Source organism: Anastrepha ludens, chromosome 4, assembly GCF_028408465.1.
Source record: "Anastrepha ludens isolate Willacy chromosome 4, idAnaLude1.1, whole genome shotgun sequence".
NCBI classification, from domain to species: Eukaryota; Metazoa; Arthropoda; class Insecta; order Diptera; family Tephritidae; genus Anastrepha; species Anastrepha ludens.
In genome coordinates, this window is record NC_071500.1 from 91,891,793 (window position 1) to 92,022,134 (window position 130,342).

The following is a 130,342-nucleotide window of genomic DNA, read 5'->3' on the forward strand; positions in this document are numbered from 1 at the left end:
TGGGTCAGTTTAACATGGCCAACCCTGTATTTGGTTTTACGCAAAAAACACAAAAAAATTTCGAAACAAAAATTAAATTTTTTTCAAATTTTATTTCCAACAATTTGAAGAAAAATAATGAAATTGTTATCAAAAACAAATTAAAAAAACCAAAAAACTAAATTTTTTCCCACAATTTTTGAACAAAAACACACAATTTTTCCCCCAAAACTTTTTCCAAAAATTTTAAGAAAAATAACACAGGGCTGCGAAATCTCCCTTTTTTACAGTTTCTACAGCCGCTATGGGTGTTTCTTGAAGGTTTTTTTATGCTGATAACGAATATGACCTTGAAAATGCTCCAGCACGTCAGGATTTTTGGCAATGTGAGGTTAAATAGTCAAAAAATGCAGATTTTGGCCATTTTTTTAATTTTTGTTTGAGCAAGGTAAAGTTTTTTATTAATTTTTCACATCGGCATCGCAAAGTACTACTCTTTAGTTTTAAGGTCCTTTTTTAAAAATTACGATTAATATAAAAAAAATTTATTCTATTTTGAATTGGAGACTTTTAGATATGCAAATTCAACCTTTCTAACTCTCTAACGCCCCTGTAAAGGGCGAGTTCAAAATAGTATAACTTTTTTTATATTAATCGGAAAAATATTTTTAAAAATGGATTTTAAAGCTGAAGACTAGTACTTTGCGATGCCGTTGTGGAAAATTAAAAAAAAAACTTAACCTTGCTCAAAAAAAATTAAAAAAATGGCCAAAATCTGCATTTTTTGACTATTTAACCGCAAATTGCCAAAAATCCTGACGTGCTGGAGCATTTTCAAGGTCATATTCGTTTTCAGCATGAAAAAACCTTCAAGAAACTCCCATAGCCGTTGTAGAAACTGTATCTCGCAGGACTGTGAAATATATCCGATACATTTTGGTACATAAACTTTATTTTTACTTAATTGTAAAATGTGAAAAATTGATAGGTGATATAACTTTTTAATAATGTTTTTCGTAATCAGGACACCAAATTTCAAAGTAATTAGTTAAAATTATCGAAAAAGTTTTTTGGTTATTGGCCTGTGTAATGAAATTAAAAAAACAAATTTTTTTCTTAAAATTTTTGAATAAAAAAATACAATTATTTCCCCAAAATTTTAAACAGAAAAATTACATTTTTTCCCAAACAAACAAAACACATTTATAAAAATGTTAAAAAGAAGTGAAGTTGTTTGACTTTAAAAAACTGAATACTCATATTTTCAACATTGGTTAAAATCATGTTAAATTCTTTTCCCAAAATTTTTGGCACAAATATTAAATTGTTCCTCAAAAAATTTTTTTTTAAATATATGTTATTTTAAAAAACTGAAAAAATGTACAAAAATGCTAAAAAAAAACAACCAAAGATAGTTCAAAAAAATGCTAAAGAGAATTAAAGACATTTCTATACCAAAATTTTCGACATTGAATAAATCTCTTTTTTTATTATATTTTACCATGGGTTATGGTGGTAGTCAGTCTGCACAACCAACTCACTAAGACCTTACAGGTCCATTGTGATATTATTTCACACTAAAAAACTAGAAACAAAAAACAATTTATAAAATGTCAAAGAGAAACGAAGATATTTCTGTATCAAAATTTCTAGAATATCTCGGCTAGCTGTGTAAGTTTTGGCCGTTGGCATTCAAGATTTTGAAGATGCGTTTTTCCTAAGGATTTTATTGATTTGAACGATGAATTCCACAGCGATTTCACTGTATGACCATGCTGAACTAGTGCGACGTGGCGCAAAATTAATCACCCTGTCGTCAATCATATTTGGCACTTGGGAGCTAGACAGCCGCAATGTACAAACAGACAAGCAATGGAGTACCTAAGGGTCAAAGAATAAAGATTTCCATCCCTCGAAATCCTTTTTCTACTCATTAAGTAAAAGAGTTATTGAAAAACCAAATTGGATGTTTAATTTTGTGGCACTTGTTATTTCGAATTCAACAAATTTTCAGAGGCGTCATGTCTTTATTTATAAAATGTTCGGCCTTTTTAGAATATAGGGTGTAGCTGAGTATGAAATATAGGGTAGAGTTGATCTGCTTAAAGATATAAAAAGACATAGAAAGAAAATAAAGAAATTTGTTCTAGCTGGAGTATCACTACAACCAGTGGAATAACAGAAGAAAAAAAACCTAAAAGTAAAGCCCAAATTATATCCAAGGGTTTCACCACTTCAATTTGCCTTGTTTTCTTATGCTTATAGAACAATTTTATGCAGTTTTCCGAGCGTAGTTTTACTCTTCGAAATTTTATAGTTCACCAAAAAATTTTAATATTTTCATTCAAAAAATTGGATATTAATTAATTTTGTAATTTAAAAGGCACTCAAAAAATATACATTACTTATGTTTTTTAATTAAATTTTCGCAATTTTTTCTTCTGCCTTTTGGACGTGTAAATCAAGTAACAACAAATACGCTGCTCATTAAAGTGCTGCATATGCCTGCACATGTTGCCACATTCTTTTGTTGAAGGGGGTAAAAAAACTAAAATGAAAAATAAAAAAAATGAATGCATCCATCCAAAGTGTGGAGCCTCATTACAACAATGAAGACACCAAAAACCTCCAACTAGGCGGAGTTGAACTGATTACTCGTTGATTGTTTGATTGCTCGTTGAGCGTCAGTGGTTGACTTCACAGCAAAGTTGTTGCTGTTCTTATTGCTACACACGATACATTTTTCATATACGCTAGCAGAGAGTCTACAAGTATGTGTACTCCAGTTTGGGGCACGCTATGTAAGCAAGTAAGCAAGTATGTATGTATATGTGTATGTATGTGGATGGTAAGCATGATTTATTAGCCGTTGTTGGCGCACCATTTGCAGCACAGCAACAACAATGACGTTCAGAAACTTTATTTTCATAGGCACCAGAAGAGGCAGTCAAATTATTTCATAAATAATTTCTGATTGAGCGTTGAAAATTGGGTATTTAGTTGAGTTGAAAGCGTTCAGGGCTACTACATTTTTTCGAGAGAAAAAAATTCATATACATATTTTAATACAATAAAATAAAAGTTGCAGGCAAAGCTGTGGGAACTAGGAACTACTAATTTTATGTGGATAAAATTAAAAAAAAAAACAACAATAATAAAATTAATACTTAAAACCAAAATGAAAAACCATTTTAAAAACTTAGTTAGTTAGTTTAATGAATTAAAAATGCTTTTGGAGCATAGATTGAAGCTTTGAGTTATGCGCACGTAAAGTTTTCAATTTTACTCACTTAAAATTTCATTTTATTGGAAGCAACACCAGTTGGTAGTTAGTAGCAAACGTATGGGATACACACAAAGTGGCGCAAAATCAATCATCCTATCGGAAGATTTATATTATATTAGGTGCGCAACTAAGTTCTCGAGTTCTCGCTGTTTGTCAATAGATGCCGCCAGCAGTGTGTCCTAGTCGATTCTAATATAACCTAAACGTCATAAACCAAGCTTAGACATACGGTAAACAAACTGCTTCAACACATTAGTGATTTTGTTTTTGTATCATATAGTTTTGGTTTTGTCAAAATGTCCGATTTTGTGTCGAATAATCGTCATTTGCGGCAAGTGTTGATTTTCCTCTTTCATTCGAAAAAAACGGCGGCTGAAGCGCATCGAGAGCTACAAAAAGTTTATGGAGATGCTGCTTTAAGTGAAACAACAAGCCGAGATCGGTTCCGTCGCTTTAAAGACGGTGATTTTAATTATGACGACCGTCCGCGTGAAGGAAGGCCAAAAACCTTCGAAGACGCTGAGTTGGAGGCATTGCACAATGAGGATCCGTGTCAAACGCAAGAAGAGCTTGCTTCATTATTAGGACTTACCCGCCAATCCATTTCCAAGCGATTCAATGCTTTGGGAAAGATTCAGAAACAGGGAACCTGGGTTCCTTATGAGTTAAAACCAAGAGATGTTGAACATCGTTTTTTGGCCTGTGAACAACTGCTCCGGCGGCAAAAAAGGAAGGGTTTTCTTCATCCCATCGTGACGGGTATTGAAAAATGGATTCACTACAGCAATCCAAAGAAAAGAAAGTCATGGGGACTGCCAGGTCATGCTTCTACGTCGTCGCCTCGTCCGAATATTCATGCTGCAAAGGTTATGCTATGTATTTGGTGGGACCAAGTTGGTGTTATTTATTACGAACTTTTAAAACCAAGCGAAACCATCACTGGGGTTCAGTATCGCCTTCAATTGATGCGATTGAGCCGAGCACTGTGCGAGAAGCGGCCGCAATACGCGGAGAGACATGAAAAAGTGATTCTACAGCATGACAACGCTCGCCCTCTCATTGCCAAACCCGTTAAAACCTACCTGAAAACACTGAAATGGGAAATCCTATCTCTCCCGCCATATTCTCCAGATATTGCGCCGTCCTATTATCACCTGTTCCAATCGATGGCACATGGTCTAGCTGACCAGCAGTTCCATTCATATGAAGACATCAAAAATGGCTTGATCCGTGGATAGCCTCAAAATATAAACAGTTTTACTGCGACATTATACGAGATCTACCAGAAAAATGGGAAAAAGTAGTAGCCAGCGATGGGTAATACTTTCAATGATTCACTTGTAACCATTTTTTTCAGAATAAAGTGGTATTTTCATCAAAAAAAACAGTGAGAACTTAGTTGCGCACCTAATAATTTTTGCAAATGTCCTCGTAAAGGTAAAGATTTCCATCACTCAAACCAATTTTTTTTATTTATTTATAAAAAAGTGATTTACAAACAAAATTAGATGATTAATTTTGCGCCACCTTGTATATGTATATGTTCGGTCACCTATCGCATTCGTAATTCCTAATCGCCACCGTTCAAATAACTCCTTCAATCCCCATTATATTCCTCTCTGTTTGCCGTTTAATGGTACCATAATCAAGAAATGAATACCACCATCCAGGTGAGTCCTCTGCCGTCGAATATAACATAGAATTTTCATCAACACTTAGCCTCGATCCCAACTCAATAACCCAATACTGTATCTATTGCCCGCATTTTTAAAACAATTTCCAACCCAAATCACGTTACGCTTTTTCAGCGCTATGAAAATTAAGTAATTAAGCAGTGAAATGATTAGTGGCGGCCAGAAATAGCAAAGTAAAGAAAGTGCAAAACAGCAACAAAAAAATATGAAAAGCCACAAATAAAAAAAAAACGCAAGCACTCGTAACCGGGTAGCCGAAATATTTTCGAATTGAGGTTTTGCAAATAGCCAAAGGCAACGATTAAAATTAACCGCGAAGCTGCCACACAGCTCAGACACCGGCGTCGTAATACAGTAGTGTGTGAAATTGTACGCCTTACAGCGCTTAGTAAATTGATATTTTACGCTTACATAGCTGCCAAACGTGTGTCCAAATGAAGTGGGCGCGTATTTGCGGAAGTAAATTCTTAGCTAAGCTGCCAGAGAAAATAAAATTTTTCTTAAATATTTTTTTTTATTTTCAGGCAACTCAGCTGTGGGTTCCTTAGCCTCTTAATTTTTTTCAAAAATCTGATATCTGTAAAGGTATTATTTAAATAACAGACCATGTTTCAAATTCTCTTCATTATTTTTTGAAAAATTCATTTTTACCTCATTCATGTAAATTTTCAACTGATTGCTTAACTTTTTTTCCAATATTAAATAATATTTTATTTAGCTATTTTTTCTTATTTATTTCACTTTGCTTCTTCCCAACTCCAATTCTTTCAAATATTTTTGTCAATTCCTCCGTTTGACTCTTTTTTTCGAATAGCTCAATTTGAATACTTTAATTTATATATTTTTTTTATTTACTACCAAAAAGGTCGATTCTTTGAATCACTTAACACAAATTTTGACACCCATTCTTAGCAGTTAATTTTTTTCCCTGATTTTAATTGTGACCGCTTCTGCTATCTACGTATATATTTAGCGTGTTGCCACTCTCTTTCGGCAATAATTTGCACACAAGTTGAAGTAGCTCTTAAAATGTCGCAGACGGGTCGATCTTCAGCGTAGTAAAAGAGCTTGCAGCCATTTAAATTGAATACAATTTTGTTAGTTTTTTTTAGCTTTTATCAGACCGATAGCCTCTGCTGCTAGTTGCCTTGATTTTGTAATAGGATTACTTATAATTATATTTAAAGTAAATCAATAAATAAATAAATAAATTTTTAGCACAAACTGTATAGCTAAGCAGAAGTTAAACTGTCAACAGTATTACATGTAGGTAGAACTTCTCCCTGCTGCCCAGCACAAGAACAATCGCTCTATATGCCTGTCTAAATGGTGAAGTTAATCATCCTTTTTCATTTACATTAATGATCTCCCTCTGAGGCAAGCCACATTGTGATAGGCAGTAAGACTGAGAGACTGGGCAACGCAGAAAGAATGGCCTTCAGAATAAAATAAACTTTAAATTTTCAAATATGTTTTTGGAGCACCGACAAGACCAAAGACGCTTCCTACACAAATGAAGTCAAAGTTTTGACGAGTCTATTTCGCTCTACACAAACTAGTCTCAGAAGAACTGCTGCAAAGTAGATTGCGAACAACCTGGTAAACTTTATCCCTGCCGCAGGAAACTCACTGAATCGTATTTCAAAAGAAGTGTTAGTCGTGCGTGAGGTATTTGGGGTTCTAAGGGGAGAGCTACCAAAAAAGTAAAGACTACTATTGTTCGTAAAACTATTTTCAATTAGGTCAAGTAATGAACTGCTCTGTATTTCGATGAATGGCACACTTTCTCAACCGCATTCCTCCCGTAAGTACAACGTTTTTCAATAGGTACACTAAACTTTAGTAGTGTATAGTAATCCCTCTTGGTAAAGCTATCAAATATGTCGGAAGTAATGAAAAAACAAGTCCTGAAATTTACCCGATTCAACATCGCATTAAAATTTAAAAATGTGTTAATTAATTGTGATGTGCGTCTTGATGTTGTTCCACAATTGGAGGGACATTCAGTTTTAAGCCGACTCTGAACGGCAAATGTTTTTTATGAAAAGCATTTTCATGGCAAAAATACACTCGAAAGTTTGCCATTGTTTTCCGAGGGTTGTCCCCTAACCTGTTTTTTAGTGTTTCATTCAGTGAAATTCGAACCTACTTCCAAATGGTAGTCACGCACCAACCCATTCGGCTATCAAAAGAAGCTAAAGTTATGAAAAATGAGCTCTCAAAGGGTTCACTCGAGGCACGTAGATACCTATTTTGTTACTCTAGAAAGAAATATTTCCCTGTCATATCCCTTTTTATCTATTCTTAGACCATCTCGATACCTTACTGAAACCCATCCCCTCTTCCCGCGAGCCTTAGTCAACCAACATCTTCGAGAAAGTGGTTCCCTGAAATTTGAAGCACTTACTTCAAAGTGAGTGGTATTCGCAAGACAAATATTGAATGGATGCTAACTCTACTTCATTGTTACAGCTCCTACAGAAATCTCGATGCGAACACCGTACCTGATGGTCACAAACCAAATACTTCACGACTGGATTACTCCGTTACTACTTTTCCGCTTTATTTGTTCTTCGAGCGCTGAAGGAAGCGAACGAAATAAAATATCGAATAACAGTGACAAAATAAACCAGCCTAATGTTAGTTGTTTTTCATGCCCCTCTTACAACTTTAGTGTACCGAAATCCCAGATGCAATTGAATATTTAGCCGCGATTTCTGAAGTTCTGCCACAGACACTTTTCTTTCCCACTCATTTGCTCCCTTGCTTCCCGTGACACCGTGAGACCTCGAGTTTCACTATAAATCGAAGCTGAGCTCTTGAAAAGATTGTCGGGAATTCTTAAATGAATTTCGAATTAATCGTCACCGTCTTAAGAGCCTTCATAACCTGGCAGTCTACTTGTATAATAGAGATGAGTTTTTAAGAGGAACTCTTTCATGGGCACCACTTTTGAAGTCTACCAGAAAATGTCAATTGCACTTTTATGAAATGGAAAAAAGCTAATAGAGCCATACTTTCTTAAATATTTTTTGGATGGGATTTCCAGGAACTTCGTTCCTTTTTAATTCTATGGAAATGAGATTGATGCGGTGAGACTGAGTCAGCACTCAGGATAGTCCAAGGTTTTCTGCGGCCACTTAGAGGGAAAATGCAGGTTCTCCATTAGCAGCCAGAATTTTAGAATAGGTATATGAGGAATAGAATAGAAATTCTTTGTTCTGCCTTGAATAATTCAGTGAGAACTCATCGCATAATCTCATATACTCCATTCGAAGGTTTATAATTTGATAAGCAAGACAGGCGAATATGTAACTAGCGAAATTATTGAATCGTCATTCGCTCGGAAGTGTTTCAAGTTAAGATCTTCACGTTGCGGTGCAGAACGTATGAATAGCTTTCGATGGTGAAAGTAGGTATATCTACGAATACTAAATCGATCTCTGTCTTGCTTGTTCATCCAATATATCAAGTTATTGCGCACGTAAATGGTATCTTAAAGAGAAAGCGAATAAACTCAACATTACTCGAGTGTTGAGTCGTGAACGCGAAGGAACTTTGTTAAAATATTCTTAGGGAAACAATTTAACCCACACAAAGCATGGTTAGGCATTCCATTTTCTACTTGCAGGCTTCACATTCCAGCATTCCACATTTTTGCCCTTAAGTGATAGAATCTCTCACCAAAACTCACTTAAAATAACCATCACTAGTAAGACCTCCAAATGACTACCAACTTCCTAGATTCCTTCAGAAATGGACACGAACAAAATTAAAGCAATTTTTGTACTTGACAAATTCTACTCACTGTGGTTTAAGTCAAGAACGCACAGACGGCCGCATGATGGTCTCAGTAAAACCGATAGCTATTAAAAAAGTTTGTTATTATTTTAATCAATTAATATTTCTTTCCTCTCTTCCTGAGCTTTCCAAAACTTCCGCCAGCTCCACTATGCGACATTCAAATTTATTTCTTAATTTTCTGCTCTCTTTCTACTTTGTGATTTTAATTTCTTAACTGTATATCTTTGTTTTATTTTTGTAATTTTATTTTTTTGTCAACAACCTCTCACCTGATTGTTCAATTGTTATTTTTATTATAGTCTGGCATTTTTAATGCTTCATTAACCTGAAATCTGCAGTATGCCCGCAAAAATGTGAAGCGGCCGGTAGTTATGCATTGAATTTTAAAAATTTGATTATTTTCTTTTTTTGTGTTTTATTCGAAAGTATTAGAAATGATAATTGTTTTGTCAATTGGTTTGACGATTGCTCTAAGCCAAGTTGGCAAGCCGATATTCATTCAATGTGGATTAAGTCATGATGAATGAGGAGAGAGCTAATGCGAGGAATTTACAGCAACAGAAAAATATAACAAAAGAACAAAAAAGTGATTTCAACTTGAAATGAAAGCAGAAACTACAATCAAGCATCAAAGTCAAAAGCAAATGCCGCAGTTATTTAATATGAAAATTTTTACAACCAAACGGAAGGCGGCAAATCTATGAAATTATCCAATGAATTGCCAATATAGCAAGGCAATACTCGAATGGGGATGACAAAAGCTAAGCAACTGGGTAATTTTGGAGAGCCAGTTGGGTTGCCAATTGTTGAAAAAATGTGATAATATTAAACTAATAAAATGAAGAAAAATGCAGTGTAGCGTGAAACAACAACAATTAAAGGAAAAAGCGAAACAAGTAAAATTGAACGGTCAGACTCAATAAGCGAATGTTTAAGGGCCATTCCACGCACAATACCTTCGTCAAAAACAAAATCCTCTTTAGCGATACATCTACGGGGAGATCCAACTAAAATTTGACGAGCCTGAACGCACTGGCCCCAAGCTGCCACGAATCCCTTCAACTGTCGAATGACCGAACTCTGGGTATAGGATGCTAAACAGAGCAAATTTATGTCATCAGAGGATGTGTTAAAATAATCTAATGTATTTAGATAATACAAGAACAGATGAATCTGCAGCTTAGAACAGCATTTGTATCGTGGTCTCAGGCCTTTACTCACCTGCGGACAACCTAGAGAAAGTGGAATTGTCTCCGTGTCTTCCACTTCTTCATTCAGACAACTTCGATGACATGAGAACAAGTAAAATTCGATCTCTCAAACTGGAGGATATTTTCAAATTTATCAAAGAATCTGGAAAACTCTCATAGGTCTAACTACCTCTATTCTATCCTATGTTTTTCCTTCTGTTACTTCTCTCCTTTCCTCCCTGATTATCTACTCTTTCACTTTCCAGAGCTTTAAATACAATCGCATTTTTAGCCTGATTGCTTAGGAGTTACCAAATCTCTTGGTGCTTCTTGGCTCGACCTTTCAATTTAATCGTGCAATTTTTTCTTCTTCATGCATTCTTGTTCGCGTTTTCACATTTCTCTCGCACAACTGCACAACTATGACGTCACCCTTTTCTCATGGGCATAAATTTATCTTCTATCATTCTTGGGAAGAGCCCATGGTAGGTAGGTAAAATGGCAAGAGTGCCCCAGGCACACTTCAAGTAGCACTTACGTGCCATTTTGATACCATAATGTGGACCATTACCTGTGCAAAGAAAAGTTATTGGAAAGAGAAAACCTGCTACCGCCATCCAGTGCTGTTGATGTAGTGGAGGAGTGAAAAGGGATCTAGGCTGTTGAATTTCTTCAAGTCATCCCCAAAGGAGTCTCAAGTGCCTAGCCGCAAAAGCGGGACATTTGCAGAGAAAATGTTCAACAGTCTCTTTCTCTGAAGAATTCCCACAGCTTCTGCGATGGGGGTTGTACGGAATTCCAAGCTTCTTCGCATAAGTACCGATCACCCAGTGACCAGTTAATACCGCAATGAGTTTGGAAATTGAATGGCGGGCCATTCCCATCACCTTGAGTGTTCTGTTTCTATCGTATTGGGGACATAGTGTTTTCGAAATAGCACTCGATGAAACAGACGTCCATCTGTCTTGCGCTTTTCTTAGAAAGAAATTGTGTAGTTTCCCTTTAACAACGGATAAAGAGACACCTTTGTCTGAGAGGGGGACAGCTGAAACCGGGCCTGTCGACCCCTGCCTGACAAGCTCGCCGGCAATTTCATTTCTCTCTATATTCCTGTGCCCAGGAACTTAGATAAGGGAGATGTTTCCTGCTCGATCGAGATGTTTGAGTTCCTCCTTACAGGAGTTCCCCAGAAGAGAGCTGCAATACGGCGACGACAGTGCCGTGATCGTTGCTTGGCTATCGGAAAAAATATTAATGTCTCCCTGCCAACAGCGATCTTGAAGTATTTTGCATGTCTGCAGGATCGCGAAGACCTCTGCTTGAAAAACACTGCTCGTTTCCGGCAGTTTAAAGGATACCGAAATGCTGGCTGATTTAGAGAAAACCCCCGCTCCCACTCCAGATTCCATTTTAGATCCATCAGTGAAAACAGAAGTACCTATATCCGTGCCGACTCTCCCCTCCTTCCAGTCTTACTTGCTCGGTAAGATAGCCCTAGCACAACCCTCAAAACACAGTTTGCGAAGAACAGAAAAGGAAAGGAAGATCTGTTTCAAGATGCTACTATGTCGTACAGGAAATTGCGTTCAGAGGCCAAGCTCCTTCAACTTAATAGCGCTCTGAGCAGCAATGGATTTAACCACAGGAAGTAAGTGCAGAATATGGTTGATCGCAGCAGTGGGATATGTTCTACAAGCACCAGTGATGCCCACACATGCAGTTCTCCGCAGTCTCTCTAGTTTAGTGGTGTTGTAGCCCTTCTGAAAAGCTACCCACCAAACTAGGCACGCATATGTTAAAATTGGCAGAACCACATCCAAAGTACGATACGTGGCTTGAGACCCCATTTTTTGCCGAACATAAATTTGCAGGCGTAGAAGGCTATACTGGCCCTCTTAACTCGAATTTCTATGTGCAGCTTCCAGTGGAGCTTGGGGTCAAGTATTACACCAAGATACCTGACTTCCAATGCGAGTGTAAGACACTGGTTGTTTAGTCTTGGAAGCTTAAAAGGCGGAGGCTTGTATTTCCTGGTGAATAGCATCAACTCCGTTTTGTCAGAGGTGACTCTGAGACCGCAACTGACGGCCCAACTACTGAGTGTAGCCAGTGCACCTTCCAAAATTTTAGCCATTACTGATGAGAAGACCCCATATATCGTAAATATTTTATCTAATGGAAAGTGGCTTTCCATAGAGAGCTCCACCGAATGCAGGTCAATGGATCAAATTGTAGTCTCATAAAGGCTATAGATTACACTCAGTGAGAGAAATGTGACTGCGGCCTTCAGCAACGGCAACCCGTTCGAGTCTTTCCTCAATGTTTTTCCTTCAGTATAGTTTCCTATCTCAGATTATATTAGACTACTTAATTTAAGAAAAATTAGTCAATCTTAACTTAAAATTTGCCCTTAGCCTTTTGCTATAATTTACCTGTTTATTTCACTCGCACTTCATGTAACGATGACTAACAGCTGTTCAGCTGTTCCAAAGCTCAGCTGTTGTCAAATTAGCTGTCAACTCGTGTTGCTGATAAAATTCCAGCCGATATTGTTTCGTGTCTACACGCGTTTTGTTGGTATGTAACAAATTAATTTCTGTTGCCGTTTCTGTTTTTTGTTTTTTTAATATCTTTCTGCTAATTTGTTTTTGGAATATTTTGTTGACGCGCTCGTCAAACGCTGTTAAAAGCACTCATTGCACGACCTTGTCAGTGCTGCGCTCGTTGAATTATTGTTTATTTACTCCACAAATATGAGATATGTACGGATGTACTTTTTTTCTTTTTTTTACATTTCGAAAATGATTAAATCACTCGACTATTTATTTTCTACATTTTGCTACAACTGTAAAGAATTTTTTAATTTCGTTAATTGAAAAATGTTAGAAAAAAGGCGCACTTGCCTACAAACGAGTTTAATGGATTTTTTTAAAGGAAATAATAATAATTTTTAAATGTTATTTTATTCAATTAAAAAATTTTTGCTACTTGGCTGGTTATTCGAATTTCGCAAACCATGTTTTTAATAGCTTTTTTATGGTTTTTTAAAACTATTAATATTTTGGCTTCTTAAATTTATGTGGTGTATTATTTCGGCCAGCGGCTTATTAAATCATATGAAATATTATCAGTTTAAGTATTTTTTTTTTATTTTTGGTTTGGTTCATTTGCAGAATTTTTGTCTTAAATTTCAATTAAATATATTTTTCTGACTTACAATTAAAATTAAAAATTTTAAATAACAATTTTCGTGCACAAATATTAGTCCTTGGAATTTTTATAATTTCCTGTAATTTTATCAACGGTTTATTTATTGCATAACCTAATTCCTAAGAAGAATTACGACAGCTGTTTGAAAAGTCCTGGAAAAATAAAAACTATTTAATTGTCTGGGGTAAACCGTTTTTTAATTTTTCCACACAATCTGCTTTTAGGCTTACACTCTTTGTTCAACGCTGTTCCAATTTGTTTATCGCCTTCCCAATAATAGGATTAGTTCAAGTCCTAAAAATAACTATTCGTTTCTGCAATCGCCTCATCATTTGAATAAAATCTTTTTCCCTCCAGCCATTTCTTCAAATTAGGGAACAAATAGTAGGCCGGGGAATGCGTGGGAGTTAAGTCTGGAAAAAGGGGGGGATTGCCACTGCTTGGAACCTTATTTCCTTGAAGTTTGCGCCCACAATTGCTGAGGCGTGAGCTGGTGCATTGTCGTGATGGAAAAAGAAAATCACTCGACTTCCTCGATTCAAACGAATGCCAAGTACAAAGAAATATACCGATCAGGCTGAAACTTGGTATGCGTTCTTGCAAGAGATGCTACTGACTAAACATTACCTCGATACGCGCCAGTAGTGCCATCTCTCTTACTTTGCAGCGGCTTTTCAAACGACCCTCATATAATAAGCAGTTAATGAGAAATAGGTAAAATATTTTTTCTAAAAGCTCTTTTCGAAAAGCTCTATTGAATTATTTGTACTTTTTTTTTATTTATACAGAAAAGTCTTAAAATGCTTCCTGTAAAATATTTTTTCTAAAAGCTTTTTTTCGAAAAGCTCTATAGAAGCCTAGAGTCGTAAAATGATCTGCAGATTATTTTACTTAATATTTTTTGATTTATACAGAAATTTCTTAAAATGCTTCCCGTACAGTATTTTTTTTCTAAAGCTTTTTTCGAAAAGCTCTCCTGAATCGTAGAATCGTAAAATAATTTGAAGATTATTTTTACTTAATATTGTCTTATTTACACAGAAAGGTCTTAAAATCCTTCCCAAAAATATTTTTTCTAAAAGCTTTTTTCGAAAAGCTCTATAGAAGCCTAGAGTCGTCAAATAATTTGAAGATTATTTTTACTTAATATTGTCTTATTTACACAGAAAGGTCTTAAAATGCTTCCCCTAAAATGTTTTTTTCTAAAAGCCTTTTTCGAAAAGCTCTATAGAAGCCTAGAGACGTAAAATAATTTGAAGATTATTTTTACTTAATATTGTCTTATTAACACAGAAAGGTCTTAAAATCATTCCCAAAAATATTTTTTCTAAAAGCTTTTTTCGAAAAGCTCTATAGAAGCCTAGAGTCGTCAAATAATTTGAAGATTATTTTTACTTAATATAATATTGTCTTATTTACACAGAAAGGTCTTAAAATGCTTCCCCTAAAATGTTTTTTTCTAAAAGCCTTTTTCGAAAAGCTCTATAGAAGCCTAGAGACGTAAAATAATTTGAAGATTATTTTTACTTAATATTGTCTTATTAACACAGAAAGGTCTTAAAATCATTCCCAAAAATATTTTTTCTAAAAGCTTTTTTCGAAAAGCTCTATAGAAGCCTAGAGTCGTCAAATAATTTGAAGATTATTTTTACTTAATATTGTCTTATTTACACAGAAAGGTCTTAAAATGCTTCCCCTAAAATGTTTTTTTCTAAAAGCTGTTTTCGAAAAGCTCTACTGAAGCATGGAGTCGTAAAATAATTTGAAGGTTACTTTTACTTTATAATTTTTTTTATTTATACCAAAAATACAAACAGCGAAATGGAAGCATAAAAAGTGCAGTACAGCCAAAGCTCTCGTATATCATTAAAAGCTCTTTTATTGCCTAATTTTTTCATTTTAGGGGCACCTGTATGTCTGTGTAAAAAATTGGATAGGTATGCAAAAAGAAACTCTTCTGTGGGAAAAATTTTAATCAAAATATCGTAAGCTTTATCAAACTTCTCAAATTTAATTCGAAAGATTTCTGACAACCACATCACAATTTTTTCGAAATCACACTCTTGGAAGTACTATTAATGCCTTTAACATTGAACACCTTTTTTTAACCTTTGATTGGGTACCCAGGACTGGCCTTTTTTCATCCTGTTCGATAATTCTCTTTAAAAGGTTACCTGGAAGTCGTTAGCTTTAATAGAAATGTTAAATTCCCGTCCAAAGTCGAACAAGCCAGTCTGGGTAGAATCGGCTGCCTAACGGAGGGTTGAATTGCTAGTCTTGCAATTTTTATCAAACAATAAAGCTTTCAAACTCATACGAAAAGCTTTTTAAAAGCCCTCAAAAATGGTTTTCGTCCTTCTTCGTCCAAAAATACTATTAATGCCTTTATGTTGCTAGTCTTGCACCTTATGCCAAACAACAAGGAAATCATTTCCAAACTCAAGAGAAAAGCTTTCCAAAATGAGTAGGGAGACAGATTTAAAAACCAAATAGATATGTATTCAGTGAAAATGAAAATTAAAGAGATTTAAATACAATAAAATATATTCAATTTTATCAAATTTGTCAAACTTAGTGCAAGAAGCTTTCTAAAAGCACTCAAAAGCTCAAAAAGCTCTTACTTCAAAGTCAAGCCCTTAAAAACGCTATTTATTATGTTGACAGTCTAGCAGTTTTCGCAACCAAATCAGTTAAATATTCCCAAGGCTAAAATTAAAGATTTCGAAAATGGATTTATAACAAAAAAATATTGTCATTGAGTGTTTGTATAATCGGAGAAGGTATTTCAAATATAAAAGAAATGTATTATTTGATGAAAGCTCTAGATGAACCTCTAAAGCTTCTTCCCTTTTAAAACTAAAGAAAATGCCTAGTCTGTTACCACAAATTGGCAAAGGTGGCACCTTCGGAAGATTTATAATTTTTCTAATTGACGCATCATATTTGACATTTGGGCCCTAAACAGCTGGAGTATTCAAACTGAAAAGCAAATGTGCGCGCAAAAGTCAAAATAAGAATTTCCATCCAAAATCATTTTTTTATTTATTAAAAAAATTATTCAAAAACAATATTGGCTGATTAATTTTGCTCCACCTGTACATATTGCAGTAAAATATTATACAATTATGAATATATTAAAAAATGAATTTAAATATTTAGTGGTCTTATTAAAACTAAATTAAGATTTTGGTATAAAAAATCTTTACTTGGACAAAGCTTAGAAAACTCTTTTCTTTGTTCAGTTTCGTAGCTAAAGAAATTCACTTGGATCTTGCCATTTCACACAATTTAGAGCTAAACATGTTGATGAGAAAATTAATTTTAAATGTCAATAGTCAAAATACATTTTACAGGCAAAAGCCTTTGAAGCTTTTAAAAGCTATTTCGCAATTAAATGAAAAATGAAACTGAAATGAGAAAAAATAACTGAAAAATGAAAAAAAATTAAAAGAATTGTGTTGCCAGGTTTTTTTAAGAAGCCTGCTAGCTCCAGTTCCTTTTCGGGCACAAAATATTATTATTTTTAATAAAAGTAAAGCCATGTTAACCAGAAAATGCCTTAAAAGCACCAAAAAGGCATATCTACCAAAGCGCCACAAAAGCTCCGTTTTCTAAGCTTCCCACTAAGTAAAGAACCCTTAACAAAATTTCCAAATTATTCCCAAACGAGGCTTCCTAAATAACGGAAAAGCTTTCAAAAACACTCACTGCTTACGGGGTATACGTTTTCAACACACACACACACATACATATTCAGACATAATAGAATTTTAACGGCACTGGTCACCACACAACAAAGAACTTTATTGTAATGTTTAGCGTTATCTGATTTTTTGCATGGAACACCTAACTGAGGTTTGTCCGGCCAAAGCAGGCGTGCTCTGTAAGTTTGTTTGGGTGGGCGTCAGCACTGAGTCACTCAATTACAAGCACTCGCCTAGACTGTTTTTTTTTGTTTGATTGTTTGCTGTGCTTTCTCAAATGATGAAATCTAATCGCGTGCAGTTTATGACACACGTCGACTGATTGGCATATCACTCACCCCCCAATCGTAGATTGAGATGGATATGTAAATGTGTATGTATGTGCCTTATTTATGAATGTTTATCAAGTACCCAGTAAGCCTTTCCATATGGTTTGGTTTGGTCATTAGCTCAGTTAGTCATGTCGCTTTAAATGGCTGCGCTGGTAATAGGATTTGTTTGGCGATAAGAAAACTTCTAATTTCCGCGAAAATGGAGTATATAACAAACATTTTGTTGAACAATTATTTTGTAGGAAAAGGTGAAATTATAAAATCTTTAAGTTTTATGGAAGATTTAATGTTTTATGAGATGCTGAAAAAATTTAATTTAATTTAAATTTAATTATTTAAAAAAAAAAAAGATTTACCAAAAATTTTTCGCTTACAATTTTCATTTCTGCCAATAATGAGTATAAAATAGTTTGTATTTAGAAAGAGTCTTTTTAATAACTTTTTCGTATAATATATGAAGATAAAAAAATGTACTAATAATAATAGAAATAATAATAAAAAAACAAGTAAAATTTTAAGTTGTTAGTGCATAAGAACAGAAGCCACAGATTTTTATTAATTAGAAATGACTTTTTGTAAAATCCAAAATTGTACGAAAAATCTACGTTCTAGTAGAAGGGTTTTGTATTCCTACGCTACAAATTTTGTTAACTGAAAATTTAAGTTTTCATAAAAAATCGTATAAAATAATTTAAAAATTTGTATACCTACGATACAAATTTTGTCATCGAAAATTTAAGTGTTTATAAGAAAATTAAAAAATAATAATTTTAAAGAACAACAAATCATAATTTACCCATCAAAAAATTAAATATGTTAAAAAAATTAACGCTTGTGAATAACCATTTTTATGAGTACCTTGAAAATTTAATCCCTTTTTTGGAAGAAAGGAAAATTTTCGCGTAAACTATATTTTATGCTATGCCATTCTCAGACTTGCAAGCAATTTTTTATAAAAAAATTTCTTAAAATTTCAACTGGCAAAACTTTGAGATATTTAAGACAAAAAAATTTCTAACAATTAAAAACAAAATTTTTTGGGGATTTCTTAATATAAAAAGTTTAGACTTTGTTCAAAATATTTTACCAAAAAATTCAATTTTAAAGAGGATTTGATAAAAGCAAAATATTTAACTTGAACTGAATGTGACTGAATAAATTAATTTTCACGAATATTTAGAAAAGTTGGTGTCTGAATAACTCAAAATGGTGATAAATTTAGAGATATCGAATTTTAAATTGAAATAAAACAACGATAAATCAAATTGATTGGACGATCTGTGTTATTTTTGTATATACCCTTTCATGACATTTAATTTTTAAATATAAGGATTATCTCAAATGCTGGCCGTAACTGCGCCGTAGCGCCGTAATTCGGTCATATGTAAATACCAATTTTGAATGACTCGCTGGAGCACTTCGGTCGGTCGGTCGGTATCTCGTAAATAACTTTAGTAATGTTGGCTTCCAATACCTCAATCGAAGCTGGTTTATCCACAAAGCATTCAGACAAATAGAAGTCTAAAGGTGTGATATTACACGTTCTTGGTGGTCAATCCACTGGTCCGAAACGAGAGTTAAATTGCGCATCGAAACGACAACGTAGTAAATCTGTTGATGCTGCATCTTAAGTAGCTCCGTTTTGAAGGGACCGAACGTTGTGGAGATTAGGGGCTTCGATTTCCAGCATCAAAAAGTCGTTTATCATGGCGAGAAAGCGTTCGCCATTCACTGCAACAATGGCAGCAGCCTCGTCTTTGAAGAAATATGGGACGATGATTTATCCAGCCAATAGGTCGCACCAAACGATTGTTTTCAATGGCTGTTCTTGAATGGCCTCGAGTTGCTCTTCAGCTCAAATACGGCTATTTTGCTAATCGATGTAGCAATTAAGCAAAAAATGGGCCTCATTGCCGAACTCCATAAGTTGGCCTGAGCGCGCGATGAACACTTTTCACAGAGCGTCGATTACACATATAATTTAACGATTTGTAAACATTGTTGAAACATAAGATTTTCACTGATGAGATGTTAATGAATACTGAAAAATTATGTTATTGGTTTGACAGCAGTCACGCGTGACCACTATTGGAAAATACACCTCCAACCTGATCCCCCTTTAGTTATTTTTTTCAAGAATTATGATTTTTATAATTCTCCCTTTAGTTAATTTTTTACGAAAATTATAATTTTTATAATTTTTTTCAAATTTTGACATTTTATTATTTAATTTTATTATTTTATATTTTTACTTTTAGTTTTAAATCACATAATCTGTTCTTAATGTTAATTAATAATAATCTAGAAATACCCCGGCTCGGATAAATTCACTCAGAATCGAAGTTAATAATTAAGCCAATCAAATTTTTTAGTTCCAAAGGAATTACCTCTGCACTATCTATGCCTTTGAGTCGCCAGAATAAAAAGAGTCGACCCGTTCTTAAGCGGCATTGCAAGAATCAACAAAAATGGGTGGATGAACTGTATCGATTTACTTTTCCAAACAAATTACAGTGCTGATCAGTCTTGTTGAAAACTTTATTTTAAAATTTAAACCAAGAAAATTTAGCAAATAGTTTTACTTCTAATCTTTCCGCTATTTGCTCGGTGTTAACTCATAATTTATGTAAATGCGCCAATTGACTGCAATAAACGTAAATATGAAAAAATTATTAGCTACTCGAAAATTAATGCTCTACGATTACCAGTAATTTGCAAACGTTACAATTTAAGCTTCAAAGTTTTTCTTCTACAGGAGTGTGTGGGAAATTTCATTTTTCGTTTATTCTTGTAATTTATCTATTTTTTCACCAGCTAATCGTCATTTTGCTACCATAATTATTTCTTAATAAAGCTAAAATTAATGAACTACTCACTGCGCTTTTCGAAAGTGAGCTGAAACAAATTTGACATCAATTACAACTAATCGTGGTTTATAGTATTAAGTATCCATTATGTCAATAATAGCAATAGCAATAAATCTATGAAAAATGCACTACCAGTAATGCATTCATAGTAGTGGCCAAGTAGCATAATACTAAACGCGCCCAATGAGGTTGGGACTATAGTTAAGCGGATTGTTTATTAGCCAATGTAAGTTTGTGTGTTCATTGAGAAATAGGTGGCGTCTCAAAAACTAATTATTTATGCAAATGTACAATAAATTGTTGCATAGTAAAAAGTACAGAATTTATATAACAAAGTAGTGTACGCTTATTTCGTAAGTATTTTCTCTATTTGAGTTATTTTATTAAATTTCTTTTTCATTATTTGGTCTATAATAAATTAAATTTTGTTATTTATATACTCGTAATAACATCTTAGGTTAAGGGAACTCCTCATCTACAACACACAAAAAATACTCGTAATATACTAAATTTGGAGAAGTAATTTTTTGTAGCTGAAGTTTTTTAAATTGATATTGAAAATTTATAATTCTTTGTTATGCTTCGTTTGAGATATTTCATGTATTCAATACATATAAAATACGAAGTAACAAAATTTTTTGAAACGGAAAGGCGAACAATTTCTGTTTCTAGTTGTTAATTTTTTATTTTTATTTCTAGCCTCCTAAAAGTATTTTTTATCAAAGCTCGTTTAAATACCCTTCATTTGATAACTTTACCTCAGTACTCAACTAAAATGTGTGATAAATTACTAATTTACATTAAAATTTAGGTGGCAACGCTACAAAAATTTTTTTTACTGAAATATACTTTTGTTAAAAATACTTGGCTTAATAATTATATCTATTTTTTAAAATAAGTTTTTATTAAATACAAGAAGGTGGCATCACCAGCTTAAATTTTTTTTTATCAAAGCTAGTTTAAATACCCTTCATTTGTTAACTGTATCTTGGTACTTAACTGAAATGTGTGATAAATTGCTAGTTAACATTAAAATTTAGGTGGTAACGCTACAAAAATTTTTTTTACTGAAATAGATTTTTGTTAAAAATACTTGGCTTAATAATTATATCTATTTACTTAAATTACTTTTTTTAAATGTAAAAAGGCGGCTTTATTAATTACTATATTACATTAAAATTCAGGTGGCAACAAAACAAAAAAAATGTTTCTGAAGTAGACTTTTCTTTAAACTATTTGCCATAATTCACACATTGTATTGCTTATGTCTATTTTGATTATTTTTCTAAATACAAAAAGGTGGCAACACCAGCTAAATAAAACTTTTTATCAAAGTGTTTGATAAATTGCTATTTTTACGTTGCAATTCAGGTGGCTACTTTTTTTATTGGAATCGGTTTTTTTTATTCGAATAGATTTTTGTTAAAAATATTTGGCTTAATAATTATATTTAAATTATATTAAATTACTTTTTTTTTAAATACAAAAAGAAGACTATTATTAATTACGATATTATATAAAAATTTAGGTGGCAACGCAACAAACAAAGATTTTCTGAAATAAATTTTTCTCAAAAATATTTGCCTTAATTCACACATTGTATTGCCTATGTCTATTTTTGTTTTGAAGTTTTTTCTAAATACAAAAATGTGGCAACACCTGCTAAAAATATTTTTTATTAAAGCTATATACTCCTCATTTGTTAACTTTATCTCAGTACTCAACTGAAATGTGTGATGAACTCCTATTTTTACATTAAAATTCAGGTAGCAACACTACACATTTTTTTTTTGTTGGAATAGATTTTTTTTAAATATTTGGTTTAATAATTATATCTATTTTTTAAATTACTTTTTTTGAATACGAAAAGGTGGCAATTATTAATTACGATTTTACATTAAAATTCAGGTGGCAACGCAACAAAAAAAAATTTTTGGTGAAGTAGATTTTTCTTAAAAATATTTGCCTTTATAGATATAGGTATTGTATTGCTTATGTCTTCTTGGTATTGATTCTCTTTCTAACTACAAATGGTGGCAACACCAGCTAAAAATATTATTTTATCAAAACTTGTTTAAATTTTTGCAAAAAACATTCAGGTGGCAATGTTACATAAACATTTTTTTTTGGTATTAATTTTTCTTAAATAATAAAAAAGGTGGCAACATCAATTTAATATATTTTGTTTACCAAAACCGTTAAACCAACATTCATTTGTTAACTGTATTTCAATACTCAACTGTAATATGTGATAAATTGCTATTCGTACAGTAAAATTCAGGTGGCAACGCTACACAAAAAAAAAGTTATTTCTGAAATAGTTTTTCTCAAAAATATTTGTCTTAATACTCACTTCGTATTAGCTATGCCTATTTCTTTTGATCACTTTTTTTAAATACAAAACGGTGGCAACACCCAGCTAAAATGAGAATTACACGCAAACCATCTACAAGCAGTAGTTTTGAGTGATGCTCTTTCGAAGAAATTTTCTGCGTTTCTACTTACAATCGTACAAATATGTAGCGATAACAGGGTTTTTGAGGGGAAATTAAAACCTTCTTAACGTTTTTTCGCTTTATTTCGACAATGAAATTAACCTCGTTATAAAAGTTAAAAGTTAGCAAATGATTCCAAACATTTCTCTGCCTAATCTTGGATTCCTGTGCAATGGAATAAGTTTCTACATGCCTGTCCGTCTCCACGATTCCAGTGATTTTATTAACATTTTCGACGAGCGACCTAACAAAAGAAAATCGTTGGAATCACTCGTACCATTTTGAAGCTGCCTCAATGGATGCATAAAAGCACAAATTTCTGTTGGCCATCTGCTCGGAATTTTTACCGTAGTCGAAGTGGTGCTGAAGAATATATAATATTTTTTTTTGTACCTTTATTTTGCCTTTATTCGCAGATACATGGTGGCGCCAAATTAATCACTTTCGGGAGATTTTTTCAATTAGCGTCGGACATCAATCACATTTGACAATTGTAAACTGGACAGCTGCAGTATACATATAGACAAAAAGTGGAGTGCATAAATTTCAATATAAAGATTTATATCATTCAAAATCATTTTGCTCTCACTGTGATTAAATTTGATCTATTATAGCAAAATGATAATGTGGGCAAAATGTGCCAAGTAGTGCCAAAATGTGTGAAGTGCGTAACTACCCTGCTATGATCAGTAGAAAACCTAAAACCACTCTTGTTGGGCCTATTAAGGTTGACAAGTTTTAAGAGTTTAGTTAAAGGTTTTGGATCTTCTTACTGAAATTTGGGATGTTCGTCCAATAATATTATATTAGGTATTTTTACTCATCCAGATAAAATAAAATATTTAATCTGAACTCAATGACTTCGGTATTTTAACTCTAAATTTATTATTTTTTAATTTATTACTAACTTCATTTGTTTTTTCTTCTCTTTTCAGGTATGTATTGTTCTATTTAACTGTTTGAAAATGCATTAATCATGAAAGCTGACGGAGCAGTATACGAAATTTACTTAGCTCTTTGTTAAGTAAAAATGTGCACTCGTATGTATGAAAAATAATGTTGCTATAAATGTGAGAAAATAAGTACAACCATGTGGATTATTTTTTTTGAGAATTTTCTCGCCAGCTTGCTTACTTTGAGATGAAGGAACTCAAGCTTCTTTACCAAACCTAAAAACTTACAGACCAAAAAAAGTATTACCAGTATTTAAAAGTATTTAAAAATACAGCTACAACGCACTTAGAGATTTCTCATCATCTCGATTTTACACATTCAGCGCACCATTCACGCTTCATTTTTAGGTAAAAAACACTTCAATCCTATCTAGTTTTTTATACATAAAGCCAAACACTTAAAGCTTAACGACTTAATGCATTTTCCTCCCTAAGCATTAAGTCACAGTTTCAAAGTGTGCAGAAGAATGGATTTGGTTTATAATACTGATCTCGTTTTCCAAGAATATAGAGTAAACTTGTCTAATATCTTCAGTTGAAATGAGCTTTAGACTTTGTTCTTAGTAAGTATAGTTGTTGGAACGGCTGTCCTTGTCATCAGAATTACAAAATAGCATAAAGAGAAACATACCCCAGCATTCTCGTCATCCAATTAAAGCTAAATTTACGCTATACAATTTTGATATAATAACTTATTGCTCAAATCTGAAGTGGCTAAGTTAAAAATTTGTACCCGATACTTGAAATATATCCTACTTTTTAACGATATTTATTCTGTACTCGATATTTATTTATACGTCAATATCACAAAAAAGTAAAAGTATCGATAAGTTAGTATCGAATGATCAGTTTGTATCGAGTGATCAAATCCACGCTGACCCTTTCCTCACTATTGTTTTGAAACTCCCATTTGAGGCTATGTTTTGCTGACATCTTTTCGGATGATAATTGCATTCAGCTCTCTCTCAAAGAAACCGGGTGAAAAATACCCTCCGATAGGAACCTAAGGAGAACATGCAGGGAACTCGGCTACGAGTATAAAAACTACTTCCGGCAGCAACGCGAAAAAATTTAAATTTTTCCGAGGCATAAATAGGTGAGTTGGTGGATATATTCACGTATGGCTGCGATAGTACTCTTGGCAACTAAGCTTTTTGAACTTAGGACTTCATATAGACAGTTTTCTTATGGAGTAAAAACGAATCAGTCTCCCTAAAAATGGGTAGAGTACTTGAGAAATGATGGTGGTTAGGGGATGACCAGCGAAGAGTCACTCAAGTTATTTCTCGACGCCCATTTTCTGATGAATTCCGACTCGAGCAACACCAGATGAGGAAGCTTACTAAACCTGTCTCTCACCTGTAGCTGATTGATGGATAAGGCATGTGGCTCCGGCATTTGGAGCTTTCAGACCCTTCAAGTCCATCCCATCAGGATCTCTATGGTATCATTCCAATAAGAGCTGCAAAAGCAAGAGTTATATACCAAGGCTATGGAGAGCTGTGCTGCATTCATATCCTAGGTAGGCAAGAGCTCACATATATCCTCTAAAGGTTTGAGACCAATCAGTATTTCCATATTCTTGTTGAACGCCCTTGAAAAACTGATTGGCGGCAGGTCACTTAGAGTATTGGCAGATGAGTAGAATCTAAAGCTAAAGATATAGAGCAGCTCCTATTTCAGAAAGCGTTTACAGTGAGTGCCTTGCTCGTCACTGAACGGGCTTTTAAAGATGTTCTCCCGGAGGCAATCAAAAAGTCTCTGAGTAAACTGCGGTCAGCACCATCCTTATCGGGTTCATCTAAAAAGTATTAAGCGACATAATGTTCGTGACAGTGTGAGGCGTCAACTCTTTCCGCCGGCTGGATAGTAGGCACAATGCAAGGCAGAGCTCTGTCACCATTACCCTGAGAAATCCTCTTTAAGGTGGGGTTTGGTATATTCAAGAAGGGATGTAAAATACCTAGAGCTCATCGCTCATTAGGAGGTGTTTCAGTGATGAATTGTATGGGTATAATCCTTGAGAGGTTTTTCTAATAGCGGTCGCCCCTCGGCAGGCAATAGCAGAGCTCTAAGAGTATTTCTGCCATTAAAAGTCTCCTCATAAAAAACATATATCTCCCGTTCGGAGTCGACTTAAAACTGTAGATCCCTCCATCTGTAGAACAACAATAAGACGCACACCACAACAACTACCTTGTTTTCCTGCAGGGGTGCCAGTGGCAAAGGACGTGGCCGCCACAATTATAAAAGCAATTTTTTTGCATGTAGCCCTCATCTGTGGAAACTGGCTGAAGAAACGACTTCGCTCAAAGAAACTCTGGCCACACGGTGAACAGCTTCTCACTGAGCTCCAATGCAGCTCTCTGATCAACAAAGCCATGTTCGTTTTCGGAATAAAACCTTATTCAAAGTGGTCACATAAAATGAGCTGCATGTAACTTCAATTTAAAGGAACAGCGTGAAACCCCTTACCGGCTATTAAAAATATCATTTTTGCAGCGCGTACCTTGCGCAAGAGCAGTTCGTGAGTGTTTACTAACGAATTCTATGCAGCTTCAAAATTGCTTCTGTACGAAATTGCCTCTGCATTTACTAGTACCTTTAACGAATTATCCACGCTACTAGGTTAGCAATTGAAAGGCCCTTTTTACAAACTAATTATGTACTCTGTTTTGTAATACTAAAATAAAAAAAAAAAACAGATTTTGTTCTCAAAAATCAAAAATATGCGTTGTATAAATAATATATAGCAGTTTCGCCCCTCATGTGCCTTGTTAACATTAAACATTCGAATTTCGTGCGCACTGAAACCTAGTAATTGTAATCTGATTAACACTTTGTGCGCCACATATCAGCATCCATGTAAAAGAAAAAAATGATTAAAACTTCGTAGAACTGCACGATTTTAGGTGTAATACAATAGCAGTCAGTTTTAGTATTTTAGCTTGTTTTTTCTTCACATTTTTATTCCATTTATTCTAATTGCTCGTTGCCACCTATTATTCTGAAACAATTCTTCTAACAATTAGTAATTTTCTTGCCTACCAAGTGATTTATTTTTCATATCTAATTTTTCCATAATTTTTTATTTTTATTTAGTTCTTTGTTCGTTTAATAATCCACCTTGAAATTCTAGTTATTGTTTAAATTGGCCGCTAACAAACCAATCAGTGTGGAAAAAATATGTATTCTAAGCAAAAAGCAGATCTCTTTAGGATTTTTTTTGTCTTCGTTTTTTATCTGTTTCTCCGCTTCGTGGTACCAACCAATCTGTAAATCACCAGCAACGTTTTGGGAATTGCGGTCAGAACAAAGTGCGAAGTTTAGACATTCCAATCAGCCACTGGCTATGAGTAGTTGTGCTCGTATATAAGCTCGTATATTTTAAATCAAAGAGGTGTGCGAAGGGTGTGTATCGGAGCGCTCAGCTTACGCTTTAGTAATTTTTAATTTGCTGATTAATCATTACACATGGCGGAATGTGTATTGAGGATTTGAAAACAAGCGCTGAATTTAGGTATATTTTTTTATTTTTTTATTGCCCCTGTGCTTTCATTTGATAGTCTTTTGCGTAGATCAATTCCCATTCTGTAGTCACTTTCTTTTGTGGTTGGCATTGATGTTGAATGTAGATTCAGTGCGTCTACACAGTTTTCTCCTGTTTTCGCTTTTGCCGTGTTTTGCAAAAAAAAAAAAAACAAATGTTTGATTTGTTAGTTCTAGTTTTTGTTTGTGTAGTACTTTCTTTGTGGAATTTAAATGATGTTTACTAAAGTTTTACTATTTAAATATTTTTTGCGCACTCAACTCTTTCTATTTTATTTGATTTGTTTTATTGAATGCAATTTATTTAAATTTTATTTAATTTTTGCTTTTAATTTTATTTTCGTTTATTTGCATTTATTTTATTTTAAGAGCTCTGACTGATTAATGAGTATTTTAGATTAGATTAGATTAGATTCGCTCTGCGGTTTACACATTGAACTCATGGCTTTTTATGCGTTCTACTCAGCACAGCTCCTTATCCAAACCCAGTTTCCCTATTAAATTTAAGTTAGAGCTGGGTTGGGCTGCGGATATGAGCTTTTCTTCTGGTTGCAGGCTCTCTTGCCAATGAGAATTTACACTTTCGATAAGAAATTTGGTCTTTATATTTAATTTGAGTTATTAAAGTTATTAGGTGCCGCCGTAGCTGAATGAGTTGGTGCGTAACTACTATTCGGAATTCAGAGAACGTTTATTGGAATCTCTGTGAAACACCAAAATGAAGAAAAAGTTTTTTCCTAATAGCAGTCGCCCTTTGGGAGGCAATGGCAAACCTCCGAGTGTATTTCTGCTTCTCATACAAACAAAAATGCCTTCGGAACCGGCTTAAAAATATAGGTCCCTCCGTGTGTGTGGAACACCATCAAGACGCACGCCACAAATAGGAGGAGGAGCTCGGCCAAACATCCAAAACAAGTATACGCGCCAATTATATACTACTGTGGGCAAAAAGTAAGGTGAATTTGGTTGTAAAATGAAAAATCTTTATTTATTCTTGTAAATCAATTTCATCCCCTTCAAAATAATCCCCTCTCCATGAAATACACTTATGCCAACTATTTTTCCAATCCCCGAAACATGCCAAATAGTCCATTTCCGGTATAGCCATCAGCACCTTCTTCGATTCAGCTTTTATCTCCTCAATCGACTCGAAACGCGTTCCCCGGAGTGGTCTCTTGAGTTTTGGGAATAGCCAGAAGTCACACGGAGCCAAATCAGGCGAATACGGTGGTTGCGGAACGATATGCGTGGAGTTTTTGGCGAAATGGTCACGAAGAACGAGTGCAGTGTGAGACGGTGCATTATCGTGATGCAAAAACCAAGAGTTGTTGGCCCATAATTCTGGTCTTTTTAGACGAATTGCTTCACGTAAACGACGCATAACGCTCAAATAATATTCCTTATTAACAGTTTGGCCATGTGGAAGGAGTTCATAGTGCATCACAGCACGAAAATCGGAAAAAACTGTCATCATGACCTTTATTTTTGAACGACTTTGACGTGCTCTCCTCGCCTTTAGCACGATATTCTCTTGATTGGTCGGTTGTTTCAGGGTCGTAAGCATAAATCCAAGTCTCATCTCCCGTAATGATGCATTTGAGCTTGTCCTGATAGCCTGAAAGCATTGTTTCACACACATCAACGCGACGACTTTTTTCCAAGAAATTGAGAGTTTTCGGTACCAAACGATATTTGACTTTTCGTAGGCCCAAATGGTCTTTCAAAATGGTTTTCACAGATCCTTCTGATATTCCGATCATATCAGTAAGGTCTTTAACAGTCAACCGACGATTTTTGAGCACTAACTCCTTCACTTTATTGACGTGTTGGTCATCTGTTGACGTCGATGGTCGTCCGGAGCGCTCCAAGTCATCAACACGTTCTCGACCCTCTTTGAAGTCTTTGTACCATTTATAAACATTTTTCTGCGACATGGTCGAATCACCAAATGCCTTCTGCATGCTAAACGTTTCCGCAGCCGAAATTTCATTCCGCAAACAAAATTTGATGGCACTTCTCTGCTCAATCAAATCAGACATTGTAAAAATCGAAAAATGCACTCTTGGTCGTTTGGTAAACACAAGCGTAAATATATTACTGATAATGACATTCACATGAAAGTTGGACCAGATGTTATTAACAGTGCTGCCAGCTCATGAAAAAAATAACTAGAGCGAAATTTTAGTCCCGCGAAGTTTGACAAATAAATTCACCTTACTTGTTGCCCACAGTAGTATATACTCGTATATTACTTTTATTACTTTTTGTTATGCCTTATTTTACTTTGTTCTATTTTAATTTATTTTATAATATTTAATTTATTTAAATTTTTTTTCTCTTTTTCCTTTTTATTTATTTATTTCTATTTTACTTAATAATATTCAAATTTTTTGAATTTTCATATTTTTAGTAGACTTCATTCTATTTATTTTTATTTTTTTATTTTTTGTTAAATATTTTATTTTATTGTATTTTATTTTATTTTATTTTATTTTATTTTATTTTTTTTAATTTATTTTATTTTATTTTATTTTATTTTTATTTCAGTAGCTCTGGCTGACCAATTAATTCTTTTGGTAAGAATCTCATCAATTATATTTAATTTAATTTATTGCTTTTATTTCGTTTTATTATTTTTCATTTTAATTTAATATAATATATAACTAGTTAAAATAAACCTAAATTTATTTAATTTAATTTTTTATTTTTTTATTTATTTCTAATTTATAACATTTTATTTTAATAGCTCTAACTTATTTATGAATATTTACAATTTTAATAAGCATCTCATTTATTCTATTTTATTTTATTATTAATTATTTTATTATTAATTATCTTATTTTTAATTTTTATTTATTTGTTTCTATTTTGTAATATTTTCAACTAAATAAGAAGAAGATTATTTCATGCAAATGTTGACCGCGACTGCGCTTCAAATGGTCCATCCGCTTAATCCAATTTTGGCATACTCTTTCCAATGTTTCGTCAGGTATCTCACATATAAATGCTTTAATGTTGTCTTCCAATGCGTTAATTTAAGCAGGTTTGTCTGAATAGACATGAGCTTTAACATAGCACCACACAAAATAATCTAAAGGCGTTATATCGCACGAACTAGGTGACCAATTGACAGGTCTTGAACGTGAAATAAAATGTTCACCGAACTCGCCTCTCAACAAGTCCATTGTTACGCGTGCTGTGTGGCATGTGGCACCGTCTCGCTGAAACCACATGTCATGCAAGTCAAGCTCTTGCATTTTGGGCAAAAAACAGTTGGATATCATTTCACGGTAGCGCTCACCATTCGCAATTGCATTACGATTCGCAGTATCTTTAAAAAAATACGGTCCAATGATACCTCCAGCCCATAAACCGCACCAAACTGTGACCTTTTCTGGATTCATTGGTAGCTCTTGCAATTCTTCTGGCTGATCTTCACTCTAAAATCGACAATTCTGCTTATTTACGTACCCATTGATCCAAAGATGAGCTTCGTCGCTGAACACAATTTTTCGATAAAAAAGTGGATCTTCGGCCAACTTTCCAAGAGCCCATTCACCAAAAAATCTGCGTTGCTATAGGTCATTCGGCTTCAATTCTTGCACCAGCTGTATTTTGAAAGGCTTCACACCTAAATCCTTTCGCAAAATTTTCCACGTTGTTGAGTAACAGAGGCCCAATTGCTGCGAACGGCGACGAATCGATAATTGTTGGTCATCATTAACACTGGCCGATACATCTGCGATATTTTCTTCAGTTCACACTCTACGTAAGCGTGTTGGTGGTTTGATGTCCAATAATGTAAATTTGTCACAATATCACAATATCTGGAATAGCCGCTTCAGTGGGTCAATTAAACTGACCATAAAATGGAAGAAGCGCGCGATAAACTTTCTTAACAGAACACGCATTTTTATAATAAAATTCAATGATTTGCAGGCGTTGTTCGTTTGTAAGACGATTTATGGTTAAATTATAGACCAAACTGAAGATGTTTGACAGTGAAACAAAACACGAAATGTGCGTCAGCTGTTTACACCACCTCTTTAAAAAGATAATAGCTAAAAAATCACCCTTTACTATCCATTCCAGATCTTCAATCCAAACCTGGCATGAATACCCCTTCACTTCGATAACTCCATACTTCTTTTTGTGGTCGAATGTATGCAGTCAATTGCAAGTAAAGTCGGGTATGCGCTTAGATGAGCAAAGTTTGTGGTAAAAAGTTAAAATATGGAGCTGTGAAATGCTTCGTATTTCTAGAAATTGGTGAAAATTCAATTATTGTGTTTTCAAAAGCTAATATTCGTACTAACTTTAATATCTGATCGAAATATTGAAAGTCACTTTATTGCGCTTTTTCAATTAATGATTTAATAATATTATCACATCAGCCATAACATAAGTGAAACCTTTGCGGAACCTTTTAAAAAATTCGCAAGTCATATCCTAATCATACCCAGTTTATTTGAAAAACCGACTGCCCTTCAGTGCACTTTTCACGAAATTCAAAAACGTCCGCCCATGATAATCCAATTGAACTCATTACGTCCAAACGGCAGCACAACAATAAATCACACATGCAAGGCAGGCAATAACAGCGCCTAGACAAGTTGCTTTTGTTTTTCTTGTTTTTTTTTCTTGCTTCTTTGTTTTGAGTGGAGAGCAACGAGATCAACAGCAGCAGCAGCAACGGCAGCAATTTTTCACAATTTTTCTAACTAAATCAATCAAAACAAATTGCAATCAAAATCAATTGGCTGCATAAATGTTAATGTATATGTATGTGTGTGCGTATATGTGAGCTCATACACTTTAAAGATGACGATGGGCGAATTGTTAGTTGGCTACTGCTGAGTTATGATCAACATAATGACTGCCAAGATGAGATTTGTGATGTAGTAGTTGTTGTTGATTATTACAATTAAAATAATTTTTAAGTACTCGTATATACATACTTACATATATACGTATACATACATATATATGCGGCCATTCAAAGCCTGTTGGACATTGTGAGCCTTCAGAAGCTCGATGATATAACTCCAAAGCTCCAAAGCAAATAATGATCACCCTGGTTGAATGTTCACATATTTTCTTTGTAAGAATTCCTGGATGAAACTTCTTATGCCCAGGGTGCAGTTTTAAAATAGTTAAGAATCTGAAAAATACAATTAAAGAGTTTGTTCACTTGTTTCCTGCAAAGTCGTTCATATGGCTTGGCTTGAGCGGAAGATATGATATGTCACAAAAGGAAGGCAAAAGTAGGGCTCAAGGCATGCCTGCATTATAGTCTTCAGAATCCAGACCTTAGTTAGTATGGGATTGCCTTTACAAGGTCTAAAATATGCCAATTTTCACTCAGCTCGCGGCTCCGCTTTTTAAGATTCTGCTCATTGTGCAGCTAACAAGACTTGAGCTAGGCGACTTTTCTATAAGAAAACTCCCGCCAAGAGGTACATCTCATCATAGAAATCATATCAGAGAAATCATAGAGAGAAATCATATAGATTCGACTGTAAAATAGTATTTGCGCAAAAAAAAAACTGAAAGTAATAGAGAAAAATAACCATCCACACCTGATGGTATAGTCAAAATGATCACGGGCAGGTATACATTACAGGGGTTACTAAATAAGATCTCACAGCAGCCGGCATCTATGTACAGATAAACCCTCTGAAATCTAAATTTATTTACGTTCAAGGATTCTCCATCTGGTATCGCTAGGGACCAAAAGGTCTATGCGTGGCTTATTGTCAACCAGGCTAACCTAAAATATGTTCAAGGATAAATCGAAGTCTTCACAAAGGGAATATCATCTTAATTTCTATAAAACCTTGTTGATGTCAATGTCAATCAACGTTGGGAAATTGGGAGCCAAGAGCCGTTGAAACAGATTGCAATTTTAAAACCCTTTTCTGCTCCAGTGACAGTGCAGCCGGCATGAGTCAGAAAAATTCTCACAAATGATTAGCCGATAATGGACCCAATCACAAAATTTTACATAGATCCTATGGAAAGCACTGTCAAAGCCAAATGTGCGACCTTCATAAGAGCTTATTTCGATTTTTTCCTAAGCACGATCGATTCCGAGGACAGTAACATTGATGGTGATGAAATATATCAGAGGTAGAAGAGGTGACTTTTGGCTGAGTCTCATCAAGCGTCAAATTTCTTAACTCAGGTTAAGCTTGGCTTCAATTCCATTAGTTAACTCATTCTTGATTTTGTTTGCATATTTCGGAACAACCCGCCCAAAGGAGCTACGAGTACCCGCACATCTGTTCGATGCTCCTTACTCAATAATTTTCGAGCGTGAGATAGCGTTTTTTCGAGTATTTTAAGCAATGCTTGCTTTGGTTTTTTTTAATTTTTTGCCAGAAATTTGTTTTAAGTTTCACTAGTTTATAAACCAGAGAAATTTTTTTTTTTTTTTTATTAACGCTCTTAAAGTATAAGCAGAATAACGTTTAGAAATTACAACTAGTAAAACGAGATAAAGATACTAACGAGCAATTTTTATTGAACATATATATTAAAAAAGGAAAAAACTAAGATGCCTCAATATTCATAAATTCATTATGAATGTATAAATATATAAGGTACATCTGCTACTGGGTGCCCATCTGGTCTAAAACTGTTCTACGCTTGAGCCGCCGACGATGAGTATTTGGCTGAAGCAAAGCCAATGCTTCAGCGTTGACATGTGTACTTAAACGTTGTCTGTGAGCCATGGCGTACTTTTTCGCCACGTCAGTGATGGGTAAGATACCAAGATCACGATGGAGGTCGACATTTCTCACATAGTATGGAGCATTGACGATGTTGCGCAACACTTTATTTTGGAATCGTTGGATAATAGTCATCCAGAGAAATGCTGACAAATAGAATTGACAATTTTTGTGTTCAAAAGCTCGAAAATTTCGAACAAACACTGGAGCAGTTAAGCAGTGAAGGAGCTTCAAGCGAGTATCGAGCTACTTCCACTACTCGGCACACGGGTATTTAGAGCTCTACTACAGACAAATTGTTCTTTTCACTGGCTACTAGATACTGGGTCCTCACGCAGCCGAATGCAAGTAGCTTATTTGCCTCTCATTGGCCTGCTCATAGGTGCCAAACGGAAGGATCTTTTCACCGGAGCTTTATTGCTCATAGATATGAAATGTTCAAGCCAACGTAGTCATAGTATTTTTATGTTTCCCTATCAGATCATCATTCTCACGTCTTCGGTAATCCTTTTTAATGAGAACAAAGACTCAGGGAATCTTCTGTAGAATAAAACTCTTATGTGATTTCTCATTTTCGTTCAACAAAGTTCTCGTTCTGCGCTAAGGATTAGTTATGATGCAGGGCGAGTATGACTTTTGTTCGTCGATAGGATACTTTGCTTTCTGATTGCCTACTAAGCACGAAATATCATCTCTTGGCAACTAACCTTCTGCTCACACTGAAGTCGAGTTACCGGTTGTTAAGTACCCAATAAACCCAGCTCCGGTAGATTTTCTACATTTTCCTGCCTAGGAAACTCAACACAAAATGCTCTACAATACCGACCACTCTCCTGATCGGCTCACTGGAAGTCGAGTTACCGGTTCCTAAGTACCCAGTAGACCCAGTTCCAGTAGATCTTTCAACATTTTTCTGCTTTGGTAGATCTTTCTCGAGTAGATCTTTCTACATTTCTGGGCCACTTTCCTGCTCGGTTCATTGCTGCTATCGAATTGAAAATCGCACTTTTGGCATGCGACAATCGCAATATTTTCTTTCTTACGCAAGCAGCTTTCATCAATTGAATGTAGCGGCGGTAAAGAACAAAGCAACGTCGCAGGGCTATAGTGAGAAAATTGAAAAAAAAACTGTATAGAAAAATACGAAGAATACAAATGAACGCAATAGTTTGAAAAAATCTGTCAACTGCTAGTAAAATACGTCAACTGCGTCAAAAGTAACAATTTATTTGCGTGTTCATGAAGATAGTACACACACACACGCATGCGCTCTCGCATACGAGTGCCTGTAACTACACTAGGCGACACAAAGCAATCAGTACGCCATTAGAGTGACCAGCAGCCACGTGGCGCGAAGGCGATCGACACCGAGCAAATGCGGAAAATATGAAGATAAATGCGTACATATGTAGATACGCTTGGCCGTGAGTTTATCTGAAAGAGGCGGACAAATTGCTTAAAAAGTGGCATGGAGGGAGTGGCGTGCCCATTCAATGCGTCGCACAGTAGCCACTGGCGCATATTGTGTGGCATACACACAAAAGCAAGTTGGCGATTTCTTAATTGAACTTGGAAGTCGGCGAGCAACAAGCACAACAAACGACAACAAAAACAACGAGGCATTGGAAAAAAGCTAAAGGCAGTCGCCGTTGAACGCATTGAATTGAGCTCCATTGAAGTGCGCGTTATTAAAGTGTAATTAATAAAAATTATTTTATTAAAGCTCAGCACTGTCACAGTATCGAGCGTTGCAGCACTCTGTGGCATGCAATAAAGCTGTGCGCTTTTAAAGTGGATAAATGTATGTATGTACAGTTGCGTTCGCAATAATAGCAGCGCGATATATTGCAAATGTTTTACTATATATTTATAATTTATTTATTTTTATTTTATTTTTCCTAGAAATATTTGAAAAAAATATATAACTTAAAGTTTCAAACTTTGTACAGTACCTTAAAAAAATAAACAATTCTTTTTTCAACATTTTAAACTTTTTAGCCAAGTCTTTAGAAAAATCTCGAGTATGCACTTTTATAGCCTTTTAAATTTTGATAGAATAAAATGCAAGTCGGGTTGATTCTTGACAATTTTTTTTGTATTGGGGGTTGTCTTGTGCATTTTCTCCACACAAAAAATTTTGAACATTTGAATTTGGAACAAAATGCATAATTAAAAAATATAACACTAAAAATTAACGCGAATTGTGAGCCACTTAAACTGGTGCTTCATTGTATCAAAATTTAATGAGTTACAAAATCGCATGCCACGAATTTTTGTAAAAATTCTGTCTAAAGCATTTCAAATTTTGCTCAAATTTTTTTTTAAGTTTTTAAGTTTGCCGAAAAGTTAAAAAAAATTCTGACTACAACTTTTGAAATTATGTTTTTTTTTAATTTTGCGTAAAATTTGGATCATTTTTCCAAAACTCTGATTTAATTTTGTGAAATTTTATTTAGCACTTGAATTTTTTGCAGAGTTTGAAACAATTATCTAACAATTTTAACTAAAACTTTTCAATTTTTTTTTTAATTATTTAAATTTCGTGCAAAGCTTCGGAGTTCTACTTTTAGAATATTTTTCTACATTTTTTTAAATTTGATTTAACGTTCAAAATATTTTTCTAAAAATTTTGATAAAACTTTTGAAAATTTTTTTTGAATATTCGTTTGCATGTAGTAAAATTTTGTGTAAACTTTGAAACATTTTTCTAAAAATTCTGACTAGAATTTTTGAATTTTTTTGTGATTGTTTTTTTAATTTATTCAAATCTTGTGCAAAGTTTAAAAAATTGTACTTAAAACTCAGTTCTTCAAATTAATTAAAATAAAATTAAAATTCTTCTTCAAATCTTCTCAAATTTTTTGTGAATTTTTTAAAATTACGTGCAAAGCTTTCGAGTACTACTTTTTAAATATTTTTGAAAATTTTTTTGAATTTATGCAAAATTCGAAATATTTTTGAAAAATTTTGAAATTTTTGTGAAAATTTGGTTGAATTTTGTGTAAAGTTTTGAGCGTTTCTCTACAAATTGTGTATAAAATTTTTGTAACTGCTTGTGAATTTTTTTAAATTTCGTGCATACAATACAAGACATTTTTTTGAATTTTGTGCAAAGTTTGAAATACTTTTCTAAAGATTCTGACTATAACTTTTGAAATTTCTTTGTAAATTTTTCGAATTTTGTTAAACATTTGAAATATTTTTCTAAAAATTCCGACTAAAAATTTAAATGTTTTGGCACATTTTTTTTTTTGGAAATTGGAATCTTATGCAAATGTAAAAAAAAAATTCTAAAAATTCTGACTAAAACTTTTGAAATGTTTTTGAAAAATTTTGTCTTTTTTAATTTTGTGCAAAGCTTGAAAGATTTTTCTACAAATTCCGACTAAACGTTTTGAAATGCTTTCGAACAAAGTTTAAACATTGTTTCTAAAAATTCTGACTAAATCTTTTAAAATTTTTCAAAACTTAGTGTAAAGTTTTTGAAATTTTCTTGAAATGTTTTTTAATTTTGTGCAAAGTTTTAATATTTTTTTTTGAATTCTGACTTAAACTTTTGAATTTTTTGTGAAAACATTTTTCTTTTTTTATTTTTGTGCAAAGTTTAAAACATTTTTTTTTTTTTAATTTTGAATAAAACTTTTGAAATGTTTTGAAAATTTTTTTGAACATATTATACTAAAATTTTGTGCTAAAAATTTTTTGAATATGTCATTTTTGAATAATAACTTAAAAGTTTGATATTTTTTTGACATTTTTTCTAAAAATTTTGACTAAAAATTTTGAAATTTTTTTGAAATAACTTTCTTTTTTAAGTTTTGTGCAAAGTTTGAAACATTTTATAAAAAATCTTACTAAAACTTTATTAAATATTTTTGAACATTTTTCTGATTTTTTTTAAATTTTGTTCAAAGTTTGAAACATTTTTCTAAAAATTTTGACCAAAACTTTTGAAAGTTTTTCTGAACGTTGTAAAATTTTGTGCTAAAAATTTTTTGAATATGACTTTTTTGGAATTTTTTTGACATTTTTTGTATGTATTAAATTTTTGTGCAAAGTTTGAAACATTTTTCTAAATATTCTAAAAAATCCTTGGAATATTCCGTGAAAAAATTTTTCTTTTTTAATTTTGTGAATTAAACTTTTTAATTTTTTTTTTTAATTTTTTGCAGTTTGTGCAAAGTCTTAAATAATTTTCTAAAAATTCTGACTTAAACTTTTGAAATTTTTTTGATAAAACTTTCCTTTTTTTAATTTAGTGCAAATTCGAAACATTTTCTAAAAATTCTGACTTATACTTTTGAAATTTTTTCCAACATTTTTTTGAAATTATTAAAATTTTATACAACGTTTAAAACATTTTTCTAAAACTTTTGAATTTCATTTAGAATTTTTTAAAAATATTTGCAAAGTGTTAAACACTTTAATTATATGATTTTTCTTGTAATAAAAACTAGTTAAACATAAAAAAAAAAAAACAAAGTAAAAAAACTTTGCAATATGTCGCGCTGCTATTATTGTGAACACGGGTGTAAATATAGGCATACATATGTATATATTAATATATACATATAAATAGAAAATATTACGCAATTTGTTTTGTTCGATTGCTTAGCGGGAAAACAAAAATTACAAATTAATTTTCATTGACTTTCTTCACGGCCCCCCTCTCTTAATGCATACTGTATTTATTTATTCTTTGTTTCTTACTGATTTTTTTTTTCGTTTTATCATTTTTTTTGTTGCTTAAGTAAGCTGGTGTTGCTGGTGCGCACAGTAGTCATTCGCGAGACATTAAAGTCAACAACAGTAGCTGGCGAATTAATAAAATCACTTGCAGGCTGTGTGGCAACTGGTTGAATACTTATAACGGTTGAATACCATACATATAACTATAGGAGAAGCAGAAGCCACTGGCTAATGAGCGCCTTAAGAAATTAGCGGAGCACTCCACTCCAGCAGGGCAAATGTCGTCTTCTTTCTCTCATTTTTTATCGTTTTTATTGTGTGTTTATTCACATTCTTTTTGTTTTGGTCTTTTGGTAGAAGAGAAAGTTTTGGTTTATGAATTGATTAGCTTGCTTTCGGTTTTTAATTTGAAATCAGCTTAAAACCACAGCTGAGGAAGAGTATTTCCATTTCGGAAGAATTCACTAAATAATGAAAGTGAATATTGTGAAAAAAAGAACGCAGCCGCATAAGATTTAAAATCATAACAAATGGCTGGCCAGCACAGCAATAATGAAAGAGAGGTGGAAAGAAGAAAGAGTTTCTCTCAATTAGGGTAGAAAGGTATTCTATCAAATGCATTGCGCCACATACCCAGATTACCTTTTATATTTTGCGCCCACTAATAAAGATACGGTAAAATAATAATGAAAATGGATTTATTGTTGTTTGCCAATCAGAAATGAATAACTCCAAAACGAATTGCTAAGAGGTCCCAGTGGCCTTTGAATGTAAAAGAAGTTAAATAAAAAGTCTAGAAAATGTAGATATCTTTTTAGTGTTTTTCAAAATACCCTAAATTTTCGAGCTCTAGACCACTGGGATACCTTAAAGGGTTCAACAGCTTCTTCAGGCGTTGAAAAACGTTGACCTCACAGACAGAAATTAAAGAAAAAATCTTTAGACGTGTAATCAGGGCTGTAAGGCAAATTAGCCATTAGTTCAAAAACTCTATTGTTTGAGCCGATACGTGAGAGCTCGCATTGACTTGGTGAAGGATGGTGACTCGTCTTCGGTGGTTGGTTTTCCTTAATTCTCTGGAAAACTTTCGGCAAAGGCATTGAAAGAGAATTGACTCTTTTAAGTTGCTCTGTGGAAGCAGTTGCGACATGACCAGATTTAAGACCAGACCGTAGAAAGCTGTTTTGTTTCCGGCTCATATTCATAGATCTGAGATTCGTCACTCGTTACAGTGCCGCCCCTTACACCACTGCGGCAGAATTTCTACAACATTTCTCTATAGATATCGAAACGGTTCGGTACTCAACCAGCGCAAATCGTTTTGACACACGCAAGTGAGTGGAAACCCAAGAGTATAGTAAAGGGTTTTCCAATAAGAGATGTTATTTTGAGAAATGATCTCGTGTGACACTTAGCGCCGTCTTGTTTAAAATAAACGTTATCCAGATCAATACCATCCAATTCTGGGCCATAAACTCCGACGTTGATGATAGAGAGGTTTTTTAACAATAACTCTTGGATTTTCTGAGCCCCAGATCCGACAATTTTGCTTGTTGACGAAGCCACCGCGGTGGAAATGGGCCTCATCACTCAAGATGGTTTTTCGGTGCAATTCCGGACTATTTTCATGCATTTCGACGACTTCATCAGCAAAGACAAGACGTTGCTGATGATCGGCCAACTTGAGTTCTTGTGTTAACTGGACTTTATAAGTCTTAAGGCCCAAATCTTTATGCAAAATACTGTGTAATGACGTTTGTGGAATGCCTAATTCCAAAGAACGACGAGAAATTGACATGCCTGAGTTTTCTTCAACACTTTCGGCTACAACAGCAATATTTTCGGCTGTTCTTGAGCGACGTGCACGGAATTATTCTTTACATCACTAACTTGTCCCAACCGCTCGAATTTTTTCACAAATTGCGGTCCGAGAAGGTGCTTCACGATGACTCAAAAATGTTCGAGTTTTACAAACCGTCTCTGCCAAATATTCACTGTTTTTATAATGAATTTTAATAAATTCAATCTATGGCTTAAGCGTTCATCGTTCCATTTTTATTAATGGCGTAGTTTCTACTTGTCAAATTTCAAAAAATGACAGCTTCAAAAGTGAAAACTACCGAAATAGCGGGCTGTTCAAAATAACACCTGTTGTTGGAAAACCCTTTATAAATCATACTCTCATTTCCACACGAAGGTTTCTTTATTTTCCGCTACTCAATTGGCGAATTCGTCAAAAATAACGTGGCGATTTTCGGAAGGCGCCACCTTCTCTATTCTCTCATCACAGTACGATTTTGTGCTTACTTCTTTGGGAAAAATGTTCTTTGTACTGGCTCTGGAGCTGGCAAATGGCACGCTTGTTCCCTTTTAAATCGGTTATTTAAAGTTTATTTTCTACCTCTTTGCCTTGATATTATTTTATTTCATTCATAGGGACAACCTTCCATACTATGTGCTTATACAAGGTGAAGTCCAAAATAAGCAAGACTGAGCTAAAATAGAAACGACAAGGCCTTTGTTCTGATGACTTCGAGTTTATTATTATGCGCGATCTAAAAGCTTTTTGAAAGTGTTTTAGGCCATCGACCGGAATGTCTTTCAAAATGTCGGTACAAGTCTTTTGGATGGCCTCCACAGACGCAAAACGTTTTGCTTTGATGGCCAAATGAAATTTTCCGAATAGGTAGAAGTCACATGGCGCCACACCAGGCGAATATGGTGAGTGATTGATGGTTAAAATGCGATTTCTAGTCAAAAGCCAGTCACAAGAGTGGATCGATAAGATGGTGCATTAGCCAGTTGGCCTTCCATTCGGCACTTTGACGCTTCGCGTTTCATCACAAGTTACAATTTTGTAAAGGAAGTTCTCGTATTTTCTCGCCTCTTTAAAGAGGTCTTTCGAATGCTGAATTCTGAGCAATTTTTAGTCCTCAGTTAAATTGTGTGAAATGAAACGTACAGATGATACTTTTCGTAATTCCAATTTATCAGTTAAAATGCAGCAAATCGAAATTTTGGAGATATTTAACTCCGATTCCATGAATTTCAACGATGATTTCGGTTCATTTTTGATAAATTTACGAACAATTTCGATGGAGTTTTCGGTGATTAATGACTTCGTATGTTCATTGTCATTTATGTTCTCACAACCATCTCACTTTTTCCATCAATTCAAATGTTTCGGTAAACGTTTTTCTGATTTTAAAATAAAATTTGATATAAGCTCCTTGTTTGAAACTTATTTTTGTACCGATGACACAAACATACTGACACTTTAGACTCAATAACTTCGCTTCCACTGAACCGAATGTCACAAAGCTTTCACTGGAAGTCAGCTAGGGATGTAACTTCAAGCGCACCTACTCTTAAAAAGATGGCGCCATCAAAAACACTTTTATAACGCCAGTCTTGTTTGTTTTGGACTTCACCTTGTATAATATAAAATTTCATTTCACGAGATTTCATATGTAGCTCTTTGCCATTTCGTTTCGTTTCATTCCTCATTGTTTCATTTGTCACAGCTCCTCTCATCTCCTCTCATCTCCTTTTATTGTATCCCTTTTCACTTCAGTTCATTTCAAAACGCACTGCCTCATATAACTCCAGCCCATTTGACTCGATCCATACAATTCCCTGTGGTTTCAATCCACTCCATTTTGTTCCATTTCATTTAATTTTATTTTCATTACTTATAATACATTGAATATAATTTCATACTCCTTCAATCCTATCAATTTCACTTCCTCATAATTTATTTTAGCCATTTATTATCCGGTTTTATTGAAAGTAAACATTTCTTCTTTCACCTTTCGCTTTTCCGCATCTCATCTCGTTTGACCTACTACGCTCACCTGTTATTTGAATTTATAATTTTACGCTTGAAAAAAATGCAAATATATTTGCGAATTTTATCACAATAAATTAAAATTTATCTACGCTCGCTTGCAAATTTCTTTCGCTGTCGTAGTTTAACCGAATTTATGCTTTTCTTAAGCAAAAATGATCAAATTTACTGCGCAATTTTACGCTCAAGGCAGTTTCAGTCTGCTACTTAATTTAATAGATTTAAAATTTTGTGAAAAAGTGAAAGCGATTTTAGTACAAATATTCTTGGGATCCTAAGGTAGTAAACAAATTCTATACTTTATAAAAACAAAATGTATACAAACATCATCAATGAAAAAGATGCAAATAATTTTAGAATTTATTGAAAAAGTGCTACCGGCCAATAAACGCTGCAGACTGCATGGAATGCTTAAATTATTTTCCCTTAAAATATATTACCAAAAATTTGTTAGAAATAAGTCAGGCCAATAGCCTCGCCCCCTAATTATATTTCATTTTTTTTTCCTTGTTCACTTCACTTGAGAGCATGGGGCCTCTACAAGACTATTTTGATTTCTGGCAGGGTAGGTGATTAGCCTGCCGCTACAATTCCTAAATAGTGGGAACGCCCACCTGTCGTTGCTTAGGAACAACGCCTTCTAACTGTTTAGCGCGCCATCTGTGTTTCACGTTTGTCCGTCAGAAGGATCACACAGATGGTTGAGGACTTCGCTAAATTTGGTCTGTCTGCACTATTTATATTTCACATAAATAAATAAATATTTGTCCATCACAAAACCAGTGAAGTTTGCAGGATAGTAGTGAATTCTCACCCCACTTGTCTTTCCCTATCCTTTAAATACACTCTCTAGGTCTAACGTACAATGAAAAATATCTCATGAGTGGATGATTCCGGCCATTCACAATTCCATGGCTTTTTATTGTATACTTGAAAGATTCAGGTCAGTAGAGATTATTCTGAAACTTTTAAATATACATCCCGTAACACTTTCGCGCACTTCACCTTGACGTAAAAGTTAACAAAATGCGTTATGATTATGTACAAGGATAATAGATTCAAGATTTACTCTTTAGCTATGGTGAAAAAGAGAATTGTGAGGTGAACTTTGACTGCCATGCCACTTGGGGATTCGGAAGCCGAATTTTCCACGATCATTTGACATCATCAGTCGCGGTTCACAAGGATGATACTCGTATATACCAGGTTTGCTCGTTAGGTATGGTGAAAAAAAAGGTTTGAGGGCATCTTTGGATTCTACGTCATTCGTTTTATGTTCCACAAAATATAGCTTCAGCTTAGTGAAACACAGAACGAATGACGTCGGCATATCTGTCAAATTCGCTCCGCTCAGAGCCGAATAACTGCCTCCTAGGTAGTACACTTCTAAAAATATTTTCACCCTGGCTGTTCAGACGGCAACTAAGTATCATTGGTTGATTTGTTTCGCATATCACCAACACAATTTCAGTTTTTTTGTAAAGATACCCCAAGTGACGTCAGCCCATCAGCTGATTCTGTCAAAATAGGTAATCATTAAAATATTTTCTCCATGTTATGATTAGAGAACTACCGGCCATGTTCGGCAACAAAGTTCACTTCGGTTTTGGTGCAGCTTTAGCCAAAAAAGTGCCGAAAATTTCTTAAATTTTTTTTATATTTTACTGAAAAGTTGTATTTACTTCTAGTTTTTGTAAACGTTTTTGAATACTGGCCGACTTACAAAGCCAGTAAGCCCATGCGCTTCCAGCATGACCAGTTTTTTGGTGTTTAGACTTTTCCTACGGTAACGCCAGTCACTGCTCTTAAATTTCTTCTACAACATTTTGGTTGCGCGTGCGGATTGTTGGGTTACCATCATCTTTTTGTTCAGTTCTGTGAAGTATTGCGTAAGCTTGTGTTATGAGCTGAAATTAATGTGATTGGGACTTATATACCTTTTTTTGCTCTTTTAACTACAATATAAATATGCTAAATTGCTTAAAAGTCATAGCTTGTTTATTATTTGGACCCTTTAAGTACTCGGTTTGGTTCGGCTGAAATTGACCGCAGTTCAGTTCGGTGCGGTTTGGCTTCAAAAATCGATGTTCAATCGTTCTCTAGTTATGATTGTCTCGTCGAGAGATTTCCAATTATGATAAATGCGAACAGTCGTGTGGAGCCTGAGAGAAAGTATAACTGAACAGATTTCAAGAAAGGAAATCAACTTGGACGCACGAAAATCGGAACTTTTCCTATTTACAAAAGAGAATTGTCAAAACTATACAAAAATTTGCATGGGGTTTTCACAGGCAACTTCTCTTTTTCTTCTTTATAGGCACGCTAAACGCTTAAGCAATTTTGGTTTAGTATAACAAAGTGCCCCAGTCGTTTTTTTCTCGTGCTAACCGGCGTCAGTTAGACACACCAAGTGAACCCAAGTCATTCTTTACCTGAGCTTTCCAACGCAAAGAAGATCTTCCTCTTCCTCTGCTACCACCAGTTGATTTTTTTCTTGTTCAGTCCTCTCGGGAGCATAGGGCCTCGACAAGACTCTTCTATCGAACACAGTTCTGTGCTGTTATTTACGCACCGTCGACCGCGACCTCTGCTCCCTTGCAGGTTCCATTCCCGTGCCATTCTCGTGATGCTATCTGATGGTTTTCTCAGTGTGTGACCTATCCATCGCCACTTTCTGCGTGTAATTTGCCTAAGGATCGATTTCACTAGCTGGCAACGCATCGAATACTTTCAGAGATGGAGCGTTTGTATCCATGCGGACGACATGATCCAGCCAGCGTAGCCGCTGGATCTTTATTCGCTTCGCTACGTCTACGCCGTCGTAAAGTTCACACAGCTCATCGTTCCATCACCTGCGATACTGGCCGTCGCCAGCGTGCAAAGATCCAAGAATCTTCCGCAGCTAACTACTATTCTGCTACGGCCAAGGATAAAGGGAGCCTAACAAGCAAATGGCGAGCTTCTTACTTAGGTTCTCCACCGCCGAACCGGGCTCAATAATATGGCCTTTAAAAGACAAAATGAAGTTTTTATTTATTCTATTTGTTAACGAAAAATTAAAAAAAATTGTATTTGTTTAATGTGAAAGCTTAACAAACTTTAAATACCAAAAGCAATTTCGAGCTATTCAACAACGAAAACCTAGAACTGTAGCAACTTGCGCTGGGAATGGCCAGTGCAAAAATGAGTTACGAAATATAAAAAAAATAAAAAACCTACATGCATACATACAACGGAAATATACACGTAATAGAAGTGTTGAAAACAAAAAGAAAATTAAGCATAAAATAACAAAAAACGGCTAACATTTCGCGTAGAAATAAAAACCAAGCTTTAAAAAGGAAAGAAGGTATTAATTTCACGGCGCGCCTGTGAAATTTGGCGGAAGGTATGCAAAAAAAGCCAACACAAAGCAAAGCAAATCATGCAAAGCTTCAGAATGAACTTGAAGACTGGCTGACTGACTGTCATATGGCTACACTGCCCATACGATGACTACATACGAGTGTATCTGAGTATATCTATACATACATTTGTAGGTATGTATTGTACATATGCGCATATATTTGTCGTGTGCTCTTTTGTTCTTGTAGTTCGACGGCCGTTTAGTTAATGCACTTATTGTAGTTTCGGTGGAATGCCAGCGAGGGGTACCAACAACACCGGCGGTAATTGCTTAATTTCTAGTTATGCGTACGCAAACGGTAACAGGTAGTGCAGGGCAAGGGTGCTGATAAGAGAAGCGAGGGGTAGTGCAAGAATGAGGAAGAGAGTACAGAGCAATGTGAGAGCGGTGCGAAAAAGCTGGAAAGTTAATGTTGAAGGTAAGTGGGAGCGTAACTTTTCGAAAGTCGCTTCAATGAGAGCGTGAGAAAGTTGGAAAAAACATGTGGAGTACAATGAAACGAAGACTTTGAATGCAATGAGCGAAAGCAGCGCTGCAGCATAGCTATTCTAAGCTTGAGAACCGCACAAGATCCTCTGCTTGAGTAGTGCCACTTGATAGTTGCTAGCCGAAGTTGCAGCAGCTTGATGCACATGCGCTTGAAGGGAGTGTAGCATTTTTAGGCTTTGCAGTGGAAGAAGTTGCTCTGTTGAGTGAAGATAGAGCAGAGCGCCTTGCATGTGAAAACGCATGGGTGAGAAGTTCTTGCATATATATATGTGTGTGTATATATTTTTCTTCATTTGCCCGTTAGCCGCTTGTGGCAGTTAACGTGCTGAGTTCTGCAACTTTTAATTGATCGCTCAATCGTTGCACGACAGTCAGCATGCGCTGCTCAAACTCTCCAAACTCGCGCGGCGCATTGTCATCAGCAACAGCCAACTGTGCCACAACTTGCCACTTTAGCTTCACTTCCGCTGTTAGAAGATCGTTGCTCGCTTAGCTTTCAAGCGCTGCGCTTCGTTTGCACAGACATACACCCGCTCTTGTGCACACTCGCGCTCTCGCTCTCCCTCTATCTCGATCTCTCTCTCTCTCTCTCTCTCTCTCTCTCTTAGCCGCCCACAGCACTAACGCTCAGTTCTTTACCGGCTCGCTACTCCGGCACCAGCCAGCTCTTGCTGGAGCCCTCAACTTACGCCAAACCGGCAGCTGTTGGACTTTGTTGGCTTTCTGTTGGGGAGTCAGTCTACCGCTTGCTTGCTTAACATTCTTCGCGGCCAGTCAACCAAGTTCAGTTCGTCTTTGTTGCTCGCGTCGTGTGGTTCTGTTTCACCAGCAATCGCTTACCGCCGCTGCAGATTTGCCAAACGCATTCGTTACACATTCCGCTAGTTTTATTTTATTTTTGTTACTTACATCGCTGCTTCTTCAAGTTACTTATTGTACGTATTTTTTGTTTTTGTCTTAATGTTGTCTGTTGGGTTGGCTGAGCTATTTTTTCTCACCCGCTTGCGGCCAGTGAACCTCGTCATCGCATAGCGCAACAGTTGTATTGAAATTTTTCTTGCGTGCAAATTCTACAATTACAATAAAAACAAAGCAACACTAAAAAGAAAAAAAAAACAAGGAACAACAACCAAACAGTGTATTATTCAAGTAAAACCAATTCCACCAAACAAAAGAGACTCATCGCCGCCCCCTGCTCGCAAGTAGTGGGGCAGTAGCTTGCGCTTCGGTGCTGGTATCCTACAGCAACAACAAAAGCAAAGTGCAGAAAAAATTCGCAAAAACCGGCTGTGGCAATTTTACCTTCTTTGCCTTAACGTGAAATACAACAAAAACTAAACAAAGGCCAACTGTAAAAATATTTAAAGTAACCCAGTAATTGCAAAACAAAAAATTAAATACAAATTAAATGTGAAACGCAAACTGAAAAATATAAAAAACAACAGCAAAAAAAGTAAGTGCGAGCATAAAAAAGTATAACAAAAAAAATCTTATTAAAAAAATGCTAATTTTGCAAAGCAGGAAAACGTCCATAAAATTATTTGCCTCACCACAAAAAAAGTGTTTTTCAACGCGTTCATTCACTCGTTCAGCGCTCATATAATAACGCCAAAAATAAGTTGCAAAAAAAGTTGTCAAAAATCATTGAATTAAAAACATTTTAAAGCAGTAACGAACCTTATTCGCAACTTTTCTCTGTAAACTTAATTTTATGCAAATTCTGCAATAATTTTTTTTTAATAATTTATGGCAAAATGCTTCGATTTCAGCTTGATTGAGGCTCAGCCACCGCACTTGCCCACTCAAGTGGCTTAGTATCTGTGTTGGTCAGGCCCGTGCGAGTGACTGTCTAGTGCGTTTGAGGGAGTAGGCGGAGAAATTCTTGTTGATATTTTATTATTTATTAATGAGGTATTTTTTCTTTGGTAGTGCAGGTTGTATGTATTAGCGAAATTGAGTGTCCAAGGTATGAAATGCGCGACCATTTCGTTTAAGCGAATTTAATTGTGTGCAAAATGTAATATTTTCCAATGACAATTTACAATAGAAATGCTTGGAGTGACTATTTGGAAAGTAGTCAAGTAGTTTTGTAGTTGAGTTGTATACAGCAAACTAAATGATTATGTTCTAACAGTGTGCAATAAAAATATGAAACTAGTATTTTGTAAAATGTGTGTTTAAGCTAGTTAATTTTTTTAACAATTATTACAAAAAATGTTTGTTTCGTAACTTAGGCCTACTTGTACATAATTCTAATTCCTATCGCAAGATTTCTAATTTTTTCTTGACATCTCCGTATACAAACAGCCAAGGAAGGAAGCTCGCAAAGATTGAAATAAAGATTTTAAAATTATTATTTTATATAAAATTATGAATTTGTTTTTCTAAATAATTTTTTTTTTGTTAACAAATTATGCAAAAACACAATTGAATGATTAATTTTGCGCCAACTTGTATATCTATGCGTTTGCTCATAACAAAATCCATTCAATAAAATTTCTAAGAGCTCTTAATAACAACTTCAAGTTAATAATTTAATACAAAAATGCAAGAAATTCATCAAATGAGCAGAGTAATGTAGAGTGGGAATTTTGCTTCAAAATTAGAATAAAAACTTTTAATATTTGCCTTATTTAAATTTTTTCAACGCTTTCGGACGACATTTTCCAACTCTCAAAGAGCAATATTTATTAATGGAATTGTTTTTTTAAATAAATAAACAAAATATAAAAAAAAATTCATTTTAATTCTATTAACGTTTTTTTACAACAACAAAATTCAGTCATCAATCACAAGTTTTGCAATGGCAGTTTTGCTTAAAAATTATTCAAAATTAGTAAAAATTAAAAATTTTAGTATCACTTAAGTTTCTTCAACAAAAAAAATTTATTAATGCAAATTTTTTTTTCAAAAATATTCAGTTTTCAAAAATCGGTAAAAAATGCGGGCATAAAAAATGCTAAAGTCTTACAACTAAAAAATTCATTCATAAATTTCAAAGCTATTTAGTAGAAATTTCACTTAAAAATTATTCGAAAATAGTTAGTAAAAATTTAAAATTAATTCTTATTTAAATGTTTTCATCAACAAAATCTATTAATGCAAGTTTTGGTTTAAAAATATTAAGTTCTAAAAAACTATATTATAAAAACTTTGAGCATAAACAATGCTTAAGTCTTACAACAACAAAAGTCATACATAAATCACAAAGTTGTTTAAAAACAATTTTGCTTAAAAATTATTGAAAATTAGTAAAAATTTAAAATTTTTCTATTGTATTATTTAAATTTTTTTAACAACAAAATTTATTAATGCAATTTCTAAAAAATTCAGTTTTCAAAAATTGGGAAAAAATGTTTCATTTTGATTTTATTTGCGTAAAATTATTCAAAATTAGTTAGTAAAAATTAAAAATTTTAGTCTTACTTAAGTTTTTTCAACAACAAAATTTAATAATGAAAATTTAGGTTCACAAATATTCAGTTTTCAAAACTCGGCACAAAATTTGGGTATAAAAAATGTTGAAACCTTTAACTTTATTTGCGTTTTAGAGCAACTAAATTCATACATAAATCACAAAGTTATTCAGCATAAATTTTATTTGAAATATATTCAAAATTTGTCCATCGATTTTTCAATGCTATTTTCATATGCATCGACTTGTAAAGTGGATCACAATAATTTTCCAAAATAATTTTATTAAGAAATTGCATAAAAATTTGCATAAATATTATCTTAACAATTGAAGTTAACGTGTTTTACCAAAATTGTTTTAAAATTTAAAACAAAAAAAAATATTAGTTATAAAATTTCCGAACAAACAATTTTATTAAAAAACTTTATAAATGTAAAAAAAATGCATATATTCCAAATTTTTTATTTTTTTATTATTGTATAATATTATTTTTTTTTTAATTTTCTTTTTTTTGTTATTTTTTTTTTATAAAATTTTAATTAAAATGAGTTATATAACAATTTAATGCATTTTAAATCGAAACTAAACTAAATTATTATATAACTAATTTTAATTATTAATATTTTGTTTAAAAACAAATAAAATATTAAAAAAAACTTAAAGCAATAATAATAAAAAAATCATACATCTTTTTGTAAAAATTGAGATGAATATCTCTTCCAAACGTTTTTTGTTTTTATTATATTATTTTTTAATTTTTTTTTTATTTTTTTTTGTTTTTTTTTTATAAAAGTTTAATTAAAATTAGTTATATAACAATTTAATGCATTTTAAATCGGAACTAGCATTTTTTATTTTAAATTATTACATAATTATTTTTAATTATTAAATTTTTAACAAAAAAAAAATAAAATAATAAAACAAATAAAAAATAAAATTATAATAATATAATACGAAAAAATTAAAAAAAAATAATAATAATAAAAAAATTTCATATATAATTTTGTAACAATTGAGATTAAATTCTCTCTCAAACATTTTTTATTTTTTTATATTATTATTTTTTTTAACGACCACGCTTACAGGACAATATCCTTTTTATGAAATTTTCCATAACCGAATTGCAAAGTGGCTGCCCTATGTCCTCGATAGCCTCACGAATTCCAAAGAGAAAAGTCTCAAGGTATTAAATCACAAGATCTCGGTGGCCAATTGTGATCACGTTTACGTTTCGTTTTCGTCCGGAAACGTTTCCCGTTAAAAATCAATGGTTTCGTTGCTTGTGTGGCACGTAGTGCCGTCTTGTTGAAAATAAACGTTGTCCAGATCAATACCATCCAATTCCCGCCATAAAAAATCGTTAATCATCTCTCGATAGCGCAATCCATTCACCTGTAACACCTGTTATTGGAAAACCCTATTTTGAATAGTTGCCGTTCTTGATGTTTCAGAAGAAAACGCATGAAATTCCTTTCACTATTCCACTTATTCTTCTAGAATTTGCTTTTTCCAATGAAAAAATACTTAAAAAATTATTACTGGTTTTTTTATTTATAGTCGAATTAACGCACAAATACGTAAAAACTCATTTCCCTCACTCAGCTTATTTCAGAAGAAGCCAGTAAGCCACAATTTTCGATATCCATTACTCTCGCACACATACATTTTTCAGTGCACAGTACTACGCAGTGCTACTGGAAACTTCTAAAGGTTTCTTAAAGAACACCACTTCAATTTCCATTTTTCTTTGTTTGCTTCTGTTCCAAAAATAATTTCATGGTGCCACCTTAAATCACTAAATAAGCGCGCGCATGCGCAGTCATGTGTGACATTAATGACCTTATACGCCAGTCATTTGAAAAAAAGCAAGAAAAAGTGCATAATAAATAACGAACATTTCGAAAGCAAAAAGCAACGAAAAAAACGAAAATCAAACATTAAAACAAAAATTAAGAGAAATGTCTCTTTAAATAACGTGAAGCATTTGCATTATTCTTATTTATTGTTTTTATATTTTTAATTTTAAATTTTGCATACATTTTTGTCACACGTTTGTTTTAAGAAAACCGAAAATCAAGGCAGAAAACAAACGAAAAAACAGTGAAAATTTGCAATGTAGAAAAAAAAATTGTTTTACTAAAAAGTGAAATTTTTGCTTTCAACAAAACTAATATTGTAATAGGTAGTAAATAATGCTGGGATTGTGTTTTCACTACACACACACACACACGCATACGCAGGTATACGCACGACCATATAAATCATTGCCGACTGTGTGCATTCGCCCGCTAGCTGAGTGGTAAATTAATATTGTTATTGTGCTTTTGTTTGTGTGTGTGCGTGCATGTGTGCGAGCGCGAATGTTTTCATACACTTGGCCGGTGTTTCTGTTGTCTGGCAGATGACTGATTTTAATGATAACATTAATAATATTTACATACAAGCGGATTAACATGGCAAAGCTTTGAAAAACAAAACAAAAAAAAAAAACAACAACCGGGGAAAATAACAAAAACAGACAAATATTCAGCGAAACGCGCATTGTTGTTGTTTATTAAACATCTGCAACAAGTACAACAAGTGAGTGTGTGGTGGTGGTTGGTTATGAATGTTTGAAAAACATATACTTTTTAATAAAAGAAAAGTACTTCATTAGCAAATATAAGCTCGAGGCTTATGAAAATATTGCAAAAATATAAAAAATAAAAAATATAAAAAAAAATTAATGTTTACTTCGGTAAAAAGTATATGGAACAAAATTTCACTAAAAATAACAAAATTTTAACAATAGTGCTACTAAATAATTTTAAAATTTTGTGTTTAAGAATATAAAATTTTTTGAAAAAATTAAAATAATAAATTAAATACTCAAAATAAAATAAAAATTTAAATAACCAAAGCACTTATCCACAAAATATTGTTTATGTGTTGGAAAAAAATCATATAATTTCATATATGCGTAAATGTTATAATTTTCTAAATATTTTAATTTTTTTATATTATAATTTTTTGTTTTTTTTGGAAACTGATATGTGGTTTATTTTTTTTTTTTTTTTTATTTGTATGATTTGGCTTTTCTTGTAATCAAATAAACCTTTTTATGAAATTTATTTTTTTGACGTAAATATCGGAAATTTTATTTTTCATATATATTAGGTCAATTTTTTTTTAATATTTTTATATTTAAATATTTATTTCATATTCCGTTTAGGTTTTCGTTTTAATATTTTAATTTTGCATATAACCAAGGAAACCTAGCCAAATATCGTGCGCCCGAAAGTATCCACAAATTACTATTTAAGAGTAGAGTTTTGGTTTGTTTTAGAAATTTTGAGTTAATATAATATTTTTTGAAATTCTTTTATTTAAAATATATAAAATGAATTTGTATGTGGAAATATTTTGTATGAAAGTATTTTTGAATATTTTTATTTTTTAATTTTAATAAATTAATGAATTTAATTTTTTTTATCTTCATTTTTGAATTTTTCGTGTAAACAAATATACTTAACCAGAATGTTTTTTTTATTGTTTTATTAGGTTTTAGGGAAAATTGTAATTAATTTGAATTTGAATATATTACATATAATTATTACGAGTATTATAGAAATTATAGCAATCTTTTTTGCTAAATTAAAAAATAATAATAAATTTTTCACTTTAAAATATGTTTTTTTTTACATTTTATTCAGAAATATTTTAATTTATTTGAAATATTGTATTAAATTATGTAGTAAATTATAGAAATTATAGTATTTTTTTTGTTAAATTAAAAAAAAATAATAATTTTTTCACTAAAAAGTTTTTGTTTTTTTTGTGTATCACGTTTTATTCAAAAATATTTTCTTGTAGTTTGAAATATTAAATTATATATTTAGTAAACTAGCATCACCCAGTGGGCTTCGCACCACCATACATAAAATGTTTTTTTTATATCGCAAGAAATTTTTCATATTAAGTTTTCTTTATAGAGCTCGTAAAATGTTTAAACAGTTGAATAAGTTGATTTTTTTCATTCAACATACTTTCTAAAGATGTCACAATAGCCTTTTCTGTACTTTTTTAAAATTTGATTGTGGTGGTCACCTATATACAGGTAAGGTGAAAGAGCCGATAAAAACTTGTAATTAAACTTTGATTCTTTAATTTCCATTTCAATTTTTTACGCTAAATAAATTATGCTAAAATAAATAAAGTTAAAAATGTTTTTCCAGTTCCTTGAATACTCCAGTTTTTATTATATTTTCGCCCAAAATTAATATTAACATAATACACTTACAACCACAACAGTACAACAGAAACGCTCATAAGCGGCTGTGTATTTGTTATTGTTTTTCCCATACAGGCATTTCGTATGAGAGGAAACCATTACTCACATAAAATATCATAATTCAGGCACGGCTGCACCGATTTCAATCAAACTTCGAACAAACCACCTCCTCAAAGATAGAAAAGAACTCTAAAATTTTTGTGCCAATCGGTTGTGCGGTTCTTGAGTTATAAGATTACCAAAGGAAATGTAATATATAACGACACCATGAAATAACCCAGAGCAGCAGTGTGGTTAGGAATTTCAGCTGATATAAGGCTATCGATTTGATCCGGAGTTATTTTATGTACCAGCCAAATTAGTATATGTGCGTGCGGCAATCCCTTTTTCTGCCATTCGATGGAGTACATATGGCAACGCACCTCCCCAAATACATATAATTTCACAATTAAATCCATAAGGGCTTTACATTTTTGCCGAAATGGATACTCATGTGGTTCAAACACATCCTAGGGTTACCCGGGTCCACGCTTTGGATTATATCTCGAGGCCCTAGTCACGGAACGGTATGAAAAATACTCTATCCTATAGAAATCATCAACAGCTCCCATTTGCCACCCATATTGTACGAACACATCCTTAAGTTATCGGGGTCCACATTTTGGGCAATATCTCGAGACCCTAGTCACGGAGCGGCATCAAAAATACTCTATACTATAGAATCATCAACAGCTTCCATTTACTACCCATATTGTACAAACACATCCTAGGGTTACCCGGGTTCACGTTTTCGCCTATTTCTCGAGACCCTGGTATCCGATTCTTAAAATTTTAAAACACAAACCATCTACTGAATAGTCCAAACAAAGCCTAAAAATTTGGTTTGGATAGGTGAGCCCGTTCTTGAGTTATAAGATTACCAAGGAAATGTAACTTCTTTTTATATATATAGATTATAGAAATCTTATAGTATCTTTTTTTTTGTTAAAAAAATTTTTGTGTTTAAAAATATTTTGTTAAAAAATTTTTTTCTTGCTTATTACTTTTTATTAAAAAATATTTAATTCATTTTAAATATTAAATTATATAGTCAATTATTAAAATTATAGTATTTTGTTTTTTTTTGTTAAATTTTTTTGTTTATTACTTTTTTTTGAAAAAAAAATTCGATTTTTCACTTTAAAATATCTTTTTTTTTTGTTCCTTTTTAAACAAAGATATTTTCATTAATATGAAATATTAAATTATATAGTAAATTGTTGAAATTATTGTATTTTTTTTTTGTTAAATTAAAAAAAAATAATACTTTTTCACTCAAAAAAAGTTTTTTTTATTCGTTACTTTTTATTGAGAAATATTTCAATTTATTTTAAATATTAAATTTTTTAACTCAAAACAGAAAGTTTTTAAATATCAGTCGCCATTTTTGAACTTTGCCAACCATTTCTGTACTGCAGACTCGTCTATGACACCTTCTCCGTACACGTCGCTTCGGCAGCTTTTTGACCTCGATGATAAGCACATAAGAGCAGGTGTCGGAAATGTTGATTTTTGTTTGCTGGGGATTCCATTTCCAAGCTTCAAAAATAATAAAAAATTAAATAATTCAAAAATACAACTAACATAGTTTTATAGAGCAGAAAGATTTCTATCGAATGAATACTAAAAACAGCAAACAAATTATTGTAAAATAAAACAAAATATAAAATGAACTTCAATTTCACGCAAAAAAATTTTAATTTTTATTTTAATTTTTACAAAATGTTGGCTTTGAAATGGGCACTTGTGCATTTTATTAAGCTTTTAATTCTTTTAAAGCTCTCCTCGGTTTGAATGGGTTCCCTTCGGTTTGAAAGGGTTTCTTCGAGTATCGTCTGCTTCAACGTTTGCTTCTTTCATAATTGTTCCCTGTAATCTGTCCACAATTTTTGTTTAGCCAGCTCTTCGTGTGACAGAGTCAAGACATCGTCGAAATCATTTTCGTATTCTTATTACATTCCAACCATATTCCATAGCTCCCACGATGTCGTGGAAAACACTTAAAAGAGCCTTCTCACTTTCTTATATCGAATAAATTGCAGCTTTAATTGTAAGACCCGCAATCAGTCTCAGTGAAGACATTTTGATATCTTTGTTTTGGTCCAATTTGAAATTGAAATTTGAATTCGTCGAGCCAAGAAGCACCAAAACCTTGGTGGTTCCTAAAACACTCAGCCTAAAGACCCATTGTATTTAGAGCTCTAGAAAGACTATCTACCGTCAAGGGGGAAAGGAGAAAAGTATCAGAGAAAGAGATAGGAAAGAATAGAGACCCGCAATCAGTTCATATATTTTCAAAATCTCCATTTTACTTACGCATGTACAACTTTTGTGTTTCAAATGAATTTAACCGCCCATTTGTAAAGAATTTAGCACCAAAAGTGAGACGAAATGTCACTTCGAAAAACGATATTTGTTGGTAATTGGCGCGACATTTATTAGTCAGCTTCGAAAGTGCCACAAATACTTGTCGGTATGCAAAACATAAACTTTCAAATTCTCCCATCATATTATCATATTAGCAGAAAATTCCCAGACTATGTACGCGCAAACGCATCTGTATGCTTGTCACACAGCTGCGCGTACACATTAGCCGCATTTCTTCAAAGCTCTGATCACAACGATTTTCAGGCATTTCACCATCATTCAGTCCGTAATTTGACCATAAGCAATTTTGTTAACGTGTTAACAACCTCGTTACATGCCCTCAATACCCGTCATACACCCTCCTTCGGTTGCCGATTGGCTGGCTGGCTGTGAAATGGTGGTCGTGCGACAGCATGGCTTGAATTTTGCACACTTCATTCAAAAATCAAATTATTCACTTTTTTCCCATTTTTTGTTGAGTGACTTTATATCAATTTACATGCACACACTTACAACAAATGTGCATATGTTTTTCCTTACTATTCACATTCACACATCCACATGCACTTATGGTCAGGCATATCTACATACTTACACTCGACACTTTCATGCGCTTTCGTATACCTGTAGAATGCTTGCACTGCATTTTAAATTGTCACATCGCCACAGTGGCCATCATTTGCGAGTGTACATTTATGTATATACATACGTATATGTATGTGTGTGTAGTTAAGTATATCAGCATATGCTAAATGGTCAGCAGCTACCGGCGAGTAGCTATGTACCTCTCCACTTACCTTTCTACCCTTTGCTTCACCTGTAAGCTGAGTTCTGTGTTGCTGAGCTGCTTTTGTTGCTTTTTTGTTCTCTGTTTTTCTTTTTTCTCTTACATATTTCCTACACTTTTTCTGCTGCTCTCCTTTTTGTGGTTTTGTAATGCGATTTGGGCGTGTACTCGAAACATAAAATTTAATTCGAAAACAACTAAATCGTAACGAAGGCAGGGAATTGTTGAATTCGCAGTAATTTCCATTGTCAAAAATCCAATAAAGTGGTCGTTAACATACATACTTGCATATGTGTGTGTGTGTAAATTTAACGTACATATAAACATACAAATGGAGAACTGCTTAAAATTGCACGCACATACAAAAAACATATTTATACAGACCTGCTGCATACGGAATTAAGTTTTCAACTTTTCCAAGTGGTGTCAATTACTTTCCAAAATTAGTTTTTAATGAATTGCAGTGTTGAACTTAAAGAATGTTTGCCACTGTGAATTAAAATTAAAAAAAAATGTTATGAATTTAAAGAAATTTGATTACTTTTAATTCTCGAATGCTATAAAAGTCCATAAAGAAGACCTGCTAAATTATTCCATTGAGGTGAAGGCTGTATTAAGTTGGCGAATAAGTTCGTAGCGTTTTTACCGAAGACTTTTATTTCTACAAAAATCAATAATTATGATATATCAATAAGCTAATCAATTATATATTCGCCGTTGCTGTTTACAACTTTTACCCACCTCTCGACCAATTTGTTGATGCCGTTCCTCTAAAAATCGTCTGATCTGGTATCAAAGAAGTTCTTGAGCCAGTTTTTAAGGACCTCTTTGTTATCCAAGGTAATGCCTTTATACGGTTTGACACGGAGTGGAAAATATGGTAATCGGTCGGTGCAAGTGCCGGAGAGTACGGCTGATGCTGAAGGACTTGCCAATCGAGCTCTTTGAGTGCGACTTTGACGATTTGTGCAACATAGGGCCTGGCGTTGTCGTGAAGGAGTATGGTTTGGGCACATCGATCAGGTATTTTTAGTCGAACAGCCTCATTCACGCGGGGCAGATGAGCAATGTGGAGCTCGTTGTTGACCGTGGCACTGTTTTCAAGCATTTCCCAGTGCACCATGCCCTCCCAGTCCCACCATGATGGATGAAGATCCGTCTTCACTACGTTTTTGGCGTATCTCCTGCAGTCACCCACTCCTTTCTTTGCTTCCTATGGATGTATAGGCACCATTTATCATGACCTCGTGTTGCTCGATGACGGGCGAGATGCTGCGAAACAATTTGAAGGCTCCCAACTTTTCAGTAAATCCCATTGAATGAAGGTAATTGAGAATCGTTTTATAATCGCAGTTCATTTTTTTCGGCAATTCAAGACTGGTTTGGTGAGGGTTCTCTTTCAAAAGTGATTCTTGAGAGGTGTTCTTCATCGAATTCAGAAGGTCTTCCGCCTTTCGCTGCGGGACGTATCATCGACGTCAAAGTCGCCATTTTTGAACTTTGCAACCCGTTTTCGTGCTGTAGACTCACCTATGTTACCGGAAAAACGGCTAAGTAACGCACTAAGTTAACTGATTTGGGCTCTGTTTTTTTTTGTTTTTTTTTTTTGTGTTAGGTTGCCACATCTGTCATTGACATTTCTGCCTTAATTGTATAGCCATTGCTAGACGTTTAAAAAAGTTACGCCGTATTGAGTAAATCTACCTCTGCACGTGATTTATATTTTTTACAGTTTTAAAAATGGATTCGAATTAAATAAAACAACATCAGAGAGCTGGCAGGGGGCTTGCACATTGCTTGTAAATCCGTTCAGGAACCACTATAGTTAATGATTCGGTGCAAATTTGGCCCCAAAGAACCCGAATTTTATGCAAAAAAGGACACCGCGTTGATATCGCCAAAAACATGATTCCCAAGACTGGATCCGACGAAACGTTGAACAAACGTTTCATTACTGAAGACGAAAAACTTTCAAAATTCAAAATTTAGTACAAAAATCTTTATTGAAATTGAAAATGATTTAATATGAAAAGCTGATGAAAGGTTAATAAATAATGGTTCAACTCTCATACTTGCCGACGGTTCGATCATATTCGAGCATATTTCGAGCTGCTCTTTTCTCAGAAAATATTGAACAGAAAATAGATTTTTGACGGTAATAAGAGTAGTTATTTTTTAGATTTAAGCCTCATTACAAATGCTGTGGGGAACTTTCGGAGAAGAAGACTGTTCAGCACTTTCTCTGTAAATCTTCGGGTTTGACAGCTAGACGATTAAGGTCACTGCTAGATGACTAAGATCTCCTTTCTTCGGCTGCCTGAGACAGTGCTCCAACCTAAATCCCATCACTCTCCTTCATTACAACAACTGCTCTGGCTGATTGTAGATATCTGCCTATTGGGGCGTGCCTGACTGGTACTTCAACCCTTTCATGTACCTACCTAAGAGTAGTGTTCAGGTAAGCACATGTTGCCTAGTAGATGATCGAGTACGGAGTTCTCACAACAGATGATTAAATGAACTGTTAATGATGACAGAAACTGTCTCAAATGTTTCATACTTAAACAAGCAACGAGGCCAATGGGTTAGTCAAATGAGGTTACTTAAACGAGTTTTGGTCGATGAGTTAGCCAGATAGTTAGCCCAAGCCCGATAGGATTTATAAGCATAAAATTACGTGTACATATACAAAATCAGAAAATGCGTCGTATTTGGTGAATTGCGGCAGAATAGCTAATGTTATGTGACCCAAATAATGGTTTTAAGAGAACATCCAACATCTGCTAGTGAAGAGTAGATCTGCAGTTGCTAGGATCGTGACTGGATTCTTGCCGGACTTTGGCCCATTGGCATCTCAGTGGAGACATTGTGATTCCTTTGTTTTGGTCCAGTTCGAAATTGAAATTTGAATTGTCCAGCTAAGGAGCACCAAGAGATTTGGTGGTTCCTAAAACACTCAGGCTAAAAGCCCATTGTATTTAGAGCTCTGGAAAGACTATCTACCGTCAAGGGGGAAAGGAGAAAAGTGTCAGAAAAAGAGATAGGAAAGAATAGAGACAGAGACAGAAGTAGTTAGTCCTGTGAGAATTTTCCGGAATCTTTGGTAAATCTGTAAATATGCTTCAGTTTTAGAGAACGAATATTACTCATTCTCACGACATCGGAACCCAAAACTCGTAGTCTTGCTCTAGCAAAGGCAGGACACTCACAGAGAAAGTGCTCAGTGCTATCCGCCTCCTCCAAGCAAGACAGGAACACTGAATCCTCAATGATTCCAATGGTGGTCATATGCTGACCCCATGGGTTATGTCCTGTAATAATACCGACCACCAACCGAACGTCTTTCCTTCCAAGTTTTAATAGAAAGTTTGACAGTTTCTGTTCGGACTTGCCAGTTTAGTCTGAACCGCTTCACTAGAAATATAAGCAGCTTTTGTAGATATTTAGCAAAGCGAAGAAGTCAGAAGCACAAAGAAGGAATCCACAGATAAGCTAAGAATTCTAAGAAAATGATATGTATTTTACGATCGATATTGGAATACAGTCTATCAATTTTTCTTCATTTTCGATTTAAATTAAATAAAAAAATATTTACTATTTATTTTTATATTTTCTTACCTTTTAAAGAGTCAATGTGTTGTATTGCAGCCTTATACCGATATTTATAATTTAAATAACCGCAAAACTCAAACTACTCCAAACTCCCGACTATTTATTCTAGCGCAAGTTGAGCATGGAGCCTAATTCGCTACTTCAGATTACGCAAGATTGTTTCCCAGCAGTCTCCATTTCATGACCTTTATTGTAATATAAACATTTTCTTTACAAGTACAATATTTTTCCCCCTGTTCTGTTCAATATTACCCACTTCTGTCGGTGTACTCGAATTTCGAAATAAGCAGAAGAAGCGCACAATAAATGTGGCTTTCCTTCCAGTACATCTCGATTTTTCCTTATTTTTTACACATTTTTTATTAAATACATAATTTAATTTCAACTTCAACCACTTCCTAAATTATTGCCTTTCTTCACAAGGCGAGTTGTAGTAATTCGCATTCTTATGCCAGTAGAAGTTCTTAATTAATTTCTTCTGTACAAATCATTTTTCTTCAAACCTTCCCAGTGAATTGCAGCAAATTCTTTCTCGAATTCTCCTCAAAGGTTAACGGCAATTGGCCAACTAGCTGCTATTACCATTAAAGTACGTCTGCAATTTGCACTCACTGTCAAAAGAAAGGTGTATACTTGTGTCAGTGTGTGTGTGTGTGCATAATTGCCGTTTGTACGCCGCTCATCAGCGCTGAATCCTTCCGTCATTTCATTGACATTCCGTAAAGTTTATGGGATTGTAAATTTAATTTTTTTGTTTTTACTTTGTTTGTTGTTAGTGCATTTTCCTTTTCGGTAGACGTTCTACTCACTGCCATTTAATTAAATCGCAAGCAAAAAAGAACAATGAATAATGCAACAGTAAAAATGTTTTTTTTTGTTCTTTTTTCTTTTGTTTTAATATTACCAACTACATTTCTTTATATGCATGTATGTGTGACTCGTATGCATATACATACGTGTTATCTAATTATGCATTTGTGTAATTCGCAGTTCGTAGTTAGCATTTCGCTTTGAAACGAGCCGATGATGCGCGCGATTGCCAGTTTATATGCTCGTATGCGAATTTTTTACGGGCTTGAGTTTAAGTGTTTTTTCTATAATTTTTTAAGTTTATTATTGTATAATTTTTTTATGCTTCTTTATGCCGGGCATTGTGATGAGTGCAATGAACGAGGGTTGAAAAATTTTCAGAATTTTTTACTTCGAAAGTTTACTTCGCGTATATTTTTCTGATTTGTACTCAAACTAAGCGTGGGAACAAACTCAGATAGTTGAATTGCAGTTCGAACACGCGGTATAAATTCCCTGGGCATTTCAGTATTATATTAAGTTGATATTTTAGATCCCTCATTTTGAAAATCTGAATCCTTCGTGGCTAAATCCTGTAATGCTTCCAGAAAAGTTCTTTATAAACCACGAAGAACTCAAAATTCATTGTTTGCTCAGTCAGTTCGCACACCAAGCGCCTTGCTGAACTACAAAGCGGAAAATAAATACTTACACAGGCGAAATACCTAAGTTCTATCATAGAACGCAACAATGCCCAATAGCCAAAAGAACCCCTCTGAAAGCTCTAGACACCAAAATGCGGTGTTAGAATACTCAAAGAAAACAAAAACCGTGGCCAAATGAAAAACTTCGAAACTTCAAATGAACACTTCGTTAAACTCTACTGCTTACTGAAACTGGATTCCAGATAAAACATATGTCCGACAGTCTCTTGTATGGAAGGAAATGTTCACCATTGCATGTAAAAAAAATTGTTTTCAAATAATTGGGACTTTTGAGCGACTTCACACTTGCATTCTAATATACTAAAACTTAAGGGTCTATAAAACTGCGTGCTCAAAATTTTTCTAAAAATCATATTTTTGAAATTCGTTAATTTTTTTGCAAAGTTGGAACTTATTATTAATTAATAAGGCTTTTGTTGTATAAAAAAGTATAAAAAATTAAAAAAAAAAAATAGCATGAAAAGTATATTGAATCCCGGAAAAAGGTAAACTGTCTTACTTATTCGAGCACAAGCATCTATACATAATGCAGTGTACTCCCTTTTGAACGAACACCTAAGGGACTAAAAAATTTGTCCGCTGATGAGAAAAGTATAAAAAAAGGGAGTAATAAAGTCTCCCATAACAGAGTTAAGGTAAATGGGAGGGTTGTGCGTCAAGAGAAACAATTTTCTTTTTTAATTCTTAAGGATTTTTGGTATGTACTAAAAATATGTTCGCTTATGGGAGGTGTCCGCTTACGAGAGGTGTTCGTTAGGAGAGAGTATACTGTATATACGATGGAATTTTTTGTTGTTTAATTTAGGTATTATCCCACCTCGAATTTATGTTGTTTCTGGGTGTTTTTTCGTAAATGGAAGGAGCTACATTTTTATATCGCCTCCGAATGGCAGATATTTTTTATGAGCAACTTTTTCATTGCAAAAATTCACTCAGACGTTTGCCAGTGTCTGACGAGGGGCGACCGCTACTAGAAAAAACTTTTTTAAAACAATTTTCTATGTCCAATATGGGGATTTTCGCCTGGGCCGACTGAACTGTAATCAAGCATAAGCCTCCTGCGACCTGTGGTCATATCTGGTCTTCTCGTAAATGGCACTGTGCAAGGCAAAAATTTGGGTGAAATTTTCGGTAGTTGATCTTACGTATCCCAAATAAGTATTGTAATTTAATGCTCTCCTTTCGATTAGCTTCTGTAAGACATCCAATTTTAGCTAGACAAATCTGCTCTCTAATTACCTTATCGGATGTGAATGGCTCTGTCTTGCTGGCGCTGAGATGTCTAAATACATTTTACTTCTATTGTATCTATTTATAATTAGATGTTAAACTTTTGCTAGACAAACTTATAATCCTGAAGGTGTGCAATCGGGAATTGTAGGAACGGATGGAATCAGCTGATATTTGTGCATCCTTTTTTTTTGTTTTTTTTTTTTTGCTATATTTAATTTTTTATTAAATTTCCTCATACATTCTTCATTTGATTTAATTTATCTTACCTTAGTTTATTTCATTTTATTTATTTTTAATACTTGTTTTATTTTTTTTTCATTTTCATTTTTTCAAATTTTTTTAAATTTTATTATTATAAAAATATTATTTTTCTATTTTATTTTATATATTTTGAAATATTTTTCTTTATTTTATAATAAGGTTCTTTTTTTTAACTTGTTATGAAATAATTTTATTTTTACATAATTTTTTCATTTTAATATATTATACGTTATATGTCATATTTTTTGTACTTCATGTTTATTATTTTTCATTTTTTTTTATTAAGTTTCACTTTATTTTACTTAATTTTCTACTTCTTTTTTTTCTAATTAAAAACATTTCGTACTATTATTTAATATTTTCCTTTACTAAATTTTACTTTATTATATAATACTTTAGTTTATTTTACTTTATTATTATTTATTTTATTTTTCCATTTGATTTTAATTTATTTTATTTTATTTGAGCTTAATCCATCTCGGCTATTGCCGGAGATTACACATCCCGGATAAAATTTTCAAGTTCTACGCCCATGCGATTACTATTATTTTATTTTATTTGAGCTTAATCCATCTCGGCTATTGCCGGAGATTACACATCCCGGATAAAATTTTCAAGGGATTGTGCTCTGGTGGAGCGTAGTCCAAGTTCTACGCCCATGCGATTGCTATTGCTTAAATATTTAAAAATCTACGAACTATTGCACATGTGTCCAGTATGGTCGACTTCTGCATGTCTTCTAAGAGGTGTTGGCAGTCATACTTCTTCAAGTTTTTTATTAAATGCTTAGGCACTAATCCAGTGGAAGATATAATTATTGGTATTATATTCACTTCCCTCGCTTTGTACATCCGTTTAAGTTCTATGGCCAGAGCTGCATACTTCGATACTTTGGTGGAGTATGTGCTTTGGATGTTGCGATTAAGGGGCACCGCTATATCGATTACTTCGATCGTTTTATTTGTCTTGTCGAACAAGATAATGTCAGGTTTGTTGGCAGCTGCTGTTTGATCTGTGGATATAAATCTGTCCCAGTACAGTTTAAAATTTGCATTTTCGATTATTGCCTTTGGTTCATATTTAAAATACAAGACTTCTGCTTGTAAGAGACCGTGTTTGATCGCAAGTTGTTGGTGGAGGATCTTTGCTATATTGTTATGTCTCATGACATATTCACGGGGGGCAAGTACGCTACATCCAGCAATTATATGGTCGATTGTTTCACCGTAAATGCCGCACCTTCGGCATCTATCTTCTATTGCCTCGCCATGTATCGACCTTCGGAAATTCCTTGTTGGAATAACTCGGTCTTGGATAGCGATTGCGAAACCTTCTGTTTCAGAAAATAGTTTTCCTCTTTTCAACCATAAATTGGATGACTGTGCGTCTATCCATTCCATTTCGAGATCATGGGGATGGGCACCGTGTATTGTTTTTGCCTTCCATTCTGCGATCATTTCTGCTGGGGATTTAACCCCCTCAGGTACTGGGATATTCTGCTCCATCAGACTTAGCGGGGTAAAGCCATTATCTGCCATAGCGATAGCTTTAAATAGATGGGACTCGCTGCTTAGAAAATATGTACGTAACTTCAAAGTTTGCGACAAGTGTAGGCGCGCTATATTAATGATTCCTCTCCCACCAACGTTTCGAGGAAGCGATATTCTTTCCACAGCGCTTTGAGGGTAATGGCTTTGGAACTTTGTGAAAGTGGTGCGTATCAGCGTTTCAATCCGAAGGATGTCTGTCTGAGACCATTTTATTACTCCGAACGAGTATGTCAAAAGGGGTATGGCCCAGGTATTGATTGCCTTGCATTTATTTCCACTGTTCAGACTAGTTTTTAATATAGCTTTCAGTCGTGCCTCAAATTTTTTAATGAGGTTTTGCTTTACTAGCGTGTGGTTGATTCCTTTAAGTTGCAGAAATCCTAAATATTTATAAGATTCGCTGCTATGCAAGTTGTCTATAATAATATTTTGGTCTACTGCGTAGTTTTCTTCGGATTCATCAAGCTGACCTCTAATCAAATGTATTATTTTGCACTTATCTGGTCCAAATTCCATTCCCACGTCATCGCTAAAAGCTTTAGTGGCATCTATCAGCTCATATAGCTTATGCTTTTTGTTTGCGTACAGTTTCAAGTCGTCAACAAACAGAAGATGGTTGAACGTGTGCTCTCTTACTTCAGTTTTGAGTATAAAGCCATTTTGTTTAAGTGTGAGAAGCCTGCTAAGTGGATTGAGACCAATGCAGAACCATAACGGGCTTAAGGCATCCCCTTGGAATATACCACGTTTGATTGAAATCTGTTTCGAAACAGTTCCATTTAGAACCAGTTTTGTATTCCACTTGCTCATTAAGCGGCCCAAGAGGGCAACAGTGGCAGCATCGATTTTGTATATTCTTAATATCTCTAATAGTTAATCATGCGGCATTGAATCAAAAGCTTTTTTGTAGTCAATAAACGCGACGCTTAAATTCCGCCTTCTTCTCAGAGCTACTCCTGTGATAACAGTGTCTATAATAAGCTGATCTTTACAGCCCATTGTGCGCTTCCTGCAACCTTTCTGTTCTTCACATAAAATGCTGTTACTTTCACAGTGTTCATATATTCGGTTAGCGATAATTTTCGTCAAGAGTTTGTATGTCGTGCTCAAGCAAGTAATTGGGCGGTATTTTGCTGGATCAGCAGATGGTGCGTCCTTTGGAAGAAGATAAGTTACTCCGGCAGTGAGAAATTCTGGGATAGCAGCTATATTTTTCAGTAGCTCGTTGTAGCATCTTGCGAGTGCTTCGTGCATTACTGAGAGCTTTTTAAGCCATATGTTGTGTAGCTGGTCTAGGCCAGGGGATTTCCAGTTAGCTGAAGTACATATATTATTCTTTATTTCTTCTGCTGTTATGTCGTAGAAGTGCATTGGTGCAACGTTATCCGCTTTTTCTTTTTCTTTGGCTAACCAATTCGCATCAGCATTGAAGAGTTTTGCTTGTGCCCATATTTTCTCCCAAAACTGCTCTAACTCTTGTTGTTGTGGATATAATGTCTGAGATTCTGCATTGCTGCTTTGTTGCAGATTTCTATAAAAGCTTTTTTGATTTTTGTGGAAAAGCTGGTTTTCCTTCCGCCTCTGATTACTTTTGAGGTATATTCTTAATCGCTTTGAGTAAGCGGCGAGTTGCTGTACTTTCCTATCAATTATCTCTGATAATTGGTCAAGACCCACAGTCTGAGGCTTAAGCGGCGCGATGATACTAGATACATGCCTTAACAACCTTTTAGATTTAGCCCCATTTTTAAATGAAGTAAGCCTCCCTATAGATTCTCTTAGACCGGCAATTCGTGTTTCGAGTCTTCTTTGCCACCTGGGGACTACTGGCGTTTTTTGCGTTGTTTTATTTTTAAATGTCTGTACTTTTGGGTGCTTCCCCAGTAATCGTACAGTAGTAAGAGCAGAAACATAAAAGAGAGTGTTAACATATTCCAAGTTGGTGCTATTGGCGACATATGCCGGCAGAATTTTCGAGTTAAGTGTTTTAACCACTTCGTTTAATTTTTCCGATTCGCCTAATCGGGGTATCCTTGGTCTTAGCAAAGGATCCATACCTTCATAATTCGCCAGATAATTAAGGAAAATATCTTTCACCTCCCGTTCTTCATTAGTTTCTGGACCATCGCTTTCAATACTTTCATAGATCAAGTTAAGTTCAGGTTGTACGTTGGTAAATTCCGCTAAATCTTCAGGCTGTGGGTTGCGTGCCTCGGTTATCTCTGGTGTTATTTCTTCTTCGCTTCCTTCCACTCCTCGTAGCTCGTTGCGTATTGCACTTTTAATTTCCTCTTGCTTTTCTTTTCTTACATATTCGTGTTGGAAGATTGCTTTTTTTCTTGTAGCAAGGCTATTTTCGGTTAGCTTCCCATTCAGATGTCTATATCTTCTTAGAAACAGGTCTAGCATTCTCTCACGATAGGTCGTCATGTGCTCCGGTTCTTCACAATTTGTGGAAATGTAGTAGCAGCGCAGGACATATTCATTCATTTCCGTTGTCCATTGAATACGCTGTCTAACACGGCCTGCTCTTGTGGTCCCAAGATTAACTTGAGAAACACTTGTCGCAGTGTTGGGGTTTTCGTGTTGTTGTTGTTGTACCACTGGCGACTCCGCTATCTGATGCCGATGAGCAGAGCCCTCGCCGGCAGCCGTGGCTTCTGCCGACACTTGAGCGAATATCCTCGCTCGGCTGCAATCATTAGATTCCTCTATAATGCGGCTCTCCGTTTTTCGAAACGGGTAATTGCATTTTAAACCTTCTGCCAGGTGGTTTACAGATTTCCTTCTGGGTTAACTGTGTCCTTCAGACATGCATTCACACAGCCGGCATGTTAGGCATTTTAGCGGTATGTTTTCTTCTTCGCTGAAACTTCGGAGCCGTGGAGTCGTTACTTCCAGCACCCCTCGGTGAGGGATGTCCGTGCGGGGTCGTGACTAGGGGCCGCGGGGTTGTCATGTTGCTGTTGTTATTTTATTTCATTTTATTTTATTTTATTTTATTTTATTTTATTTTATTTTATTCTATTTAATATAATTTAATTTTATTTTATTTCATCTTATTTCATTTTATTTTATATTTTGATTTTATTTTTTATTTCATATTTTTTAAATTATAATTAATTGAATTACCTTGCATACCAATTCTTTCATTTTACTCCATTTTATTACAATCTATTCCATCCCATTCCATTTCTCTCAGTACCATTAATTGTCATTCCATTTCGATAAAAATCTCATTCTCCCACATTCAGTCCCTATTTACACTATTTTCAGTCATGATTTCAATTGTGGCATTGCAATTTGCACTCAGCTTTGCAAATGCCAACCGTTTGCTCCCGCCAACACCAGCTTCGACGCCAACCGCACTGAACGAACGCCTCTTCAAAACACTATAGAATTAACACCACTATCCTACCCTTTCTTGGTGGCGATTCCTACTCGTGTTTTGTTTACTTTTTTAACCTTTTAAATTTATTTGTTGTTTCTCTATTTTACTTACAACACCATTGCAGTCATTGTCTTGGTTTTCCCCTTCTACATAGCTGCAATACTCATACGAGTACAGACAATTCGTGCTGCAGGCCTTTGACTCTTATTTCTCTGCTCGCCCCAACTGATGGATTTTTTCTCAACTACAATTGTAAGGGGTACGAATTAAAATTTTTATTTACATTCACTGATACTAAAGTGCATTGTAAACTTGCATGCCTAAGCACATGCCTACATACATATGTACATGTAGTATGTTAACACTCGTACATATGTATGTTCGTAAGTGTGTGCACTACATAGCCTCAACATCTAGTTCAACTTTAAGTAATTTTATTGCTTTAGTAGAATTTTTATTGCCGCAACACTTGTTTATATTAATATATTGTATGTGTATGTATTTCTATGCAGGTGTGTGTGTGTGTGTGTATGTGTGTATGCGCTGTTGTCGTGTTGCAAATTCGCTATGCATTCATTCATTCATTCATTCAACTGCTGAAGTGTTGCTTGACTCAGACCCGAGTTATTGTTGCATGACACTGCCAAAGAAGGCAAGCAGCTGTCGTCCAAAGTACAAAAACAAAAAAAATTAAAAAAAAACTGGGGTGGAAAAGTTATCGTTACTTATTTTTTTTCGTAACGTTTTCTTAAAACCGTGCAAATACGTTGAAAATTTGTTCGCAGAATTTCGTCCGGTAAAAATTAAATAATGAGAAACGCATTAACTGTATTTGTATGGCTCATTTCTGGGAACTCATAGGTAGATAGGCGAATGTACAAGTAAATAGAAATAATACAGACAGAAGGAATGCAAATACGCATAAAAATAATTTGAAAATACTTTTTAGAATAGAATCAAATTGGTGTTTGTTTAACTGTAGCGCGTAGCCAAGACAGAAAAAAATCGACTTTGCATTCAAGCAAAAATATTTATATTTGTCATTTACATACGTATATGTATCTTTAAATACGTATGTATAGGTAGTTTGTGGTTTTTTTTTTTTTGAGAAAATCAGCTATACGAATATCCAACACCTATTTGCTCGTATATCTTGCAAAATTAAAAATTGTTTCCCAGCTCTTACTTCAAAATTGCAGCAAACTATATTTCTAATATTTCAAAGCAAAAGTAATTCAACAAAAATTCTATAAAAAACATTTGCATTCATGAAATCCAGAATATGAAACTGATATTCTCTCTAAGGACCGCTAAGGTCTCTTTCGCCGGAGGTAGAAGTGATGTGCATGTATTTCTCGAAAAGCGTTCTGCTACAAATATGGCACTCATAGTCTCTTTAATTTTCTAATTTTGATTTCTCTCTTTATTTATCATTTAGACCTGCACTAAATTTATATTATGAAAACAAGTGTACATTTGCTCAGAGGAACTCTATTCCTTCTTTTATTTTATAAAGTCCCCATTGCACTTTGTACCCTATTTTAGCGCTGATCTCATCCGCCTTGATTGTGTGCAAAATTAAGTCAGGTAAAATATTACTTGTTTTTGTGTAGTTTTTGCTTTACTTATTTATTTTTTGTTTGTTTCTATTTTTGCGTTTTTCTGTGCCTTTTGCTGATAAGCGTACACAACTCTTATTTTGCAGTAATTGGCTGCACATCGTCTGGCTGCTGAAAGCCGCACTTCCAATAGCCTTTGTCAACTAATATTGCTAATGTGCATAAAACAAAGTCTATGAGCTACTACCCTGCAGTCAAACCTACTAGTTCTCAATTATTTAACTACCAGTTTGCTTTGCAGTCCCACTAATTCGTTTTCTACCTTTTTCCAATGCTTGCAATTCGTATGACGAGTACCTGGCACGGTATGCTAATTGGCAGGCTCTGCATTAGCCTTATATCAGGTAAGGAACTAATGAGCCATGCATTCGCTTAATATCGGTTAAAGATCTGCTTCAGAATTGACAAAAAACATTTAGTCCGATTTGTGACGAAATTCACCAGTTTGGGGTGAGTTGAAATTTGAAAAATTGAATGAAAAATTGAAAAAAAAGTTGTTAAATTAGCGCTTCGTATGTATTTTATTACAAATGAGAGTAGTTAGTTAACTAATTAGCCCTGCATTCTCCTAATATCGGTTAAAGATCTGCTTCAGAATTGACAAAAAAAAACTAGTCCGATTTGTGACGAAATTCACCAGTTTGGGCTGAGTTGAAAAATTGGGGAAAAAAGTTGTTAAATTAACGTTTCATAAGTATTTTATTACAAATGAGAGTAGTAAATCAAAAATGTTTCCTATCTTTAAATTGCCTATTTGACTTAATACGATTTTGTATTAAAAATTAAAATTTTCAAGTATTCACTGAGTCTGAAACTAAGCAAAAAGCAAGTTAAATATTGTCATTTAAGAGCATAGCAACAATAAAAAAAATTAAAATTTTTTTTGTTATATATACTCTTTCTCCCTCTAATTGAACAGTTTGCAACCGGTACAATTTCAAGCACTCTCGAACTAGTTGACTTCCTCCTCAAAATACCTGTTTATGAGCTAAAATATTCGCTGGCCATTTTCGCTTTTCACTGCAGGGTAACTAACGCTTCACTCTGATTACTTTGGTATATATGAATGTATATGTACATTTGTATGCATGTATGTATTTTTCAGTGGACTATTGAACACAACAATGCTGATGACAACAACGCTTTTTCGCACTAAGCAGTCAAGGTCGCTTTTGTCCTTGAACAAAATAACGCACTCTGAAGTACGAATGTGACGTTAGGTTTAAATATATTGGATTTGTATCGCTTTATTGTTTTTGTAATGTAAGCAATATTTTGTTTACTGTGAATATGCGACTTTGGCGCAATTCTGCAAAAAAGGCACTTGAAGTTTTTTATACATAATAATTTTTATGTGACTTTATAGTATGTATGCAGGTGTAGGTACTTGCTTACACATATACATACATACATAGATGTACACCTACATACATATATATGCACTTCACATTTTGTTGTTTACGCCAAATCACTAACGTCAATCAACTTTATCTCATTTGACGATTTCGAGTGTCGCCAAGTGTGGTGCGGAGTAAGTGAAGCAAAGGCAAGTGGGCGACGTGCGGTTGGCATGCGCGGAGGTATTCATTCATATATGTGCATATGTACGAGTATTTATAATACATTGAACAGCTTGGATTGCTATACAATTTATGGGCAAATAATTTAAACCGATTATTAAAAATATTTATATTTACTGGTATAAGAACTTTCTGGGCAACGACAGCAACAAAATGGTTATCAGTCAATGGTAACTATAAATTTAGATTTTATGATTTTTAAATTTAAATATGTGATTGAAGTTGTAAAAACAAAACAGGTATAAAGTTCGTAATTCGTGATTGCAAACTGTAAATAGATAATATTTGCTAAAATTAGAAAACTGAAAGCAGTGCAGTAAAACGTCCTTCCAAGGTCGCAAGCAGTTAAGTGGCGAATACTCAAGTGAAGACAAGTGCGGATGGTAAGAAAAATATTGTCAAGATATGGCTTGCGGAAACTCGCCTTTAAGCATTGACAACTCTAGATAAGAACTTAGAGAACTAAAACTAAGTGAGAGGCCAAACTAATGGGTTGATGGGCTGATGACTGGCCGCACCAGTGGCGTGTGAAAGTATAAGTACTAACTAACAGGTACCCTATTGTTAGTAAAGAGTATTAGTACTAATATCATAGCAATGAAATTTCGCCAGCAACATTGATTGACTCAAATGAGAAGAAACGTCAAACTGAAAATTGAAACTGCTCGTTTTTTTTTATTTAAAGCAAAATATAAAATCAAATTCGAGATGTATTTAATTTCATTACTGTTTTCTTTTATTCCGGTTAAGTTTAATATACAACATACACAACAGGCAGAAAATATGTTACAATACAAAAAAAAATAAATTAATAGAATAAATTAAATAAAATAAATAAAAAAAAAATAAAATAAAATAAATAAAAATAAAATAATAAAATATAAAAAAATAATAAAATAATATTGTAATAAAATAAAATAAAATAATATAAAATAAAATAAAATAAAATAAAATAAAATAAAATAAAATAAAATAAAATAAAATAAAAAAAATAAAATAAAATAAAATAGAATAGAATAAAAAAAATATATAACAGAACAAACTAAAATTACATTTTATTAAAACTTCCTTGTGGCTTCTCAGTCCTCTTGTAGGCCATTTGTGTGAATTTCGCCCCCAAAATAAAACCGACGTGCTTTGCGGCAACTACTCCAGAAGTAACTCGAAGTGTTGCAAAAGAGGTTTAAACTTAAAATTCTGAGCTAACTTTGCTTGTCTTAATGGTAATGGTTGTATGAGTTAGGCTAAGGCCTTTATGCAATGCGACCAGATTGGTCTATTGTGCGCCCCTAATTACTTAATTATAATTATTTAGTATACCGAAGAATCGAACCAGCTCCTTAGGAGGAAGCAATTGTAAGTCTTCCTTCTCGCCTGTGGCTTAAAGCCTCACGGTTGGTGATTATGAGTTCCATAGACTCCTCTTCATCACAACATAACCTACATGATCGTGTACTACCCTTTGCTCTTCTTAACTCCACAATTTATTCATTTCCTCTACAATTTGCTCTGTTGAAGATTGTAAAGTCGCTTTAGAGTTATTGGAGCGCTTTGCCGATGTACCAGGTGTCGACGTCTGGAAATAGAACGGGAAAAATATTCATTAAAATTATTTATCAAATTTTTAAAAATTATAGTCGGAGTTGTCGAAACTCGAATCGTCGAAGCTGGTGACTGCTCCTGGACCGCCTATGCTTAAAAATGTTCCATAATATTCCAATTAATACGAAAACTTTTCGCTTAAAAATGCCATGTCTTCGGAATATTCGAGTTCACTCGCTCACTCGCAAACGATCTTCAGTTTTCACTCAATTTTAAGTCACATGCAAATAGAGGTGAAAAGATGTTGATGGCATGTTACGCAGTGAATTGCGTACTACTTTGCCGTGAGTTGCATCTGAAATTTCACGCATATTTCACGAATATAAAATTTATATGGATTTTGACATACATTTAAAGTGAAACGCGAACTTAGTACTATGGTTAAGAGAATTTTAAATTTGGTGGCGCAGGTGGCCGGCAATAAAGTTGTCATATGAAAACAATTATGTACTGCAAACTTTGTTGTGATAGATTTGCGACATCGAAAGATATAGAAATTGGAAAGCTTACAAGAGAAATAAGATTCAAATTACAGAAATCCTCGTGCAAATCGGAGCATTTTGTACTTAGTTATTAGCTTACATGCATATTTTAGTGCTTTATTGTATAAAATTTCGCAAAATAAATTCTTTAGCCATTTTTAGGGGCTACCGAAAAGCGATTAAAAGACATACTCAATATGTCCAGCAAGTGAAGGCACACCGCACGATACTAACCACCTATTCACATGCCCTCTTAAGCCCACTCAACTTATAACCCTCTCCCGTGGGGCTCAACCCGTAGAAATGGAAAGTTTCCTGGGCTTATAGTTAGATGAGTTAGACGATGACGATCGGTGAATACACCGCACTGGCAGGGACTAGTAAACTGTTACAACAACAACAACAACTCGCTGAATATTACATATAAGATTACTACTTTTTTTCTGGAACACATTTCATATATATTTTTATTAGAATAAATAATTCTAAATGAGAAACAAATACGACGCGACTTTATTCCGAATGTGCAAATTGTAGTCAAAATGTATTTAGCGCCAAAATTTCAAACAAAAACTCTTTATGTACCTATCAAATTTTTAAGACCAACTGAATAAATAAGAAAATAATGGCCTTGTATGGCTTGCACTCTTGTTAGTAATGATTTTCGCTAAAAAATAATAATAAAAAAGTGATAATAAAAAAAATAATAATAAAAAAGTAATAATGAAAAAAATAATAATAAAAAAGTAAAAATGAAAAAAATAATAATAAAAAAGTAATAATGAAAAAAATTATAATAAAAAAGTAATAATGAAAAAAATAATAATAAAAAAATAATAATGAAAATAATAATAATAATTAGGTAAAACGCCTAATATAAAAAAAAGTTCATAACCTCAACGTTTGTAGCAGAAAAATTAAGAACCTGGGCGAAACAAGAACAAAACAAGAAAGTTTTTTTAAAAATAGTTAGCCGAAATCAAAGTGGACTTGCACGTTTTTTTCCACCTCTTTCCACAGATCACTATAAATTATTGGGTATGGGAAGAAGTTTCCGTCCTGTCTTAGCCAAAGTAACGAATTATTTAAATAATTATTGTAGATTAAAGTGCTGAGTATTAGAGAGCCACTCAAAACTTGTTCCCCCTTTTTTTGTATTTCAATGTGAAATTTTCTGTCTGCTAATCTTTTTATATTTATATGTTATTGAATATTTAACTGAGATAAAGTTCGGAATTTTGCTGCCTCTGAACATTTAGCAGCCCTAGAACCCTATGTTGCAGATGCACGCCTTAAAAAACCCCCAGGAACTAATACTTGCGGGGTGGTATTTTTTTTTTTTTTAATTTTGTTCGCTTGAATAAATTGCAGGCACTTTTAGCATAAAACAAATTGTCTTACAAAATTCCAAAATGTAGTGGACGGCAAACTTTTAGCCAAAAAGAAACACGCAAAAAAGTAAATAAAAAGTAATGATAAATAATAATAAAAATATTTGATTCAGTACAGTAAACATTTCTCTGAATAATAAATGAAATAAAATTAGAATTAAAATCAGGTAAAAGAAATTAACTAAAGAAAAAACCATTGAGAGCCAAAACAATTATTTTTAATAAAAAATTTGGTAAAAAATTATTTTTAATTAATAAAAATTAATTATATTAGTAAAAGTTAAAGTTCCAAAAAAAATTTTTGAATTTTTTTTAAATCACTTATAAATGAGCTACTCTAATATTTTTAAGCTCGACGATGTTGGCAAGATTTTTCACCATGCTGCCTTTTTTCAATATTATACACTTAGAAAAAAATTTAAAAAAACTCGTTCATTCAATGAAATTTTAAAGCAGCTGTTACGTAGCACAAGGGGCAAAATTATTTTTAATTTGTTAGTTTTTTTTCACAGACAAAGGTAGTGAATAAAAAGTAAAAGCATATAAATTTTGTTTTCATAATAAAGTAATATTAAAAAATACAATAAAATATCAAAAAGTAATAATATATTAAAAAAAAAAATCCAAAAAAATTAAAAAATCAATTAAAAAAAAAATTAAAAGTTAATAATAATAAAATATTTAAAAAAAGAATAAAATATTAAAAAATATTAAAAAAATCATATTTATAAGTAGTACAAAAGCATTAAAAACAAGTTTATGGAATAAAATGCATAAGCATTCTCAGTTTTATGAAAAGCTTTTAACAAAATAGAAGGAAATTTTAATCGAAAATATTTTTTAAGCAGACCATTTTGTGCGAATGTTTTTTTTTCAAAATCAATTTTTGTTTTTATTTAGTAAAAAGTTATTCGAAAACAAAATTGGATGATTGCGCCACCTTGTATGGTATATGTCAATAAGCCTGAGACAATTACAGAACTGAAGAATGAAGTCGTATGGGTGATATTCAGCCCCGAACTATGCTAAAAAGTCATGGAAACTTTTGTATTGCGCAAAAATGCAGCTGAAGTGGTAGATCCTGGGCTAGGTATAAGCCCAGGTCGTTCCAGCAACGTAGAACCCATAGTCGCGGGGATGCTACAACTTTATAAAACTATCTTCAGTTTACTAGCACTCTTTGCTAGGGAAAAAAACTTTGCTATTAGACACAACTTATTTCTGTAATTTGATGCTTCATGCATGGAGATTCGAGCCTGCGCACTTTCGAATGTAGTCACGCACCAACCCATTTGGCGTGAACATATCTGCACTCAAGAGTTTTTCGCAGCTTGGCAATTGTTACAGTCTTTAGAAAAAAAAAATTATTTGAGTATTTCTTATCCAAAATAGAAATTGCACTCCCTTAATTTCGCTGTTGCAACATTTAGGTCCGTAAATATTTGGCAAAATCAAGAGTTCGGAATAGTTAATGAAAATTCGTGCTTCTTGATTCTTGGTTTTCTGCTAAGCTTTGAGTAAAAATTAGCTTTAGTAAAAAATGAAGGGTTTCCATAAAAAAAGAATTAAAATTGGGACAAAGTTATTTTTTACATTCATAAATCTGCAAGAAAGTGTGACATACTCGACAATTATTTTTGGCATTTTACACACACACACACACACACACCTCTCACCTCCTCTCGTAGTGCCCTAAAAACTTGATGGTACCTAATAATTTTTCACGCAATTAGACCATGAACTATGGGACACTTCCTCTAAAGGCAGTCAACAAAAACGGGAGCATAAAATTAAAAGACACTTCATTACAGTTATTTGCGCCTTATGCGACGGAATTTATTTAATAGCAAATTACATATACGAAATTTCTATACTCATGTGGATTATTTCCCGCATTCCAAGTAATACAACTTAAATGTGGTGCAGAGTAGCGACTCAGGTTCATCTGTAAAGCATTAGGGTGGAAAGTTTGGAAAGTTGGGCAGCTGAGGTTACGGTGCTGCAGAAAATGGTAGACTTGGTTGCCTGGTCTTAGCAGTGGTGTGAGCACTTTCGAACTTTACACTCATCCACGCACAGATGTATACATGAATGTGTGAATGTTTTGAATGTATGTGTGTATACCCATGCGCACATGTACTCGTATGCGTGCTAGTATGCGTGTAATTACGCATGCGTGTATTGACGAAAAGAGCCATAATTGCATTGCCTCTACAATTGTTTGGTATTTTTGCGGTTTTCAACGCAAGAAATAGAATAAAGGTGAAAAGAAAATATTTGTAAAAATTCTTACTTGAGAAAAAAAGAAAGAAAAAACGCTCATTGCTTCGATGAGCACTTGAACAATTTTTTTTTTTTTTAATTTTTAATTCATTTTTGCTTTCCTTGCCATTGACTGCATTTCGGTTACGCCGGCAAGCAGTCAGGCAGTCATCCAATCTGCCAGTCAACCAGCCAGCCAGCGCTGCAGAACTTCTCGCCTTTGTGCTATACAATTTGGTTAAGAGTTAAACTTTTGCCATTGCCACCAATCGACGCAGCACCGAAACACCACGCAACGATCAACGGGTGTGTGTGATGGTGTTAGTAGTTGGCAGTTGGCAGTTGCCACTTGGCTGTGTGGTCAACGATGGCCATCACCTTTGACACTGCCACTGCATGGCCATTGGCCGCGGCTGCCTGGCCGCCTGCTTACTTAGCGGAATGGCTGACTGCCACGACAACCAGCAGAACCAAGTGCCGCAACGTTTATTATTGGAGTCAGCCAAGCGTGTGGTTTGTTGGCGTGACCGCAAAAGAGAACCCTTTTTGTGAGCAAAAAAAAAAAAAAAGAAGTAAATATTCTTTGAAATGAAAACCATAAAATATGAAAAGAATTTGCATTCATGAATTAAACTAATTTCCAGTGACCAGAAAAAGTAGATTGGCGCAATTTTAAGCAAAATTTTTCTTGAATTTGTGCTCTATTCTATTAATAAACAACATTAAAAGTGTTGTTGCAAACAAAATTCGTACGCAGTTCTCTAAAATTTCAATACCAAGAAACGCAAATCTTAAGCTGCTTAACTGTCAACGCATTCATCCTGCCGGCCGGCCGGCACTCTAACAGTTCACTGAACGACCGCCAGACACTTGTTGCACTTCAGCGCTCCCCGTTTCGTATTTGAAATGCCACAAACTTATTGCCATGCAAAACAACAACAACATTAACCACGTAAACGAAAACAAAACACACATTTTATAGTAGCAACAAAAATTCTCACATCAACCATCCGAACAATGAAGGAAGTGAATTAAATTGCGGTGGAAGCCAAAGCTGCGTTGCGGCAAAGCATAGAAAATTTCGAAAATGTTGTAAACGCTTTTGAGAAAACATTGACAACACACAATCGACAAGTTGCTGTCATTTAGCGATTGCTCGCCGCTGCAACAACAGCAGCTCATAAAAGAAGCAGCAATTAAAGTAGCAGTCAGCGCGCGAGAGAAGCGCAGAAGATCAAACGCGCAAATGCCGACAGAACTCTTGAGTGTTGTAGCTGCTGTCGTTGCTGTTTTTGTTTTTAATATTAGTATTGCTGCTAGCTTTTGTAGTTCTTTTTTTTTAGTGTTTTTGATTGCTTTTGGTTTTATTGTTGGCACTTATGTCAAAGCTTCAGGTTCTCAATGGCAGTCGGATGGCTGCTGCTGGCTGGGTAACGAGAAGTGTCGGGAATTATTTCTAACCGCTGACTGACTTTTTTGTTGAAAACGTGGAATTTTATTTATGAAAAATTATTAGTGTTTTATTATTGTAATAATTAGTTATTTATTTATATAATAATTATTTTATTTCGGCTTTGTTCTTAATCTTAAGTTGATGGCAAATATCGGGAAAAAAATCTTCACAATTCCTGTGGGGGCAGCCTTCCCGTATTTAACCCTCGTTAGCCTTTGCAGTTTAGAAGTCTATATTAAATTACTTTGTAATTATTTGATTATAATATTTTATAAATTTTATGTATGAATTCAGTAATAAATTTCTTCTTTTTTTTCAGGTATGTATTGAAAATTTCACTGGAAAATATTTAAAACTGACTTTGGTTATTTGAACAAGTTTTTATATCTAAGCTTACAGGTATGTTTAAAGTGAAAAAAATAGGAATACTTAAAATGTTTTTAAGCGCACGACTATTACGACGCCTTCGAATGGCAGATGCTTTCAGAAGCTTTTCTAAAGCGGAAATACGCACGGAACTTTCTTATGATCCAGAGAAAGGTGTTAGAATTTTGTTTTCAAGTTTTTTTTGCACTCCGACCTCTCGGACCCGTGTGGGAGGGATATTATCAAGATATGTTTGAAAGTACTTGTCAGCCATTTGTCCGGATGTTCGTTCCTCCTGGACAACTTTTTATTAGGTATTAACAAAAAAATAGTATTGTTAAAATATTACAGAAAGCTAAGTAATATAATAAATAAGTGAAAGGTTGGCAGATTTTAAAAGCATCAGCTCTTCAAATGGAAATACAATAAAATCTCATTCAGGTCCATTGAACCCGGCCAGTAGGCATAGGAGGTGGCGCAAAAGTAACCTTGCGATGTTTTTTGGCTGTAATTTAAAAAAAATGAAGAGTTTGATTCCTCTTGTGGATTATTTTTATTTGGTCTTTTAATTTTTTGTACATCAAGTCGAGAATATGATGTCATGTAAATGGCCGCCGCCACAGTTGATTGCCATTTGAGCCCTTTTTATGGCGTTTTCCATCACTTTGGCCAAAACTTCCGGCGATAGGTCCTCACATTCTTGACGGATATTGTCTTTAAGAGCTGCAAGAGTCTGAGGCTTGTTGACATAAACCCGCGACTTCAAAAAGCCCCACAAAAAGAAGTCTGGAGCGGTCAAATCAGGCGATCTTGCTGACCAGTGCAAATCGCTAAAACGGGAGATTAGGCGCCCGGGAAATGCATCCTTCAGCATATCGGTTGTGGCACGTGCAGTGTGTGCCATTGCACCGTCCTGTTGGAACCACATGTTTTCCAATCCCAATTCATCAAGTTGCGGCAAAAAGAACTTGTTGATCATTGCTCTGTAGCGCTCACCATTCACAGTAATCGTTTGGCCCGCGACGTCTTCGAAGAAAAAAGGTCCGATGACTCCTCCAGCGAAAACAGCACACCATACAGTGACTTTGAGCAGGTGTAATGGCTCTTCGTGGGTTACACGCGGATTTTCAGTGCCCCAGAAGCGTAAGTTTTGCTTATTTACGTACCCGCTAGGTTGGAAATGGGCCTCATCACTCATGATTATTTTTGATGAAAAATCATCTTCCTCTTGGTGGTGATTAAGGATGGCTTGAGCGTATGTTAGACGCGATTGGCGGTCAGCAGCTAACAGCTGATGCACCGCCTGGACTTTGTACGGAAACATCTTCAAATCTTGTACCAAAATTCGCTGTAAAGATCGTCGACTGATACCCATTTGCGTGGCACGTCGTCTCTTCGATGTCGACGGCGCTTCCATGACATACTCGGCTACAGCAGCAATATTCTCTGCAGAACGGCTACTCCGGGGTCTGCCACGCCTAGCGGCATCTTGTGTTGTGACAGTATCTTCGAGGCGAGCGGCTAAATGTCGCACTGACCGATTTTTGGTCAAATAAATAGTCAGCAATATTCCGCGTTCTGGAGCAGTGTAGCGTAACATTGTTTATTAACGTGTATTTCGCATGTGTTTCCTACACAAATGTCAAAACAAAACTGACATTAGGGGCCAATCGCAAAATTTATAGCATTTTCTGATAGGAGGATTACCTTAGCGCCACCTGTTACATTACTCAGACGTGCTAGTGTGCCTCGGGTCTCATTGGCCAACTTGAGCTTTTCGCCTGCGATGGAGTATGTTTAGTTTCCGATTACGGCTTTACTTGATCAATGGCTTTTGAAGTTATTATTCAATCTTTTTTCTCGCCCTGGAACTATAGGGATAATAATAATAATATTTATCTCTCGTTAAATGTCGTTTAATGAATGCCGGTAGTACGTTGATTCCAACAATTGGCGTAGGTATTGCTGAACCTCAACATCTGACTCATAAAGGTGGCCTCTGATGTGTTAGAGAGATGACTTATATATATATAATTGGCGCGTACACCACTTTTGGATGTTTGGCCGAGCTCCTGGTCCTATTTGTGGCACGCGTCTTCATGTTGTTCCACAAATGAAGAGACCTACAGTTTCAAGCCGACTCCGAACGGCAGATATTTTTTATGAGGAGCTTTTTCATGGCAGAAATATACTCGTAGGTTTGCCATTGCGTGCCGCGGGCAGACCGCTATTGGAAAAAACTTGTCCTTTATTTCTCTACGTTTTCTCTGAATTCCGAATGGTAGTCACGCACCAACCTATTTGGCTACGGCGGTCGCTTGGCTTAGATATCTACAAATATTGACTCAGGTTGACTTTAAACGGACAATGACTGTTGCCTGAGTGTTGTAAGCCTCTTTAGTTCGCTAAATCCCACTACATTAAATTATGTTCCTTTTCTAGTATTTCCAAGCAGTTCTGTGTTTTCTGCAAGTTTTCGCAACTCTTGATTTCTATTTATTATTACTAAAAAACTGTTATTGTTTTCTCGTGAACTTTTCTCCACCTATTTTCCTATGGAGTTTCCTGCATTTTGCTAACGCTTAACCGCCTAAGCTCAACATTTGCGCGGTTGTAAAGGTCAGAAATTTTTTCATTTCATTTCAAATTATTCATTTCCCTTACATTCCCATCAAACAAACTTTTACCATTTATCAACGGCGTTCACCTGCCATGAACACAACGACCACCACCACGATCAGCACCACTACTACTTTTATACTACTATTGGCGGTCAGCCGCAATTGCGGAGCGTCACTGGCCACTCAGTAGCCACTTAGCATACAACTTACGAATAAATATTTAGCTCGACGGTGTTTGTGTTTTTTGTTAAATTGTCTCAAAGAAATTCCAAGAAACTTTTTACGGCACTAAGGCAAAGGCTGGTATAAATTTAAAAATATCCACCAACAACAATAAAAATTTAACTTTAACAAAAAAACGCTTACAATTGCCACAATTTCAAAAGAAATTCGATTGTTATCATTCAATTGCGCTGGACCGTGTTTATATTTTTAACGAGCGTCGCCTCACATTGGTCTAAGGAAACTTAAATAATAAATAAAGAGTTGGCAAGAAAAAAGTAGAAATTTGTGTGGCAGTAAAGCATTTAAAAAGGCATTAATTCATGTGCATGAAAGCATAAAGCTACGAAATATTTTCGAGACAAAAAATACATTTTAATTTTTATAATTATTTTGTGTGATTTAATGGCCGGCGTATAAAAATTTGGTTTAAATTACCATGAATAGCAAATTATAGCAAATGTAAAAAGTCTTTTATAAAAAACGCTTTCATATAAAGTTGTTGCATAATCGAGGGATTTGTCGAGAGTGAAGGCGAAAATATTTATAAATTGTGACTTAACAAAACCAAGAAAAAAAAACACCCGAATTGACATAGCAATGGAGTAACGTCGAAAGTAAAATACATTTTTTAATAAATTGCGGGTGAAAAGACACCAAAACTATTACACCGATACATAGATATTAAGCATCTCAGCGTAGTGTAATTAATTTTTCCACAATTCGGCAATATTCATATGAGAAAATGAGTTAGTGTACAGGAAATTGAAGCTGGTATTAGTATTTGCTATAATTTTTGCAACTTGCTTTTTAATAACTACTTTTTCTACCACTTTTGGTGCGAATGTTAATTTTTTTTTTTATATAATTTTTAAAATTTTTTTTTTTGTACCTAATATTATTTTTTTTAATACTAATTTTTTCAATATTATTTTTTGTAATATTATTTTTTTTATATTAATTGTACACAGCTCTTTTCACATCTGACCAATAAAGTGAGCTTTACTCTTTTTTTTTTTTGTTGTCGAGACAGACTAGCACGTGCAGCATTCAGACACAATTAAGTCCATTGTATTGCACTCGGGTTCCCTTATAACTTTCTTTAAACCTACGCGACCTCCGAAGAAATCTGAGTAGATCTTGTGGTGCCAAGGAACCAAGGTGATGGCTTCTTAACACATCAGTACCAAAGACCTCAAGCCTAATTCGAGCGAAGGCTGGGCAGACACACAAAAAGTGGTCCCCCGTCTCACCATCCTCTCCACACGCTGGGGAGAGAGAGCACTGTATTTTGACCATAGAAAGTGGTCCGCCGTTTCAAACATCGCCTACAGTCCCCTCTGCTTAGTGACAGGAGGATAAACTATTCCTAACTTTAAAGTGCCTGTTAACTCTTTGAGCTTTTCTCAATTAGTTACCCGACAAAATCAACTGCGGTAAGGCTGGAGTAAAAGTGCACTATTTTGCTCAATTATTTGCAAGGCTAAGGGATAAATAGATTTGAGGTTCACATTTCGACCTCACGGTCGTTTGTGCCCTCTACTCAGTACAGCACCTCATCCAAACCCAGTTCCCTTATTAAACTTAAAACAGAGCTGGGTTGGGCTGAGCCTTTATTCTGGCTGCAATTGGCCGAGTTGTCTGAACCTTCTCCGCGCTATAGCGGAAGCCTTGGCCAAACAGAATGAAATCGATCCACTTCTTAAACGGATGGTGACTGGGGCTGAGAAACGGGTCACATACAACAAAATTGTGCGAAAACGATCGCGGCAAAGCGTGATGAAGCAGCTCAAACGGTGACCAAACCAGAAGTAACAGCCAGTAAGGTTCTACTGTGTATTTGGTGGGACTTTTAAGGAAGCATTTATTATAAGTTACTTCCGTATGCCTTACATTAAATTCAGATCTCTACTGGACCAACAACTGAAGCGTTTGAACCTAGCGATTTACCAGAACCGGACAGAATTGGCAAACAGAAGTGGTGCTGTATTCCATCGGGACAACGCAGGGCTATACACGTCTGTAGTGACTCGCCAAAAACTCCGGAAACTTGGATGAGAAGATTTAAGTCTTCCACCCTAAAGTCCGGACCTGGTTTTAAGCGACTAATACCTTGTCCTCTCGTTCAAAACTTCCTCAGTGATAAAAATGTTTATCAAGAGAAGATTGTGAAAATCCATTACTAGAATTTTTCACCAATAAGAACCAAGACTTCTATGAAAGAGATGCATTATGAAGCTACCTTTAAAATGGCAACACACGAATCATAAAATTCTTATTAAAAACTAAAAAAATGCAATTTATCAGAATGTACGCTTGGGTATTTTCAAATACTCCTACAATATACTTTTCACTCTACACTGGAGAAATTTCATGGCTCTTCGGAACTTCGCTCAAGTCTACTCTCCGTCTCGATCGCCTATCGTCCCGGACCTTTTCATTGATTTTATTTACCAGTTTTGAGTTAGTAATTTCTCATCTAAACTTTTCGCTATTCCTTGCTATTTTTTGTTTGGCTAATGTGGAACAACATCAAGACGCACACCACAAATACGAGGAGGAGCTCGGCCAAAAAGGGTGTACGCGCCAATTATATATATATATAATGTGGCAAAAAAAAAACCTTTCCCTATCTTCTCTGATATTTCGTGGCCAAGCAGTTGGGGTCAACCGCATACTACAATAAGTTAAACGCGATCTGATGCAGCTGCGGCAGCTGATTTATTTCCATATGATTTTTATTTATATGAAATTTAATTCCTCATAATGCGCTAGTATTAATTTCCATTTACTAAATTGTTTTATGTTTTTACTGCGAATATTCTTTTGTTTCGAGCCCAGGTTTTTTGTGATTTTTTTTCTATGGAACGTAACATTTTTATGATTTACCTTTTGTCTCCACATTGGAAATCATTGACATTTACTAATAATATTTCCAAAACAGTATTTTAAACAAACTTGATGGCGAACACTTTAGACGTGCTCAGATTTATTTTATCAACACCTATGTATTTACATTAGTGCGGATCGCTTTTTGCCTATCTTGTAATAAAAAAGCTAGCAGAGTAACAATTTTACACAATAGAACAATGCGTTAAAATTATTCAAACTTAATATGGAAATGGAAATAATCTTCCGGCTGAGTCGACCATTCAAATGTTGGTGAAAAAATTTCAAGATACATGGCTTTTTTGATGGAAATAATCTTCCGTGTAAGTCGACCATTCAAAGGTTGGTTAAAAAATTTGAAGAAACTTGTGCTTTCGAGGGTGGTAAAAGGATAGGCAGACGAGACTGGGATTTTTTGGAAAGTAAAATCTATTTGCATAAGCCAAGAACGATTCCACAGCTGATAAACAACCTTCGGATCGCGAAATTGCTTAACTCAATGTGATAATTTGTGAGCGAATCGTTGAAAATGATCAATTCTCGTGAAGAGGCGGCTTGAGCGAAATCCCCGACGGACTGCCAATGAAATGGTGAAAGAACTTAAAATATCTGACCGTACCATCCGCCGCATACTGGAAAATCGAAAAAAGTCTCAAAGTCAATCCCTACAATATCCAAAATTCGCATGATCTTACACCAAAGCAGCAACAAGTCAGCCGAAAGCTTTGCTTGGCCTAAAGCGGTCAATCTCCGAACATTGTTTTTTTTTTTGACGCGAATGTTTCAAATTGAGTAATTCGTAAACTCCCAAAACGATAGGATTTATTTGACCAACCATTCATACGAGAATTTGAGCCCGCTTGGCCACCAGGAGGCAGCACCCTCTACAGGTAATGGTTTAGGATGCTGTAACCGCAGATGGGCGCTTTCCAATCGTTTTCACCGAGCCTGGCGTCAAGGTAAATGCGAACTATTATCGTAGAAGTATTTTGAAGCCGTGGGCAGACAAACATTTCGGTGGCAGACCGTGGACGTTTCAACATGACTCGAGTGAACCAAGAATGGCTAAAAAACAACGTTCCGAACTTCATAATGTCCACACAATGGCTCTCAAATTCACCAGACGCGAATCCGATAGATTGTTCTCTTTGGGCCGTTTTTGAGAGCAAGGTTCGGACTATAAGATTCACCAGTCGCGAGGCGCTGAAAAAAGCCATTGCCGCGAGTGGCCCAAAATACCTGCAAGTCATATTCAGGCAGCTTGCGATTCATTTCTGGACCGTCTCAAGGCCATAATCAAGGCAAAAGGTGGTCATATCGACCAAAAGTAAATTGAAAAGAGTATTTTTACACATTTTTTACTTTGAATTGAATAAAAGTAATTTTCTAAATTTATGGCTTATTTAGTTGGTTACACTTTGAGTGCCGGACCCTATAAATGAACATAAATTTTTCAACGCAACATCAAAACTATCATAGTTTTGGACTACCAACTACCTAGCTGCCCGTTTTTTGTAATATATAATTTAAAAAATCGATACAATAGTAAATTTTATAATCTATATTATTATTTATCTTCCAACTTAAACGATCCGCACTAATAATCGATTTGATGTAAATATGTCCACTTACAAACCTCAAGCGATTGAAATTAAGTTCATCTATAGTCTATAAAATAGTTTGACAAATAGTCTGCGAGAATTACGTCAAATTAGTATTTTTGTATCATTAATAGAATGGTAATTTAAGCGTAGCCCAGCATATAATTTTCACCCTCAAGCTATAAGCAGTACGTGTGCATGTGGATGGTGATGTGGTTGGAGACATGTGTGTGTGTGTGTGTATGAGTGGTGGGGAAATTATATAAGCGTTAATTATAATGTATGTATGTGTAATTATAATAAGTATTGGATATCGTAGATGAACATTGAACACTTGCAGACGGTCATTTCGAGTTTATATTTTTATATTTATTAATGATTTTTTTTTAATTTTTTACCGTAATGTTGAGACACACACAAAAGGCATTTTGCGTTTTGGATGTTCGATACAACTACTGCCTCAACTTAGAAATTTCTTAATGATGGTTTAGCTTCAATTTGAATCCATACTACGGAAAAAAATGGAATGCTTTAGAAATGGAAACATTCCTTCTAGCATTTTAAATTAACTATTCTTGGGCAATTATCAGCTGAAACTGCATATTTTTTTGATGTGAAACATAGCACGAAAATTCTTGGCTCACCTATAAAGCTGAGTATTAGGTGCCACTTTACATGTTTAGTACTTAATGCAACATCTTCGCAGTATAACATAAAATATAAGTGGAACGCATCGGATTGGTATGCAAAAACAAAATCTTTAGCGACTAGTCAACAAAATAAGAGTATAAAATTCTTGCTCCGAAGCAATTATCAGAATACTTTGCTATGCGGAACAAAGTGGAATTGAATACATAATGTGTGCATTTTTTTCATTTCCGACTCTAAGGCAATTATAAGCTTAATTAATATTGAAATAGGGTAAGATTCAAATCCTTCGAAATTTTTTTTTCAAATTTTAGCTTAAAACAAAATGGCACCGACTTCTTAAGCGACATCTGACTTCTTAACTGACCGAAAAATGTTTAACTTTCACTCTCCAGTAATTGCTTTGATATTTGTTAAGTGGAACGAAGTGGAATAGTATACGAAAAACAAATTTTCTCACTTTTTAACCGAAAATGCTGTAGCTTTCTCCCTTAAGCAATTATTAACTTAAATTTGATATTTGTCAATGGAACGGCTTGAAATCGAATACAAAAAATACCTTTTCTGACTTTTTAGTCAGCCAACAAATTTTTAGCCCTCACTCTTGAGCAAGTATTAACTTAACTTTGATATTTGGCAATGGACCGACTTGGAATGGAACACAAAAAATACCTTTTCTGAGTTTTTAACTCACCAAACTCTTTTTGACTCTCACTTTTAGGCAATTATTAACTTGATTTTGATATTTGTCAATGGAACGTCTTGGAATGGAACAAGAAAATACCTTTTCTGGCTATTTAGACAACCAAAAAAATGTAAGCTCTTGCTTTTAAGCAATTACTGGCTTAAATTTTGGTAGTTGTCAAGTGGAACGATTTGGAATGGCATACGAGAAATCCCTTTTCTAGCGTTTTTAAAATGACAACAATTTTTAAGCTCTTATAGCCATAATTTGTATAATAACTAAGTGAAACGAAGAGGAATTGAACAAAAAAATTTTAGATGAGATAAAAAGTTCCATATCTCATCTTGCGTATTGACTCATTACTCTCCTAAAATAAGAGCAAATTCGATACAATCTTTAAAAAACTACGGGCATGTTAGAAAGTCGGAACGGGCCACTGTAAAAACTTTTAGTGCAAACTCAACCGCAAGGTAAACGGCAATTTGTTAAACTAAGATAAAAATAAAATAAAAACATGGAAACCGTCGAGTCCGACCGGCATGCGAGTACTTATTCCATTGATCAGAAATTGAAAAGTTATCAGAAAACTGTTTGGAAATATTTGCATAAAGATAATTATAACTATTTTATTGAAATTGTAAAAAAGTTGAGAACTTATTACTTCATTTAATACTTTTTGCCTTGCTAATAAAACTTCTAAATTACATTGATTAATTTTTGAGCAACTATCGACTTACTCTTGCATTTCTCATGTGAAACGAAATGGAATGAAACGATTTTTTTGAGGATTTTTGCAAAACTTTCGTTTTCATTTGCTTTATTGCGAGAAATTTGAAATTCAAATTTTTATATTTTTTTAGTAGAACGAAATGGAATGGAACACGAAAAGTTGTTTTCAGCTATTAAAAAAAAAATATGTTTTACAATTAATTCGTTTTAGACAGTGTTATTAGCATGCTTTATATTTTTCAAGTGGAACGTGCTTTGTCTTAATAGCAGGAAATGGAATGGAACGCAAAAATTGCCTTTCGAAAGACCAACAAAAATCGTAGTTTAACAATTACTTCCTTTTTTGGACAGATTTATGAGCTCAATTTTATATTTTTCAGGTGGATGGGTATTTCTTTTAGTAGAACGCAATGGAATGGAACACAAAAAATCAGACAAGAAAAATTCAAGTTTAACAATTACTTCCTGTTTTTCACAGATTTATTACCCTATTTTTATATTTTACAATGCAACGCGATTCTTCTTAGTAGCACAGAATGGAATGGAACGCAAAAAATGCCAACAAAAATTTGAGTTTAATAATTTCTTCCTTTTTTGACAGTTTTATTAGCTTACTTTTATATTTTTCAAGTGTAACGTAACTGCTTTTAGTAGAACAAAGTGGAATGGAACACAAAAAATACCTTTCAAAAGTCCAACAAAAATTTGAGTGTTGCAATTACTTCCTTTCTTGGGCAGTTTTATTAGCTTACTTTTATATGTTTCTTGTGGAATGTAATTTTTCTTAGTGGAACGAAATGGAATGGAACACAAAAAATACTTTTCCGCAATCCAACAAAAATTTAAGTTTAACAATTACTTCCTTTTTGGGCAGTTTTACTAGCTTATTTTTATAAGTTTCGATGGAATGAGTAAAATGAAACATAAAAGGTTAAACAATTTTTAAGGCAATGCAAAAAACATCCATATCTCTTCATTTTATGAATGTGCATTGCTTAATTTTTATGGCCAACGCTGCGAAATGAGGCTGCACAAATTGATCGCGTAAATGCATTCGTTGATATTTTAACGATGCCATACTTTACATTCACACACTCGCGGGGTGCATCATCACTGATTGAGTGAATCATCAGCAGCAAAGAGCAAAAGCACATGGCCATATTTGTAATTCGCACTACTCACTTTTATTTCACATTTCCATGTCCGTTGATAAACTGGCATGCATACATACATACGCGCATATGAATGTGCTATATAAGTTGCATGAGTACGAGTATTTAGGTCTGTATGTAGGCACATATTTGCAGTATCTTGCAACGCTACGGTTATTCAACTCACATACCTATCGACTTCAAGCTGAAATAAATTCATTACTTAATAGTGCGTCTTTAATGCGTTGGCAATAATAAAAGCACACACATACATATGCTCGTACGTAGATATGTGTGTATGTATATATGTATGTATGTATATATGTATGTATATATGTGTGTATGTATATATGTATGTATATATGTATGTATTAAAACAAGAAAAGCAGTATATGGGTAAAACGTACAAGCATTAATACAAAAGTCGACAGACTTATGTGCGCATACTTGCCCTGAACATACATACATACATGTGTACGTATGTATTTATATATTTGTATATTTTACTTGGCTATTAATAAACTACATGCTTCACTGCAACAACAACAGCAACAATAACAACAAACCGTTGATTTTTGTAGCTCGCTTTCTTGTCGCTGGTTTAATGCTTCACTGCCTTTATGCCAGCAACCAGCAACCAGCAACAAACAACCAGCAGCCAACAGCCGCAGCCACTTCCACACAGCTCTACACTCAATTCGCTTTAGACTCCACCCATTTGTCATAACATTTTACCACAGTTGGCCACATTCTTTCCCAGGCCTTGAGCTTCCGAGGAGCAGCAGCCCCACCGGCAGCTACGCAAATTTTTCACTTATGACGGCCACATTTTTGCCTTTTCTTCTTCATCTGGCTATTCCAGTTTTATTGTTTGTTTGTTTCTTTTTCCCCATTGTTGGTATTCCTTTTGCCGTGCCGTTGCTGCATTGAAATACAGCAATTCCTTGCTTACTGGTTTACTTGCTTACGATTTCCGCGAAGGATTTTCAAACCGCTGCATTGCAAACCGGAAGTGGCAATAGTGTCGCCGTTTCACAAGCGCAGCGTAGTGATAAATCGTTTCGCTGGAAGCTGCTTTGGCTAATTTAGAACTTGAGCTCTTAAGTGCTTAAGCGCCTAAAAGGCGATTATAAAGTGGCGCCGTGGGAAGCGCTAAGCAGCGTTGGTGACGTTCAGCGACGTTCCTTCCTACAACTTTGCTGTGGTCTGTCCAATTACAAAAAAAAAAAAAAAAAAAATAAAAATTAAAAATAACGAACAACGCATAATACAAAAAAAGAGAAGCAAAACACCTACTTGTAATTTATTTAATTATTAATAATGCGCTTTGCTGTAGGCAGCATGCTACGCTTTGTTGTTTTATTGCAGTTCTAGCTCTTTTTTACTCCGCACTTCTGGCTCATTACTCACTTGTTGTTTGCCTTTAAAATCCACTAGAAATTGCCAACATTTAATGTTTTGCCGCTGTAAAGCGCAGCAACAACATTGTTGTTGCCGTTCTGACTGCCTCTTACCTGACATACAAGTTTTAATCGGCCTGACTTAAATTGGCTGGGAAAAAGCTGCTTAAGCGGCATGCAACATCGTAAGACAATGTAATTTATATTAAGAATAGTGGCTGTGGCTTGTCGTTTTGTTGTCTGGTTTCCGCTGCCGCTATTGTTGCTTCTTTTTACAGCATCAGTGTCTACAGATTTTTTATCAGCTAACCTGTCTTTTTTCGCTTTTATTTCCTACTTGAATGGTGCCGCTTATCTATCACTTTAACGTGTGTTAGTCGTTTTTTTTCTTTTTTTTTTACAATTTGCCTTTTCTCAAAAAATTTTCTCAGCACTTATTCTTCGCTAGAACTTTTTCTTCACAGTTGCATTAAAATTGTTTTATGGAAGGTAGGGAAGAATTGTGTAGCATGAAATTTAGAATGTTGAAAATTATACAAATTGGCTTCTGGAAATCAAATGGCATTTACTTACATTACATGCTTTGTAATTTATATGAGAAGAATCTACTTTTTCGCGCTAAAGAAATAAACATCCGCAGCTGATAAAAAATTTGTTACGTTAGGAACTCATTTTCGACTCAAGTGCAACAAGATTTCCGATTTTTGTTCGACTCACTTCATTTTATGCGAATTCATTTAATTTTATTCCCTGTAAACCATTTTTTTATTTTAATTATTTTAAATTTTTAGCCTAATTTCACGAATATTTTAACAGCAGTTAAGAATTCTGTTACGACTTCTGTAGAAGTTGTCTTGATGAGGAAGAGGAGGAGACAATCTTGCACCTTCTGTGCCATTGTCCTGCTCTATCCAGACGGAGATTTACTATTCTAGGCAAACAATTTTTTAACGAATTGGAAGATCTGAAAAGCGCACAATGGTTATAGGAGAAATAGGGAAAGCTCCCCCACGCGGCATCACAATGGGCTATGAGCCTGAGTGTGTCCCACAAGACAACCGCTTCAACCTAACCTAACCTAAAATGAGAACTCTGTTACACGAGTGCTTTTTCACTTTTCAATACATTTTTTTCCTGAAATAATTTTTTTGCAAGTACTCGTATATGTATTTTATCATATTTGGTTTCGTTACTTTTATATTTTTATATTTTTTCGTTCTCAATAAAAAAAATATATAATATTTTCTGAAATAATTTTTTTATATATATTTTATCCTAAAACAGTAAGAAGAAAATTAGACAAATTATATTCGTCATTTCATATTTTTCGTCATTTATATTCATATACCTATGAAATGAGACTTTCAGCTATAAGTCCATAGATGTCGCTAGAAGTATTTTTAAACCTTCCAAATATCTTGTTTTTTTCGTCTATCATCTGTCAACAATATTTAGTTCATTGTTTGTTACGTTTCATACAATGCATTTGCATGCATTTTTGTCGCTCTTAAAAATGTCGAATGTCGTGCCTTCAAACTACGATTTGCGGACGTCGAAAAACCACTTGTGAAATGCTGCTCTCCCGGTTCAAAAGGAAGTATTTTTTGCATCGAATCGTTAAACGACCGTATGGTCCGCCCGGCCACAAGCCTAAACAACGGCCAAATCAAATCGCTTCGGCCGCAAAGCAATGCTGTGTGTTTTCTGGGATCAGCGTGGTATGATTTGGTACGAGCTTTTACAAGAAGTGCCTTTTATGTATCGGGATTAGAGAACAAAAACAAATTTTAATCATCGAAAATAACTTTATTGTTTTTCAAAATATTCTCCATGAAGATCTATACAATTTTGCATGCGTTTGAATCAATTGTCGAAGCACTTTTGCCACTCTGAATGAGGTACCTTCAAAACATGCATTCTGAATGCCACAACTGATTCTTCAGGTGTCGAATAAAAAGAAGTCATTCGGGCCGATGTGTGAAAGCTCGCATTGTCCTGGTGAAGAGTGATCCGTCTTTGGCGATTGTTTTTCCTAATTTCTTGGAAGACAACTGGCAAACAAATGGTTGTGTACCACTCAGAATTTACTGTTCTGCGTTGTTCTAGTGGTACGGTTGCGACATGTCCAGTTTTCCGAAAAAACAGGCGACCATTTGCTTGGAAGTGCTTCGTGCGCGAACAACTTTTGTTGGATTTGGCTCATCTTGAAACACCCATACAGTCGTCTGCTGTTTACTTTCGGGCTCATACGGGTAAATCCATGATTCATTACCTGTCACCATGTCATAGACGTGTTTCGAAACCCCGCGATCGTATTTTTTGAACATTTCGGTCGACCAATCGACACGAGCCTTTTTTTGAGCGATTGACAAATTGTGTGGGATCCAACGCGAACAAATTTTTTTGACAGTCAAATGTTTATGCAATATTGAATGTATGCTGGTCCCACTAATGCCTAAGATTGTCGAATGGTTTTCGGAACACCAACTGATTTTGGACGACCGTCACGAAACTCGTCTTGGAGTGAACTACGACCACGATTGAATTCACCATACCATCGGTAAACACTGGTCCTTGATGGAGCTTCATTGCCAAAAAATGAATTAAGTTCATCCATGCAATGTTGCTGAGTTAATCCACGTCGAAAGTTGTAAAAAATAATCGCACGAAAATGTTCACGATTTAATTCCATTTTTGGACCGAGATGAATATTTTAAGTTACGGTAAACAACACAAATAGCGCTGGTATTTCAAACCGTTCTGAGTACGTAAAAGCCAAAAAATGTCAAACTTTGCGATACAGCTGTCAGTTGCCAAATTGCAATACCAGGGTTGCCAAATCCTGCCAAATAAAAGGCACCCCTCGTAAAACCAGGTGAAACAGTTGACGGTGCACGCTACCAACGACAATTGGCCGATTTGAACAGCGCTATACACCGAAAATATTCCGACCGGCGTCACAAAGTAATTTTTCTTGATGACAATGCACCGCCACATCGAACGAGAGCGACCTGGGAATCTGTGGAGACGTACGATTGGGAACCGCTATGCGGCTTAATCACCAGACTTGGCACCTTCCGATTATCATTTTTTGCATCGATGAGCCGCGCACTTTCCGAGCAGTGCTTCAATTCTCACGAAGAAGCCAAAAAATGGCTCTATGATTGGTTTGCAGCCAAAGACGGCCAATTTTTTTGGCGCGGCATCCACAAATTGCCTGAGAGATGGGAAAAATGTGTCCCTAGCGATGGCTATTATTTTGAAGATTAAATTTGTAACCATTTTTTGTTAATAAACGTTTGAAATTGAAAAAAAGTCTCAATTTATAGGCATCCTCCAATAAAAATAATTTTTTTATCTTCCAATAAAAAAATAAAATTTTCCTAATTAATGTTTTTAAGTATATTTGATCACAAAAAACTTAAAAAAATTATATAATCAATTATATTTAAAATTTCATGTATTTTCACTTTTTTCAAGATAAGAAAATAAAGAATATAATTTTTCTCAAGTAACATTTACAAAATATTTTTTTTATTTTTTAAGCATATTTTATCATAAAAATGTGGGAAAAAACTTATAAAAATTTTGCATTTATAATTTTTATATTATTATTTTTTTATTTTATTCTATTTATCATTTCTTTTTCTTTATCTTCCAATAAAAAAATTAAAATATATAAAAAAATTTCTTCTACAATAATTTGTATTTGTTTTAAGCACATTTTATCACAAAACACTATAAAAATTTATAAAAATTATGCAAGAGCAAATTATAAAAATTATAAAAAAAAATTATAAAAATTATACAAATACTTTTTTTAGAAAGCATATTTTGTCATAAACATTTAAAAGAAATATATATAAAAATTAAGTCTGGCCTGCCAGCCCAGAGGTTGTGGGTTCGAATCCCACGTAAATCACGTACTCGCACTTTTCCAAATATATCTACTTTCCCTGTTTCTAAAAACAAAAACCAAAAGTTCCTCCAATTCCATTCCTCAACCCAAAACACGTATCCTTTCCATTCTTACTCCCGCACAATAGTCGGGGCATTATTTGCACTGTGGCTGCCAAAACAAGCAAAAAACAAAAAGAAGAAGACACAGTTACACCATGCCTCAGTGGCGCTAGCAAGAGGAAGTGGGCAATTCGATAATAGCACAGACACAGCAAATTTAGCGCAGTCCTCAACCATCTCTGCGATCCTTCTGCCAGAAAAATATGAGACACAGATGGAGCTTCTAGCAGTAAGAAGGCGTTGTACCTAAGCAACGACAGATGGGCGTTTCCACTACTTAGGACTGGTAGCGGCAGGCTAAACACCTACCCTAGTAGAAATCAGAAAAAACACAGATTAAAGAAACCAACGCAAGACTGAGTCTTGTCGAGGCCCTATGCTCCCGTGAGGAGAGAACAAGGAAAAAAATGTCTATGTGTTTTAAGCGTATTTTATCACAAAACACTATAAAAATTTATAAAAATTATGCAAAACCAAATTATAAAAATTATACAAAAAAAAAATTATAAAAATTATACAAATACTTTTTTTAGAAAGTATATTTTGTCATAAAGATCTTAAAACAAAATATAAAAATTAAATTAAAATTTTTTATATTAAACTTAAGTCCTTATATTTTTAATTTTTAAATAAAAAAAAAACAATCAATTTTCCGTCAAATAAATTTTTTTTGTATATTTTATCACCTAAAAAATTATAAAAATCTGAAAATCATTACATTCTTCAAATTTATTTTACTTTCCTTTTTTCTTAACTCCTTTTTTCTTTCTTTACTTCTTATTGTTCAAAATACTTGGATAGCATCGATTCTAAATTCACTTTACAATATTCTTTTGGGTAAAAATTCCGGACAAAATGTAAAGCAAATTATATTATAAATAATCTAAATTTCTTTGAGACATAACTTCAAAAAGAAAATAAATGCGATTCTTAGAATTTGTAATACAAAATTTTGCAAAGCATAACGTCATGTCTCAATAAAGAATTTTATCAAGTAGAAACTTTTACCGTACAGAAAATTTTACAGCAAAAACTTCGTACCCAATCCCTCTTACACATATACGGGAAAGTAGTCATTCAATATTGCATATTTAGTTGCACCAAAAAATGTTAATTTATTGAAAGCATTTTGAATTGAAGTGCTTGTAAAAGGTGGCGCAAAATCAATCACCGAATCAGAAGGTTCATAATTTTTGCAAATAACGTCGTACGTCAATCATATTTGACACTTGAGAATTAGGCAGACAAGCAATGGGCGCAAGGTCTTAATAAAGATTTCTATCACTCAAACGCATTTTTTTAGGAAAAGAGTAATTCAAAAACTAAATTGGATGATTAATTTTGCGCTATGTATATATATAATCTGAAATTCATTATGGAAAATTTAAAAGAAAGTCTTCTCTTATATAAGTTTATCCATCCTTAAACACATCTCCTGACGTAAGCGTGAAAAATTTTGAGTTAATTATGGACTACTAGAAAACTCAATTAACCTAGATAAGATGTGACTCAGTATTTCATATTCCTTATCAATATTTGGAGTTTGGTTCACTTCTTCCCTCTTCCGCTCTCTATTTTATAGAATGAAAATAAATCATATCTTGCGTCGATATCAAAAGTAGCCATTGCGTGGCAATTAATTTATTTGATAAGAAAAAAAAAATGAATTTTGCTTTACGTCACTTTGCCTTTGGCCCAACAGTATTAGGTAAATATAACTTATTACGTATTGTGAGATTTTTCACACTAAAGTGATTACTTCATTCATGAATCAGCCACCAAAGATCGCGATTTTTTATATTTATTTAGCTGGACAAAAAAATGACAAAAAAAAGATTAGAAATAAACTTTTGTGATCACTCACCACTTTTCTGGTTGTATTTTCTTATTTTTTACTTTATTTTTTTGGTTTGAAAAACGATAACTAAGTACGAAATCAACATTAAATCATCATTTAAAGTACAATAGCCACACATCGACTTTACCTCTTTTCACCGGCCACAGGCGCACAGCACAGCACCCTTGTCAAATATTGCACCTTTTGGCACATACTGACATACTGGCATACAGTGTGTGCGTAGACTTTTTGTAGCCCATGCATGACTCATTTGGTGACTGGTTGGTTGCTTGTCTTGGCCTACGTTCTGTCATTGCGGTGGAATGGTCTGATTGTCTGAAATGTTTTGCTTTGTTTATACTCGTATGTTTGCATTGACCGAGTGGTGCGACTGTTGGCTTGTCTCATTGTTATTGACATTTTACATTTGGCCAAGAAATTCTGAATCAACCGTAAGAGCGGGTTTTTCTGCAGTTATGCACACATACGTATATACAGTTATTAATATATTCACAACGAAGTGTTAATGTAATACTTTTATTTGAAAAAAAAAAATATTTTGGAAAAAAAAATCTTTTTTTTTTAATTTTTTTGAACAACTTAACCAGCTTAAAAGTTTTACACCAGTATGTTAATTATAAGTTCCGCAGCTTTGCATAAAATTATAAATAGGGAAAGTCAGAATAGATGGATGATGGTTTTTTGTTTTATTTGGTGAATATTGCGAATCTTCTCGGTAGAACTAATTAAAATTTGAGCTGCTAGTCGAAAGTCTCTACTGTCTAGAGGGACCCACAGATGAATTCTTTACTTTATGCACCTTTCTCAGAATTTTCTATATTTACTACTTTAAATTTTTCACATTTTGAACTTTTTTAAAGAAAATTCAGAAGAAGAAAAAAATTAATTACCAAACAGCGAAGCGGCCGCAAAGTTCGTAGATTCGATACCCACTTCTTGGTCATATAGCACAAAAATTATAAAATTGCTTACATATAAATATTCATATATTCATATTCACATAATAAATCGTAATTCGATGGAAATTTTCTAGAGATTCTAATTAAAAAGTTTAAAATTTTGAGGACATAAATGGCAAGAAACATACGGGCCGTCCAAAATCAGTAATCACAGAAAACTCTATTGAAATTGTTCTTAAAAATGTATCAAAAATGAACGGAAATCATTGTTGAAATTCATTTTACCTGATCACTTGCGCTTACGAAAGGTCTGTGCACGTTTCATTCTGTTCAAGTTAACTGAGGACCAAAAATTGCTCAGAATTCAACATTCGAAAGGCCTCATTAAAGAGGCAAGAAAAGACAAGAACTTTAACAACATTGCAATTGGTATTCCCAATATGAAACTGAAACTAAGCGTCAAAGTGCCCAATGGAAGGCCCCAGACGAGCCATCACCCAAAATCGAGAAGTTAAAAACCCAGTCGATGCCCAATTGTTTTTACGATTCCAAGGGAATTGTCCACAAGGAGTTCGTGCCAATGGGCCAAACCGTCAATGCAATTTTCTATCTGGGCGCTTTGAAGCGTTTGTTGCATCGCATTCGTCGAATTCGCCATGAATACCGCCATGATAATGCACCATCTCATCGATCCACTCTTGTGACTGATTTTTTGACTAGAAATCGCATTTTAACCATCAATCACTCACCGTATTCGCCTGATATGACTCCTTGTGACTTCTGCCTATTCGGAGAATTTCATTTGGCCATCAAAGGAAAACGTTTTGCGCCCGTAGATGCCATCGAAAAGGCTTGTACCGACATCCTGAAGGACATTCCAGTCAATCACTTGAAACACTCTTTCGAAAAGTCTTTAGATCGCGCAAAAAACAGTGTATCGAGGCCAGAGGGGGCTATTTTAAATAAGTAAACTCGTTTCTATTTTAATTCAATCTTCATATCTGTTCTTTAAATTTTTACTATTTTTACTTACACATTTCATAGTTTGTTTTTCTCGTATTTTGTTTTTTATGAAAAAGCAGATTACCTTTGACACTCTTACAACACACTTATTTTTGATTATTAAGTGTTTTGTTTAAAATTTCCGTTACGGTAAAATTAGTTTTTTGTTGATACATAATTTGCATATATATTATGTGCACATACATACATCTACATGTATTTCGCCTATCTGTGTGCGCTTAGCAGTTCAGTGAGTTCAGCGCGTCTTCTTGACCGAAGCTGGCAACGCGTTTGGTGATGCGCCGATTCTCAACTGAAATGTGCGAGTTGAAATAAAAAATGTTAAAGACGATCCAAACTGAAATAATGAAGTTGATAAAATTACTATAAATGACAGGTTTTTATTCACGAATTTTGAAAATTTGTTCTTCAAAAACTTTTTTTCCCAAGTAGGAGAAGCAACACTTTGACACATCGCTGGCAGAATCATTTATTAAAAATTTGATAGCGTTAGCAGTGTACAGCAGTTAATTAAATAACTATGCGCAAACTATGCGAAAACTTAATGAAATTTGACAGAGTTTTCAAAAAAAAATGGTAACCTTGGCTAAATATAATTTATTTTGCTTAAGCACAATTTGTCAAAAGTTACGCTAAACCTGTTTCAAACAAATTTTTTTATAATTTTTTTAACTTTTTTTGAGGACAAAATTAATTGATTAACTAAACTGTGGCAGGCATTGCTTTATGAAATAAAAGCAGTACGAATTTGAAAACAAAAGTGATTTGCAAAAATACTTTGAAAAAAAAAAATGATTAGACAAAATGCTGCCAATTTTTTTTTATTCTAAATTTTTCTTTAATATCTTTTTGACTTTTTTTTGTTTTTTTTTTGTTTTTACTCAAGCTTCCTATTATAAAATATTTTTTATTATCACATAAATATTTCTGAGATTAATTGATCCAGCAGTTGCCCTTAGCTAAGGGTTAATTTTTTAAAGTATTTTAAATTAAGACAAAGCTGATAAAGGGTCGTTTTAAAACGGAGTAAGAATGTAAACAACAACAATGAATATTTGAATTTTTAATCATTAGAAATCTGAAAGCTTTTATAATTGTTTTTCTATTTAATTAAAAACTAAACTGTTTAAGAAAAAAAACAAAACAAAAGCAAAATTTTTTTCTAAATTGCAAGTTCCAGTGGGCGCAAAATTAATCACCCCTTACATACATACATACATAATTGGCGCGTACACCCATTTTGGGTGTTTGGCCGAGCTCCTCCTCCTATTTGTGGTCTGCGTCTTGATGTTGTTCCACAAATGGAGGGACCTACAATTTCAAGCCAACTCTGAACGGCAGATATTTTTTATGAGGAGCTTTTTCATGACAGAAATACACTCGGAGGTTTGCCATTGCCTGCCGAGAGGCGACCGCTATTAGCAAAATGTTTTTCTTAGTTTAATCACCCCTTAGCCAGGTTTATAATGTTTGCAAATGTTGTTGCACGTCAATCATATTTGGCACTTGCGAACTAGGCAGTTGCAGCATATAAACAGATAAGGAGAGTAGCCCGTAAAGGCCAAAATAAAGAGCACAATTTATTTTTATTTATTAAAAAGTTATGCGAAACCAAAATTTTATGATTAACGTCAAGAACAAATAAAAAAATATAAAAAAGTATAAAAAAAACTAAAAAAGATTAAAATATAATAATTTTTCTAAACCAAATTTTTTGATTAACGTCAAACAAAATTAAAAGAAAAAATAAATATATAAAAGTATAAAAAAAATATAATGTTTTTTTTTTTAAAACCAATTTTTTTTTCAAAACCAAGATTTTATGATTAACATCAAGAACAAATAAAAAAATATAAAAAATTTATAAAAAAAAACTTAAAAAAGTATAAAAAAATTTAGAAAAGTATTAAAAAATATTAAAAAACTTTTTTCAAAACCAAATTTTATTATTAACGTCAAACAAAAATAAAAAAAAAAAATTAATTTTAAAAAGTACAAAAAAAACAAATTTTTTTTGTTTTTCAAAACCAAAATTTTATGACTAACATCAAGAACAAATAAAAAAATATACAAAATGTATAACAAGCCATATATAAAAGAGTATAAAAAAAGATTGAAAAAAATATAAAAAAGTTAAAAAAAAATAAAAAAAAAAATAAAAAAAATATAAAAAAACTTTTTCTCAAAACCAAATTTTATGATTAACGTCAAACAAAAATAAAAATAAAAAGTAAATATAAAAAGTATAAAAAATATATAAAAAAAAATATTCAAAACCAACGTTTCAACATCAAACAAAAATAAAAAATAAATATAAAATGTATAAAAAAATATAATAAAATACAAAAAAACCAAGAAAACAATAAAGCACCCAAAAACAACAAAATCAAGAAATAAATTTTGCAAAAACCCCAACAAATGTAAAGACCAATCACAATTTTATTTTGTGTTCACTTTTATGGTCCTCCAACAGCGTTTCTTCAGGGGAAAGTGAAAATTAAAAAATATGAAATTATTAATCAAATTATGACACTTAAAACCTTTAACCTTCCAGTGACCGCCTAAGAAAAGTCGATGTGTTCTAAAAACATATTCCTCGCGAAATTTTACTACATTCGTTCAAACTAAATATGAAATTCCCCTCAAATAAAAATTTTAACCATTTTTTTGCACTTTGCCAAAAACACCAAAGCAGATAATAATTTAGTATTATTGAATTACAGCAATAAATACTTTAACCCGCCGTTGGGCGCCCGGATCTGTTCGGACTGGCTCTTTCGACTTTGGACGTAAATTTAACATATTTCTATTACAGCTAACTACTTGAGCTTCAAGGTAGCTTCCCAAAATTTAATTTTCTATCGATTTATGGATATAACCTTTTAAAAAGGATCCTCGAAAATGATGAAAAAAGGCCAGTCTCGCGTGCCCAATAGAACGTTTTAAAAAAGGTGTCCAACGGAGGGTTAAAGCCTAATAGGCTATAAAAAAAATTGTGCACAAAAAGTAAAAAGCGTTGCAGATTTCCCATATGGCTCCAGTACTTTCCCCTTGAATTGAAAAACTCTGCATTTCAGGCAATGACGCTGAAAATCTTTCGCGGTGTTATGATCTAAAATTATCAATGAATACAAGGAAATCTGAAATATCAAACAGCCTTTGACTTTTCTATATTAAATTATTATTAATTCTCCGTAGTAATAAAGTTAGCAATAGATAATGAAAGACGTGAAATATTATACACTGAGGTAAGTGTAGTTGAGCCCAAATTTCACGAAAAAGTAGCAGAAATGTATGCCATAATCCGATTACTTCGTATGTTGCAAGGTGTTCCCTAATAAATTTGAAGTCTTCACAAAATAGAAGCAGTATTCTTTCACACTGCTTCAACTTTGATATCATCAGTAGTGCAGTTGGCTGTCCTCTTCTTTTAGAACGCATTTATTGTAGTTTTATATTCGACAAAAAACAGCAGAGCAATGATTTATTATTTCTTAAGCGAGTTAGAAGAGTTTATGCCTCTTATGCTACGATACTTGAAACAATTTAATAAAATTACAAATTCTTTGGCTTTTGATTTTTCATCGTCCGAACAAACTTTCAAATTGTCCCTGAGTGAATTGTAAAGATTAGTAAGAAATGTTAGCGTTAAGAATTTTTGTTAATAGTCTGTAAGAAACCATACATTTTTAAATTTACTAAGACTAAATAAATGAATTAATTAAATGGAGAGCAGTAAACTATTACGGCGATTCTAAGCGGCTGATGGTTTCAATGAGGACAATGACAATGACAATTTCTGTCAAGGAAACAACTTTTTATTTCATTATATTTTATGAGAATGGTATCGAAACCATCACCATCCGAAAACTAGTTTCACCTTAACGTGCTCTTTTACAAAAGAGATTATTACAAGGTGGTGCGAAATTAAACACCCCATAGGAAGATTTGTTATTTTAGCAAATGGCACTGGACAGCAACAGACAAGCAAAGGTGCGCGTAAAAGTCAAATTAAAAACTTCCATCACTTAAAATAATTTTTCTATTTATAAAAATTTATTTATAAAAAAAATATTAAAAATAAAATTGAATGATTAACCGTCATTGAACCGTTTCATTTTTTTGTAAGATATACCTAAGTATATTTTACGCTTAAAAAAATTTTATTTTGGGGGAAAAATTACATATCTTTATAGAAAATTTTTCAGAAAAAAACTTTATTTTTGGGGGCAAAAATTGTATATTTTTATTGAAAATTATTGAGAAAAAAACTTTATTTTTGGGGGAAAAAATTATATATTTTTATTGAAAATTTTTGAAAAAAAACTTTATTTTTGGGGAAAAAAATTATATATTTTTATTGAAATTTTTTGAGAAAAAACTTTATTTTTGGGGGAAAAAATTAGATATTTTTATAGAAACTTTATTTTTGGAGAAAAAAATTATATATTTTTATTGACAATTTTCGAGAAAAAAACTTTATTTCTGGGGATAAATATTATAATTTTTATTGAAAATTTTTGAGAAAAAAACTTTATTTTTTGGGGAAAAAAATTATAATTGTTATTGAAAATTTTTGAGAAAAGAACTTTATTTTTACAATTTTTTTGAAAAATATGCGCCGTCAGGTTTTTTTCTTATTTGTCTCAGTAAAAGCTGAAACTTTGCGCAATAATTCTTTCAAAGTTTCATAATTGAATTCTTATATCTTTTCGAATTACATATTCACATACAAAGGAGAGCTTGGGCGATTTGCTAACAATCCGTATACGAGTACGAGTACGAGTAGGAATGATAGCACTTAGCTAGAGCACTGATTTCACTAATTTTATTACTCACGGTTTTATCAAAATCTTTTTATGATGGTTAAGTTCACGAACGAACAACCTTTGGAAAATATATTAAAATTACTACCAAGATTCTCTGGCGTTGATGCCAACTTTAAGAATGAAGTAGTCTACAGCACTGGGAATCTCTTCATCCATATTGGAGCGAATTTAGTGCAAATATTTTAACCTTAGCTCTGACGAACCATTTGCTGTTCGAAGTCCGCTTGAAACTGTAGGTTCTTCCGTGTGTGTGGAACAACAACGAGACGCACGCTACAAATAGGAGAAGGAGGATCTCGTTGAAACACCTAACAGAAGGGTACGCGCCAATGTTGCTTTTTTTTTTGTTTTTTGTTGTTGATTTTTAACGCTGACGAGTTCACATTAACTCAATAAGGAAGCCGTTGGATCATTTAAAGCACTGGCCCTTTTTAGAGATGCTGAGGAACGCATTTGTTCCGCACGATATACTCATAAGTAGAAATATTATGGAAAATTGGAGCTGAGCCCAACTAAAAGGAAAACTTTTACGAAAATTACATACTAACGCACACATTTTTATTCTTCAGAAACCCGTAGTCATTACAAAATTGCTGTAACTTTCATTTTCTTTTCGAGTGCGCAAAAATCATTTATTTCCATTTCCGAAAAAAAAAACTCATAAAAGTATCAATGACACCCGAACATCCACCGAAAATGAAATTAAAAACTTTCCTTTCTCGTTTTCATAAACAACAAAAACACCAAACACACCAACATGCAAGTGAAAAGAAGACTCATATCTAATGTCATAGCGATTTTTCCTCGTAAATGTGATACGGAAAATTACAAAAGAAAGCTATAAATAATTCAGAAGAATAAAAACCACAGCGCATTGTTTTAAGGTTGAAGTTGTTTTGTTGCAAATACGTTATTTTTTTAGTTCTCGCTTCTTTCTCTTTGAACTCCTGAAACGAAACCGAAAAGAAACCAACTTTTTGGCTATTTTTTCCATATGCAATATTTTTTTGTTGCAATTTTGTTTACGCTATTATTTTCGGTTGGTGGTTACCTTGTAATTAAAGTAATTGCATATGGCGCTTTTAACCAAAACGAAAAAAACAAAACAATAGCAACAACAAACCAAAATGAATAACAGCACCAACCAAATATGAATGATGTGAGGAGCTTTGGAAGTCCAAATGTGAATGAATTTGTAACTTTGTGATATACTTACATACATGCATATATGTGTCTGTATGCATGCACATACACATATGTATGTAGCTACATATGTAGTCACAAAGAAGGGCACACCATTTGACCAACTCGAGCAGAAACAAAAGATAAAAAATTGCCAAATACATTAGCAGTAAAGGTCAAGCGGGTGCGAGTGTTGTAAAAAGTTAATGACCATTTTGTGTGCTTTGTGGTTGCAATAAATGAAAAAGAAGATGACTTTTTGTAAATGATTTATTTGTTTCACTGCTTTATAGCTTTTTTTCTTGATTAACAATTTCACATATCGCAATATTTTCAATATATCTCGACCGAAGAGCCAAAGAGCCAAAGAGCTGATAGAAACTAAATTTGGGGAGGGTCTTTGGTGCCTAGTGTGCGGCTTGGTGGACGGCCAATAAAGTAAGAAAAATCATGCACAAGTTTCCAAAGTGCCCTAATATTTCAAATTAATGGATTTGTTTTTAAATAAAGGTTTTTATATTACACTTAGTTATTGTTTTTGTATATATTGCTCAGTTATTTTTCTCTCATTTATGAATATCGCAAACGTTTTGTAAATCTTTTATCTTTTTAAAAGAGTTGAAAAATATTTCATCTTAATATTCTATACTAATGCATATGCATGTTTTTGTACAAATACACAATCATGCATATACATACATATATACATACACACGGCTATGCTCACTATTTGTAATTGATTGTCCTATCAAAAGTGTGCCGCAATTTATTACCAAAATCTTAATCAAGATTTTAAAAAAGAGACCCGAAATCGAAAAAAAGCACAAATGTAGTGGAATATCGAAAACAATTCACCAACCCGTGCATGGAAACTAGTTTTAGAAACAAATTATGCATTTTGCGCGATATTAAGCCATTCTATCTGGCGATTATTTTTGGTGATTTTTCTTATGCACAACTGACACTTGAAAAATGAATGCTGCCACCACAAATTTCGGGGATTTTTGGATTGGTTGCTCCATGCAACTGAATCGAGTTTTGGCAGTAGTGGAGAAAAAATATATAAAGAAAAAACAAAATTTATTCTTAATCAAGTGCAGAATATGCAAAAAAAGGGAGGTTAGGTTAGGTTAGATTGGTATGGTTGCCCAGGGAATGAGCACATTTGGACGAAGAAATATTCGTCCTTTGTGATACCACTATGAAGGAGGTGAGGTGAAAGAGAAAGGCCGATGGGATGCAGGGAGAGGGCGGGGAGAGGTGGTGCTGGGATGATTAGGAGCGTGCGGATTACGAACGATGACTATGTTTGCGTCAACCGCTTTGTGTTGCTGATGAAATTCATCAGATTTTTAATGTCAGCGCCAGCTATATCAGCAGGTGTGGCAAAGAAGTAAGAGCCAAGAAGCCTTGATCTCAGCCCCGCCAGAGCAGGGCAGCTAAGGAGAAGGTGCTGAGATGATTCCACCTCATCCTCCATACATCCAGCGCAAAAAGTACGCGAGGTGATTCCAAGTCTCACAGCATGCATTCCTCGCGCATTGTGTCTTGTCAGAGAACCCACTAGATTAGAGAGCTGATATTTTCTCAGCCTCAGAAGCTCGCCCGAACGCCTCCGGTCCAGACGTGGCCAGAAGGATTTCGTCACCTTACATGTTTGTGTACTTGCCCAGCGCTTGCTGAGTTCGCGTGATGCCCATCTTTCCAGGAGCAGACCGCGGGTAGTCAGGTGGCTGGAAAATCCCAACCAGCCATTGTTCGTGAGCTCAATCACCTCAAAGTGAATAAAATATATGTGTATCGCACTATAAAACGTTACAATACACTGGTAGCATTGCAAAACGCTATGGAGGTGGGCCAAGAAAAACCGCAACAACGCCAGAAATGGTTCGGAAAGTGAATGCTCGACTTGAACGAAATCTACGTCGAAGTGGAAGAAAAATTGCTAAAGAACTGAAAGTATCGCAAGACAGCATTCGACGCATATTGAAAAATGAGGTCAAGGTCAAGGCTTACAAGTTCCAAAAAGTACACGATCTTTCACCCCAGCAAAAAAAAGTTCGGTGCGAAAGAGCAAAGGAGTTGTTGCACTTGCACGAACGTGGCGAATTTCCTAACATTGTGTTTTCTGATGAAATAAATTTCCCAGCTGAGCAGTTCATAAACACTCAAAACGATCGTGTTTACTTGACCGAACGCTCATATGAGAATTTGAGCCTACGTATGGCCACTCGAAGCAATTTCCCATCGCAAGTAATGGCTTGGGCCGCAGTGACCGCTGATGGACGCTCACCATGGGAAAATGTTTTAGAAGCTGCTTTAGAGTCGTGGACACGTAAACATTTCGGTCGTAGACCATGGACGTTCCCACAGGACTCGGCATCGTTTCATAAAGCTCGTGTGAACCAAAAATGGTTAAAAAAAACACCAGTCTAACGGTTAGACGCGATAGAAGTGAAACCTTCCGTAAAACAAACTGAGAGAGAACTCGCTAGACGCAAATCCGATGGACTATTCCATCTGGTCCATTTTGGAGAGCAAGGTGAGGACTAAAAAGTATGCCAGTAGGGATGCGCTGAAAAAGGCGATTATACGAGAATGGGCCAAAATACCTCAAGATCACATTCGTGCAGCATACAACTCATTTTTTGACCGTTTGAATGCTATAGTCAAGACAAAAGGTGGTTATATCGAGCTAAAGTGAATATATGTGAAAATTGTAATCATTTCTGAACAATTTTGTCTTTGAAATCAATAAAAATTTATTTCACACAAAAAGTGATGGTGTTTTTTTCTTTTTTTCTGCGTTATTTTCCACAAAATGGATTTTCTTTAATATTATAAATACGTATTGCCCCCTGGAAAAAAAAACAAAACAAACAAATTTTTTGAAAAATGAAAATTTTTTGAAATTAGAAATATGTTTGAAAAAACTTTGTTTACAATAATTTTTTTTACTTATTTTACATATGTACATTTATTTCTAAATATACCTATTACTTTTTATATACATTTAAAATTTTTAAATTTTTTTTTTAATTTTTTTAAATTTTTTTAATGTTTTTTAAATTTTCTTAAATTTTTTTTTAACAACATTTCTAGATCTTTGAAAAAAAAACATATATATACATGTGTACATTAGGCCGGGTCGATTTGTGGGGAGGCAAAAAAATCGCCCATTGCTCTGTGAACATCATATTCTAGGGATCAAAATAAGAAACTTTGCCGAAGGAACCATACCTCTAAAACGAATTCTGATGTCCCCCAATTTGGGTTTAACTTTTTAGTTTCTTTTCTCATGTAAAGGCCAAAAATGGTGATATTTTGAAATGATTGTATGGGGAACCCCCCAGGGGAGTTCCAGGGGGTATGCCACTGGCATGGGTGGATCGGCCGTCCAAAGTTAGTTATGTAAATATGTCATACATTTGACTCGATTGGAGCACTCTAAATGGGTCAAAGTGGGATTTTTCAAAATTTGCCCCTACCCAAAAGTTTGACCCAATTTGGGGGACATCAGAATTCGTTTTAGAGGTATGGTTCCTTCAGCAAAGTTTCTTATTTTGATCCCTAGAAAACGATTTTCACAGAGCAATGAGCGATTTTTAAATCGACCCGCCCTAGTGTACATATATATCGTTTTTTTTTTGTTTTGTTTTTTGGTTTGCATTGGGTTCTTCTAATTACCCGCCATCGACTTTACTGTTCTCAAAACATTTCAATTTTTTTTTCTTATTACCTTCTGTAATTTATTGCTTTAGTCCAAAGAGCACTCATATAGTACGCGTATGTAGGTCCATAAATAAATTTTATTTTCGTTGATTTATGCACTTTGATTTGTTTATGAGTGGCACTTTTGTTGCAATTGCGTACGCTAGCGCGACAAAATCATTCTGCAATGTGGTTGTTGCAGCAGCAGTAGCGATTTGAATACATTTTTGTCACATGTGGCGCATAAATAACAGTTATTAATGTTCAAACAAATGAGTATGACCGCTGCCTTTATTATTATTATATAAGCTTTCTTATGTACCTATGTATGTGTAGGTAGTGCATTAGAATTGTATAAATTTGGCAAAACTGAAAGAGCATTAATAATAAGTAATTATTTTTTCTTTTTGCTAAACTAAATTCACATACAAACCCACACACACATTTAAATATGTAAAATACATATGAAATCCTATATTGGGCACAGATTACTTTTGTCGTTCATATTATTTGTGATTGCGAAATTTGGATACGAAAGCATAGATGTACAAAAAAAAATGGTCACAGAGGAATACATACATATATCCATACATACATGCATCCATATATAATATATATGTATAAATAGACCTTTAAGTAAATTTTATTACCTTAAATAACCTCTTTTATATCCCTCTCATTGTGAAACATTTTTTTTAATACCCAATATTAAAACAATTAAATCCAAAACCAAATAAAAGTTTCCAATTGAAAAGGAAATTTTAAGATTTGATTCATATGGCTGCCTCTTCTGGCCTCGCACTAGACAAGCGGCTCACAATTATTTATGTATGCTATGGCAAGTAATCCGCTCTCCCATTCTCAATTCGCTCTCTCACTCACTCACTTCCCAATAACCCTTCGAACTATGTAATTCGCGAATTACCTCATTTGTAAGTAATTCAATCTCAATTATCTTACGAATTATGCGCAAATCGTGGTTTTATCTCATTTTTATCGGCAATGTATCGTAATAAATGTCACGCCAAAGCCAAAGAGAAAATCAAAACACAGAAAAATAGTACGCCAATCTGGAATAATACTCAAAAAAGCTATAACAATGAAAGCAAAACGTGTTGTGGCAAAGGAATTATTAAAAAATGTATTATGTCGAGAAGAAGAGGAGAAGTCCAAATTGTCCTCAGAGGAACTCGTCCACCTATAGCTTTTGAAGCAGTTGTTTCTTTAAAATACTTTGAAGGTATCATTAACCTCTGCAATTTTATCTTGGAAGAAAACAAGTCCTTTGAAAAGTTTATATGAATTCGTGTAACTATATTGAGATCGAATGCAATCCATCTACGATGAACATACTTTTGAATAAAAAGGCATGGACAAGAAAGATAGCTGCCGAAGTTAATTATCTACTTAAAGAGCGTGCCATGGGAGTATAGCACTACCCAATACCACAAACATCTTCTACTCAGTTCATCTTAAAGATCTGAATCACTTCAGCATTGTGCGCATAGCACAACGATCTTTTCGAATAGCAGACAAGAAAGTCTAACGTTAACTCTCGCTTTAAAATGTCATGTCTTCGGAGTATTCAAGCCCAGGCACTTCACTCGCAAACGAATTGTCAGTTTTCGCCCAAGTTTAAATGGCATGTACATTGGGTGAAAAAATGTTACTGGCATCATGTTACTCGCATCATGTTGCTAGCATCGTGTTGCTAGCATGTTGCGCGATGTTTCCACGGCGTGAACTGAGTACTACTTTGGCGCGAGTTGCATATGAAATTTCACGCATATTTCATGATCATACAATTTGTGTGGTTTTTGACAGCCATTTCACGTGAAATGCGAACTTAGTACTGTTCTTTTTTTAATATTCTTGTTATGAATTTTTATAATAAAATTTAATTGTATGACTTAATTAAAAATTTCTTTTTAATTCACATTCTTAATGTTAATCGGTGCCATATGAGTGTGCCTCACCCTTACGTGCATTTTGTACGTATTTTCTATTAAAAACTAAAGCTTTTAAACTAATTTTTTTAATAAAAATAGTTCCTTACTATGAAACGAAAGAACTCTGCTCTTATTTTGTGAAAAAAATACTTCAAGTATATTCTTGTTTGAAAATTTCGATGGCTTAATTCTGAGCTTATATTATTAATAAAAATGTTGACACACAAAATATATTTTGGCGTTTCCATAAAACCAAAAAAAATATTTTTAAAATATATCGAAAATTCAGTGTTTGACAAATTTAAAAAATTTTTTGTAAAGAAAACTTTTTGAAGAAAAAAATATTTTTGAAGAAAAAAAATAACGCAAAAATATTTTTGAAGAAAAAAAATATTTTTGAAATATTTATATTTATAGTTTCCAGTTGTGTGTGTAAAATATTCTTCAAATCAAGTTCTCGACAGAAGTATAAAATAAAGGGAAAAGAAAAAAAAAAAACATAGAAAAAGTTCGCGCTCAAAATTAATTTTTTTCGACGATTTTTTTTTGGCTCACAATTCATTTTAACATTAAACTCATTTCAAAATGCTTGATGATTTTTCTTGAACGAAAATTTTTTGAAAAAAATGATTTCAATAATAAATTCAGTATTTAATGCATTTCAGAAGGTTTCATACATTTTTTTTAAATGGAAATTTTTCAAACAAAAATTATTTTAATATTAAATTTAGTGTTTTCTGCATTTTAAAACGTTTGATGAATATTTTTAAAATGGAAATTTTTCACAAAAAATTTTTTTTAATATTCAATTTAGTGTTTTATGCATTTCAAGAGATTTCATGCATCTATTAAGGACACAAAAACCTGTATAATGCAAATTTACATTTTTAACGCAAACTATTTTTTTTTAATAAATATTTTTTATACATTTTTTTACATTAAAATTGAAATTGAAAATAATTGAACGATTTTAAAGGTTTTAATTTAAAAAAAATTTTTTTCGTATGTAATTGTTTTGATGTTTTTAAGGCATTGTAAGTTACATCAATGTATTTGTTTTTTTTTTTTTGGTATTTAATTTTTTTTTGACATACTTCAACGCTCCGAACTTTGTACAAAATTCACAAAAATTTCACAAATTTCAATAAAAATTCAATTCTAACATTTTATGCTTTCATTTTTCTAAAATTCTGGATATGCAGTTTTATAAATAAATTTTAGTATTGTATAACAAAGTGCAAGTTTCAAGTGGCTAAAAATTCTTGTTAATTTTTAGAAATTTTTTCGCTTTTTTTCCACGATATTGAGCTTTTCTTCCATATGACAGGCTTCCGAATACTTCCTTTATATTAAAGAAAGTTCTCAACATCATATGCAAAACAAAATTCTCAAAAATCCATGCACTTAAAACTTTGTAAATCGACGCACTTTGCATGAGTTCCAAATTATTCAATTTTTATTCCTCTTCCTGAAGTTATTGACCTATTCCTAAGATCCGACATCCCATTAGGCTTTTTATGTATTGTTTATAATATAATTTTGTATGTGTGTATGTCATCGCAAAAATCAATTTTGTTGCCTTTATTGTTTGCTCGTGACTAACCAATTATTTGTTTCTCCTTCTGTTTCTTCCACTCCCTCCCGAATAGATCTTGACCAAACTCATTTGAGTAGCAAAAACAAAATGGAGAACGGCATCCAGGTGGTGCCGCAAACACCGTTACTCGTCAGCGATTACCTAACACTCAGCGCACCACCCACATATTCACGTCTGCCACCCGACGGCCATGAGTTTCCGCCCAATTTCAGCGAACCACTTATAATGCCCCCGCCCAGCACAAATCTCTTGAAGACAGCAAGCCTCATGCAGTCCACCACCACCACCATGACGATGTCCAGCACAAAGGGCAACAACAACAACACAAACACTGTTTACACAGAAAAACTGTACACAGCAGCCAGCGCCAATGGCGGCCAAACAATGGTCGCTAGCACACGCACCACGCACACACACATTAGCAATGCCGCTAACAACACAACAGCCACAAGTATAGGTACCGCAGCGGCGACGACGACGACGCCAATGACGTCGTCAACACCAACGGGCACGTTGAAAGTTGGTAGCAGTAAAGTAGAGCAGCCCACACTGGAAATTACCACCACCAGCAGCGGCACTAAATTAACCGAAAGCACAGACGCCACTTTACCACCACCGTTACCCAAATCCGTCCCTCCCCCAACTGTACCACGTAAAGTGTATCGGCAGGATCTTGTGGTGAAAGTGGAGGATGCGCGTCACGCGTCTGATAAACGCACCGATGTGCTCGCCGATGCCACCACACCCTCGGGCGCTGGTAGCGCTAAATTGGTATTCGAGTCACGTCACAGTCGTTCGACACAAAATCTTTCGTCGAGTGGCAGTAGTACACCAACAGCCAACAAATTGGAGCCACCCTCATTTGAATTGGGTGGCAGTGGCAATAGCAGCGATTATAAGCGTTCGTTGAGCGCACCGCGTCGGCATAGCGACTGGCGTAAGGATGAGAAGTCGGAGAAAAGTGTGCGTGACAAAATCGCTATGTTTTCAAATGACGCCGAAAGCAGTGGTGCTGAAACGCCAGTGAAGCCTTTGAGTTTCTCTCGCACACAAAACGCTACAAAGCCACTCAATCTGAGCACTGAGAACTTACTTGATACAGCAACAAGCGCGCGGTATGCCACAACAGCCTCCAATCTGACAAAGACGCGTGCAATGAGTGTGGAGAATCTCAATGATGTTGCCCGTCAGGTGCAATTGGCCAAACAGCTACCAACGCAAACATTTTCGGATTCAATGTATGCACTAAATACGCTCGCTACCGACTACACACAGAGCTATGCATCGTTGCCGCGCCGCCACATGCAGCACTTGGAGCGACGCATTAGCTTTTCGGGTCAGCCAACCTACATGCCGGACGAGGCTTCGCGTAAAGCCGCCATAACGAACATACTGGAACAGCGACGCCGCAGCATGTCCAAATTGCGTGGTCTGGTCATACCAGAACGTCCCCACGTACCGCTTGAGCCCATACTTGATCTACCGGAAATCAAAAGTCGTGATAGTGAGAAACTAAAGTCAGGCAACACGTCGTCCACAGACTCAACAGATAGTGGCGTCGGTTCGAGTAGTGGATACTTCTCAACAGTGCCACGGCCCGCCAAGCGCACTGAAATAATGCACAACTCACCGCTGCGTCCACTTACTGTGGCCACAACAAGCAACACGGCCAACATTGCTGCCAACAATGGCTATCGTAGCATTTTTTCTGCACAAACTGCTGCACCACGTCACGCTACAATGGTACAATCACCACTGGCCATGCCACACCAGCCACGCCGTTTGGAGCCGGCGTTAAATAGCATACCGCCTGCCAAACCGCCACGCACCTCGCTCAGTGTGCCACCGCGTCAGCACGCCATGCACGAAGAGAGCGACTCAGATTCTGTATTCTCTTCGAAGGTCTCCTCACCACCCATGTCGCCCTGTGTGCCACAGGTTCCTGAAAAATTCGCGCTCACACGCACACTCTCCTCAGAGACTAACACATCTATTGCCAGCTCCACGACTTCTACGCTCACGTCTGGCTCGGGTTCGCAGGCAAGCTGCTCTTCGGTGGGCAGCACACCAACAGTTGATCTATCGCGACGTGTGCTCAAATCGGGTTCCAGTGACTCGGCAACGAATCGCAAGAATATACTGGCCTCAGCTAAGTGTCGCAATGGACGTGGTGATGCTTCGGCATTGCTACGCAATCGTCCATACGACGATGAAGACAGCACTGACGGTTATGATGAAGATGAAGTGCGACGAGTACACAAATCCAAACCGCGTTCCACATCGGGTGCCTCGTTGGTAATAATGCCCAATAAAGCAGTGCCAGCCTCAGCGCCAATTAACTACAAACTCGTATCCAAGAACGAGCAAAGCCTCGTAGATAAGGTTATAAATGTAGCAGCCTATGTTGAGGTTACCTCTGATACGGACGACAGCAGCCGCAAGTCAGACAGTACCTCGCCATCGAAACTCAGTGCCATGTTCATCGATGAAGAACGCAAAGCTAGCTTCAAGGCCGATCCCAGTCAAAAGGCCAGCACACCAGCGAAAGCGGCAATCAAACCGAAACCAGTTGCTATCTTGCCAGCGGTCAGTGCTGTACCGGTGCAGCCCATCGCACCACGCAAAGTCATTGAAGTATCGACACCCAAGAAGGCGCAACCCGAAACCAACAATGAGTTGACACAGTGGATGAAAGTCGAAGTCGCAAAGAAAGCCACACAGATGCCGGGAAGGAATATTCCAGAACGCAAACCGCTAAAGCCGGTGCTAGAGAAATATGAATCCTCAGTGGTGAGCACAAAAACATACGGCAGCAAAACGTCCTCAGCAACGAAGATCACCACCGCCGAAATACGCGAGAAGTTCGAGCGCACAGCAGCGGCAGAGAGAGCTGCCGCTGCAGCAGCAAATGCTGCCTCAAGCGTATCGCCAGCTGTCTCAACGAATAGTCTGCTTGCTGCCAAGGCAATCGGAGTCAAGGGTGCTAACTATCATGAGCGTTTCCCTTCGCTCGATTCCATAGCCTCGTCATCGTCGGGTGTTAGCTCGAGCACACAAAATGTGTCCACTCAGGAGAATACTAACGAATTCGGCAGCTTCTCGTCGCTTGGCAGCAATCAGAGCCTGATTACTGCGCAAGATATACAACAAATCATCGAGGAGGCTGAGCCGCCTCTCAAAACACCGGAGGCTTTCATTGTGGTGCTACAACGTGATACGCCCGAAAGTAGTATTGGCGTCACGCTAGCCGGTGGCTCCGACTATGAAGCCAAGGAAATAACGGTAAGTAATAGACAACATAGATTTTAGTGAAAGTCCACAATCTAATTGTCCTATTTACTACTTCCATCAAACAGATACATAAAATCTTAAATAATACCCCAGCGGCGAAGGATGGACGCTTAAAAAAGGGTGACCGCATTTTGGCTGTTAATGGTATGAGCATGCGTGGCCTGACGCATCGCGAGTCCATCACCGTATTGAAGGTAAGTGACTTCTCTTTAATCTCTCAAATCTCTCTCAATCACAAAATTTCTCTCCAAACCGCTTGCAGACACCGCGTCCCGAAGTAGTGCTCGTCGTAACACGGTCCGAGTCCGTCATCGTGAAACCGCTCACCAAGAAACGCTCCTCTCTCGGCTCGCTCACTTCCTTGAATGAGAAACCCACTGAAGTGGATTATGAGAAAAAGCGTAACTATCACAAAGCTTCACGTTCACTTGACTTGGACTTGGATATTGTTTCCGCAAGCGAAGATGCTAGTGCATCGAAGACACCGAGTACGGTTTCGAGTGCAAGTCCTACGCCGACGATGGCCGATACTACTGCAGCGACGCTGGCCAGCATACGGACACGTCGCCAGCAATCACGAGCCGATGCGAGCAAACTGAGCACCAGCGAACTGCTGGAACGTGCCGCCGAGACGCGTAATGCCATTGCGGCGGAAATACGTGCGCAAGGTAAGTGGAATTAGAATGGGCATTAGAGATTGCTAAACTTGCTGGGAGAGTGAAAAGGCTGTTGCAGTTCTAAAGACTCTGGCCAAAGCTAAAGATTAAAAAACATTTTGTTTCTTAATTTTTTCATTTTTCTCTTATTCTATCAACAGAAGACGCCGCTGTTGGTTCACGCACAGTGGAAATCGTCAAGGATAGCTGTGGACTGGGTTTCTCCATTGAGGGCGGCTTCGATTCGCCGTTAGGCAATAAACCGCTGATTGTGAAAAAAGTATTCATGGGTGAGTAGAAAAATTATGTGAAAAAAATATGAGGACTCAAAATATGATAGCCAGAAAAATTTCGTCAAGTAGTGCCCAAAACTAGACTGGAAATTTTAGGAAAAATTCTTTTGAATATACCCAGTTTTTTAATAAAATAAATTACTACGCAATGTCATCTCATTACTTTTCTTATTTGTCCCCTAGGTGGCGCTGCACACAAAACTGGCCAAGTGCGAAATGGTGATGAGATACTGAGCATAAATGGAACATCCACAGCGAAAATGACACGCGTCGACGCCTGGAATTATATGAAGCAGTTGCCCCTGGGACCAATTAAGATTGTCTTCACTTGAAGTCCAAGAATAGTAGAAAGGAAAGGATGAAAGAAGAAAAAGTATGAAAAATGTTATTGTTGTGAAAGCTGCAACGACTTGTAATTAGTACATAAATTTGAGAAGCGTTCATCTTTTTTTTATACGTATATTGAATTAGAAGAAAAAACTTGATTGAATTGTAATGCATTATTTTTAAGCTTTGCTTTACTTAAAACTTAATTTTTGTCTGAAAACTGTGCTGTTTGCTGATTTTCGAGTTAAACTAATTATAATTTCTATTATGATAATAATCTTGCTAACATTCGTATATTTAAGGCTTTAAAAATCTGAGTTGTTAATTATTTTGTAATTAAATTTTTTTTTTGTGTTTCTTTGAAATGACATAAATGTTGAGAGTTTGAGACATTTTAGCTGAATATTCGAGGACAAAGCGAATGATAATTATTTTGCTTGGCAAAATATGTAAACACTACAACATGCATACATACATATGGGCATATGAATATGTGGATATAGAAGTAAATAAAGCGCATAAAAATAAATAATGGAAGACATGCTTTGTTAATCTTGCCAATTGCGGCGCAGGCACGCAAATTTGCCAGAAATATAGTTTTTGAAAAAATAATAATAACTAAAAAAATATTTTCAAAATTTATTAAAATTTGACAAAAGGATGGTTTTTTGAATAAAAAAAATTAATACAAAATACTTTTGAACACTTATTAAAATTTGCCAAAAACTGGTTTTTTAAAAAAAAATATTTAAAGAAATTTATTAAAATTTGTCAGATATACAGTTTTTGAAAAAAAAAAAAATAAATAACTAAAAAAATATTTTCAAAATTTATTAAAATTTGACAGAAATATAGTTTTTTGAAAAAAAAAGTTTTATAAAAAAACATTTTTTAAAGCTTATTGAAATTTGCCAGAAATATAGTTTAAAAAAAAAAATAATAATAGCTAAAAAAATATTTTAAAACTTTATTAAAATTTGACAGAAATATAGTTTTAAAAAAAAAAAAAAATAAACGAATATTTAAAAAAAACTTCCAGAAATATAGTTTTTTGAAAAATATATTAACATTTCTGGCAAATTTTTGGGAAAAAAATCATTGAAAAGTAGAAACTACAATAATACTTTAGTGGCCTTACAGTTTGCACTTATAAACCTTGAAAGCAAAAGAATGGAAAAAAATGTTATTTAAAAATATATTTTTACGTTTATTAAAAAAATTGTTTATACATGTTTGCAGCTTGTGCAAATTTATTTGGAAAAATGTTTTATTGTTGCTATGGCAGTAAGCGTCGAAAACAATAGTTGCCAGTATCAAGAGAAAGAAAATTTTTAAATAAAAAAAATTACTAAAGCACCACAAATTGACAAATGTTGACCATTTTTCATTTATTTTTTAATATAAATTATTTTTCTTTAAAAATACAATTCATTTTATAACAAAATTCATATTAATACAAGTTTTAAACTTTGTCAAAAATTTATAAAAATTTATACAAATTGTCAATAAAATTCAAAAATTCTTCATAACAATTTAGAGAAAAAAATGTGAGTACGCAGTTTCGTAGCCCATTAAATTTGAGTATAAAAAAGTGCAAGTCTGAAGTAACGCAAAATTCTCATTGATTTTTGATAATTTTTTTACTTGACGGTGTTGCGTATTTTCTGCATATAACAAAACTCGTTCATTTTAGAGTCATTGCGTAGCATCGTCAAGGAAGAAAATTATAAAAAATCGAGGTGATTTTTCAGGTATTCAAACTAAATTGCCAGTTATTGCCATCATCTTAAAATTTAATAAGCTATAAAACTGCATACTAAAAAATTCCCAAAAAGTTAAAAAAAGATTAAAAAATGTGAAATTTTCACGCAGAACGGCTGAATGTTTAAAAATGTGGCAAACTTTGTGAACTTGGATATCTGTGGTTTTCGTCATAGAATGAAGTATATTTATATAAAAAAATAATTAAAGTTAATTTGGGAGCTCAAGGTCGGCTTAACTATAAAACAAATTCATTACCGCATCTATTTGTTGTTTTATTGTAAAGACCGCACGGCTTACGTAAGCTTATGTAATAATACAAATTCGAAAACTAGTATGTGGCCACCATTCAAAGAATTAAAATCATGTTATCGCTAGAATGAAAGTAGAATTTTGAAAAAAAAATATATTTCTAAAAAAAAATATTAAAAAATATATTAGAATTATTTTCATTTTGCCCGCTGCTGAATGTTGAATGAATTAGACAATTTTGACCCAAAAACCAAATATTAAAAAAAAAAAACAAAAATTAATATAAAAAAAAAAACAATTTAAAAAAATTCAAATTAAAAAATAAACAATTTTTTCTTAATATTTTTTTTGTTTTCAAAAATTTCAAATTCATCCAAAAAAAATAAAATTGAAATCAAAAAATATTTTTGTTTAAATTTGAAAAAAAAATTTTTTTTTAATTTGAAAACAAAAAATTTTGAAAACAATTTTGAAAGTTTGAAAAAAAATTTGAAAAAACTTAAAAAACAAAAAATTTTGAAAACAATTTAAAAAAAATTTAATTTTTTTGGATGAATCTGAAATTTTTGAAAACAAAAAACAAAATAAAAAAAAAAAAAAAATTAAATTAAATTAAAAATGGTATTTTGAAAACAATTTTTTAATTTCAATTTTTTTTTGTTTTCAAAAATATCCAATTAAAAAACAAAAATTTTGAAAACAATTAAAAAAAAAAGTTTTCATTTTTTTTTGGATGAATCTGAAATTTTTGCAAACAAAAAAAATATTAAAAAAAAATTAAATTACAAATAGTATTTAAAAAAAAAGATTTTTTTTTAATTTCAATTTTTTTTGTTTTCAAAAATATCAAATTCATCCAAGAAAAAATTAAAGTTGAACAAAAAAAATTTAAAACAAAAAATTTTGTTTAATTTGAAAACAAAAAAAATCTTTTTTAATTTAAAATTTTTTAATTTTTTTTTTTTTTGTTGCAAAAATTTCAAATTCATTCAACATTCAATAACCAGCAAAAATATTTTTTTTTGAATTTCGTAAAAAAAAATGTTTTCTTGCTTGGTGCTGAATGTATTATTTTTCCATATTTTAAATTATAATTAAAGCTCCAAATACTTAGTTCTTAAAAAACAAAAATGGCTCCACATTTATATCTAGCGGAAAGTTTTATAATTTACTTGGCTATTCTTCATAAAAAGAAATTTTGTATTTGAAAAAATTTGTAAATGCTTCAACCTTGTTTTTTACATTTTTTTATAATTTACTTGGCTACCCTTCATAAAAAGAAATTTTGTATTTGAAAAATGTTTAAAATTCTTCAATTTTGCATTCTTTATTTTATTTTTTATTTAATAATTTTTTTTGTGTCTTTTTTTTGTTTTTTTTTTTGGTTTTTTTTTTGGTTTTTTCTTTTTGGGTTTTTGTTTTGGTTTGTTTTTTGTGTTTGTTTGTTCTTGTTGACTGTGGAAAAATAGCATTTTAAAATTTAATTTTTAATAAAAAAATGTCTTCTTTCTCTTCCAATTTCAATCAATTCGCCAGAGTGAGCTTAATAAGTTTGCAAAATCGATGTTTATTTGCCATGCCCCAATTCTTAGTTTCTTTCTTTCAAATTTCCAGATTTTTCTATTTTGTTTTTTTTTCTGTTCATTGCGGAAAAAATAACATTTAAAAGTAAAATAATATTAAATAATAAAAATCTAAAAAATAAAATAAAATTTCAAAATTGTGTTTTCCCTAAAAAAATGTTTCTTATTTCTTTTATAACTTCAAACAATTCCCTAGAGTAGAGCTCAAAAAGTTTGCAATTTCGATTTCTATTTGACAAGCCGCAATTTTTGGTTTCATTCTTTTAAATTTCCAGATTTTTTTTTATAAATTATTTAAAAGCAGCGCCACACACTTTTTATGCTTATTTGTTTAGTCCTCGATAAAATTCAAGCGCTTACTTAACTGTAGCTTATACACTTAACAAAGTGTGTAAAGATTTTTCTCAAATGTTATAGTAAAAGGAAAATATTATCTCCATAATAATTACATTAAAAACTTACATCCTTATATTTGTTTGTCTCAACATTTTTTTATGATGTTTTTTATATTTGTAACTATTAATTACGTATTTTTATTCAATGCAGAAATATGAAATCAACAACAAAAAACGAAAACAAGCGCGCAAATTGTTGCGTCATGGTCGTTCGTGCTACCGTGCGTATACGTAACCTTTAGTAGTTCTACACACATACACACATATACACGTGCAAGTGCAAGTGCAGGCAAATGTGCTTAAAAAAGATGAATAAAACAAATGAATAATTAATTTTAAATATTTTTATTATTAAACACAGGCCTACTGCGAGTTTTGAACGCTGCTGTTAGCTGTATGAAATATTTTGTGAAAAGTTTATACGATTATTTTATTGAAAATATATTTAATTACATACATACGAGTACATACTTATGCTATATTATATTACTACATTAAATTATATGGTAAATACAACACATATATACTTATATACCCATATATGTTTACTGTATACGTATATACATACATATCTACTATATAAATAATTATTGTTTAATCAATAAAGTGCTTATTAAATAAATAAATTAATTAAAAAAAAGGAATAATTTGTTTGCTTTATAAATCACTGCACGAAGTTCTATAACTTTATGACGCCACTGAATGGTAGATGGTTTTTATGTGGCGCTTTTTCATGGTAGAAATGTACCCAAATACTTATCAATGGCTACCGTAGGACGACCGCTTATAGAAAAAAAAATTCTTTTTATATCATTTGCTCTTCCTTTTCTTCCTTCGAAAAAAACTCATCGTGCTGTTTGAGTAGCTTTCGATTATACAAAAAAATGTTATTTCTTTTCTGATCTTAGGTTGAAGCGGTTGTCCACTATGGGACACACCCAGGCTCATGGCCCATTGTGATGCCGCGTGCGGAACTTGCCCTTATCCCTCCTTAAACCAGTGTGTACTTTTCAAAATTTTTTTGAAAATTCTCGGCAGAGCCGAGATCTTCCAATTCATTGAAGGATTGTCTACCCGAAATGGCGAGTCTAGGTCTGGATAGAGCAGGACAGTGACACCGAAGGTGCGGGATCGTCTCTCCCTCTTCCTCGTCCAGACAACTTCTGCAGAAGTCATGTGTTTGCACACCCGTTCTCTAGGTGTGCCTACCGATTAGGCAATGTCCCGTTATAACTGAAATCAATGTATTAAGACTGTGCTTACCTCTTCTTAGTAGAGGTTCCGTGCGTTTAGCATTGAGAGTCGCCCACGGGTATGTTCAACAATGCATTATAATGCGCAACATACCATTTCAGAGTGAGCAGTGCATTCAAAAATGCAAATATGGCAGTACTGGAAATGCAACGCATTTTTAAACGTCATTTTTGTATCAAAAGTCGTGCATTATTTGCAGCAAAAATTTTCACACTGCCAATAAATACGCTAGTACAATGTCTGATGAAAAGTGGGTATTTAATTATTTATTTTAGCTTTTAATACAAAAATTGATGAAAAATACGATATTTAAACTTTATTTTATTATACTTCTCTTGGTTTTAGTGATTACTTTAGTACATCGGAGATAAAATTACTGCTCAGAGTCCGACTGAGCATGGAGAACGAGTTCACGTCGGGAAGGAGGAAAAAGAGCGCGCTCTGGGCTAAGGTCGTAGATGAAGTAAAAAAAGTTAATAAAGATTTAAAAATAGATAGAAACATCGCCCAGCGAAAATTTTCTAATTTACTCATCACATATAAGCGAATATAGGCGTAGGTATATTAAAGTGCGTTCCATCTAAACAACCGATTACGAAAGGAAACGGATTTTCTCTGCTGTTTTCGAACTTCGTCATGATTGTTTGTTGCTGTTCAACAGATGGCCATTTTATTTCACTTTTCAATTTGCATATTGCCTTAATTGTTTTGTTGAAATGATAATGCGCAGCTCCCTTAGCAATATCGAAGCGATCCGAAAGCTGTCGGAAAGTGATCCTGCTATTACATAACTTCCATAATGCTATGTATAAACATTTTTCTAATGGTTTCCCACAACGACCAGTCCTTGCAGTTAACCAAACTGGAGTTAAAGCTGCTTTCAAATACTTCATAAAACATTTGATTAAAAATACTGATGCAACTGGATATCAAAAACTTACGTCAAAAGTGGACCAATTCATTCGAAAATGAGAATAAAATATATCCTCGGGAAACGATTTTATTGTTTCAAAAAAAGATTTATTTTTGGGTATTTTCCGTTTTGATATTAAACTTTTGACAAGATATGTCCTTCTTTTAAGCTTTACACGGTTTTTTTTTCTTAAATTTAATAAAAGCCTATCGGTTTTTTCCTCACATACATCGTCCATGACCAAACTTAGTAACAATTCCATTTTACTGCACATAAATGCAACAAATCTATTTGCAATTTTTCAACAAATCTATCAGTTGCATGAATTGTCACATTGACAGTGCTGCCAGCGCTGCAAGTACTGCGCATTATAATGCGTTTCTGAACATAGCCCACAGCTGTCGAGCGATTTTGCAGGTAGTTTAATTACGCCATCGTTCGATTTCTTCAAGGATAAGTAGCTTGCGTGTTTGTAAGGGTATGCATATATCATTGTCTATGTACTCATCGGTCAATTTGGTTCCGATTCTCGCTAGTTCATCGACTCTGCAGTTCCCCTCAATGTCACAATGGCCAGGAACCCATGTTATCATTGGGTGAAATGACTCAGACATCTCGTTAAGAGATGCGCGGCATTTCATGGCTACCTGAGAGGTTGTCGACTGCTTTGTGAGAGATTTTATCGCCGCCTAACTCTCGTTGAAAATGTAGATATCATCTCCAGCTATGGCATCACACTCTACCAGTGTCACGGCTTTCATTATTGCCATCAGTTCAGCCTGAAAGATACTACAGTAATCGGCAAGCCGAAAACTAAAGGAGAACCCCAGGTGATCGAAATATACACCTCCGCCCACCCTGCCCTCGAGCTTTGAGCCAACTGTGTATACATGGATGGACTCGCCCTGTCTTAACACGTCCCGTTCCCACTCTTCCCTAGAGGGTAGGAGGGTCGTGAACGTTGTAATGGCAAGTATAGACGGAACTGTATAGTCCACCAGTCTGGGAAGCCCCAACGTGCCATTCAGGATTTTACCGTGGCCATAGTCTGTGTTTGATCACTTACTTAAAGTGCTCAGCCTTTTTGCTGCACTGCATGCAATGTATCTTGCCTGCAGGTCAACCGGAAGGAGGTTTAATATAGCATACAGTGCTTTCGATGGTGTGGTTGACATTGCCGATTAAAGATTGCGACTCTTTGGACCTTGTCAACTCTTTTAATTTTCACGCCCTTCTCAAGGGCATTCCACCATATTGCAATACTGTAGTAGAGAATTGGTCTAATTACTGCTGTGTACAACTATTGTATTATTCATGGGGTTTCAAGCCCGTCGTAGCTTTGCGTACTCTATCTGCGACTGTGAGGCCCCAATTTAGCTTCCTATCCAGTCCTCGATATTTAGACGTTTTTGTTACTTTAAAACATTTTCCCCCTAAAAATATTTGTTGAAGAGCAGATGTTTTATGTTTCCTGCTCAACAGGATCAGTTCCGATTTTTCTGGATTTACTTCTAGTCTTCGACTTTTGCACCAAAGTGATAGTCTGTTGAGAGCTCTTTGTTGAAGATCACTCGGTGTTGGAAGATCACACGGTGTTTTCCGATTTTACTCGATTGATTTTTGATAAATGGCTACCATTAGCACTTGTACAGGGTGGCGCAAAATTGGTCACCCTATCAAAAAATTTATAATTTCTGAAAATGTTTTACGTTGTACTTCAATCAAATTTGACACTTGTGAACAAGGCAGTTGCAGTATACAAACATACAAGCAATGTTTCAACAAGTTTCCCTTACTAAAGACTTTCGGTCAAAATTCTAAAGGGGCATTTCCAATAACAGGTGTTATTTGGGAATGGATTGCGCTATCGAGAGATAATTAAAGATTTTATATATATATTTATGGCCGGAATTGGATGATATTGCTCTGGATAACGTTTATTTTCAACAAGACGGCGCTACGTGCCACACAAGCAACGAAACCATTGATCTTTTACGGGAAAAGTTTCCGGGCCGTGTTATCTCTCGAAGAGGGGATCATAATTGGCCACCGAGATCTTGTGATTTAACACCTTGTGACTTTTTTCTTTGGGACCACGTGAAAGAGAAGTTCCACGTCAACAACTCAGGGTCGATTCAAGACCACAAAGATGGAATTCGTGAGGCAATCGTGGACATAGGGCAGCCACTTTGCGATTTGGTTATTGAAAATTTCATGAAAGAGATATTGTCCTGTAAGCGTGGTCGTGGTGGTCATTTGCCTGATGTTATTTTCCACTATTAACGGCACATCTTTCTCTTTATAATGAAATAAACATCCGATCATTTATATTAAAAAATAGCATTTTTCTTTGAATATCAAAATAACACCTCTTATTGGAAACCCCTTTAGTTTTCCACACCTGTATGAAAAAGGAGTCTCTGAAATGTATACTAAGATCATTAAAATTTTGTGATCCTATCCCATCTTACACATCTCGTTTGCTATTGGTCGACTTGAAGTCTTCCCGAAGTATGGGAGCGATTCTTGCTCTCTCGTTTGTTTTCCCGTTTATCAAAGGTGACATTAATTGCCTTTTTCTGCTTCAAAGCACTAATGAAACTCAGTACCAGCTATTTTTGTTGTTCCTTTTCAAATTGCTGCAATTCTTAAACGGTGGTGCTCACGTACTCTTGCAAAATTTAGTATTGTTACGCATAGAGAAACCCCCTAATGTTGAAGAATTGAAAATAACTCAACTTAACCTCAAGTTGATTCGACGTCCATCTTATTTGGTTGTCCAATCAGATCGCATTATCAGTTCTCCAACTAGACTAATTGCAGTAAACAGTTTATATATCAACAATGCAAATCGAGACACATAATAAAAAGTCAGAAGCAAAAACAAAGCCAAGAGTTTTCATACAGTACAGCAAATGATACTTTCTCACTGCTGGAAGAGGCAAGACGAAGGACAAAACTCAGCTCCTTAAGTTTTCCTCTGATTTACTTGAAATTTTTACACAAAATTAGGGAAGCGTTAAACTTTAGAAAAATGTAAAAAAGCACAAAAATCTGCTTCTGTAAAAATCCGTAAAATAGCTTAGCCTCGCTGGTTCCAAGTTTCCCTTACTAAATTCGTTCAGTCAAGGTTTTATATCTGCTGATTTGTTCTCTGATTTGTTTGAAATTTTTACACGCTTTTTCCTCGAACCCTCACCACAAAGACTTTGGACGCTTAAAATAAAATAAGATGAGATATCGTGTATCATTGAGTACCTTTTGTACGCAACCCGTAAGCGCTTTGCGCTGATATTATCGCAACTGAAACCAGCCCCGAACATTTATAATATTTTCTGGAAGTAGGCCTAACCAGTATAAAGCGTACATTCTGCCACAAAGCCCCTATAATCCATTTGGCAGTATACGGAGAGTAGACAAATATAACTTTTACAAAATTATAAAAACACACTTGGAGGATTCATTTAAAATATTTTTTATTTGCTCCCCCTAGTAATATGTGGTATTTTCACTCTTTTCAGTAACTTTCAAGACCCTGTTCGGCATTGGGTGAAATAACTTTTGCAATATTTGTGCGCTAAGGGAGTCCCATGAATGAAGAATGACATATTTCAACTCTTCCTTCGTAAATTACTGCTTATTTCTTCCACAAACTGCTAGAACCAATACACCCCACAGGTTCTCCAGGGCATCGAGATCTGCATAAATGGATAGCCACTCGAGAAACATTGTTCAGCAAACCAATTCAAAGTTACGACGAGTTAAATGGCAGGCCGCATTATCTTGATGGAAAACAAGATTTTCGCCAGAATGCACATTGAGAAATGGCAGCAATTCATCCGGAAGTAACCTTATGGAATCTTCGGAATTCATGGGTGTTAATGAGAAGTAGTTATCGATCTTTGCAAGAGTAAGTCCTCACATCTTCCCACACCATAACAGATCTACTGCCGAAGTTTGTTTTCAAAAAATCACTTGGCTCTAAACGCAAATCTCTCCAATACTTTCTAAATCCATCTGGTTCATCGAAGAGAAGATAATCTTAATCTTGTTTTCAAAAAATCGCTTGGCTCTAAACGCAAATCTCTCCAATACTTACTAAATCCATCTGGCTCATCAAAGAGAATATAATCTTAATCTTCATCAGAAAAGATAATCTTAAAGAAAATTAGTAAAATTTGGAAAACTTGCACATTATTGAAAAGCTGTTTTATTTATTTTAACTACCGGATTCCGATTAAGAACCATTGCGTGCATAACGAGCGCAGGTTTTCCGTCTCACTTTGTGGTCAGCGCCAAGTTTTGCTCTGGCTTCATTTTAGAGAACTTAAAACTGCAAGAACGTTTTAAAACTCGACTTAACGTGGCCCGAGAAACTTTGAGGTCACATTCAATATCACGTAAGCTCTCTGTACAACAACAACTTTTCGCTATTCACGAGTATTGAAAATTTGTTTCCGTCCACGCTGATTACACAGTGCGACAATTTTCAGGTCTTCGACTCGGGCCCAAACCAAACCAATTGCAAATGAAAGTATTCATGTAGAATAGTAAAACCCCAACTGGGTTTTGGTCTACCGGGTCACATTTTTTTTAGTGTGTTAAAGTTACGCAATATTGATCAAATGCCATACTAATTAAAATATGGTAAATCTAGTACAAATCTTGATTTCTCTTAAATTTCGTCTTAGAAGACTTTTAGTAAAATTCAATGATACATTTTTTTGTAGAACATTTTAACCCGTTAAATCTCACCGTTATGTGACTATTTAACACATTTTTTCAAAAAATTTTCAAAAGCCCTCTTAAACTGGGCATTAAAGGGTTAATATGTTCTACAAAAAGATTCCTTGGAAAATTTCACTAGGGGTTGTCAAAGACATTGAGCACCTATGGGTCAGACACACTTGAAAAAATGTAACAAAAACGAATGTACTCGAATTTCATGTGTTCCATATCAAATAAAACTCTCAGATGTTTTTGATCGAATTAGAGCTGGGATCTGAAAAAATCACCCGTTTAATTCATTTAGCTAGTGATGCTGAATTTAAAATTAGAGGCCTTTGTTTTTTAATATAATAATAATGAGGTTTTTCAGGGCCACTTAAAAAGTAGTTAATTTTTTTTAATAAAATATTTAAAAAAATACAATTAATTTTTTCGGTCACAATAAAAAGTATGTAGTTATAGCATAGAAGAAGGAAAAATATTTTTTTAGCCGCTCTAAAGTACGAGGGTCGGTTGAAAAATCCGTGCACAAATAAAAACTAATTAATTTATTTGTTTTACTTTTTTTCATTTTTATATCTTTTTAGATTCATGAGGTTTGCCAGGGCCTCCATAAAATGTAGTTAATTGTTTTAAATATTTTTTTTAATATAAGCAAAGTGCAAAAAATAAAAACTACTTAATTAATTGTTCGGGTTAGGGTGCGACCAGAGTGAGCGCTGAAAGCCGAGCCGAGATTGTCAGTGCGATAAAGATTGTCAGTGCGATAAAACTGATTACATACAAGTCAATACAAATAAGCTTGTGTATAACACAGTGAACGCCGATAAGAGCAGAGAGCAAAGCCGATGAGTGCGAGAAAACAGTTGCAAAGCGTTTTGCGCGCTTTTTTGCATTGTTGATGTTTACTTTTTAGAGTGCAGTTGTGTTTTTTAATGGTTTAAAAATAAAAAAAAATGGATATCGATCAAATAATAAGTGAAATTTTTCCCGGCCAGAATGTAAACAAATGTTGCAATTTTCATTCGGGTATATTGTTGAAATTTAGCTGGATATTTTCTTAAATCATTATATAAATGATGAAATTCACCAAATTCATTCCTTTTTAGTGTAATTGGATGTTTTCCAAACTCTTTTGTGTTAATAATTGCATTAATCACACTAGGAGAAGCAAAATACTCTTCATCAGATGAATCCATTACCGTGTACAGCAATTTTATAAACACAAATGAACAACAAAACTAAATGACATAAGAGCAAAACACATGGAATAAACAGAATTTCAGCGCTGATTCTCGCATTCACTGTGTTATATACAAATTTTCTTCTCGCATGAAAATAAGCGTCAATAAGCTCGGCTCGGCTCCGCTCGGCATCAGCGCTCACTCTGCTCGCACCCTTAGGCGGGATGTGAAACGAGTTAGAGCCCTATTTCCATTAATTTTGCACCCACAACTGCTGAGATGTGAGCTGTAGTCCGGGAGCCAGGAGTCGATTTTGGACTGCGTTTTTATACCGTTAAATGCTTGACGATCCTTGTGATTTAGCTTTCATGGATAACGAAAGTGAACGTCCGCTGGTGCACTCGCGTTGGGTGGGATTGTGGGAGGGTGCGAAACGTGTCGAAAAAAAATTTCTACCAACTCATTTTTTTTGTTCAATTTTGTTATCATTGCGTTCATACATCTCGGCGGCGCGCGCAATTTTCAATGCTTCGGCTGGCGGTCTTCCCACCGCCATAAACGCAGCTGACCATCATTATTATATTTTCATATGTGTCCAAAATTATGTAAAAAAATTTCAATCGGCATAAAGTAATTTTACTTTTTAGTTTATTTTACAAGTTCGCCCGTTCAGCTGACGTATTTCCCCACCTCTATGGCGCAGCTGACTATTTTTTTTTTATTCTACTAAATGTCAACAATACCCAGAAAAATTTCAGTCGGTATTAAATGAGTTGTAAAAAATTTTTTCCAACAAGTTTCGCAGCTTCACACGCACGTAGCCACCGCTACTGGACCAGCTGACGGTTGGTTTCGTCACCCATTGGATGGCGTCTGCCTTCAGTATTAAAATCAGTGGGCATGAAATGATGAGGTCAAAATGACCCCTGACTCCCGGACTACTGGTGCGTTGTTGTGATGGAAAAAGAAAATCACTCGACTTTCTCGATTCAAACCGTGATGCCAAACACAAAGAAATAGACCGTTTTCGCTGAAACGTGGTGTGCGTTCTTCCAAGAAATGCTACTAACCAAACCTAACCTCGATACGCACCATTAGTACCATGACTGACTGACTTTACACGGACTTCTCAAACGATCCTTGTGCGTATGTTTTATAACTAAATAATTTTATCAACCTCTTCTTCACATGGCCACTCGAATCAGCTCATCTAACACCTCGCTTGGGCTCAAAAGATCTTAAGGACGAAGTGCAAAGCTCCATTTTGTTATT

General features: G+C 34.3%; 1 protein-coding gene across 4 annotated transcripts; it reads left to right on the forward strand.

The window, feature by feature from the left end:
- The first annotated feature begins 46,983 nt into the window (after positions 1 to 46,983).
- Positions 46,984 to 117,046, forward strand: LOC128860179 (pro-interleukin-16). Of its 4 annotated transcripts, none has more exons than XM_054097472.1 (6): positions 46,984 to 47,678; positions 112,486 to 115,715; positions 115,790 to 115,918; positions 115,987 to 116,392; positions 116,542 to 116,670; positions 116,857 to 117,046. In XM_054097472.1, exons 2-6 carry the CDS (start codon positions 112,521 to 112,523, stop codon positions 117,003 to 117,005), a joined length of 4,008 nt encoding a protein of 1,335 aa, XP_053953447.1. In that variant the 5' UTR covers positions 46,984 to 47,678; positions 112,486 to 112,520; the 3' UTR covers positions 117,006 to 117,046. The 4 variants fall into 4 exon arrangements, with proteins under 4 accessions (XP_053953447.1, XP_053953449.1, XP_053953450.1 ...); XM_054097474.1 differs by having other exon boundaries at positions 46,984 to 47,160; XM_054097475.1 differs by lacking the exon at positions 46,984 to 47,678 and adding an exon at positions 47,698 to 47,922.
- Positions 117,047 to 130,342: the final 13,296 nt, after the last annotated feature.

Coding starts and splice junctions, on each gene's coding strand:
- LOC128860179 (XM_054097472.1), top strand. CDS start 112,521: ATGGAGAACGGCATCCAGGTGGTGCCGCAAACACCGTTACTCGTCAGC. Junction 116,393..116,541: donor GGCGGAAATACGTGCGCAAG/GTAAGTGGAATT, acceptor TTCTATCAACAG/AAGACGCCGCTGTTGGTTCA. Junction 116,671..116,856: donor TGTGAAAAAAGTATTCATGG/GTGAGTAGAAAA, acceptor TTTGTCCCCTAG/GTGGCGCTGCACACAAAACT.